Source organism: Charadrius vociferus, unplaced genomic scaffold (assembly GCF_000708025.1).
Source record: "Charadrius vociferus isolate BGI_N301 unplaced genomic scaffold, ASM70802v2 scaffold55, whole genome shotgun sequence".
Taxonomy (NCBI): domain Eukaryota; kingdom Metazoa; phylum Chordata; class Aves; order Charadriiformes; family Charadriidae; genus Charadrius; species Charadrius vociferus.
In genome coordinates, this window is record NW_009648444.1 from 677220 (window position 1) to 788165 (window position 110946).

A 110946-nucleotide genomic window follows, 5' to 3' on the forward strand; every position below is an offset into this window, starting at 1 on the left:
TGGATGAACCGCAGGTACCATCCACATGGGAAAAGTGAAGCAAAAGCTTTTAGCCTAAACCTCAGCAAAAGAGATTTGTTCTGTCAATGAAAACTTTGATGAATGTGCCCTACCGTCTTTCCTCAGTCCCCCATTTCCCCACCAACTGGGACTTATTTCGAAGCATTACATAAAATATTGGTACAAGCTACTAATCTCTGGCTGGGTCTCTGCATTGCGTACACACAAAAAAATAGAAATTATTTAAATGACTGAAATGATAGCCCATCAAGATCAAGGGCCAAATCGCCTTTGATTTTAACAGGCTCCGGCCTTCACAACGTTGTATGTATTAATCCCTGATAAATGCATAGGTTTTAATGATAAAGATTAGCTAAAGCAGAAACAGCTTATCTCAGATCTCTAAAGATTCCTTAAATATGGGTCCCCAGAATCCTATTTTTGTGGGTTCTCACGTTAGAGCACTGTGATATTTCTCCTACCTCTGCTTTAATCTTATGACAGTCAGTGGTAGTGCAGAACTGCGGTGTTTTAGGGTTGGGGGTTGTCAGTGTTCGGGTTTTTTAATTAAATCTACATAAACTTTAATGGTAGTGCAAGCTAGGAATGCCTAGCAAAGGCATTTAAATATCCTTACTCATAAACAATTCAAGTTGCACCAAATTCAGATCTTCAAATTAAACCCTGAAAGAATCCAGGGGCAGTCCCAGGTATGACTCTGGCTCTGTGCTTTGGGCTGCAGAGCAGATCCCAAACTCAAAGGTACATTTTTGGTGTACCCGTGTGCACCATCTGCTAACAGCACCCCAAATGACCTGCACACACCATTTCAGAAGCGAGCCCAAATCTTCATGCAGGTTCAGTGATGTGGTGCCCCAAACACAGGAGGATCAAATTGTGTCCCTGGGTCCATCTCCAGAAGTCTGGTGAGTTGCACAAACCCCTCTTGAACAAGAAGACCAAAAAACATAAATGTGCACACAATTAAAGTATTTTGACTGTTTTTTACACTTTTAGTTATTAAAAAAAAATAATTAAATCAGGGCCTATGCAAGCAGTTTATCTCCCCTACTGTATCTTTTTTCCCAAACCAGCAGGACAGAATTTGATATAAAATTCAAGAAAGAAGTCTCATTTTCTCTTGCTTATGGCTGAGCTACATTATTGTACTTCATTTCGATTCACTCTTTGCCTTTTTGTTTCCTGACAGTGACTTTTTCTGAATATACGAACATGTAAGCTGGCTGTTTAGAAAACCAAAATTAAATACTCAATGCCTGTCTTGCTCTCTCTTTTTCCTATTCTGTCTTCTCAATAAACCGACCAAAACCCCTCAGCTCAAGGCTCTGATCTTGCCTGCAGCACCACTCAAGAAACTGCCGGCAGTGAGCAAAGTTGCACACCTACAAACGCCTCTCCAAGGCTGGGGACCGAGCCCTCTCTGGTTCCTAGTCTTCTATAGTTCGGCATGGCATTAACCGTAGGAGATGGGGCGGGTGATGAATGGAGGGTGACAGGAGCACCGCTCGGTCACTCCGCTGGGGGCTGCGCGCTGCTGTCAGCAGAATGCTCAGCGCTACCGTGCGGAGGGCCCTAGGAGAGCTGTTTCTGCCGGCAAGAAGTCTCCCCGCTGAACCATGCTCGATTCTTAACAGGGCCTCACATGTAACACTAGTAAGTGCTTGTCAGCCCTCGCCTTTCGCAAAGCATTTTGTGCCTTAAGCTTTCTTTCAGGACGTTTCTTGCTCCTCGTCGCTGGTGGGACATGCAGCTCCATCACTTCAAGAGGCTGTTTACCAGACACCATGGAGCAGTCTAGAGGAAAGTCATGAAAAATGAATTTTTGTAGCTCAAAAGCGGGTCTGTCCAACTAAAGCCTGACAGTGGATTTGCCTACTAGAGAGTGCAGGAGCTCTTAGTTGCAAATGTATATGCAATGTGACACCGTGCTCACCTGTGTTTTTCCTCCAATACACTCTTTTCAGTTGCCACAGATCTTTGCGAAGCAGAAAGGAGGCAGGGGTCTGACCCGCAGGTACCACCCTGGTGTGACAGGTCCAAACCTGGTGAACAGGACTTACCCTTAGCAGGTCTAAACCAACACGAGGAAACTCAGCCTGCCTCTGACTGCACTTCCTATGATCTATAGATACACATTACATGTGGTTAATCATGCTTACAAGAACTTTATATTCATTATTCAGTGAAATATATGGGTTTTTTTATCTATTACATCTTCACGATCTGCAATTATTCCCCAGGGCACAATAGATAGTGAGTCAGCAGGCACAGATTTAATTATCAGTTTTGACTGTAAGATGATGATGTTTATTGATATCACTATCAGACAGACACTGAAATGAAGCAGATGTTAATCTGAGGTTAAGCTCCGGGAGGCGCCTAGCAGTCTGACCAAAGGGACTGATGTTCATCAGATAATAAAAGAGGAGACCTCCCTCCCTCCGGAGGCCTGCAAAAAGCTCACAGAAGTACCGCCTTGTTTTGCAAATTCCTCCTTGCACCATTTCCAACCCATTCGACAAGCGGCTTGCCCCTTAATGCAGAGCTTTCAGTTGGTTCTAGCAGGCTGTTTAACCTAACATCCCATTTTGCTTACATAGGAACTTTATGGTTGGGTTTGGTTTATTTTTCCCCAGCACGTCCTAAAGGCTGATGCCAGAGAAGTCAAAAACAGAAGTGAAACAGTCACAAAGTTGCCATGGCACCACAGTTGTGAGCAGAACGCATGTCACCGATTCCTATCGTACCAATGTCTGCCTTAAACAAATCCACAGCAAGGCAAAACGCGGCTCTCCAGTTCAAATGATACAACGTAAAGGAGAGGTACCTTCAGTAGGGAAGGAGAGGATGACAAAATAACCAACTTTCTCCATTTCTCAGTCTGCTGTCATATTCTAGTGTTGAGAGCAATGAGGTGACAGCCTATGTACTAATAAAAAATATGCTTGCAGCTGACAGTCACTGAAATATATTAATGTTTAATATTAGAACATGCAACAGGACCAGTGAGCTGGTGCAAATGATCATTCAGATGGGTAATTTTTGTAGCTATTTTGGTGGTACGCTTTTTTCCTAACAAGAACACGTCTGCAAGTTGTCACTGGAACAGGCTGCCCAGAGAGGTGGTGGAGTCTCCCACACTGGAGACATTCAAAACCCGCCTGGACGCTGTCCTGTGTAACGTGCTGTAGGTGACCCTGCTCTGGCAGGAGGGTTGGACTAGATGATCTCCAGAGGTCCCTTCCAACCCTAACAATTCTGTGAATTCTGTGAAGTTTCACTGGAACGTAAGTGGGGAAAAAAAACTCAACCGTGTTCTATTTTCTAAACACTAGTGCGGCACCCTACAGCAACACAGTACTTCTTATCTTTATTATTACCATTTGTGGATCAGCTAGGGCATTTTTAAACCATACAGTAGCATCCACACTCTTCTGGTTTGCTCCCAACCCAGCAATGGTGTGGCCCAGCCCTGTGCCCATCCTGCTGCACCAACAAGGGTGATCTTGCTCTGGCCCTGGCTCAGGTAGACCTGGGCAAGTCTCTGGGTAAAGCACTGCAGGGCATGGCATAAGTAGGCTTTGCATAGGAGGGCAGTGTCATGCACCCAAAGAGCTGTGGCTGTCTCAAGAGGTACAGACAAAGCGAAGAAAAGAGATGCAGATAAAGCACTGCATTGTCCAACATCAAAGAGCAATTAAGTGGCAAACCTGGGACAAGAACAAAAAGCTGATGGATTACTTTCATTCATGCAGTCCCTCAAGCCATATTTTCTCTGTTAAGGTCAAAGCCAGAGAGAGTTTGACAGAACATGAAGATCCCCTCCTTCAGGTTCTGCTCTTACCACCACGCCCAACTTGACACCTGGACACAGGACCCTCAACAAATTGACGTTGTTATATATTTAAAATGATGTAAAACGGTTGCTTTTAACTACTAGGAAGAGAGATGTAATACCACTGGAGACTAGCAAAGTTAATGAGGTATGGGAGCAATGATCCTTTTTTCCAATTAAAAAGAGAAAAGGAAGGAGAGAGACCAAGCTTTGGAATTTCACCAGGCGAGAGCAGATCATTTGCAAGAGAGCCACACTCAGTCTCTGTGGCTAGCTGAAGGGAATTTGTGGTTTCATTTCAAGCCCTTTTGGACTGTTTTTCATGTCAAAATTACATATTTGCTATAATTTGTCTCTCTTCCAAGATTTACTGAAACAAAGGAAACGTTTGAATGAGATTTGAGACAACTTCTTTCTCACCCGTCAGGAAGGTAATCCTCAACCTTCAGATAAATGCGGGCATGTGGTTTCCAGTATTCTCACTCCATACGTCTTCACAAACACCAAATAGATCTAATGTAAGAGGACGTTTTTTTCCCCCACAGATCAAAAGGTTACACTGATGGACCTTGCCCAGGATGATCCAGACTTTCATCCACATAATGCCGTCATTTGCACTCCCCACAGAAATACATGCTGACTGGCACAGAAATTGGGAGACAGATTGAAGGTACCAATCCATTCCAGCACTTTCGATCTCCACCATATCAGCTGTAAAGTGGAACAAAAGCAGAATGACCAATTTAGGAATTGAGCTGTACAGGTGAAGAACTGCAACATTTTGACCGCTGTAACTCTGACAAGAGGAAGATACTTCATGGTGGTGTTTTGTCCCGATTCTCATTCCTAAAGAAGAACGGTGTTTGATGCTTTGTGTCAGCCCTCTTCCTCCAATATTTTGGAGTAAACACTATAGAGTAAGCACTATAGCTCTTAAATCTGCTGCTTACACGGCACGCTGCTTGTGGATTTGAAATTTGCCTTCATATGCTCATGTTTATATTGGATTTGGGGAAACATCAATGAAAGTAGAGGGAGCAGCCCCTGCCAAAGAACAAAAAGGAAAGGGGGACATAGAATGCCAGGTTTGCACCGCACCTCACCACCAGCCCTAATTAAAGGAAAGTTTAATCTGTGTATATGCATTCACATGAGGAATTTTTGCCATTACAGCTGTTTCAGTCACAAATCACAGCTCATGGCATGCTCATCCGTTTGTAGAGTAGGTCCAGCCCTTGCCTTAGCACAGAGGCAGCAGTTTCCTCTGCTGTAAAATGCAGTATAGGGTGAAAAACTGAGGCCCCAAGTTTGAGCAGCCTTGATGCAACCAAAGCCTTCTTATTCCCTATATGGGCCACTGGGTCTGGTACCGGCATGGACAGGTCAGGCAGGGGGAACAGCAACTGGACTGACAGCTGCCAGGCCGGCTCCACCACTTATTTGCTGGGAGTGCATCTCAATGCAGCTTTTCTTGCTACGTGGCTGGATACCTTCCCAGAGCAGGGAGACAGGGGAAAAAAAGAAAAAAGAAAAAAAGTGCTTTACATGGGATTTTCCCATTGGAGAAAGATGTGGATGTGCAATTAATTCTTTCCAAGAAAGCAAACATTGAGCTAGGCAAGATTTTCTTCAAAATCCCATTGACACACCAATGTAACATTTAGCGTGTAATATAGAAAAGTCTGTATGACACACTGTGGTGTTTCTTTCTGCCATAAATGGGCAGAAGTTATACATAATGCAAAGCCATAAACGCTTACAGACTTTTGCAAGAATGTTTACATTTATTTTTCATAGCCCCTAGAAATCGATCTGTAAAGACATCCCATAAGAGACTGCATTTGGCCCTGAAATATTGTCCTGAGAGACTGTGTTGCTCTCTTCCATCTGACACATTTTACAGAGGGTATCAGCATACGGATTTGCACCTCAGCTGTGTCATGAGCAAAGAATCACTATTGTTTTAATATGCTACACTGGGACATTTAAACATCGATATTGTCAGGTACTACTTTACAATTCCCGTTAGATTTGTTGTAAAGCACACATTTATGAAATAAAATATTGCTGTATTCACCCATAAAACTCTATGTTATAACAGTACTGAGCATCTGGTTTTAATCAGAAGTCAGGAAATTCACAGTTCGAGCTGGAACTCCATCCTTTCTTAAACCCATTGTGCTTGACTTCTGCAACTCAGATGTGAGCAGGTTCTACAGAAGTCTCACTGCCCCTCCTGAAAGCTAAGCACAACAGGCATACAGGTTTGGAATCAGGGGATGTATCAGGGGCAATTCCACTTTTTGAGGCTTCCTGATGGACCAACTTGAATAGGGGTAGTAAAGCAGGGCAAAGAGACAACACAGAACAGCATTGCTAATAGTTTACACAATGGTGTTAATGTTGCGAAGCAGGCACAGTAGTTGAACTCATCTTTCAAACCCAAGCACTGCCTGAAAATGGTTTAATACTTCCTAAGATTTTGTTTAAATGAATTTAACACTTCCTTTCTCTAAAACCACAGTAGGGATTTTGCTGGTAAAATACAATCAGGATTGAGCACCAATAGAAGTACACCAATTTAGTGTACTTCTATTCCAAATCTTTTTGTTCATGAGTGAAGCAAAAATCCATAGATGAATGTAATGCCCATGAACAAAGTGGCTGAATTAATGTTAGACAGATTTGGACGCAACGTTTAATAATTTTCAATTGATCAGCTTTGTGAATAAACAAACGGATTTTCATTTGTGTGGTTTTTTATGAGTCTTCTACTCATTCACTTCGATCTTTTTTTTTTTTTTTTTTTTTGAGGCTTTTCTCTGCTCCTTTGGCTGAGGCATGCCCTCAGCTAGAATTTGATTAAAAATTAGACCCCGAAACACTCGTCAAGAAAATAAATAGAGTTTCAAAGTATAGGAAGAAAGTTTAATGAATGCAAACACACTTAAAATCAAAAAACAATTGAGAGAGCTACAAAACCAGGGCCTCCAATGGCATTCACCAGATACCTAAAGGGAACCTTGACAGGTTCCTTTCAGCTATGATCCTACACATACGCACGACTCTTCTCTGAAGCTTAGCCATACCCCTCTTGTGATTTGCAAAGTTCTGCAAGAAAAAACATTTCAGAAAGTCCTGAAGGAAAAAAAAAAAAAAAGCTGTAAGTATTATACCCCGCAGGACTGGAGCTGTGACTGGAAATCTTGCATACGTTTACCCAGCCTCTCAGGTTTCGCAACACTGATTATATATGTTCAGCAAGAGGGAGATGCTACAGCAAGCTTAATATCACTTCTCTACCCAGCAGCCAAGACAACAAATCATACACTCACAATTATATTTACCTTTTAAAGTTTTAAAGAAAATGTATCCTACGGTTCAGAGTATCAGTAGATGGATGCCACTTCCGTCTAACATCTGAAATACTGAAGCAATTCACTGCTGTGTCGCTTTCACCTGATAGGATGGAAAATGTTAAATTAAGTAACACATTCCTGGGAATATCTAAAGTTTCTCCTATTTGAGAAAGTGTTGATTGATATTGCTTCTTAGCCGTGGTGGTGAAGACGACAAATGGTCTTCCTGCATAAATCTGTGTGTTTCAATGGGGCTAGGTGGTCACCCAGTAAGATAGACAGTATATGGTAAGTGGATACAGTTCGGGTAAGTAAACAACAAAAGGGTGTGGATATTTGATCTAAATTCTCTGTTAGCTTGAGTGCAACAGTGGGCACGTGTGTAAAGCACCATCCAGTGTGAATACAGCTTGCAGAGTGGCTCAGTTACCACCCTGCCCAGAGCTACTGAACTGAACCCACAGAGGTAGCACAGACTGCGTTCGTCCACAGGCTGGGGCAAGAGTGAGCCTCTGCACCCTTGGAAAGAGCTTAGTTCCTCTGAATGCTACATTCAGCTTCATATTTCTTGGGTATACCCATTGTCCATTACTATAATAACATAATCTGTTCTATTAAATCCTTGAATTAATTCACTATGTGCTAATGTAAAGACAGAAACACACAAACAGGCATACAGAAGAACCTCCAAACATTGCACCAGAAATGGTAGTTTCACACAGGGAAATAATAGAAGGAGAGGTCTACAGAGAAGAGTTTACATTCATTTATGTCACATGAGAGGTGATCTAGATTTGTCTCCAGGAAGGCCTGTTCTGATGAACTATTGCCTTTAACCACTGTTTCTTCATTCCCTCTCCCTCTTCTAGACCATTTGCAGTATGAATAAACTCCCTGTTTCATTCTTATTTTTATGATGCAGAGATTTGAAGCCTGCCAGCCATTGTTATTTAAGATGTTTCCTGTACTTCTGGGCAATTTGTTTGTCTTTTATGTTTTTGAAGAAGCAGACTGTGGATTCTTGTTATCTGTGCACAGCATGCAGGAGAAATGCAAACACGTAGTAGTGTACTAAATATGACCCTTTGGTTTTGCAGATGAGAAGAAGAGGGATACTACCTGGGTTATAAAGCCATCTAAACTTAAGGCCGAATGACCTGTAATAGAACAATGGATGGTGAAAAAAAAGTAGCAAAAACCAAACCAGAAGAAAAAAACACACATTAAACTGGAAAAAGGTGAAATGTGAAATCTATCCCTTTTCAATAAACACATGTGGAAAGAATAACACCTAGCCTTTTTATTCTTGGCTTCTTTTTCCCCCCCCTTTACATTCCAAGAGAAGATCTGCCAACTTTTGGCCGTATCCGTTTCTCTTCTGTTGTTTGCCAGTATTAGTGCACTCTGGCACACATTCTTTCCTAAGACTTCAAAACGAGTCATTTGTTAGGTCTAGCTGTTTAAAGAACCCAGCCACCCTTCCCTCCTTTGCTCATAGCAAGCTGGGTGGTATACAACACATTCGCATACCCCAGCTTACACGCTACGGGTTTGGCTGAAATCTTTAATTGAAAAGACACTCAAACCAGACTTCACACTGCATGCCTTGTGTTACTGTAGATCAGAAGACTTCGTACCCATACATTCAAATGCTTCTAATACTCCCTTCATCCTAAAACATACACCAAGGCAAACATACCTGTGTTTTGCTTATTGAAGCCCCCTGATGCGGAGCTTCGGTACTTCTGTTCTGTAAAGCATTTCTAAAGCCTTAGATCTGGATCTGCTTATCATTACACATATAAACAGAGGGCAAATTCACTTCTACACAAAACGTTAGCACAGTTTAACTGTTTTAGGATTTAAGTTGAACTCTATGGTGAACAGGCTATAGACAAAGGGCTGAGTTTTACCAAGAAAGATAAAGTAATATCACTCAAAACCAAAATATTGAGTGAGTTACAGTGTACAATACCCACTCTTTGCATACAATAATATGAGAATGGGGATAGATTCAGATTTGGTGTAAAAGAGTCAACATTAACAACTGTGCTAAAGCTGTGTCCACTTCAAACGTCTTAATCTGTCTCTGGTGCAGCAATCTCAATCAGTGTGATGCCAAGTCCGTCGATATTAATGTTAGCTTCGTTTATAAGAATAGCCCTTCTGTGGGGACTTCTTTCAAAGATCAAAAACCACACCACACTGAAAGCTATTAGAATATAGGTAAAAATTCTTCTGTCTTTCTCCTTCGCTCTTTCTTTCCATCTCTTTTTCAATTTGAGTGGGGATGAAGCTTGCAAGGACCTGATGAGTTATTTGCCTGATGCCACCCCGTGAGTAGTGGAGTGAGGAACAGAACCAAGAGCTCCCAATTGCTCACTACCACTCTCCGGTGTAGCAGCATCCTCAGCCACAAAGCTCTGAATTTGCATTTTGAGGGAATGTTATATGGGATGCAGAAGAAGAGTAGGGAACCACTGGCAGGATGAAGATTTTAGGTTTGGTTTATATTACATCCAGCCACAAGGTAGATCAGATCCAGATCCAACTGCTTCAGCATTTGGTAGTGTTCAGCTCTGGGGTCATGGTTTGCTCACTTTTATGAAAATGGGCTCATAGTGTGTTTTGATGCACTTCCTACAATTGATACAGATTATTAGGTACGAGAAAGGAGAAAAGAACTATTATGATTACAACATATAATAAGCAGCAGGGGATGCCTTGTTATATAGCTCAGTCTCCTGGAGGTGGTGTTTAGCACATTTCTGTGTTTAAGCAAACAAAACTCTCTTAGACATCAAAAATCATTGTATAATGATTAAGGATACTGACAAAGCCAAAAAAACGGAAAGTTAATACCGCGTTTATGCTCTCATTTAGGAGATTTTGCAGAGAAGAGTGTTACTTAAAATTAACCGCTGTTGACCATTGGAGAAATGAGGAAAGATACTATAATCTTATGCAATCCCAGTTTTGGTCTGTTCCCTTGACCTGGATTAACCTTTTTCCTTTTATCTGTATTTTAATTCCAAACACCTCACTTGAATGCGACTGTATCCAGGTCTCTGCTAAAACCTTTAATGAGCAACACTAAGGTCAGCGGAAATAAGTTTGAACTCTATTATTATTTCATACAAATACTGTAGGGATCCTTGAATCTCCCATAATTATTAGTGGTTTTGGTCTCCTGTGAGATGTTCAGCATTTGGCTGTATTTAGTTTATTGATTTCTTTTTTAAATGGTGCCTTTCAAGTGTCATTTAAAATACATGTGTCAACTTACTATTTACAGGCACACACACTGCACAAACATTGCACAGAATTGGGCCCAACTTTCTTTTGCAAACAAGAAGTAAACAGCAAAATGGCCACTAACACCATCATCTAAATATTTCTATTTCTTCCTTGCGTGAAGAAAAGGATAAATTTATCTATAGCACATTTCTACTACTCTTACATTATGACTAAGTACTGTTAATAGACTAATGAAACATCAACCGTGCATTCTCTCAACTTATTACAGCACATTTAAATGTATTTTTTTCTGCAACCAATATTAACAGAGATCATGTCCATTAAAATGTGCACGCTGTTCTGTAAGGCTGAATACAGCACATAAAACTTGTTGGCTTTAATCAATAAAAAGCCCAGAGCTGCACAAAAATTGCTGGGTCGTGAAACTACAAAGCTATTAAACCGTTTTGTGTTTTGTTTTTTGCTTTTTTTTTTAATAAATCTCTTTTTCCATATGGGCATGAGTAGCTAATTAATTTATAAATTATTAAGTATTCTTTTCATTGTTTGCATCATATTAATACCTAGGGGACTTATTAATGGACCAGGACCCCAGCTGCTCTGTTTCCAGTAGCTGCTCACATAAGAGTGAGAAATTCCCTTACACGGTGTCTTTGACTCACTTTTAAAACCATTCCAAATCAGTTTGGATAAAGGCCACATGGGTAAGGCCAATATTGCTACATGGACTGAAAACTGGCTGGCAGATGGCATCCCATGACCCGTAATGGTCAGACCGATGGGGCCAGATAAGCCGTAACATGGGCAAAACTAGCTGTGACCTGAAGCTCGGGGAAGGCATGTGGTATAAAACTGGGGGCTTGTGAAAGGTAGCAGTATCATGCAGCAGTGGGTGCGAGCAAAAACAATGGTCTAGGACTCGGATGTTCTTAAAATTAAACTTAGAGACATATCCTAACTTCTTACCTGGAAAAAAGGCAGCTGCCGGAGTACAGGGTCTTGATCTATGAAGTGTAGAAATTACTTCTAGGCTTCGGTTTAGCTTCTGCTTGTACCTGACACAATGGAAGAGTCAGAACCATCCCCTCCAAAAGAAAGTAGGCAAGGAGAAGACATTTTGGTTGTAACACCTAGGCTTGAGAAGGAAGATGTGATAGTGGCCAGAGTCCTGATACGAAAGGGCCTCTGCACCTTTACGGATGATTATTGCTGTGGTTGCCTCAAAAGTCAAGTTCCAAAGCCCTAAAATTGCATGATATTGAGGGCCCCTAAGGTTGGTTAGAAGGGACTAAGGCTTTTCACTGATCTGAATCTAGTCCACTTCAGTACTGAGGAGTGCCTGAAAGTTAATCCCATGATGAATAGTCTTCACAAAGTTGGCTGTTCCTGGTCCACATCAAAACTGGCATTAAACAGCAGTCTCAATAAAAGATCAGAGGAACATGAGCCAACTTAGGCTATCACCCTTGCAGATTGTGTTTGGGGTGCATTCCTGGGGCTCTGGGGGAGGCTTCTAATGCCACTAACATCTTTCCTTTTCACATGCACAGAGATAAAGATGGCAAGTTATCAGGAAGCGAAGCAATAACACCAAGTGTGTCCTGAAGACTAAATGAACAGCGTAGGCATCACCCTGAAATAACATGAGATAAAATGACTCCCAATAAGACAAAAACACAATATAAGTTCATAAGCAGAGGCTTCCCTTAATCCAATTCCAAATAATTTTTTTACTTTTTTCCTAGATTTTTTTTAGAAATATTTTCATTGTGAAAGAGATTGCCAAGAAGGAAAATTTTTGCCTGAACAGATGAACTTCTGCAAAGCTGCAAGTGACTGCAAAAGGGACTTAAAATAATGTATGTCATGCATTTCTATGAATAGGAACCATTGCATTGCCTATGTTTATGATGAATGAGCATAAATCATTCCTTACTTGTTTATGATGAAAATATGGCTTTAGAGAATGGAAATCTCAGTTTCAATAAAGTCAGGGTGTACTAAACTAAACAAACTTATTTTCTCCCTTGCTCTTTAGAATTTCTCAATATTTTTCTCACTTTGGACTTGTCAAGCTTTCCCCCACATGTTTCTAAATTCCTCTTTTACAACTTAGTACAACACATGTTAATTTCATTTCTAGAAGTCAGAGTAAAACAGTAGGATTTGTTACTAAGTTAGCTACATACCCAGAAAGCCTAATAATTTTAAAAGTCTGGGTTTGGGTATTTTTGCATACCTGAAAAAAGTATAGCCAAAACACCTGAGAATCCTCCAGGATTCAACCATTTGACTGCAACTGATCTGCATGTAAAGCCCGACAATAACATCCTGGACATCAGTTTGAAAACATATTATAAAGCCATGGATAATCTTTCTAGACAAACAAGGAGCAACATCCATAACGGCCATTTAAATGTGCACAAAAAGGAGTATATGGCTTCTATTGGTTTATGGGAATGTATAACTAAAATAATAAATAAAAACTTACTGTATTCAAGCTGGAATCTACTTGTGAGCTGCAGAAGATAATCCTCATTAGTCTATATTCTTTGACCGGTGTAAGAAAAACCCATGATATCTGCACGTGCTGCACCAACAGATTACACACTACAGTTGTGTGAAACCAACGGAGCTATCAATAAACATGACATGGGTTAACTGAAACCAGAAATTTGCATGCTCTTCTTTTAAAACAAGAGGGACACCACGGATCTTTTTAAATTTTATTTTATAAATCAATAGCTTTATAAACATACAAATAAACCAAATATATTATATTTGTGTTGAAATATCATCTCAAGGTTTTACACTAAAGATTATTTTGAGTTCAGAGCTGAGTTTAGGAAACATTTAAAACTCAAAACACCCTAATTACAAAAACATATAAGCTTGATTTTCCTATCTTATTTTCTAAAGAACACTATCAAATTTAAATTTAGATCCCTAGACTGAAAGAAATCAAAGTAAAAATAACACGGGGGAGAACATGAAACTAATTTGTAAGGACTCTGAAACACCTTTGTTTAGACAAGATTCAAAGTTACAAATCTTTATTTCCTTTGAGCGGGGAAAATTCCAGTTAAAAGATGACTGTCATTCAACACAACACTTTGATTTTAAGCACAAAAACATATTTCACCAGAGATAATCAAAGTGCAGGGATCAAAGTCATTTTACTGTCTAGCTTTCACAGAAACAAAATGCTTTACTGAATCAGGGCCTTTATGGCTGGACTCTCTTCCCATCAAAACACACAAGATCAATTATGAACTGTGAAAGACCAAAGAATCCAAACAAGATGCTTTTAATAATGTTAACGAAATTAAACTATGCTGAACTTAAAATAAAATCTACCAAATACTACTGGTTCAACTCAGTGGTTGCCCTCTCCTGAACATAGTTTAGTATGCGAACTCTGCTCAACCACTTCTCTTTCCACAGAAGCTCCCTTGTTGCCATTCACACAAGAGCATGCGTCTTTATTGCTACCGGTTCCAACCAATCTCTGGAAATGCCTATTTTACAAGTTCATTCTGAATTCAGAACTAATGTGATTAGAAAGCAGACTCAGCAACTCAAAACCACTAGCAAAAAACACTTTAGAAGATAAAAAAATAAGTGACAACTCTCTACACAACAGACCATTGTATTTATTGTAATTCAGACACCTTGGGCTCAATGTTCTGACTGTTTACACCAACATAAATCAGAACTGACTCTGCAAAGTTACTCCAGCGTGTAACTGTTTTGGATGAGAGGTAAAAGCCTTTCAATACATTTTCCCACCATTGGCCTACAGACCTGGTAACCAAATGAGAACATCCCATACCTTCCTGGCAGGTTTGTAAAAAACCCAAAAAGCGGGATGGTAAGCACACAAATTATAACATTTGCCACTATTATCCAGCTAATGAATTTTAAGGAACACTAGTGGTGGACACTGTAGCAGAGTTTAAAGAAGGTGTCTGATAGTTATAGTAGAAGGCTCTAAAGACAGAGGACTGAGAGATCCCCTACAACTCAAACTTCGTTATAATAATATAGCTGATTTCCAAATATCTTCCAAAATCTTCTGAAAACAGCCTTAGGGACTCAAGACCACCGGTGAAAAACACTTGAGATGATAAACAACTAAGCTACAGCTCTGTATAGAACAGAGCTTTATAAGTGAGTTAGTTCTTAGTAATTAACTGGAAGGGAGCTATAGCTGTTAGAAAGCCAGTTGCAAGAAAAATTGGTGTTGTTTTCCAACTGATGCTGTGGATTTTATCAGGCAGCACAAATCACCTGTGTGGAAGTTAGTCGAAGCTGAGATGGGTTTTTGTTTGTTTGTCCCACTCCTCCTGTTCTTTTGGAGCAGCAGCTGGCTGTACTTCTTTCCCCAGACTAAGTCCTAACTAATGAACCAGGTTTTGCTGCCAGACACGCTTCTGTGAGACAAGGACAGCTCCAGCACGTGCTTCCTCGCAGGGCTGAAAGCAGACTCAAACACACGGCCTCAGTCCACAAACAATCCTGTAATGCTCTGAAGGACCAGCGAAGACTGGAAAATTTAATGGAAGAATCACCTTTCCCCTCAAATGGTACCTCTCACTTAATAGATGTGACCATCATTAATACCATGTGCTCACAAACAACGCTCCAGCCCACCACACCTGAGAAATGCAGGACCCCATTTTGTGTTCACTCACAGAAGCAGATACAAGAACATCTCTGGTGAAGTCCAAGAAGTTACACTGGCCTGACAGCAGTGCTGGGGAGAGGCGTAAAGTGTCCATGAACGACATTTTAACAAAAAGATTTGGTTTTAACTTATTTTCCTGCATCATCTTCCATTCTAGTTTCTCTGCAGTTGTGCTTGTGGCCCATTTTCTAGGCAGTTTTCTGGACTCTGTGTGCGTATGTGTAAAGACCGCTACTTGCAATAAACTCCATTAGAAAGTACTTATCTCTGACAAATCACTTTCTAGTCTGTTTTCCCCTCAGTGTCCTTTTAGCAGGCAGTTAATGAAGTTAGCAGCAGTGACCCTTAAAGTGATACTTATAGAGTACTCATTGCTAATACATTGCTCACAGTAATTCTTCCAAGCAGAGATGACAGGGAAGGAGTGGCAAGGACTTCTCTGTTCTGTTTTGATTTGTGTTGCTTTTTTTTCTCTCGAGCAGATTTTAATGAAAAAATGAGGGTTGCTTCAGCATCTCATGAGTTCCCGTTCGCTACTGACTTCATCCTTCCTCCTTTTCCCGCTCAAACCCAGGCTGCTTCTAGTCTGGCTGCATCAGCAGGCTGGCTGGGACAAGCTCGCAGGGCTCTCTTTCCAGCAGGGGCTTGGGATGGATGCTCCATGGAGCCTGGGGAGGGCCCTTTGCCGCCCCCATGGGCTGACGCGATTTTTCACCGACAGGAACCTCTTGACAACAGCCACCTTCTTTCTCCTCTTCTGCCGAAGTCTCTGCTGCTTTGTCATATGTTATAGGCTGTTGTTCCACTGGAGAAAATGGGTATGTATTACTGAAAGTCATTTGAGAAGCTTCACAATAACTAAGCTAAAAGAAAGCTAATGTCAGCTTTGAGAGAGGAAAGCTATGAAAGGAAGCACGGAGTTCAGAAAATTGCAAAACCAATTCTTGTCAAAAGAAAAAAGAAAAAAAAAGAGGCAATGTCAAGGACTTTCTTCAGATTTTAAGAAATGTCGTCCTAGGCAAATATCATGGTTTTCTGTTTTAATATACAAGAACAGGAAAATGCATGCCTGTGACAGCAAGACCACCTGCCTGGCAAAATTAAACCCCCTGCTCCAAAGTCAAAAGAATTATTCACTGGCATGGTATAAGAACTTGTTGTCTAAAATGGTTGAACGACTTTCGCTAAAATTTTCAACTAGGAAAACATCACACATCTGTCACACGAAATTTCTGTTCCAATAGCTGCATCTGATAAAACTATAAATGAAAACAGAGCCTCCTAATGGGAAACATCAGGCCTCCTTCACTGGGCGATACAGTTCTACACATGTTCACAATATTAGTCCAACCAAGTAAATGTGAGGCATATTTTCTAGTGATGAATAAAGTGATTTCCCAACATATGTCTAAGGACAGGATGGGCAATTTTGAAGATCTTGCGAGATGCCTGTCCATTTGAGCGCCCTCAAACATTTGTCTTTGCATATTTCTAAATGACTGATGCAACCTGGGTTGTCTTGTAACTTCTGTAGTCAGGAGTTATATATGGTAAATAAGACAAACCATTAAGGGTATCAGTCTTTTTCCACCATTTCTCACCATCTGAGCAATTAGGAGATTCAGTTGCCATCTATAAGGCAGCATTTCCTAAAACTCACAGTGGTCCAGCTGGTAACCTGTGGGCCACGGAAGCCCATGGTGTGCTTCTGTGCTGCCTTTGCACCAGGGGTGGGAGGCACATCTCCTTTATTCATCTCATCTTTGTTTAAGCACCAAACACACCCCAGGCAGCCAAACACCTTGTTTAACATAAAAGCAGAACTGCAGTTGCTGCCACAGGGCAACAGGTTTCTGGGGAGTCCTGGACTCCTCACACCATGTCAGTTATCCTGCCTGAATGAATAAGGAGTGTCAAAGTATATCTTTCCACGGATATACATTCCCCATCAGTACGATGGGCATAACTCATCTGCTAATGAAGCAAACCTGTAGAGTTCTATATCAATGTAAAAATGTGATATTATTACTATTGTGAGAAGCATGCAGCTTCTTATGAGTGTGAAAGCACTGTTGTGTAATCTCTCGTGAGTAATCTGCAAAGCGAAGGGCTGAATGGTCTCTTCACAGCAATACAAACATGGCTTCTGCTGTGCATGGCAGCTATAAACAGGCCAGAAATACAATTTTGATTTCTCTGTCTCCTCTATCAGCTGCTGTTGCTACTGGTACAAAGGTGAGGAGAGATCTAATAAGGAAGGCAATCCTACTCACCATATTCTGAAGGACAGGCAGGATGAAGATCTGCTGTCTCGCACTCAATTAGATCAACCGCTTTAGTCTCCAGAGAACTGTTACACTCCTGAACAACTGCAAACTGCAAATACGTACAATATACACAAAATATACAGAGCCCAAATTAATACAAAAGGAACCAGTTTTCTGAAACCCAAGAGGTAAACTAAAAGGGCCACACACTCCAATCACAGCAGGGGGAAAAAGGTCATCCTGGCTTCTGGGCTGACCCTTCCCCTGCAGATAATTAAACATTTGAGTTGATGACAGCCCCGATCTCTCTTTGGAAAGTGTGCAGTCCCAGTCTAGTAAAGAACTGGCCATTCTCTTGCCTTGCAAAACAACCTTTCCTGAGGCAAGAACAAAAGTACGTGGAAATCAACCCTCTCCGTAGTACTGAGGACCGCTTTTAAAGCATTAGAGAGACCTTCAACCAGACAGCAGGAAACCCTGTCAGACACAGGGAGGGAAGCGATCCTCCCTTTGCAGCTCTCAGCACCACTCGGGGTCTGCAGTTCCATCGTCCCACAGTGACAGTGGAAGTGACGCCTTGGAAGCACAAGATGGGACCTTCTGGGGGAACATGTTGAAAAGGCCAGGGGGAAAACAGAAAATACAGGGGTAGAGGAAAGTAATGTGAAGCACTGTGCTGAAATAGTATAGAGAGAAAGAGGGAAACACAGTAAAAAGGGGATGTTTAAATTGCAGGGACAGGGAAGAAGATAAAATGTTTTTAAATAAGATGTTCCAACAGAAGGACTGACAGATTCAGTGGTCCAGGTGGATAATTGGTGGATTTATGTGGATAGATCACAGTTGCAGCAGGTGTGACTATTTAGGCATCAGTTCATTTACATAAAATCTGTAGGCTTACAGCTGCTAACCCACATGTGACAGACCCCCGGAGGAGATTCAGCTACCCACAGTTCTGCAAAATATCTTTAACTGTGGAAAGCAGAACACTTGCTGGATGAAAAGTCTTAGAATAGCACCAAAATCCAGGCATGTGCAAGAGTTTACCGAGGCTTACACACCCCTAGGACAAACCCAGCCTGGCTTACAAAACTCTAATACGAATGCGAAAAAATACCCAGGCATACCCTCAGCTAAATGTAGCCTCACTTGGCAGAATAGAAGTAAAGGGAAAAATGAATGACACTTGGACAATTTATAGCTATAGTTTCAGTATCAGAATACCTATCATTTGATATGTATGATGGCGTAAAACCTCGTTATCGTCTACACTCACCCAGATGGGCAAGAACACGGAAGTGTTTGCACTCTCTCTCCCCAGCCTCAGAAATGAGCAGTAGCACTGTGGGCTACAAAAGGAGTGAATTTCAGCATCTTTTTACAGCTACTGCACACACATCATCCAGTCCCCATATGAAGTCCTTCAACGGGATTATTTATGCTGTGTAAATCAATAGCAGCCAAAAACCTATCCCAGTACCTTAAGAGCTGAGGAACTATAGAGTTTTCTGTCCCCGATGTAGTATAATCTTTTTTACATAAAGCTCCCCAATAATCCACTGTAAGTGAACAGCAGAAATGGACAACTTCCTGTTGCTTTTTGGCAGCTCTACAGTTTCTAACCTGAGTGCATGCATGCATGAAGCCACAGTGAACTCAACACTCAATGGCTACATCAGCACAGAGAAAATCACATGCATGAAACCACAGGAATCCATTACTGTGTAAGCAGGAATAATTAGCAAAGGGTCAGTGGTTTCCTCTTCCAGACTGCAACGAGCCATTTGCAATAAATTACTTTATTGATGTATTTGATGTCTCCCGGTGCAAGAATGCATGGTGAAATTTAACACGAGTGTGTAATAGATGAGTAGGTTGGATTTGTTTTTGTTGATTCAGTCCATTGCTTAGCTGTCTAATTACTCCTATATTCAGCAAAAATGTCATTGGCCACTAGCATTAACTGTGGGGACAACAGCAGGTGGGGACAGAGTTGATGAGCTGCAGGCCTCCTAGACCACTGGTCCCAGGCAACGAGCTGTTCTCGGTCCCAACAAATGTTTCTGATTTTCCCAGCCTCAGATATTTTGCAAGCTGCGGTTTTCATCTCTGCTGTGAACAAATGATGACATTGCCGCAATTCAGCACATTTGCTGTCCAATACCTGGTGGAACAAAGGTCCCCAGGAGTATGCAACTGACCACCTAAGGAACAATGTCATAACCAGGGTCAAGTCAATTCAGTACTCCCAACATATGTTTGACAATGTGTTTCAGTGGCTACCCACTCACAAATCCTGCCAGACACTCAATCTAAACCATTTGCGAGGCCTTCTTTGGCTTGATTCAAAATCCTTGGATTTGCACTATAAATAGTCCATGATATTCAACCCCTCAAACAGACTCCCAAGTAGAACAAACTCATCTCTTTCTGGACTCAAAGATTTGGAGCAGGCCATTTAAAGTCAAATTCTTTTGTGACCGTGACTACTAGGCACGTGGTTCTTGTACCTTTCTGGCTGTAGCTGGGTGTGGAAGGGTTTAAAACCTTGCAGTAAGACCTGTATTAGAAAAACATGTGTGCAGTTACCCCAGTAAAAAGGTATGCGCTTCACTAGAGTTTATCGCCAATCCTGTACAAGTACAAACACTTCCAGTATTCTTTCCCACTGGCATAACTGTGCTTGTTTTGAAGAGCATATGCTGCTTAACTAATGTGATGCTACCCAGACAAGTATGGTGATACCTGCATTCCAGTGGCTTACTTGGAGCCGAATGATACACATGTGCAGACAAGCTCTCGTGGTAAGTCATGCCATTCTGGGAAAGGAGTCTCAGACTGGGCACAGAAGTAGCCACAGATGCCAGTTATGTCACTTTTGCCAACCTCAAGTTTCAATTGCTATCACCCAGCAGTGTAATGTCATTTTAATGCCAGAGAGAATCTGGTCCTTAGATTAGACCTTAAGGGGCCAAATTCTCTGATGCAACTTCAAAAATGACAACAGAAACAAGCTAGTACAACCGGATCACCATGGCATTTCTACGTACACCAGTGCAGAATTTGTATTTTATATTCCCTCCCAAATTGCCCAATAACGTCCTGGTTGTTTTTCTTTACAAGGCAGCAGCCTCAAATACAAAGACATTTAATTTCATCAACCCCCAAAATAAAGTTCAACATCTCATGTAGCGCACACAATACTTGGCTTCCAAGAAGCCTTTTTTACTGAGGGCATACTTTCCTGTGAAAATAACTCTGTGATATGCCATGTCATCACATTGCCATTTCCTTAATTTAGAACACAGTTCCCCAACTGTTGCGTTCAAAGCTAACAATAACACTGGCTAATGGTTGCAATACATCCAGGCAGCTGTGAACTTCGAGGGATAACAATGAGGTAAGATGAACTAGGGTTCACAGCAAAGCACTTGATGACTCTAGCAGTTATTTAATATATTTAAGATGTGAATTATTTGATGGATAATCTCAAGTGGATCCCCGACACTCTTTGATCCTTCCTGCTTCCCTCTCCACTCCGCATTAATATAGTTACCCGAGACTCGGTGCTGGTAGGTGTCACGTTCTCATTGTCAGCGCGGCTGCTCGCATCTCTTACCACTTCTGCATAGAGATTCTTCTTATACAAGTTTTGACTTCTGCAACAGAACAAAAGCTAAAAAAAATTGTTTTGCTTTGGGAAGAACAGATGCCACTTCCCTTCACACATTATTCTATAGGCATTTACAGAAGGGGCATAATACATTCCTCTTATAAAGATTTAGGTTTCAGCCAATAAAATGAACAGCGTTTGTGGGTGAAGCTCAGAAATAAAAATCTGATTGTGTTTTTGTACACCATTGATAATTACAATTATGAAAGTCACTTCTGCATTTATCTGCATCATTTATGAAAAAAAAAAATCAGAAATTACAATGACATAAACAAATTGAAAGCCTTAAAAAGCTTGGAACTAAGACATTTCCAGGAAAAAGCATGACCAACAGAATTACCTCAAGGGGAAAAAAGCCAAGAGTACAACCTGGAGTTGGAAAAGGATACAAATAATCAGCTCTAAGTGGCTAGTTCCATAAATTCAAAAGTTGTTATTTTTGCAGTTAAGCAGCAATCACATACAAGGTGGTATTAAAAGCCCATATAGGCCCCAACATAGAAAACACGGTCATAAGAGAAAGAGCTGATTTACACCGCTTGAGATGCAAATTGGTACATCTCTACTGACTTTACATACATGTTCTTTCTCCTCCTAGCCATCACCTAAGAAAATTACTGTTACACTCTTCAGCTTCCAGAAGCCTCATTCATTTTAAATGAAATTTAATAGACACGCACCAAAGAAAATAGGAATTTTCCTTTTATTTCTATATCACGTTCATATGCTAACTGGGAAAGTGCATCTACAATAATTGTCATATGTTGCTCTGTTCAGGAAAATCCAATGTAAATGAAATTTGCTTTTTGCTAGAAACAAGAAAGACCTGTCTCCACCATGGATCTTCTCCCCAGATTCTCTATAACATGTTCCTGTGTATTCAAACATTAAAAAAAAAAAGTAATTGTCTGCAGTAGAGGGACTGCAGACACTGGGACTCCTAATGCGAAATCAAATAGGTATCAGATCTGAGGGTATATCCACAGAGCAGAATGCTGAAAAATAAGGTAAATTAGTCCATTTTCACTTTTCCTGACACTGTGGCAAGGCTGCTGTTCACATTTTGTCACCCGCATGTGCCCGTTCTTCGTTGCAGCTCATAGCACTGACAAAACTCGAGCCCATTACTCAAGAGTTATGAAATCCATTGCACAGAGCTCACACACAGTCACGGTCCTGAGCGGGATGCCCCGCTACTAATTCTACATCTTACTTTGCAGCATGCAGAGTAACAGATGCCAGATGGACTTGGCGAGCACAGGAGTCTTCGTGTGAGACTGAGCGCAAGCAGACGAGGCAGCAACATCTAGTTGACCGAGCGTGGGCAAGAGGCCAAGAATTTCTCAATCCTAATCCCAGCTCTACAGTTGATTTTTGCACGGCCTTGGCCAATTGAGGTGGAGGGATTGCAGGTATTAAATCTGTGATTCAGATTTTTTTGTTGTTGTTGTTGGAAAAGAGTTGTTTCCTTGCTTCCCAAGGAAGATAGGAAACTCGGCATACTATACAGACTGCATAAACCTAACATTAAGGATAACACATTGCTCTTCAGCAGACTACAGCCATTGAACAAACCAACACAATACTTAGGTATTCTTGGCCTCCAGTTTATATATTTTTCAAATTGGCAGTTGTAGGTCTCCGCTTCATTTCCTCCAATTAAAAGGAGAGAGGCGTCTCCATTTTAAAGGGGAAGGAACAGGACTATTACAGACTTCATCAGTATTTTTGATAATACGGTAGATTATGTGAAAAAGCAGCATAGCAATTTCAACCCAAATACTGGTTTTGAGATTCCAGTTAAATAGGGATTTTAGGTCAGTGGTTTCATTTTGATCTAATTATGCTAGTAATAACTGCAGTACAAATTAAGTCAAGCACGTAATTGAAAACTTGTTGTTGAGGTAAATAGTTATATTGATCAAAAGCATTTGGCAAGAAAGAAAGGCCGATCAGGTAGAAATGACAAAAAAAGAGAGGAAGGGAAGAGAATGAATATCTTCATACCTCAAACCCAGCCATATTCTGGCTATTTTTCATGACAGTTTATATGGGAAATGTAAAAATCTCAAAATTTGTCTATTCTGTATGTTTCGTTCCACTGATCAGCTTCTGAATCCCAGGTCATGAGAACAAACCAGGCTGTGTTTAGCTTTAATTCTGGACGTCTACCATTAGTTAATAGAAAATAAGAAACATGGCAGCTTCTCTACTTTTATGGACTAAATATGCTAGGGACCATTAAATAAGAATGGCAAAGATTAGCTTCCATAGTTAACTTCTTTTGTACATTAACTTTTTATGCCTAGGAGAGTCTAATTTTAAAATTAGCCTAAACCACAAACAAAACCCCTGTGCACGGAGGGCAGGTCAGCATGCAGCAGAAGTCTCTTGATATGGCTCCTGTCTGGCTTTTTGTTTGTTTACTTTTAAGTATAAATATGCATTTAAACAAGAATCTGAGAACAGTTATCTGCCAAGGTCATGGCCAAAAGACTCTAACTTATTAAATGCTGAGTACTTTCCAGTCCAAGAGACATCGATGACATTTAATTTCACATCAGACTGGGTTCTTAAATAGTGACTGAAGAGATTCTTTTTGCCATGAGAAGAATCCCAAACCTGCACAATTCATTACAGCCATGGAAAATGCCAGGGAGTACTTTTACAATAGATGTGCCTTAGGCTCACATCCCTGGTTTTACTCTTTCTACTGCCAGGAAAACTGCTTTCACATCCATTGCTGGAGGCATCACTGTGGAAGTTTGCTATCGGAAGGTTAGTAGACTGCTTTTCCCAATGGCAAGGAAACGTTCAGGTGCCACTCTACACTGAAACGGAAGCAAAACCAAATTAATGGAATAGCTAGCAGAGAAGAGCCAAACCCTACCATGAGGGTTTCAGACATCTATAGGTCTTATGGGAAGCCAAGGAAGAAGTAAATAGCATGGCTCCTGAACTCTCCCATCAATACCAATTATGGCTCCTCTTCAAACCTAATAAGGTCTATTCTTCGTCCCTCCAGACACATGTCACTCACTAACACCAATGAGAGTACTGCAGGCAAGGGACATGCCAGAACTTTCTGAATTATTCATAAATCCAATTACTGAAAAGCAAACGAGTAGCAAGGATGACATGGTGCTTTCCACCAGCTGAGGAACAGCTCACGTTCTTTGCCATGAACCATGAGTGAAAGTCAGCAGCACCTCGGTCCCTGTGCCGCACATTCACAGCGTGTGTTTGGAAGCCCTACCTGTGGCAGTAGGCAGCCAGGAAGCCCAGCAGTAGCAGGAGGACCAGCACTGCTATGCACACTGTGATGCTGATGTTCCGCATCTTCACCCGCTCGGCGTGTTGCTGCTCCCACCACTCCAGATCACTGAACTGGCACCGCTCCCCGACATAGCCCGTCACACAGCTGCCAAAAGGAACCGAGCACACTTTGTAACTGGCAGCAGAGGAAAAACCCCACATCATCACTTCAGTCACCTTTTATATTGATTTACCATTGGCAGCTGCTACGGAAATATCTGGTTGAATTTAGTAGTGGTGAAGACAAAATGACTTTAAAGGAATGGCTGTCAAAACCTGTAAAATTCTATATTAAAAGACTTTTTTTACTGTAAAGCTGTAGAATTATACAGGGAGATTATAATTTCCAGATTGTAATGAGTAAAGAATAGAAAAAATAATTTTCTCTTAAATCTTGCTGTGTGCTTAGTCTTTCCCAAAAATTCCCTAAGATTTTCCATTTAACTGTTTCCAGCAGCAAGCTTCCTTCTTTGAAACAGGCAACATAGGACTTACTCGTATTTCCAGAGTGATTTGGTTAAGGGAATCAAATTTTAATCTAAATCCTTGCTTTAAAATAAAAGACAAATGAAAGTGTGTAAAAAAAATCTCATATGCGTTAGAAATACCTTCATAATTTAGTTTTAATACAAGGTTCTTCTGTAGGCAGTTTTTGTTTATTTGTTTGTTTTTACCACTGTAAAACCCAACATCGAAATATCTTATCAGTGCATGAAACCCTCAAATCGAAATTACTAGAAAGTGAGAAATACATCAAAAAGAATCCCAGCCTAGTTTTATTGTCTGAGGTGAGAGACATAAAAAAGAAAATAATAAACACAAAAAATGAAAAGTCTACTCAATTCATAACAATCTCTGAGCATTGTAGGCTCAAATCCTGCTCACAATTTTTATCAGTCTAGTTTTACTCAAGGCAAAAGAGCTAGTCAAATGAGCAAAAGAAGCAGAACTTGACCTGCAGCAGCTTTTACCTAATGTCCTGAAAACATTATATCACCATTCATTATTAAATCAGACACAAGCACTCTCATTCTGTCACAAATTAGAACGTATGTATGTTGAAAGGCAGAAAAATGTTAATTTTTTAATGTAAGATTACAATAAATTCCAAACAAGCTAGAAGACCTACTTTCTAGTGTAAGAGTTTTTATTAACTAAAATACAAATCACATTTGGGATGTCATTTTAGATATTCTTGCTAGGTAACATTTTTCCATTACTTTGTTTTGCTATTTAATATATTACAGCCTACATGAATGAATGCTGCCATCTAGTGAGAATTCAGCATGGACCACACACAAAACCTGACTCCCAAGAATAGTGCTAAGCACAATTTTCCCTTAATTTTTTTAAATGGCTTCCACTTCCAGTACTGAAGAATATGTACATTTGGATTTCTATTATTCACTAAAACCTAATAAAAGAAAAAAGATGTGATCCAACTTGAAAGTTCTGCAGTTGTAGGCTCTTCAGTTTCAACAGGAGAAACTCAATGAAGTGGATAAAAAGATTTCAATGCCTCTAAAATTTACTCTAAAAAATCATAACAAACCCCAGACGTGGCCATGAGCCCATCTCCTGTAATGGCTTTGCCGAAGGGCTTTGCTGAGCTTAGGAAATCCATGGCACAAAGCATCCCCTTCATTCCCATATACATACATGAGATACCTTCTTTTCATATTCCTGCAGGTACAGAGGTCTGTAGGCAGGGGAGAACTCTCATATTCAACAATAAGAAAGCCTAGGATTTGACAGTGCTTACAGGAATGGCCTGGTGCAGAGGTTCCTGCAGTGCAGTACAAGGAAGACCTGAGGGAATGGTGGGTCAAAGAAACCCTTCAGCACAAAGCTTGCTCTCCTCACTCCAGGGTTCTACCAGGGCCACCTGACTTAATGAGACACAGAGGGAGATTTGGCTGCTACGGAACAGCATCCATCCCCTGCACAGGTCCTCTCTTACCAGGTGAGACCCCAGGGGAGGAGGCAGTCGTTGGATTTGTCCCACTGTAAACACTATTATGTTTGATTTTGAGGAAAGATGTAACACAGATTCAAATATAATCAAGTTACAAAATTAAATGCCAGCACCAATGGTTCTGAAGAAATGATTGCCCCATGGGACTAGGCTGTCACACTGACTAGGCCAAGGCTGACTTCTGGAAATATGAGATTCTTTTTGCTTTTACCTATAACTGCATTTGGGCAACCGGGAATTAGGCTTCACAAAAATATCTACAGGAGGAAGGAGGTCTCATTTTTGAGGTCTCGTTGCTACTCTGCATGTTTGTAGGAGGACCATCATGTTGTACCCTTTCTGCCAGGGACCAAGACTCTACAAATTCTAAGGGAAGATGCTGACACCAGACTTCTCCTCCCTGGTCCAAATCAAAGAAGAAAAGACAGAGGTGTCCTCTTCCATCCCACAAGTGCTACACATGAACAGCAAGGCCAACAGGGAGGTACAAGTCAGCACAGTATGTACAGGAGAGACAGCAAGCATCTCTTTCATATAGCCATGAGCACCAGGTCACTTAACAACTTCTCTCACATTTCCAAAGCAAAGAATTGAATGCTTAGGGAACAAATCCATCCCTATTATTAATTGCAATGAGTGTGAAGGGAGTGACCACTCACAGAAACTTATAGTGATCACTTATGGAAAAGTGCAGAGTCTAATGATAGTTGTAAATAGAATGAGTAATTAACAGATAACTTCTGGACAAACACCTCACTGTCTGCAACTCAGCCCTAAGGATACCATTTATCAGCAGACAATAAACATTTCTGTACTTACTTGCAGGCATAGTCTTGTAGATCAGAAACATAATTGCACACTCCACCATGGAGGCAGTATGACTCATACGAAGGAGGGCATCCTACAGAGTCACCTTGCACAGGGTGTGTAGAGTATTCATTGGTGACAACAGCCGGGGACACAGTAGATTCTGAAACACAGGATTCCACAAGAACATCTCAGACCTTTGGCTGCACTGGCAACGTGATCTTATGACAGACTTCCAGAATTCAAGATAGGAAAGTAAGTAAAAATCTCTGATTTTGACCAATTACTTGTGTTTTGCCTATTTGCTTAAGTTGCTTGTCAAATTTAGGCACACAGAACTTTAGATCAAAATACTAAATATCCTCGATTCTAGATTTGCAATGAAAGACTCACAGAGGTTGGCTGTGATCTGTCTATTTAGATGTGCGAGTACTGCTCTGAAGAAAAACTACACTGGCTGTCTAGTTAACTTAGGCTTAAATGATTTTTGCAACTTATGCAGCTCTAGGGTAAGGTAAATCTATACCATGCATAAAGTACCAAAGTCAGATGTACAGGTGACTGTATTTCACGCTTTTGGATCTCAGACTGAGAAGTCTCCACATGCAACTTATCATTCTTATGCAGATTATTTCTACTCTGCTGCCATCCAGCTGATTGCATCTATGTGTGACTGCAGATCACATTTTTTCTTGTTTTAAGCTAGCTCAGGTACAGATAACAGCATCACTGGGGAAGCAGAGAACTCTGTTGACTCAGTTCTTCAAAGATATCTGTAGCCTGCCCTGAATCGCACACACTGTCACCTAAATAGATATCCAAACTAGCTAGTTTTAAAGTTAACTCTAATATCTCTGCACAGCATGACCTGCAGTGCAGACGCGCCCTTACAGAGAAGAAGTACTTTCTCACCTACTTCAATGCTACAGCAAATCTATAGGTCAGAACCAAACATCTACATGGCAAAGAATTTCTAGCAGTATGGCTTAGCACAAATGCGCCTAATCGCTCTTATACATTTATGGGATCAGTTTTATGACTCACACCAGTTTCATTGCAACATGACCTTCAATGACATTTGTTTTTTAAAATTTTATTTGCAGGAGAACTGCCATGGCAAAGAGCCTGAATGGAATGGGATGAGTGATTTTAGTGAACCCCAGGTGTGACTGCATTCTGCAAAGAAAATTTCAGCTTGCTAAAAGAGCTTATTATGCAAAGAACTAAAACAGTGCGTTAACACACGTGAAGACATGGGATCAGATTTACAGCTGATGGACCTAGAAGGCATTACTTCCAAGTCATGCATCATTTAAAAATCATCATTTCCTGAGTGAAACCTGAAACTACTGAAAGCTTAAGTGACTGAAAAGGGGGTGGGGATTCTGATAGGTCTCCTACTTTAAAAAGCCATAATTCCCTTCTGTTTTTCTGCAGAAAGAGATCTGTGACAATCACACAGTGTCCCTCCATCATCAGACAGTCACTTGATCTGGAGTAAAATTCCCCCCCGATGAAGAGGGCTGACACAGAGTAAGACGATGAGTCACTCAGCTCCACATTTTCAGAGAATGCTGCTGTCACATTGAGGCACTGAAATGAGGGTCCTATAGTCACTTGTGCTGAACCTTCAGCAGCTCCCCTCATTAAACTGGTAACCAGATTTTCTAAAGAGCTTCAGAGCCCTTTTGAAAAATTAACCACTGGATCTGAAACCCTAGCTTATTCTGAAGAATTAAATGGGACTTAAATTATGTGCAGTTCTTGTGCGAGCGTTCTGCAGAGGGAAAGAAAGCACAGAGGGCTTGAAAAATGACGCAGACTGAAATCACCTCCAAAAATGTTACCTCCAAGGAGCATTTACTACAGCTGTTGATTGCAAAGGCCATTAGATAGGTGTGTCATTACATTTACACAGTACAAATTAGCATTGAACCTTGATGTAGATATTTCCAAACCAAGCTCAGATCTGGTCTCCTTAGGCCACCTCAAAACAGCCTCCCAAAGCAATGCTATATGGATCCACAAGCTGCCCATTATGTCACTATAAAGGGTTTCCATAATTTCTTGGTATAACAATTTATCCAAGAGCACAGTTCTTAGTTAAGGGCCACTTGATTTTAATTGCTCACTCCATTTACTCACTGCAACCGATGCCAGTTCCAGAAGCATCATCAGCACACGAGCAAGTGAAGCTTCCTTCTGTATTTGTGCAGGTTATATTCTCTCCACAGGTGTGGGACCCCGTCTTGCACTCATCAATATCTGTCACCCAAACAGTCTGCAGTTAGAAGAACGAAATGCCTCAGAGCATCGGTTAAAAGGGCAGCAGTTGCAGCATTGCAGTCTCCTGGTAGTGGGGAAAACCACCAAACACCTTCCCCCTGCAAATATGCCTTCATGGAAAACATAAAGGAAGAGCGACCAGCATACTTTCTACGCCAAGTAATCACAGGGTCCCCAGCCTCTCACGCTACGCTGCTGCAGAAGCTCTCCACATGGAGAAGGAAGGAAAGGATTCCCCGTGAAATGTAACGAGTGCAGTAGAGCTGAAGGGAAGACTTATTTGTACTAGATATATTCTCCTGGCATTGCTAGTCATAGCTGGCAACATGGATGAGTACCAGAGTACTGCCAGTTGGCATTCTTGCATTGAGACAGCAGAAGGGTTTGGGACTGGGCAGTTGCCCACCACTGTACCACCCACCTGGCCCAGCCTAGGCAAAAAGTTTGAACAGAAGAAAAGGCTCTAGAAACCTACAGGTTTATTCAGCTTGTGTAAACACTTAAGGGATGTGAGCCTCTAAGTTACTGTGAAAAGGCTATCCCTGGAGGTGTTCAAGGCCAGGTTGGATGTGGCCTTGGGCAACCTGGCCTAGTTGGAGGTCTCCCTGCCCATGGCAGGGGGGTTGGAACTCAATGATCTTCAAGGTCCCTTCCAACCTAAACTATTCTATGATTCTATGATTTTATGATTAGAAGTGTTTCCAGGCTCCGAGCCTGTGTTAGGCTCGTATATACCTCTTTTGCACACCCTGCTGCACACCCTCTGTCTGCCTCCTCACCTTCTCTAGCACAGCCTGTGGTGGCAGCTCCTGCCAGGCTGGCACTCATCCCCCCGGCTGGCACCTGCATGGTGCTAAGCGCCTAAGGAACCCCCTCAAAGGTGGGAACTTTGAAAGGATTCACATACCAGAGTTTGGGAGCCTCCGATTCATTTTATGAACCGTCTGCAGAATACATGTGCCAGATCTACTTTGGGGAAACAAAATCACATGTCTATCAACTCAATTTGCGTGAAATTATTGCTTAAACTGCTGGGAGTTTTTCTACAATAAAATTAGCAGGATCTGGCCAGAAACAGAGAATTCAGTACTCTAGTACCAAACAGTGCTGACAGTAGTCTAGTACTCAAAACAGAAAATTCAGAGCACTTTTAAAAGGAAAAATACAGGAATGAAACTGTTGCAGCATATTCCAAGAAATGTGATTGCAACAACATAACATGAACTCATCTTGTACCATCTCTCGATCTACCTACGAATTTCTGGACACTGTGCATGCATGCATGCAGGCGTCTAAAACCGAAGTACAAAATCACTTACTCAACAGTTTCTGGTTTTTATAGTACATTTCAAGTCAAACACAAAATTAGTTTCAATTCTGTTTACATCATAACATTTATAAAATGTTGCGAAAACATATCTTACCGTATTCTGGTCTAAGACTTCAGGAAGATAATGGACTGGCTTTCAATACTAGTGGTAGCTACCACAATCATTCTAGCTGAGCAACTGTACCACAGACAGAGAGAGCTCAGGGCTGCCTGGTGACATGCCTTGTAGGTGGTGTTGGGACAGTAAGAGGAGCTTGTCACTTCCATCTGCACTTCCAAACATCCTCAAAGACATGAGCTCTGGATGTCTGACCACTGTAGGCAGAATGCCTTCTCAAACCCCCTGACTCTGATACTTTTTCACAACCTGCCCGTAATAATGATATTGTTCTTAATTTTTCAGTCATCCTTATCTGTGTCAAACAACCAAAGTCCAGTAAAGACTATGTAAGAATTGGGTCAAATTTAATGGGCTTTGAATTAGGCTACAGAGGAAAAGGAAAAAGAAAACGACAAAAGAGTAGCTGAAACTCTCATAAAGCTCTGAACAAACTGTGCACTCATCAAATACTGGGGGGAAAAAGCTTCCTGTTCCTTCATATTTACTGCCAAAATGGATTTAAAAAAAATTAAGAAATGAAAGGAATGAACTAAAGACCTTGCATTAGAGCTGGATGGGAAAATCAGTGGGTCTGATTATTAACAAGACTCTAAATGTACTCAAGTTGTCAGTGTCAACACCTTGAACTTCATGCCTATTAAACTGACCTGGAATTATTTGATGAGTACTATGACACACTCAATACCTGCTTTCGTTTATATTCATGGCAACGATTTTCAATAAAGCTCTACTGCTTCACCTCCGTTTCCCTCCTCCCCTTCACCCTTCCTCTCTCTCCTGCTGTAGCTACTAAGAAGAGTGCAAACACTGAGAGCAGGTATCCACTGACAGCTACAGGCTTTGCATATTGATCAGTTGCTGAGGTTGCCACACTTCAAACAGGAAGGAAAGAATCAAAAAGGAAGACATGATAAATGTCAACTGTCTGGTGGAGCCACACTGGTAGGATCCACGCCCCTACCAGATTTTTCAGAAAGAACCAGAAGAGCTCATTTGACAGCTTCGCAGCTTGATGCAAGGCTAGCCCACATCATAAGACATGTCCCTTGCTCATTCAGCCTGCCCCAGCCATCCAGACACAGCACAGCCCTCACACGTGCCCGTACCATAGCAATGGACTCCATCTCCAGTGTAGCCCTCCAGGCATTTACAGACGTAGCCTCCTTCTGTATTGATGCAGCCTGAAACATTTCGATTACAGCGGTCCATATTTACAGCACACTCGTCAACATCTGTGAGACAAAACAAGGAGACAGGACACACGGGTCATGAAGCGATCAGTTAAACTGATAAAAAGAAATGTCTTCCTCATTTCATGAAAGTTCCTCAGACTATGCTGTCACTTATCATTTGTGCATCTGAAGCAAATGGCAAGAAAAGGGCTTTGTGGTCTTTTCTTGGTATGAAATTTGATGGGGATGTTTTAAAGAGCTAAAGACAGTCAACCAGCTACTTTCACCTGGAGACCTAGAGGTTCCACAAGTGCCACTTGCTTCAAAAAAAATCCCGTTTGAAGGGAATGTTTCTATTCAAAACTAGTCTTATATTCTTAAACCCCACTCAGAGAGAAACTTTCTTTTGAGAAAGAATACGTAAGCTTAAAAAAAAAAGGTACCACAATGAAAAAAGAAATTATACCCATTTCACCTTCCTTCTTTTTTTTTTTTCTTTCCATAGCAACATAGACTTCTGTGAGTCTTCATGTTTAGCGACCAAACGGTAAATAGTTCTGTTTCTACTGCCTTCCTGTCTTGGCCTTTATGAGAGAACAAAGTGCTTCCATTTATATTGTATGCAAGTCCAAAAACTTAAAGACCACTCTGAGCAATGTGTTTTTTGATGGTTAGAGTCTTTCTAGTGCTAGGAAGAAACAAAAGCAGCACTTTTATGTAAGTATTAGATCAGGAATACTAATTTTTAAGAGATTCCTTAATAAATACTTCTAAATTATACATCAACTATCATGTCTATGGACGGAGCTTTTATAATTAGGCAATTTTTACAAATAAATACATCATGCTTTTATTCCTATTATCCCTTTTATTGCTTGTTAATATTAATAAGATTAATACTCATGACTTAGGGGAAAATAAGGCATGTGATAATTAGCCATTTCATCTCACATGCTCATCATCCCTTTCAAAACAAACAATACCGTTGACCTTTCTGTGATGGCTCACTCAGCAGAGCTGCCAATGTGAGAAAAGACAGATTTTCTTCCTCTTCCCCAAACTACAGTTTTCCAGAAGATTGTATTAATGTATTTTATTACCATAGCATGATTTCCCCTTCCTGGTAAATCCTTTCAAACACTGGCACATAGCACCATCTTCCAGCAAAACACACTGTGCATTGACATCACATTCTAGTGCAGTGCAGTCATCTTGATCTATAGCATAAACAAAATCAAAAAAACCACTAGATGAACCTCAAATGAGGTACTATATAGAAAAAAAAAACCAAACACCAACCAATCAAAAAACTAACAAGAAAACCAGAACATACAGTTAAAGTTTGTAACAGCCCTCTAGAGTTAATGGCGACAAGCCATTACATTCATTAGGGCTGTTGTCTTTGCCTAGATGGAGTTCAAGTGTCATTTAGTATCAGGATTTCTGAATATTGTATGCAAAAACTATCGTACCATTTAATCATCTAGTATTATTGAACATATGTAAAATTCAATGGTTTTATTGCAATTTTGTTCAGCGGAATTTAATATACTTATAAAATCTAAGGAAGAGACTCACAAGTGCTCCAAATTAAAAATATTTGTTTTCTAGGCCTGGATGATATTATTAAGTTTTATTGACATAGCGAAGGAACATGGAGACAAACAAAAGTCCTACCTGGCATAATTGCATAGACTCAACTTCTTGTAAGAGAGTTAAGAGCTTGAATGCCACCAGTCTTGACACTGAGCCTTTCTCCCTTTAATGTCTATGATATTTTTCTGTTCTATAAACCCGTTCAGAGCCTCACACTAAATAGAAAGAAGACAATCATCAGACTACCTGATACCATGATTTCAGCCATCAACAAAATGTTGTTTTGCTGCTTTTCCCCACTGTCTGTATCCCTGAATGTCCCACTGCTTTGGGTGCTCTGGAGCAAGGTCTCTGGTGTTGGCATCGGCTCTACCTCCTTGTGCACAGAGACACGTCCTGAAAAAGACAAGAAAAAAGTGACACAGACTATTTAAATTTACTGAACTAACTTTCTGATTTTCTATCACTTGTCTACTTTCCAGTAATCGTGGTGGTTTCCTTCTAAAATAAACCTCAGTATCCTCCCAGCCTAGCCTGTTTCTGGCCTCAAATTATTCCTAAAACTGCTCACTGGTGGGTTTTCTCAAATACAAAAGACAATTTGCCACAACGATTGCCACTCGTTGCCCTCACGACTTGTCAGCACTGTGCACATCTCTCTTACTGCTAATATGCCAGAGAAAAATTACAACAGTCAGACATGTTATTGTCCCAGGACAACACCTCAGTGTTTTCATTCTTCAGAGAAACCATCATTCATAATGCAGAGCTGGATGAATATTTTCCAACACTATCTGTCAGGTCCTCAAGGGTTTGGGGACAGTCTTTTTGGGAACTGAAGGATTGTACCTGCTGTTGTGTTGGAAGCATCCAGAGCACGACAGGTTTTTCCATCTTGCGTTTTCCCAAATCCTGGATGACACATGCAATTGGCAACTCCAAAATTGTTTTCACAGATCTGATCACAGCCTCCATTCTCATAAAGGCAAGGATTTGCCCCTAATGCAGAAAAACAGGCAACTTAACAAGCTGCTTCTTCAGTCAAATCTCCTTTTAGCTGTGCAGAGTTGAAGCAGGTGGAAAAAGAATAAGGACGGACAAAAACTAGAACATTTTAATTTTTTAATTAAAAACAGACACTTATAGTAAAGCATAGATATTACCACCTAGCCTCCGGCAGGAAAGCAGATTTGTATACTCTATCTAATAAACGTATCACACTTTTTTTTTTTTTTAAATTTCCTTTATTATTCCCCCTTTAATATTTAGAGTACTAACACTCCCTGAAATAACTTTACAAGGGCATAGGGAACCTGTGATTACCTTCTCAACTATGGTCTGTTGAATTACTTTTTTCTGTTTACAGGGAGATTGTTCCCAACAGAAAATCAAATTAGTTGATCCAAAACTAATAATTTTTACAAAATCTTTCTCCATGTCATATGTTATTATTTGTATGTGTAAGGGTTGCTAATAAACTAAGATAAATAGGAAATAGAAGACCATGGTAGCCTTGTGGCAACTGATCAGCATCTATTGTTGGGCATGATCATAAATATACAAAATCCTGGGACACACGCCCAGATGATGCTTTCAATAAATGCCAGTCTGACTATGCAAGGCCTTTTAAAGATCCTATTTCTGAGAAGATAATCCTACCCCGAGGGACATCTATTCTACTGACATCAGTGAACAAGAGGAGGCGGGAAGGGAATGACTGCTTAATTTTTGCAGTATACCTGGTTTCGCCAAAGGATGAACTACAACCATTGATGAGGGTCTCAGCATGCTGCCTCGAAGACGTACCCTGTTTTGGCCGGTCTTCTTGTCCACCCTCATTAGTGATGGCCTAGCCCAGTCAGAAAACCAAAGGTGATCCTCAAACACTGCTACATCAAAAGGGTGGCCTACAAAGAAAGAAGATTTCTCGTTTCCATAGCTGTAGACACATACACAAGAAACTAAGCAAACAAAAGCAGTATCTGCATACAGGTCTACTTCTAACACAGTGGCATAGCCATAGCCACTTCGATGTCTCATGGGGAGGGATAAGCGTCCATGAATGATGGACCATGGACGCATGTTAATTATGCTCTTAGCAGAGCAGTCTATGACACTTGCCTGGCTCAGTACAGTCTCTATACTGCTGGTGACCTCCAACCAGATCAAGTCCACCAGATGCTTCTATCTCAGATACCATCATTTTTTGAAGCAGCATTGGGACCAGCATTTCAGAAGTGGCGTGCCTCCCTTCTCTGCCAGTAAGTGGCCCAGCACAGAGCTGCTGAGGTACACAGCTCCTTTGGTAGTTTTCACATAACAGGGAGGAGAGGAGCTCATGGCATGCATCGTCCTGCATAACTGTGTACCAGCATGGGGCAGCCTGGGAGCTACAGACACAATAGCCACTGACTCATAGTAGAACCCCAAAGCCAGTGTGTGGTCTTTGCAAGTGCCAAAAGTACACAGAAGTGCAATACAGTGGTCCACATGTACATATAAACATGCACAGACATTCACGAGCCAATTCATCACAGTGCAAAATTGAAGAGAAGAATTATTTTTCCTCACTTCAGCCAACTAGCAGCATTAGGCTGTGACTAGTTAGTCACTGTCTGTTAGCCAGCTAACTAACAGTAACAGCTAACACAAACCACAGGATGCAATACATCATCCAGGTAGCTTCATCTGTTTTCAGTGATTACAACAGGAACATAGACACCAGCTGAGACCTAAATGACTAACAGCAGATGAGAGAAATCCCACCCCAAGTTCAGAATACAGCAATTTTTCCCTGGTAGCACATTTTCTGCACTAGAAAAACTCAGATCCCTAGTTTGACTTCCAGAGAGAAGCTCAGCAATTCAGAATCCAAGGGAAATTTTTATGTATAAGCGCAGATACACTTACGGATATAAAGACCGTTGCAAATGATTCTGACTCTTTTTAACATCTCTATCATGATAGGCAGAATGTTTGCCTTTTGTCATTAGTCCATATGGGACTATGCATTCTTTCTATACATTTAGAAAACTCCTGCTTTCAAGGTAGCCTTTGGGCAAGCTTTTTGCAGTGGCAGGTAAGACCACATACTGTTCTTCCATGGATGTCCACCTGGTTTCAGAGTGGGTGCTTCCTGGCTGAAGCAGGTTTTCTTTGTCCTGGTCTTTACTCGCAGCCTCACTCTGTACCGCTGCAGTCTGAGCCTCTCTGAGAAGTATATTTTGTAGGCATGTGATTTTATGACTGTTCTTGGTTTTTGATGTAGGCCTCAACTAGGTGATGTTTAATTTCACTAATGAAATTGGCATCACAAAAGGTATCAGTTTAAAAAATTTAAAAAAAAATTAAAAAATCAAAGACAAATAAACAAGCAAACAAAGCAATAGATAAATTAGAACATGGAGAAGGAGTATGCATTGGTATATCTTAAATACACATCACAAATAAACTGAAGAAAACCCACTCCTACATAAGAAAAATTCTAAGACATTGTTTAAGTGTTCTTAAATGTTAAGTTAAAGAGTATATTTTTGTTCTGTCAGCACCTCTACTGAACTGTGCTTAATCACTGGGCATGGTTCTTAGTTTTTCTTTCCATGAAATTTGAGCAACTAGCCCAAGATCTAGATGTTGTCCCCATCCAAATATTTATTCACAATTTTAGCATCTGTATCTTGCACTACCAACAAACACCTCGCTTTGACCGGCAATTCCTTAACCTCTTAACTTATAAATACATTAAGGATTAAAAAGAAAAGTCATCAATGAAGACAGAAGGAAGGAAAAAAGTTAATAACACATGAACCCCTTCTGCAACACTGCAAACCCAACTCATTGCATAAACAAAAGAAATGGTTGTGGTGTTCGCTGCCTTGAACGGCTCCTTACAGGCTATTTTACTTACAGTTGAAAACGGGGTTAGCAGAAGAGCAGAAATAATTTTACCCATTTTGTATGCAGCTATACTGAATGAATTCTCAGTACTGGGGCACTAGAGGGAGCTGCTGTAATAAAAATTCATGTTACAGCAGAACGCCTATGAAGAGATGCCACATCCTGTCCTCTAGTGTACAGCTGTCCAGGTACAGAAGCTGAACTCTGGTCTCACTAACAGCATTAGCAAAACATCAGGATATCAAGTGTCTCTGCCTCTCTAAATTCACACCCCTACAGGTCTGCACTTCACCTCTTTCACTTCTTTCCGTCAGGTGTTGATGTGCTATTCTCCCACCTCCAAACATCCACATCACTGCTCCAAGCCCACCTCCTTTCCCATACCCTGTGTTTCTCCAGCGTTCCCAGCTCTCCTTCTCTTTTTTTCCCCATAAGACACTGTCCCATTCCTTGTGGAGAAACAAAGTGAAATTTTCAACAGGCTTAAAGGTCCTCCTTTGCAGATCCGTTGCAAGGTGGACTGTACAGCAGAATCTGTGCAGCAGGGGAAAAGAGAGGAATGCTGGCAAGTCATTCTGCTCACGAACTTTGATGTCTTATGGAGACATACTGGAGTATACTGCTGCCCCAAGACCTCACTCTGCTCACCTCCAAAGAAGTGGGAGGGCATCTGGCTGAGGAGATGAACACAAGCCTTCCCAGAGCAGACGCTACAACAGCAGCTGCTTAACAGAGTAACAGACCACTGGCAGTCATGGTATTTAGCGGAGATTCCTCATTCTGCCCATGTTTTGCAGGCCCACCTACAAAATTGTCCCCAGAGAGATATCATGCACAAAGGGAGTTGTCCTCTCCAGAAACTAATTTGCCATGTACAAGATTTTTAAACACATGGTTTACTTTCAATATGGTCCAACATCAGTTCCTCATTGCTAATATTTCTCTTCTCTTGCGCCAGAGCAACACAGTTATGTGTCAAACAACAGAAAACTCAGCCATAACAACTACCAGCATATTGCATAAATTATTTTTCCATGCAGTGTCTATTGTGTACTTAGAATCATCCCAGCGTTCAACACTGTGCAGATGCATGTTCTTTGCTCAAGGACCTTAGCGGCCAAGATGAAGTCTCTCCCAGCTTACATCGATATAACTCACTGGTGTAATAAACACAGCAAACCCTGACTTACACTAAGCAGCCATGCATGGAACAAGCAAACCACATTTTTAACTTTTTCCTTCTTTTCACTCTTCTGCGAAGTCAGAGAAGTTCTCTGTACAACGCAAAGTGGCTGATTAGTAAAAGCAGATTGTGTCAGAAAGGTGTTCTCTTCCTAAAATGAATAAATGAAAGTCTACTGGGTGACAGAATGAAGAACTAAGTGATGCCATTAACCTCAGCGCAGAGTTGCCTGGGATACACAGCACAGCTGCTGGCTGGTAATTCACATGCACAGCTACACATGCAGATACACAAGCGCATTGCCAAGCAGCAGTAGGTAATTATCAGCCCCAAAGCCTCACCTACATCATTCTGTGCAAGAATTCGACGATCAGAACCATCCAGGTTTGCGCTCTCAACCACTGACTGTTTAGCATCACACCAGTACAACTTGTCGGCTAAGTAGTCGAGAGCTATTCCACTGGGCCACACCAGACCAGTGCTGGCTATAACCTGGCGATCGATGCCATCTAATGAAGAGCTGTCAATCCGGGGATTGACTCCCATGTCAGTCCAGAACAATCTCCTTTAAAAAAGAAAATGCATACAGGAGGTTAATAAGTAAATATTTGTCCTCTCTGTGGAGTTCTTTCAAAGCAGAAAGATCAGATCAGAGCAATACAGGCTGAGGCACATGAGAAAAAGTGTACGTTTCAAGCAAATGTATTGGCTGCTGATCTTTTAACACTTGCCATAAGACTCCAGGTGATTACATTGGGACTTATACAGAATCCCCACTCTGTTCGTTGGCACAAAATCTTTGAAAAACAACTCCTCCCACCTATGCTAACTGCCAACTCTTCATATCTGTTTTTTGAGTTTTCCATGTGACTGATGATAGTGGTTTAGCGAACGCAGACACCAGAAGATGATGCATTAGCTAGCCTCTTTTCTAAACAAGGGTGTAATAACGCACAAACGTAACCAAAACTACTACCATCTATGGAAAGCAAGCAAGAGTCCTCAGGTTATTTTGTTTTGAAAAAATAAACCAGTATCAGGCCCAGCCTCTTCTAGTTTTTTAATAAAATCGTGATTCTCAGGGTGTCCCTCTAGAGTCCTGAATGTTACCCACTGAGTGCTCACTGTTTTTCATAGAACAGACGGTGCAAGATGGCCACCTAAAATGAAGATAGCTAAACCCACAAATTAATTCTGAAGTTTGGAGTCCAGTCTTCCTAGGCATCAGTTGCCTTTGTCAGGTTTACTGAGATAACTCACAGATCCACTTAGCTTCATTTACATGAGCAGTTTTGTGTAGCCATTGCAGAGATCAGTATTGTCAACAGTCTTAATTGTGCCTTAGATCTCTCTTTAATACTGACTTAGCAATTAGGGACATTGCTGTAATGTCTGTTCCTCCTTTCACCATTAACTTTCTAATAAGGAAGGTTTTAGTGATGTCTCCCCCTCCCTTTCCCCTTGTAGCCCTTGCCTCTACCACTAATTCTAATAAACAATCTCCCTGAACCTACCTGTTCTTAAAGTTTTCCTGCAAAATGTCTCTGTCATGTTGAACTTCTACTGAAAGATTCTTTCAGGTCTTTTATGTACAGGATGAAGCTAACAAAACACCCTCTCCAACCCAGCTTCATTCATCAGTACTTAGTTACAGCAGGATATGAGCATAAAAACAAACAAAAAAATCAACACATTTAAAACCATCCTAGTACACGCATATTGACCGAAATCCGTGGAGCTTTGCCATTGATTAAAATGACCGGAATTTCATCAGGATTTTAAACATTCAAAACTCCTGTGATCATCTCATCACTAGGTAAGAAGATACAAGGTGCATTTAAATCAATGCATCTCCACGATAGAAGATTTGGTTTAGCTTCCTCAGAAACTGAAACATGGCCAAAAAAGTCCTCTGTAAGCACCATTGGTTACAAGGGACTACCTTCTTCACACTACTAAATATGGAACCATCAAAGTTTGTAGCGTGGTGCTTACAACTGCCAGGGTGACTTCAGTCGCTCGTGCTCTTCTTTAGCTTAAACTGCATACAGTGTCTTTAATGCTACTGGTATTTTCGTAAATCTATATGAGAAATGAACATGTCCCAACTCCCAAAAGAAACACAGCAATAAAACACTGGAGTTCACACAACTGTCCAAGGCAATGACTATCTTAACATGAGACTGATGCACTTTTTGACTGCCAAAAGGGCAAGGCCGGCATGCTCATTTTCAAGAAGACTCCTCAAGTAATTAGACAATTAACCAGGTTTATCACTCCTTACTTAGCAAACGGGTGAATGGCAATCCCTCGGGGCTGAGAGATATCCTCCCAGATGATCATTTTTCTTTGCATTCCATTCAGATTGCTCTGCTCGATGCGTGCCTTCCTGCAATACACACAGCACTGTTAGGTCCTCCCTGCTAGCTTTTTAATTAGCTTCTCAGGCAGAATGTACTAAGTTTTTGCATTGCTTTAGTTTAGCACAAAACTGTAATAAATAACTTCACAATGACAGGAAATAATCCTGCTGATATGGGCTGTCTAGTTGTTTTATCAACAAGTAATTCATGCTACAACCTCATTATCTAGTCCAAGGCATGATGATAAAATACCTGTTGCTCTGCAGGAGACGTGAACTTCTCCCTTTTTGGGCAAATGATGAGTTGGAAGTATGATCACTAATAGATGAATGTTAGTTTTTAAAGTAGTCAGGAGGAAAACAAGCTCCTAACTGAATGGCATTGTCAAATGTGTAATGAATTTTTTAAAACAGTACTTTTCTATAGCATTCTTCATCCAGAAACCACCAAGCATTTTACATATTTTATCTATTTTACAGAAAAGAATAAAGCTAAGGTCTTTATGATCGCTCATAAAATCTATGGAGTTTGAAGTATAGAATCTACATTGCCAGTCTCTCAATTCATCTTTTTTCCAGAAAACTGTACTTACTGCTACAAACTTCTCCTTGCCAAACAAATATCAGCCACTACCTAAAAGCAAGGCTACAGCCTTCCATGCCTACCTGACGTGGCAGGTACCAGCTCACAGCATCACCCTTGACTCTTGCCTTACAGAAACAAGCACCACAATTTCCCATTTCCCAAGACACACCGGCACATTTATACAGGAGCACAATGGCGTAGACAAGATTGCGCTGAACAGCAAGGAAGTGGACTAGCAGCATATTTAAAAGGGAGGAGGAGGGTGATCTGGACCTTCAAAACCACTTTTTATTGACTAAAACTGAACCTGCATAGAAAGACCACACAAAGATGGAAGGAGAAATATATTCGTGTAAATGTGGGATACAAACAGGTAAATGCAGTACCTACATGAAAAAATGCAGTTTTTTCTCTCTGCATGTAAGGTTAGGTATCAGCTGAAATGTAAGCCATATTGTCTACCAGTGGCTATTCCTCTTTTATCAGAGGTAATTGACAAAGGCTCTCCATTAGCTTAAAGGGGCATGATTCTAGCTGCCAACAATGCTGAATTCTGTCCAAAACATACTCAGTGCAGTAATACTCATTATTTATATATATAAAAATAAAGATATACCTATATATACACACATACAGTGCATGTATATAAATATGAGTGTATACATATATATATTCACACATGCATGTGCATATACATATATGTATACGTGCAGTACATGCTTTAAATTCCTTGCAAGTGTGCCCAAACCCTTCCTTCTTGGAAAGACAAAGATAAAAATACAATAGCAGACTCAAAGTGAACTTCCAGCATTTCAGTTTTAAAGAACCTTCCAAATGTATATACTTGAGATCACAGCTACCCAATCAGAATGTGAAGCGTTACTGAATTTAGAGTGATAGCTCAGCTATTTCTGTATCACCAGTCATTTATTCCAAACATTTTATGGCATGCTTCAACATAAATGCACTGTGGAGCATGTACCCTCTGTCCGTCCAATACAATTTACGGTTAATCCAGTCCACAGCAAGGCCTTCGGGTGTATCTATAGACTCATGAATAACTTTTTCACGATTTGAGCCATCCAGATCAGCTCGTTCTATCCACTTCAAGGCTGTGTGGGCAAAGTAAATCTGTGAAGAAATAACAGATGAGGTGTTATTAGTCTCCATCTCACTTTCTGCTCTATTGCCCTTGTCTAATAGTTCCACTTCTCAAACAACTTTTTTGTCTTGCAAGTTCCCTGAACTGCTTATTCACAAAAAGCTGCACAGGTAACCTGTGATCCCTGATCAAATAAAAAGGTATTTATCCTTCAACCAGGATGACTTCTACAGGCAGCTTGTGCTTAGCTGTAAATCCTGGTTGCCCTATATACAGCCCTCTGAATATCCTGTGGTTTTGTTTCAGCGAGCAGCTACCTCACATGAAGCACAGCTGAGGAAGCAAAAGGAGGAGCCGGCAAAAAGCAGCATGTTATCATTTCACTGGCTGCTCTTTTTAAAAAGATGGTAGTGGGGAGAAGAGAGTAGTAATGTATGTGTGTCAAGGAGCTGGGAAGTGAAAAGGAGTTACAGAATTTGCTTCTATTTTTTCCCTCTTTCAGCCTGCACATATCTTAATTTTTTACCAGGTGCCTATTCTGTAAGGCTCTAACATTTCCAGAAAAGGCTTCTCAGTTTTAGGTCTAAATAAAAGTTCTCTGCTGGTGGGGAAATTGGGTTTGTGTTTTCCAAGGATGAGGATAGTCTTGCATGTGATATCCAGAGGGAGCCAAACACTGTATGGCAGAACTATATACAAAGCAACGCTGAGGCTTTCTTTGCAAATGGCAGCAACACAAGAGGTAACTTTGTTTTGATGCTAGCCACGAGGCCAAACAAATCAGGAAGGAGGCCTCTAGCAATAAACCAGCTAATTCAATTAATGTGGGAGCACAGAGCGATGCTGAGCTAATTTACCTCGCAGCTCGGTTCTGCGCCACCAGGGCCAGACTGGCTGGACCGCCGCACATCACCTCACCTCCACACTGCCGCCCCACCGTGCAGAGCTCCCTACAGAAGTGGAACAAGACTGCACACCCAGTGCCACCAGTGCAGCTGATTTATATTCGGCACAGCACAGAACAACTGCTAGTTCCCCAGCAGGGCCCTATTTCAGGAGCAAGTGGCAATGTTCCAGCAGCGCCTGAAATGATTCTCCTGTAATGCAGAGCTAGTTACGTTCTCATTTGTTTAGCTGTATCCTTCCAGGCCTTGAGATGTTTCCAGCAACTTTACTGAACTCCTAATCAGATTTCAGCGTACCATCCAGTGTCTTTTTGTAACACTTTCACAGTGTAAATAAGTCTCACCATGGGAAAAAATAACTATCTGCCATAGAAGGTTTAGCAAAGCACAGCTGAACTCCTATTCTTCCCAACTCTGCAGGCAAGGGGTAGGGCACTGGGATGTGGCCACATATAAAAACAGCTCTTTATTGCAGAGAAGACTCCAGTTTCCAGCAGCAATATCTTGTAATATGAGGAATATATCTCATAAGAACAATAGACCCAGTGAGCGTTCAGCAGTTTTGCTCAGTAGTGTCAGGACACAGGAAGGAGTTCTTGTTAAGGTTACTCCTACATTTAGTAGGGATTGTGGGATGTAGCTGTACAGAAAAAAAAAAAAAAAGATATTGTTGCTTTTACAGATACCCAGTGAAAAAAATATCCCACATTATATTTCCAGAAAACAGTACTGAAATCTTAAGTGACAAAACTATCAAACATAAAAGTTCTTTGAAATTGAAATCATGCCTGAAGTGAATTTAGAAATCCAAATTCTCTGTGAATTAGCCATGTCAACATACAAAGGAGATTAAACCGGTAAGTGAAGGATGAAACTCTTCAACTGGTGTTTGGCATCCTGTACCAGTTGTGCTCCTGCACAGGCAACAGAACACTGAGCAGCACAACATGTAATCTGGATCACTGACAGCAGAAAGGTTAAGGCACATGAAAGCCCAATCCATTTGTCCTTGCAACACTTCAAAATCCTCTCATTTTTAATGCCTTACCTTATTTTCCACCGGGTCAGAGTCCAGTGCTAAGACTATTCCCATCTGCCAGTCAAGTAAACTTGCATAATCTGTTCCATCAAAACTGATCTGGCGGATATCTTGGCCATTTGCAAATAGCAAAAATGGCTTAGGACCTGTTGATAAGAATTTGCACGTATGTTAATTTCACTAGGTTCAAAGTGATCTCTAGCCTGCATCACTCCCTACCTAACACTGTAAGTTAACGGTAGAAGACAAAATGAGGAACTGAGGCACAAAGAAACGAAGGCCCTTGTCCTACATTCCACTTGCCTTAGAAATCAAAGACAAACGTGAATATTGTTTTTCAGCATCGGTGCCTCGCCCAGGATCAGCCTCAAAATTTGTGATAAAGGCAGTCACTAGCCCCGCTGCATTTCACACTGACTTAGACTCAAGACAATCTTCTCTCTGCATTTCACAGTGTCACCATAAATGCAAGAACACTTGACTTTTGCACATGAGAAGCCTTTCACAGTAAAAGCAAGAAAAATGCTGTCCTACAAAAAAATAAAGCCTTTCCCTTATTCCTGAAACAAATCACAAACTTCTCTTTCCTCCTCTCTCTCATGCAATTGCTTATACCTTGCTGCTCACCACGGTCTGCCCTTTTCTCAGAAGAAACAGAAGGGTCTGGAATCCAAACATCACATCAAATATGTGGGTTTCCTGAGGCCAGTGGGGGACAAATATCCTTGTAGGGAAGGTCCTTCAGACTATTCCCTGCCCTGTTCTCCGAATGGAGACACCTCAGCCCCAATTCTGTAAAACTGGGCAGACACTCCACCCACATTTATATGAAGGCACAAAAACCTGAATGCTGCAGATAGCCCTCTGCAGTATAGAAGCCCAGAGTGAAATGCAGAAGTTGGATAATAGACTGAATCTTCTGTGAGGGAGACTGAACCATATACTGGTGCTTTTTCTGGTATATTTCCAAAATAGGTTATTTTTCCAAACAACTAATATTTCCCAAGTTTCACAAAGTAACCTAAAACCAGTGTAAAAACGGATCCCAGTAACGCAATCGACTTTAAAGGATTCTAAAATGCTTTTGCTTTTATTGGCAGAAATATGCAGGCATACCAGGATACCAACCTATAGCAGTGCAGTGCTTTCTGTCTCGCTGAAGCTTATATCCAGGAAAACAAGCGCACTCCCAGGAGGACGGGCTTAAAGAAGAACATATCTGACTGCAGCCACCATTATCTGGAGATGTACAACCTTAAACAGAGCATTTGAAAAATTTAATTTTGCCATTCTAAGAAAAAAAAAAACCCACAACAGAATCAGAGGTGTAAGCAAGAGAATGATTCACTCTGCTTAGGATTTCTATGCTGCAAAGCATCTCGGTGACTAATAGGTTTACTGAAAGGCCTCCCGCTGAAAGCAGAAGTCTAGTGAAATGAAAGCAAATTAGTAGTAGCTTCTTCCAGAGTTTTTCCTGAAAATTCATAACACAAGATGGGGGGGGGGAGGGGAGGGGAATATATGAAGAGGGCTTCCAAGTGTTCATTATCTCAGACAACTCTTTCTCCCATGCAATTCTCATCCCATCTACAACAAAGTAACACATTTTTACCAGACTTTGCACTCCATGCAAAGAAACATCAAATCAATACCATTCTCTCCCCAGAAGTTAAGCTAGTATGGTGAACCAATGAGACACACTTTCTAATATAACAAACCAAGTTTTGCTACAAAAATAAACTATTCTTTCTTCTTGGGGCTGTACAATGGTTATATCTGCAACGCCAGCCTGAGCTGACTCCGTGGAGTGCCCCGAGCAAAGCAGCAACACTGACTGAATCTATCTATACAGTACGGTCCGCAGTACGTGAGGGATGTAAAAGGGGAAGGGGTTTTTTCAAGGTGTAAGGCTGGCATCAATGGAGCTATCTTGACCCCTAAGACTGAAAAGCTACAGTTGAAAAGCTCCAGTCCCCTGAATTTGGAAAGCTTGCTGGAATGGGGAATGACAGATTAGTGGGTGTAGCAGCTTCAAATATTCTGACTGCAAAAATTCCTTTTGTGGGTAATTAGATGAAATTGCTGCAAGTTAGAGTGACTCTGAACCTGGGTTAATAAAGTACTGAACCTGGTCAATAAAGTAATTTTCAGATTTCAAGCTTAAATTTTGTACCTATATTTCCCCTCAAATATAAATTTTAGGTGTCTCCTGCGACAAACAGCTGGGAGGTGCGTTGATCTGTGCTGACAACAAAAGAATTTGGCTTGCAAACATTGGATGTTGCTGCTAAGAAACATCTATTAAAAAATGAAGACGAATATTGTTCATCTCAGCACTGAAAGAGCCTGACATTCCATTGCCTCCTATCTTGTACAATCATTTACAGCTGTGCAAAATGAGGGTAAAATGCCATCATTCACTTCTGGCTCTCAGTGCTGAGAACAAACAGGGTTTGGCAGTCACTGCAGCCAGAAAAATGTTACTTACCCGTGCATGCTTTGCCATCCACTTTGAGTACAGATCCTTCAGGACAAAAGCAAACAGGCCCTTTAGATGTTTGAAGGCAACCATGGCTACATTCAGTGTCGTTACTTGTACAGGAAATTAGCTCTACAGTAATTTAAAGAGGAAAAAAAATCTTAAACAATGAAAAAAAATTTTACTAATCCCTCCAAGAGAGATGTTAACACTTTCTTAAATAGCAAAAGAAAAAGAGAGAGAGAGAGAACAATAGAGAATGAGAAAGAGAAAGAACGAGAGAGAGAATGAGAGAGATTGAAAGAGCAGAAGAGAGGAAGAAAGAGTGGAAGGAAAAAGCAGAAGGAAAAAGACAGAAAGAAAGAAAAAAAAAGTGTTATGTTGAGAGTACAGCAGTTCTGTGGTCTTTCTAGGATTTGTTTTGGTTTGTTTTGGGTTTTTTCCAGATTTTTTTCCCCACCCTCCCCTCATTATAGCAAAAGAGAAAGCCAAAATTGCTGGGTCCTGAGGCCATTGTACTGATTAGCTTTAAATTTTCCAAAATTGTATGAAGAAGTGTTATCAAAATAGAAATAATTTAGAAAGCTTTCTTTTTTACATTTCATCCAAAATAGATCAGGTTTTGAGAACTGCAAGGAAGTTATACGAAAAGAATAAGTATAAAACACAAAGAGAATGAAAGAAAACTACTTTCCTACTATTCCAAGGGTAACAGAGCTAGAATCAATGAAAACAGGAGATGAACTTTCCATCTACGTTCCTTAGGGGTAATTTTTGAAGCTGTAGGGGCAAAACCATCTGAGGACCTGGCAACGACTTTCCTTTACTTTGCATTATAATTGTTGGAGTGCCAACATTTTTGGGGGTATTTCTTTAATGCAATTTCACAGGACATCCTCCTTGTACCCTCTGTATTGCATTGCTGCATCTCTTTGTGCCAATTCTAGTGCCATATGGCAACACCCGCTGGAAGACTGGAACTGATGCAGGTTTCCCACAGCTGCTTCTTTGAATCAGCCGCATACACTGGCTTAAATGGTGCGTAGCTCTTGCAAATATTGCTTCTCCAGGGCAACTGCGCTCTGGACTGGGTCATTCTAACCCCTTAAGCACAGTGAAGAGAGTCAAGAAACTGATCTTGTTTCTTTCTGACTAGAGCTTGTGGCTTTAGACGAAGAGCTTTGTACAGGACTTGGAAGACAAAGCATCGAAATATCTGGTCAGCAAGTGGACTTCTCACCTTGCATATCTCTCTCTCTCAAGTTGCGTAGCTGGTGACATATCTGCCTTGTGCTGCAGTAGTTAAGGAGTTATACTGTCCATGCTGCATCCCTAGCCTGTGTTAGAAAAACATTATTTTCTATCCAATTTGAGCACCTCAAAATGTAGGCATATAGTTCAAGCTTGTCATCCAGAGTAGGACTGAGTTGCACAGCGTCTAAGTGTTGTTTTGCACACAAAAGAATATCCCAGCTCCCAAGAGCCTCTGGCTGCAGGAGTCCTATAGGTTTTACCATCATATCTTGCTGCCTTCTGCAGTTGTTATACGCATCCTGGACCCCTATATTTGGATCACTGAACCCTACTCCTGGCTCCCTCTTAATAGAGAGGGACAAGTGACTCTTGCAAGTCTAAAATAGATACACTGACAACTAGAGTCTGCTAGACTCTGATACTCTCTGGTAGTGATATTTAATATACCCCAGGTCCTGATCCTGCCATAATCCAGACTGAGCTCACTGGTGTGCGCTGGGACTTCTACTTGGGGCATATACCGATGTTTTATTTCCATGGAAACAAGGTAGAAGGACCCTTTGCTTATGCCTAAGTTTCACTTCATTATGAAATAGAAAAGTGACTGGGAATATTTCCAGATCTCAAAACTTGGATGCATTTCACATTTTATGTTCTAGACTTACTTCAGAAAGGCTTCATTCACTTGTAGGCTGAATATACACAACACTACATAAAGGGAGAACAAAAACCTTCACTTTGACTCTTACTGTGACTAAAATATGATCCCTGAAGCTTACTGACAGACAGATCTTTACTTTTTTCCCCTCCACTTCTCTGTGTTCTCTGCATTTAGTTTATTCACATTTGTCCGGCTTCAGAGAGCTTCCTGGTTCACATACCTATGTTATATGGGTAAGTTCTCTCAGGCATACTTCTTATACGCAATTTAATTCATAAAAGAAAAAAAAAATCAACACCACAACTGCAGCAGGCCCCCAGAATAAACAACTCAATGAATACTTCCATGTGTCTTATTCATTGTAAACAGATGCACATGCATTTAATTTCATTAATTTAATGCATATTAGCAATGCTATCAACCCTGACCAGAAGAGAAAAAAGACGATGCTGTAAGCTGCTCATTCAGAGACTGTGCAAATTGTTTTGCAGGTTAGGCAGAGTGAGCCAAATTCAGAGACCACATTTAAAAAAGATAGAACTGCTTATCCACCTGGAATGTGCCACAGAACCTAATCTGAGCAGAGAGGTCTCTCTGGAGACCTCACTCTATTTTTTCGTTCCTGAAGAGGCTCACACTTGATCATTCACGTGTAACTTACAGTTCCTTAAACATGACATCTGAATTTGGTTCACTCAGTTTAAGCCGATCCTTCTTACATAATCGGGGATTGGAAGCGAGCAATGCAACACACAAAACTTTCAGCAGTTCCAGTGTTAAATGAGGACTCTCCGATATCATACGGGAGGCATTTATGTATTACTGCTACTTACCATGACATGTTTTCCGATCAGGTAGAAGAACAAAACCTCTCGGGCAGGTGCAGTAATAGGAACCAGGGATGTTCACACAGCCCAAAGTACAGCCGTGATTCCAGAAGCCACATTCATTGATATCTGCCAAAATATGCATGTGCTATGTCAGAATAACACCATCAAGCAGTTCCAGGTAATTAGATTAATGAAACAAACCAGCAGTCTTCAAGAAGTACTTCTTTATCCCATGCATTTTACAAAAATATGTTCGTCCTAATAAATGACAAAAAGCAAGTTTGCAGACCTTAATCAAATAAGCTTTAAAAACCTTCTAGCAAAACCTACAGAGGCTGCATGTATCCAGCATAGGTGCCTAGAGGACTTCCAAAAGTATGCCTTCCCATAAAGGTTCCAGTGCCAGTTAAATCCTGCATGCACCCAAAAAATTCACATCAGATGCTTTCTTCAGACAAAAATTAATTGAAAAAATCTGGCTCCAACAGAACTTAAATACAATTCTTAAAATACAGAAATGGTTTAGAAGTTGAAATTCAGAAAGCAATCTTGGTGAAATTCCTGAGAACTGGATGGCTGCTGTTCAGGCAGGTCTGGAAGCTAGGAATTTTGATGCCTTTATATCTTTTTAAATCTAGTTGTGTAGTGGAAAAGATAGTTCTAAAAGTGATATGTTAACTATTATAAATAGTAATGTTAGATTTCTTTTAAAACAATCCAGATTAAAACATTTAGAAGCATGTTGAGAATTTGTGTCTTTTTTGAAAGTGGCACTTAAGGCAGCCCGCTTTTTGCAGAATTTTTCAACGTGTCACCTTTGGCAATATATCTGTTTTAATTTTGATAAGCACCCATAAGCATGTCTACTTATCTGAAGCTCCTTTAACTACTCAGGCTAAGATCAAAATTTCTGGCAAGAGTAGCACTTGTGACACTTTCATAGGTCTCCTTTTAGATTATTTCAGAACCTGAAAGGACACAAAACTGAAATGGCAAAACTGGAATTTTTGAAACCTCAGAGTGTTTTTTCATACTCAAGGACAGAAGATTTTTTTCATCTGATGGAATAAAGCTGATGGGAGATTCATGTATTACCTTCACAAAACTGTTTATTTCGACTTAAAATAAAGCCACTAGAACATTTACACCGATGAGTCCTTGAGTCTGGCCTGCAGATTCTTCTTCTGCACTTTTCTTTGTTCAAACCACAGGTTCCTTTTTCTGGAAGAACAAATATAATGTAAGTGTAATGAAGGGTTTACCATATCAACCTTCAAGGAGAAACTATTTTCAGCAAAGATGCTCAGTGATGTGTCTTCTTCTCAACAGCTACTTAATCAACCTCAGGAACTTATAAAAGTTCCCCATAAAAATGAAGACTGACTATTTGGAAGACTAAGAGTAGGTCTGTGTGAATGATAAATTCTAGCTCTGTGTCATCAAAAGAAGATCTAGACAGAGCCTGAAGTAGGGCATGGTTTGGTTTGGGTGCATACCTATAGTGACTATGAAAGGGAAAACCCTGTGCAGCAGGCTTCATATGCCACCAGTCCTGCACAGAATTGTATGTTACCAGGCTCTGTAAAACACTCAGAAAGAAGAGAGCAACAGAGAGAGAGCACACATGCACAAGGAGGGAGAAGAGAAATTTAAAACAGAGGGAAAAAGCATACAACGACTGGAAATTATTAGCACAAAGCAGTGCTCATGTCTCACATTAACAAAAATATAGCTGGACAGATAATAATGACCCTACATTTCATTTTGACAAAATGTGTTAGCACAGTCTAGAGAATCTTTGTATGAGAGTTGATCATGGTTTCTGACTATGAGGAATATGAGCATTATAAATCTTGAACTCAGATTTAAAACTCAAAATGTTTCGGATGTCAAAAAAGGTATGTTCAAAGTTTCTTCAAAGGAAGCAGAAAAAAGTACCCAACAGGTCCCCAGAAGCCTTCCTACTTCTTGTGTTTCACAGGAAAAGGTAAACAGGTATTCAGGTATTTTTTTATCATGGGAAGGATTTGCAGAGCCTAGAGTCTGCGCTCAGCTATCTTTTAGAGCTGGTGCTTTCACAGATATGCGACACTAATGGTTTTATTTTTGTCTCCCAAACTATTATTTTTGTTTTAATCTTCTTAATCTTCTTCTGGGGTTGCTTGCCCCTTTCCCAAGCCCAGAATAGCTGAACTGCTGCTACTGACTGTGGGTATGCAGCCGCCCACACACAACACTGTCTTTGCCCTGTGCTGTCTCTGTAACACATGAGAAATCATGGGCTCATACAGACAAGGAAATTTGTACGTGAACAATTTTATTGGGGTATTTCCAATTCACCCTCTAAATTCCAAGAGATGGAAAGAGGCATAATATTTAAGTTCAACATTTAGTCTTCTGCTAGCCACAAAAGAGAAAATGCTGGCCATTTCTTGGAATCACAGACCACAACTATAAAAGGCTGAAATAATTTCCCAGACACACACTTCAGCTTGGCTGAAATCATAGAATGATAGAATAGTTTAGGTTGGAAGGGACTGTGAAGATCATCTAGTTCCAAACCCCTGCCATGGGCAGGGACACCTCCCACTAGACCACGTTGCTCAAAGCCCCATCCAACCTGGCCTTGAACACCTCCAGGGATGGGGCATCCATAGCTTCTCTGTGCAACCTGTTCCAGTGTCTCACCACCCTCACTGTAAAGAATTTCTTCCTAATAGCTAATCTAAATCTACCCTTTCTCAGTATAAAGCTGTTACCCCTCATCCTATCACTACACTCCCTGATAAAAAGTCCCTCCCCACCTTTCCTGTAGGCCCCCTTCAAGTACTAGAAGCCTGCTATAAGGTTTCCCCACAGCCTTCTCTTCTCCAGGCTGAACAACACCAACTCTCTCAGAGTGTCTTCAGAGGAGAGGTGCTCCAGCCCTCTGATCATCTTTGTGGCCCTCCTCTGGACCTGCTCCAACAGGTCCATGTCTTTCTTGTGTTGGGGGCTCCAGAGCTGGATGCAGCACTCCAAGTGGGGTCTCACCAGAGTGGAGTAGAGGGGCAGAATCACCTCCCTTGACCTGCTGGCCACGCTTCTTTTGATGCAGACCAGCATGCAGTTGGCTTTCTGGGCTGTGATTGCACATTCCTGGCTCATGTCATGTCATGTCATGGGAGGTGTCCCTGCCTATGGCAGGGGGGGTTGGAACTTGATGATCTTCAAGGTGCTTTCCAACCTAAACCATTCTATGATTCTACGATTGTATGTTGAACTTCTCACCTACCAACACCCCCAAGTCCTTCTCCTCAGGGCTGCTGTTCTCAATCCATTCTCTGCCCAGCCTGTATTTGTGCTTGGGCTTGCCTCTACCATTGTGCAGGACCTTGCATTTGGCCCTGTTGAATTTCATCAACATTGCATTTATTTGCATCAAACTGATTAATTCTTCTCTAACAAAAGTATCACTAAATGAAAAATGATGAATGGATGACTAGATGGATAAAATCTATGTTATTAAGCATGTTAACTTTTGAGAGACTTGAATTTTACATAGTTTTAGCTCAGCCTCTCTTTTTGTAGAACTAGTTTTGAACTGGGCCCTTAATCTTTGTCCCTACTACAACTGAATCAGGATCATACAGTAGTGGGGTGTCTAATCTTCAAATACAGAACTCATTAGAATGACAAAAGTGCAAGTACATGCAATCACAAAACAATACAAAACAGAAACAAGTCCACATTCAAGGCTTCATCTTATGCTTATTACTGGTGCTGGACTTTTGGCCCTTGCTTTTACCATTATTGGTCTAATGAGACCTAAGACACCCAGGAAATACAGGAAAAGTAACAGCAGTAATAATTTTGCCGTTCGGGCAGTCTCAGGAAGATAATATTTGTTAACTGAATAATTATTAGAACTCAATATTGCCAAATCAATATGTAAAAAAAAAATAATTAAAAAAAATCACATTTCAAAAAAAAGGTGAATGGTGATTAAATTATGAATCATTAATTTTTGAAGATAATATTTTCTGGAAGAATAACCATTAAAAGCCATACTTTCTAGTTTGCTCGGGGTTTGTGTTTTTTTTTCCCTCCCATCACCAGTCTTATATGGAAGTGGCGGTTCTCAGATAATAGCCTGACGTTGGTATCTTACATAATTCTTCCCCCCCACAAATATCCTGTGTACTGAATATCATTAATCTGTAAGAGAAGATACTTTAAAAACATTCCAGAGCCAGTCTTCAAGATTTTAAAGTAATTAAGATATTTTATGAGCCATCATTAAAAGTGTGAAGAACATTCCAGCAGGCATTTATAAATATGCATACTGTCATCAAACCTAGGGTTAGCTGTCAAAGAGAGTTGAGGTAAATTAGAGGCCATCTTCCAAACACTGCTGTACTAAAGTTGTTGTGTGGGGTAATAGCAAACCCGTAGATGAATTAATGCTCTTCTCTGTACTTATTAGCACTGACGAACCCAGGGAAGTCTTTTGAAAAAGAAAGGAAAGAGGGGAAGTGAGGAATTTAAGGAATAAAGTAAATAATCCAAATTCCAGTAAAAAATCAAATCATGTCAGTTGAGCCCTTCTCATCAGTTCCCTTTTCATCTGAAGGAACTCACTTGATATCTGCTTTAAAGAAGGCCTGACAATTCACAGCTGACACTACATTGCAACATACACTTTCTTAGCTTGTACAGAGCATCCAATTAGTCTAGGTATGCTTTTATCTCCAGGTTACTCTGTTGTAAGATCAGCTATAAATCTCATTTGTATTCCAGGCTCATTAGTCCTCCTTTCATCCCAGGTCTTGCACTGGATAAACCAAGCAATGTGCATGCAAGGTCCAAAAGGTTCATCTGGATTCAGCCTATTAAGCTTCTTTCTACTCCATCATTTCCCAGACATTTTTACAAGAAGGTATTTGGAGCAAAAAAAAGGCCTACTGCTGACAACACTTACTGTCATATAAAAATTTACTAAACATGTTGGAAATACAGGGGTATATACTGCAAGGCATTTAAAAACACTGGTAGTTTAATAAAACTGGAGAACCCTCTTTCCAGTGGAAAGAGAAACACCAAAAAGCAGCATGTTCTGTTAGAAGAAATGGAGTTAATCTTCTGGGAGAAGAATAAAAGCTAAGTGCCCATAGTCAATGAAATTATGATACACACTCTTGTGGAGAGGACATCTGTAACACAACCAATACCCTCTGAGGTTCAAGGAACCTCTATCTATGAACTACTTTTCTTGGTCACTGTTTCTGCCTCACTATCTTCATGCGTATGCAGACATGGTGACAGACACCAAACAAGGCCTCATGAGACCTTCCAAATCTCATTGGAACAACCCTGAGATGTGCAGACGTGCCACTGCCTGCACCACAGATGTATCCTTCCCTGGTTACTCCATGTGACAGCACCAAACGTTTCAGCTGAAAGAGGTGCTTCCATTTGCCAAGATGACCATTTCCTCGAAGAAAGCACAGAACAGGTATAGTCTGTGAATGGAGGCTCCCCCTGTTTACAAGTATAAGCTTGATATCCCGGAACACTTTCTCTTCTGCACCTCAACAGCTCTTTGCACTGCAAAAAAAGCATTTGAAGGGCAAAGTTCCCTTGAGGATTTTGATTTTCCCACTCAGACCAGGATTCAGGAAGGACAGACAGCATGGTACTGTACAAAGCCGTTGGTTGGCATGAAGAAAGGCAACGGCTATTTTATAGGAGATATTTAGAAACGGTTCAAGAGAGATATTTAGAATCATAGAATGGTTAGAGTTGGAAGGGACCCTGAAGATCATCTAGTTCCAAACCCCTGCCATGGGCAGGGACACCTCCCACTAGACCAGGTTGCTCAAAGCCCCATCCAACCTGGCCTTGAACACCTCCAGGGATGGGGCATCCATAGCTTCCCTGGGCAACCTGTTCCAGTGTCTCACCACCCTCACAGTAAAGAATTTCTTCCTAATAGCTAATCTAAATCTACCCTTTCTCAGTATAAAGCTGTTACCCCTCATCCCATCACTACACTCCCTGATAAAGAGTCCCTCCCCACCTTTCCTGTAGGCCCCCTTCAAGTACTGGAAGGCTGCTATAAGGTGTCCCCACAGCCTTCTCTTCTCCAGGCTGAACAACACCAACTCTCTCAGAGTGTCTTCAGAGGAGAGGTGCTCCAGCCCTCTGATCATCTTTGTGGCCCTCCTCTGGACCTGCTCCAACAGGTCCATGTCTTTCTTGTGTTGGGGGCTCCAGAGCTGGATGCAGCACTCCAAGTGGAGTCTCACCAGAGTGGAGTAGAGGGGCAGAATCACCTCCCTTGACCTGCTGGTCATGCTTCTTTTGATGCAGCCCAGGATGCGGCTGGCACATTGCTGGCTCATGTTGAGCTTTTCATCAACCAACACCCCCGAAGCCCTTCTCCTCAGGGCTGCTCTCAATCCATTCTCTGCCCAGCCTGTATTTGTGTTTGGGCTTGCCCCAGCCCACGTGCAGGACCTTGCACTTGACCTTGTTGAACTTCATGAGGTTTGCACAGGCCCACCTGTACAGGTCCCTCTGGACGGCATCCCTTCCCTCCAGCATGTCAACTGCACTGCACAGCTTGGTGTCGTCAGCAAACTTGCTCAGGGTGCATTCAATCCCACTGTCCATGTCACCAACAAAGATGTTAAACAGCAGTACCAACGCCCAGCACCAATTCCTGAGGAACACCAGTCATCACTGGTCACCACTTGGATACTGAGCTGTTGACCCTAACTCTTTGAGTGAGACCATACAACCAATTCCTTATCCACCAAGTGGTCCATCCACCAAATCCATGTCTGCCTAATTTAGAGACAAGGATGTCATGTGGGACAGTGTCAAATGCTTTGCACAAGTCCAGGTAGATGACATCTGTTGCTCTTTTCTTGTCCATCAACACTTTAAGTCCATTGTAGAAGGCCACCAAATTTGTCAGGCACTATTTGCCCTTAGTGAAGCCACGTTGGCTGTCACCAATCACCAATTTACAGTTTCATTTTTGCTCATATGAACAAACACTACTTTCTCCTCATGTTTGTACCACATATACTTCTGGGAACCCCTGACAATCTTCCCTTGGGAGTTCTGCAACCATTGCTTGACACACAAATGCCTCCATGCTGTTTGCTCAGTTGTTCGTATCCAAGCAAAACTGGTGACAAAAGCTATTCCATTAAAGCAAGAATACTCTATGTCTGCTTTCCAGAGATCAGGATACAAGACATTATTTCCCCTGGACATCTCTCACTTCCTACTGCCTCATCAGGAATCCTCAAGGAGGGTGAGCTATCTGTAGTCAACTACCTTCATTTTCTGATCCACAGTGAAAGGCTGTGACATGACCACCTCATACTGTAGGCTGCAATTGATATCAAAGAGACGCAAGGCTCTTATTTCATAGTTATTATGGCAAATTCAAGCCTGTCTAAAACAGGCTGATTCTGAATCCAGCCATTTCACAGCAAAGCTGAGACATCCACAGTATCACTTGTAGGACATACTATGCACTGAAAAACCTTCAGTGCAATAATAATCAGAGGTGTTTAGATACACATTAGAATAAAACTTCCAGAAGGGAGCAGACATTTGATGAAGGCAATCTGCATGGAGGATTAAAAAGCTGTATGCTTTGTGCATTTAGCAGGAAAGTATAAAAACATCTTTGTGTAATCAAAGGGAAGAGAAGGAGAAAATCACATTTATCTGCGTGTGCATTCAGAGTAATGAAATGAGCAGTTCATGCTCAGCGTACTTCCAGCCTGACACTCCAGCTGGAGTTGCACACACACAGTGGAACTGTGAGTCACTGAAGTTAAATGAAACTTTTTCCTTAATTTCACTGAGGCCTGGAATTTTGCCAAAGAAAATTATTACTGTGACTAATCAGAGTGTATGACATTATTATTCTCACACATACAACTGTATCATTACAGTTTACTTACCAAAATCCTGAGAATCTGTTCTTGCACCTGGCTGTTTAAATGGATGCACCAATTTTATCTCTGCTGGTGGAAAAAATGATGGCTTCAGGCTAATTGTGACTAGAACTTTTCCAGTATACTTGTTAGCTCTCCATATCATACCAGATTTCAACTCTGAATAGTACAAGTGCTCAGCAAAGAGAGACATACCAAGCAATTGATGTCTACAAAAAAGAGAAGATAACACAAAGCATCACATTACCTGATCCATCACATTACATTACTCATATGTTTTCTGGGCATCTAGTTCAGCCAAGTTTACTGTAAATAACTTTTTTTTTTTGTATTCTTATATATATCTTATATTATCTTATATATATGAGAATCAGATGAGGTGCCAGAGACATTCCCAAATACTCCAGCATCTAGAATCCTGCAGATTTGCAAGAAATAGATGCAAAGTGGATATCCTGCATTTATCACAGGCTGTATGAGCTGTTGCTCAGAACTGACTCATTCGATGGAGAAAGCCTAGGTATCAACCTGCTTCTGGTGAAACCAGCAACTAAAAAGGATACTTGCTTTGTTAAAGGATGCAGGCCAGAAAAGTTCCTCCGTTTCCCATTTTCCAGTGCCTGCTCTGACACTTCTCACTGTCCCAGGAAATCAGGGTGGAGACAGAGAGGTAGGAGTAGGGCATTCCTAAAATCCATCTTGCTGCTTTTGCTATCACAAGAATTTAGTTTCCATTTGCTGGTCAATTACAGCAGCCAGCAGGAACCACAAAAGGCCCCAGTTTTAAACAAGAGGGAAAGCAGAAAGATACTGAAAGAGGGACTTTTGGCCTCCATTTTCCAGTATATATTCCAGGTGGAAAAAGGAGAATACTCAAAGTGAAAATGTTGATGCCCTAGTGAACACCAGCCAACTTGAGGGAGAACGGGGAAAAGTGTAAGGAAAAATCCAGTGTGACAACTGACAATGTAGGGAGAAACCAGCTTTGTGTTCATAATATGCAAATGGTGTGCTGCATATTTAAATCAGCAGGCCAGCAAAACCATGGATTTTTCCCGTTTTGCTGTCGGCAACCCCTATTATGCATATGCCTATCCAGCCATACTGACAGAATCTGCAGTGATATAGGGTAACATTTTCCTGAGTACCTCACTGAAAACATGTCCACCGTGGAGCACCTGTACCACTGCAAGGCATGAAGGCCAAATATTAAAGGTATGAAAAAGCACTTGGGTCTAACAGACCCCTCAGCCACACTTGGCCCCAGCACCGGGGAGGAGAGGGGAACAAGACTGCTGCACGGGACAGTTTTCAACACATCTGCTGATGCTTTCTGGAGAGCCTGAGTACAGGGGGTTATCCGAGCCTCCCTGCCCAGCAGCTAAGGAGGACAACAGGCTTAGAGGAGGATAGGAAAGACCTGATCTAGCTCAGTCTCTTGAGCACAGCTCAGACACCTGAGCTCACCCACTGTGACCTTGGACAAATCATTTAATCTCTTTGCTTTTGGCTTCTCTATCTGCAGAAAAAGGCCACTAATAAACACTCAGAGAGGATTTCTAAGGATTAAGTAGTTATCATTTGCTAAAAGCTTGGAAGATGGAGAGTACTGAGTGGCAGTATTATCCTTACAACAGTCACTTTTCTCCATTTTCCATCAGTAGTATTAGATTTACAGTTACAGGCCATTTGCACTATACTTTATACTCCTTATTGTGTTATGAACTGACAAAATAAAAGGGAGAATAAGGAAGAGAGTTTAACTGCATCTCTGGGAAATGAGTGTTTTATTTCTGACAAGCTCAGGAAAACTCACCGGACAGAATTTTTGAGCAAACGAACAGCTCTGCCATCATAGTCACACGATGCAATATGGGAAATCTCTTTCCCATGGTCGTGTTGGATCCAGTAGAGCCTTGTGTCAACCAAATCTAGTGAGATGGCCTTTATTTTTTCTGTGGTTCTTAAAACATTTCTCACATCACTTCCACTAAGGGACACCCGGTGTATGCTGGAAACTGTACCATCTGAAGACCAAAATAACAGCCTGCAGACAAGAGAGGCATGTTTTGAAAAAAAACCCAAAACCAAACAAAACACCCAAACCTCACGTTTGCAAGATCACATCACTGCTACACACTCCTTGTTTAGTTGCTCCTGTATACAGAATTTTTCAGTCTTACCGCAGTGCTTTGAGAAGCAAAACTAGTAATAAAGCAAAGGACTTCCTTAATACGTACTCCCCTATTTCAAGAAAGCCCCATATGCATCTCATCTCCCCTTAACATAGCTCTATTAAGAATGGAAATGACAACAAAGCATTGTCTGTTTAACAGAAGCAATGTTACCACTAAAGTTTTGTTACAGTTGTTTTCATATTTTTATAAATATGTTTCTGTCAGAGACTGTATGGGTCTGTTCAGGAAGCAATGACATATAAGAAATTTCTCTCATGTAGGTCAAGCAGGAATCAGCCCAGCTTAACCACGAAGCACTATTGTCTGTGTCTCTGCTTTGTTCGGCCATGCAGTCAGAGAAGGAAACTGGAATAATCTCTCAACTCTATGGATAACTGCTGCAAACCTGGGGAAAGGCACATCTCTGAGGCAGCCACGCATTGCCCTCTGCCTCTGGGAAGGAATCTATCTCCAGAAACTCTAGTTGAACACATCACTTAAGTGCTTAACTTAAAAATACCATTTCTATTATTGTTCTTATTTTTTTCTACCTTCCTGCTGGTTATAGCAGCCAGACTATGCTGCTGTTAAATTAAGACACAGTCAAAATGCAGCTCCAATGCTCAAAACAGTTATGCACTAAAGCTACTTATATGTCAAGTTATTCATGGATCAGAACCCAGATTTGCCGATGTGACTAAGGTTAACAACAGTTCCTCTAAAATAGCAAGTTATCCCTCATTCGTGTATATTTTATTTTTTAATGTTTGGGTTTAGATTCTTTGTTTGTGTTCCTTATGCACAAAAATTCCAAGGAGCATCATCACTCACCTTGTCTTCATAAGATTGGAGTATTTATATTTACAAAACGATGCAGCATAAAGACAGCTTTACTATGTTTATGTTAATCATTTTTTTAAAGGCCCCAAAATGGATCAGATCTCACTGGCAAGGGATCATTCTAAACAAGCAGGAATAATCAGTCCTTGCCTCATGGCTTTTCCTCACTGTTAGAGAGTCCACAGTTATCATAGGTTATTAATGTATAGGTGAAAACATTTCCAGAAGGACAGCCCCATTTTATACAGCTATTTTTAAGCACTTTATTCATATCTGCTTGCATTTCTAGAGCACCTTTTACAGACAAGGAAACTAAGAAATAAAGATGGTTATAGTGCCTATGCCCAACTTTTGAAAATCAGGGTAGGAACGGCATGTGATATGAACAAATAGGAAGACAGCACGAAGATTAGAAACCGGCTTGAGTAATCGCCAGCCTTTACTGTATTTGCTCTCTATTTTTCTTTGGTCTTAATCCTTATTTTTTGGCATTTCTAAACACCATTAACAATTAAATCAATCTCACAGCAATAGTTATATTAGTACCACTAAAATAATCCTATCACTGCTAATAACCTGACACCTCTTCTGAGAAAAACCTCTATTATTAGGGTATCACATTGACCTTAATTACTTAGGAGTTGCACACTTTTGAAGGAAGATGTTCACATCAGATTTCGTTGATGTTTATGCCTGTGCACGTAAACATACTGAGGTTTTAATTCACTTCACATTAAAGATAAAGACCTCAGAGTTTTCATACAAGAAAATTTCCATAGGGTATAAAAATTATGTTCTACTTCTTGAACTCTACTTTCTTTACAGTTTATTACTGGCTTACTGGCCTCCCTATCAGCATGAGTACAGCTTTTACGCATGGTGAATGACACCTAGGTGAATACGCGTGCTTGAGTCTCCCCAAACTTTCGCGTAAGTTCAGCAAATATGTCCCTATAATGCCATTTGTAACATGTGTTTTGATGGCATTTGACAGTTTGAGGACTTGTGAGTATTTCCAGGATTGGTAAATACTATATTCAAAAGCAAATCAGAAAAAAAATAAAATATATGGGCTGATATTCAGGCCTTTCAATCCTACCCAAATGACAAGACTCCAAAGAATACTAGTAATGCTATTAACATCAGAAGATTGGCTTATGTATAAACATACTAGGAAAGGACACATAAGCCTTAATATTAAAATACTTTCACACGCTGCTGAGCAACTTTACTGCAAATCAAAAGTGGCAAAAAACCCCTGCTTTTGCTGTACGAAACAGAAGCATCTCAAAGTCTCATCAAGCTTTTATTTTTGCAACTTTGATGGAAGAGGTTTATGTGCAAAGAGAAATCAGCATGGAGACACCACTGTGACAATTCATGTTGATAACTCTTGAGGAGGCCAAATCTCTTGTGCAGGCATGGTTCTCAGGGTAAACGGCTTGAAGCTGAAAGAAGTATCTTTATGAAGACCAAATCACTAGTGACACAAAGTAGCAATAGTAGATTCAGAACCAATAATCAGAGCAACTGTCAGAGACAAGGGAAACAGGAGCAAAACTGTTAAGTTTAGACCTTTTTTCAGAAAACATACCAATTTATATTCTAAGTGTGCCAGGTTTGGAGCACAAGGGACTCCCAGCATCTGCAGGCACCATTCCCCTTGCTGTTCCAATGCTGCTTTCTGAAATTTTGCTGTCTTTGAGACAGGATCAGCAATGCCTCTTCTTCCCTCAGCTCTCCTCACTAGCAGAATTTTCCCTCATGACAAAGAGGTATAGATTTTGCATTAGACTTCAGTGGGCTTTTCTCAAGCACTTCTCTATTTATCTCTTATGTGCCTACTAATCCTTTATCCTCTTTTGTCAAAGTTCAAGGAGGTATTGGACTATAGATAATACACTGTGCACAGACTAGCCCAGCAGCCTATAGACCATAATCATAGTACTTTGCGTATTTTGAGTCCATTTCAATGAAATCACTAACCTAGTTAAAATTACCTTTGCTCAGCGTCAATGGTAATCTGTGTGGGACGACCAACATCTCTTAGAAGAACTCGTCGTTTCTTCCCATTCATGTCTGTTGCTTCTATGGTTGCTTTCTGTCTATTGGCCCAGAGAATGTCTTGATTTATCCAGTCAATAGCAAATCCTGAAATGCCTTTGTCTATGTAACACAGTCTCTGTAAACAAACAAACAAACAAAAAAAAGTTGACAACAAGAAGCATCCTAATGATTACCCTAAAATTGACTTTCAATATAGGCGATAGAGTGCCACACTGAAGTTTCCCATTTCATTCATTTGCGTACTTCATTTTCTCTCAGACCTGTTGATATTTCTCTTTCTTATTCTTTAATCACTTTCATTTGGTCTTTGTACTTACACATATCTTTTCTGAATTGAGTGACCCCCTGTGAAAGGGGAAACTCTTCTCCACGAGAGATACAGTGGACTAGTCTTTTTGCTACAACTTCTTGCATTTGGCACACTATGAAGCACTCAGACCTGTACTGTTACAGATGGAAGACTTCCTAACCCGCTGTTGCTGGACCCTGATCCTTAACAATCAGCGTAAAATACATCAGTGAAGACTCCACATGGCTACAGGAACACTGGAAATCTCTCTCAAACAAAAGAAGGCTCTCACAGCATTGAAGTTCAGGCACAACAGCCTGTCTGCCCTTCTTAATCAGCCAGACGCAATGAACTGCACAGCTTTTTTCTGAACAAAGGATGAAGTGCTAAAAGAAGCATTTATGCAACCATAGAAACCAATAAAAGGTTTGAGAAAAAATGAGTAGGAATTCAGGCACATTCTTCTCATACCATTTGTGCCAGTTTGAGTTACAGTAATCTGGAAGACAAACTACCATAATGCCAGGGATTAATTTACAACTGATAAAAACATTATTGTCTTCAAAGCTTTAGTTTGTTTGAATTTCCTCTCCTTCATTTTTAACTCCCCTTCACTTTTCACAGAAAATACTAAATCTACTGTGAATGCCAGTATAACAGCCTAGACTCAGGATGATAACTATTATGATAGCAAAATCTATTTAATAACTCTGAAGTGCTATCAATGAACAGGAACGGCACAATTGTACCTACAGAGCAGGTGGTTTCCCTAGAGGGTTTTATGCCCATTAACTTGGAGAATTCCAGAGAACTGAGTACTTTACCTCTCGTTTTGTGCCATTCAGGTGAATTCTCTGAAGTAGTCGTCTTTCAGAGTCTACCCAATACACTTTCTCTTCTGTATAATGAAAATCCATAAGTGTTGACTGCCCAGTATCAGCCACCAATCTTTCATGATTGGTCCCTTCAATGTCCATTCTAAAGATGGCATTCCCATGGCTAAAAAGGAGGAATGGTGTAGGGTCTGGTGTGGAAAAAAACACAAAGAGACCAATTAATAGATAAGCATTGCACTTTTGCTGCATTAAGTTCTCATCAGTGTTATATTAGTCAAAGAGAAAGTTCAGGATCTAACCATCTCTCTTGTACTTTAATGATAAATTTCCAGGCATATCACAGAGAACCTATAAGCTATAAACGTAACAGTCCTTTCATGTTTAATGCTGAAAATTAGGTAAAGAAATCTGAGTCATGAAACTGCTACTGCAGTGGTTGTTACCACTAATCCCAAATCCTAAAGCCTAATCAGAGTTTAGAAGAACCATTGCATGCATGCCAACAGAGGTTGGAAGAATTATGCCATGGATGAGTCTCCAAGGTGAAGACCGTTTCCAATTATGGCATTATAGCAAGAATTTATCAGAGAGGCAGTCTGGAGTCTCACTTTAACTATCCAAACAGGGAAATTGAAGATCCCAAGACAGGGCAAAGGAAGAAGCTAGAGACTGTGGAGGTTTCTTGTGATGCTGAGGGCTGAAAGAAACCAAAAGACCTGTAAAACTCCTCCAGCTCAACAACAACAACAACTCCTTCCAGAACAAAAACTGTATTCATACTGAGTGAAGTGTAAGAGCATATCAGTGATTTAACATAAAATATGTTCAAATGAAAGACATTCCAATTGTGCCCCAAACTCTAGAAATCCAATTAAGGTTGAAAGTGATAAGCAACTAGGATGGTCCAAATAGCCTTCATGCAACCTTAAAACCATGATACTGTGGTAAGTATGGAAGTACAATTAATAGGACATAATGGTTGGGACTGCAGATTACACTAACCCAGTTTTATCAAGTCCTCTTTGCTATTTTTAGGGTATCACCATAAGGCAGGGTTAAGATTGCCTAAGGAACCTTAACTGCATTTCCAAACCACAATGGTTTTCATTTAGGCAATTTGAATATTATGGATGTCTATCAAGAGTGTAGCAGAGGAAAGGAGTTTTTACATAATCAGTCTCATTTTAGACTTAATTTTAATTTTTTTTTTTCTTATTAAACAAAATAATAGAAATTTATACAGCTTAGTCTTTAATTTACCACTAAAACAACATTCAAAGAAGAACGTTCATTATGGTGGTAATGGTGGGGGTGTCTAACATGGTTGTCTGAAAAACAGATCATGGCATACAAGTAATGCTCTAACCAAGTGACTTTGAAATGCAATTATTGATATAGGTCCGACAGAATGACAGATTTCAAGCCTGTCTCATGACTTGATGAACTGATCTTCCTGCAATGCAGAGCAACTGTCCATTTATCAGGGATGGATATCATCAAAGATGCACTATCAGCAGTTTTCTTGCACATAAACTTTTGAAAATGAAGCTGGTTTTATTGAACAGTTTTGCAACCTTTTAACTAAATATCTTTACTATTAGCATGGAACCTGAGGCTTTAAACTCAACGGACAACACTTCTACAAATTTTAGCCAGATGGTCCACCTTCTTCATGGTTGCAAGCTTGTTTTGAGTCAACCCCTTTCACAGCAGAGGAATGAGCCCAATTTTGATTTCTCTAAGTGAAGAGCAAGCTAGGCAGAACGTTCTGGCAAGGACCAAAGATTTAATGTTCTTCTGTTCACAAGGGAGATTATCAGTACGCTGTTTGCATCCTAACAGACTGGTTTGTATCTCAAGTTTTTAAGCTATCACCCTGTTATAACAGCTGCTTCTGAGATTTTAGTGACTCCCTTTTTCTGCTGCTATTTGCACTGAGCAACCACATGTGAGAATATTTAAACTATGAAGACTTGCTTTACGTAAATGGTAAATGAACGGTGAAGTGTAGCAAGGTTGATTTATCTCAGGAATTTGACAGCTGTACTGCCTGCATTTTTGCCAACTACTTGGCCAAGAGCATTTAAATACTTTGTTTTTGTCCTTTCTACTCTCTGAGTTTCCTATCAGGTGCCCATGAATGAGAGCTTTAAATGGAACAGGGGCCGAAAAATATCTAACTTTGATTGCAGGGGCACCAGCCAGATTTGGAACTTAATTTTATCAGGGTTTTAATGAACCAGTAAAAAAAACCTGCATCAAAGAGTTTCCTGTCTTTAAAACATGAGGGTATTTCACTTGGTATACCCCCTACAGAAGGGTTTATACCTAGCATAAGGGCTCCTTATCCATCACAGCAGCTCTTGAGCCATCACTTATTTTCTACTGGTGCTATAAATGTTAGTAATAATGTTAAAAAAGTTGAAGTCCTTCAATATTAAGGTAGTATTGTGCTTTGAGAGATACCTGCGCACATATATCACAGTGTGGTAACATATTTATTTTCTCTTCTCTTCAGTTCAGAAGTGAAGAGTTTACAAAACAATTGATTAAAAAAAAATTAAAAATTCCATTTAAGGGGCAAGAGATGTTTAGGTTTAGGCAGGAGTACAAAAAATCCAGCTTGGGTATTTGTGAGTCACGTGTTGCTGTCAGTAATGATGATTCTAGTTGACTGAAGTAATCATGTCAGTACCAATTTGAGAGCTGCACAGAATACTTTTGGTTATGTTCATGGTCCCAAAGGCTACATGCACAGGGACTCCAGTACATCTCCTACTTCTTGGGTCGGAAACATGCCCTGTCACATCCCATCTCTGCATTAACAAGTTTCCCAGGCAAACATTAGTCAGAAAAAGAAAACCTGAGCTCCTGGATCAGAAGGGAGCTGCAGCATATCCCAGACAGGAACCAAAACCAGACATTCAGGAAACCAAGGTGGAGAGGTGAGAGGTGAACTTCAGAGCACTCCCACCTCGTACTCTAGATGAAATATAGGGTTAACCCAATCAATAAAATCCAAATAGATTTTTTTCCCTAGGTAACATCAGTTGAGGACAAATGAAGGTTATTCAAAGGCCAAAAGTGCGAATATTTTCCTCTTAGAAGGGCCAAAAACTTTTAAAATTGAATTGCACCTTACACATTCAAAGATCAATTTATACACTCAGGACAGAGCAAGGGAGAGAAAGAACTCACAGTAGCACTCATATTTATTAAGAAACTGCCGATGGACCAAACCAAAAATAAGAACCTCCTGCTTATGATTTCACAGCACTGTCCTTGAAACCTAAATAGACTGGAAAGACATTAACGCCAACACACCAAAAGAGGCAAAGTTAGCAAAATCTTGTGCACTGCTGTGTTTTCCTGGAAATAGTAAGGACGGGATAAGAGAGTTTGCAGTTCCAAGCACACAGAGGCAGTATGTCTACTAAACAGGAAGTCATTGGTTAGTTTTATTTGTTTGTTTTTATGTTCTTTCATCTTCCCACCACCATACTTTCCATTACCCACACAGTACAAGAGGCAGTTTTTCCATCTGGGAACCAGAGCACCCCAGTCGCTGTCCAGTAGGGACCAGACAGGCATGGTTCACTTTGAAAAATAATTCTAACTAAATCTCTAAAGCTCTTTTTTAGTCATCAAAAAAGAAAATGACCTTACCGTTCACATAGCAAGACCATTGGTCAATATCCAAAGTGTAGCCGGGCAAACAGGAGCAGATGTAGGACCCTGGAACATTGATACAGGTTTGGCCACAAGTTCCCAAACCACCTTCAAGGCATTCATCAATATCTGAAATGGGTTTTTGAACAGATCAGGAAAATTCAGATAGCAAAAGCAGCAAAGAGAAAGAATACCCTTGACATAGTTATCCGATGATAAATTGGTCACACAATTTAATATCCCATCAATAAAAAAAGGAGAGGAGGATGGCTGTATTGCTTCATGCATTGGTTTCAGAATTATTGTTTTGTCCATTGTCACATGCACAGTGATTTACTTTATTTTTTTTCAGAAGACAGTCTAGGGAAATTACCATTCTCCCTAGCGTCTGGGCACTCTGGTCTCTGCCCAAACACAGAGAACAGACTTGTCTTGTACTCCATTTCTGTGATTTGCATTGTCATTTGCTATGCAAATGCTGCCTGCAGCTGCTTCCACAGTAATAACTTTGCCAACAAATTAACAAACTTTGCAAAACAGCAAAGCAGCAGACTACCACAGCACTGAGTTCCACATTGAGCTCATTTGGGTTTGAGTCAACTCTCAAAAATACATACAAAACACTAAAATACCCACTATATTCTGACACCAACAAGCAAATCGCAAACCAATTCAGCAAGCAAACTAATTAGAACTTGGCTTTTAACTGGTAGATTAGGCTACAGCCTTTAAGAATTAAAAGACATTTGATGGATTTATGGTGCCTGAGGCAGTAACTATTAAGTCCTATATTAAGGACTTTATTTTTTCAATAAAGGTCACCGCTGAGGACCATATTTTACACTAAGGGGGAAAGAAATTAACCCCTTTGTCAGTACCGTGGATGATGTCCCATGGATGTCCTCAAAAATTCAGATAAACTTCAGTTCCTACTGAAAACAAATGCATCTGATAGTAACTTCCCAAGGTGTTTGACATCTGGCAGTACCAGATCCTGGTATATTTCTGGCATAACCACTGTGAGGGTTGTTCTAAGGAGCAGCTTTTTCCCTGCCCAAGATCTATTTGATGTCAGTGGCTTTTGTTCTGGGATTTATCATCTGACTTTACACACGCAGGGAAAAAAGGAATCAACACAAATTATTTTGAAGAGACACATTTGATGAAATCACTAAAGGAGATAGATTCATAACCAAAACTACATATATGTATTGAGTTATTCCAAGTATAGCTGACAACTATTTTTTTTTTCTGTATTCCTGATCAAGAATTTACGGCAATGGAAGAAGAGCTTCTCATTGGATAACTTATCTTAGACGATCATTTGAATCAAGTGCAAATTATCAACAGTGCTTCAGGAGGCCTGTGTGTGTTAGATGAGGATTCCCCTGGTTCAAAGGTCAGAAATGGCAGCTTATGATAACTACAAGGAACTGCAATTTAACCAACTCACACCAGCACTTTGAAAGAAACTTTCCCTGTAAGCAACCTGGGGAGAGCGAAGCAACCAGATCTCTGATATTCCACGGGTCTGGGAAACTGTCTACAACTGCTTTGAACAACTACATGCAGCAGAAGTGTTTAGGAGTTTCTTCTGTGTCAGGTAGCAAAGTTGTTCAAAAAGAACGTCAATGCTTTACAGCCACCTAACATGTCTGTACAGACTAGGGAATGTTTCCATATTGTTTTCAGAGTTTTCCCACAATGTTGTTCCACACAGCAGATGAATTAGGAGTTTCAATGTATGAAACATAATCAGAGCACATGCAACTGATTTCTGTTGAACAGATTACGAAGGTAAGCAGAAGCATTTTCAGCAACTTAATTCCATGAAGGACTCTAATTCTAACCCACAATCTTCTTCAATCAGCTTTCAGGAGCATATTTTCCCACAGGTACTAGGGATGTACGTGCCATTTGCCACAGCATTAAAGGAGTGACTCCTCCAAATCCCCTCTAGAAAGGTTTGACTGGCTTAGAAGTTTGTTGGTGGGCTACAGAAACCGTGAGCTCCAGGCTGCCAGTTTGAAACTAGCTACTCCTGGATAATATTGCCTGCATGTCATTAAAAATAAAGGGCTCTTCGATAACCTACACGGGAGGGCTTTGGTGACCTCAGCTCATTGTCACAGCTGCTCTCAGTGTTAGCAGAGATGCGAAGGAGTCGACAGGCATGAACACTGTCTGTATCTCTCCCCAAGGCACTGGTTTTCAACTGGGGTAACTGGCTGCCTAAACCAGACAGTTACTCTGATCTAGTCACCAATATGAAAGCAGGTGCAAGACTGTTGATAACAGCTGTAATGTAGTTCATGTTAGTCAATACACTTTTATGACAATAGTGGCTTGTTAAATAAACCTGGTGTTATTTCTCTGAGGAAATCACAGGCCTGGGTAATAAAGGCAACTGTGTAGACTTAAGACTGCTAAAGACAGAGGTCATGTGACTAAGCAATGTGAAACACTGGTGAAAGAACTGTTATTCAATCACAAGAAAGAGCACATTAAATAAGAATAAGAAAGATAGGCCTGACCTACAGATTGTATCTGCAAGACTGCTTACTCTGAAAAGGATTTGTGTTCATATTGAATGGAAAGCTGATCTCTTAGCATGTCAGAAAGAAATTTCAAATCACAATACATACCAAGACAGGAGAAATGAATCACAGTGGGGAAATAATTTTACTTCTGTATATGGCACTGGTCTGACTACATTGGCATGCTGTTTGTATTTCTCAGATATAGGTTGTTAAAGGACCCTGAAAAATTAGAAAGTGTATACAACAAGGATAAAAAGCCTGATTTGAGGGTAAGTAAAGTGCCTTTCCATGAGGCACTTAAAGAGCTCAGTCTGCTCAGATTATCAGAAAGAAGCTTGGGGGAAGGATTGATCACAGTATATAAATACCTTCACAAAGAAAAAGTACCAGATTTTCTAAAGGAGACTATAATCTTTTGCAGAAAAGATTTAACAAGGACTGATGGCTGGGAACTGAGCCAGGGAAATAAAATTAAATTCACATTTTAACAGGAAGTGTGATTCACTAAGGGAACTAGCTACCAAGAAAAACTGTGGAGGTTTGAAAGATATCAGTAGATATTATCAGGTCAAGATCAGACTGGGAAGACATGCTTTAATTTAGCACAGGTGACTGAGCTACGTACCACGGTAACTGGACAATGACCTGTTATTTACAGGATGGATTTTCTAGCTTTATATGAGTGTACAAAACTGACTCTCCAAGAAAGAGCACGCTGATTGATCAGGCTACAAGAATTTACACTGCCTCCCCAGTAATTGTACTTGAAGAGAGGATTTCAGGGTTATCAATCTGCCCATTTTCATCTCCACCAAAGTTCACATAATAAAAGCGTAATCCCACACATACTGAAAAGCAAGCAATTGCCTCAGCTGAAGAAAGGCTATAGTGGAGGAATAACGGCCCCATAAAAGACGAGGGGCACAGCGGCGACAGGCGGCTGGGCCACTGGAGAGTGCCCCTTCCAGCGGCAAACAGGAAGCACCAACAGACACAGCGCTATTGTAAAACACACCACAGCGTTGAGAACGTTCAGCTTTTTCGGCACTAACAATGGAAGAGGGTCCTACGCCTAACATGCTCTCTTGTTTGCTTAAAGTACCAAAAAAAACCCCAAACCCAAAAGAAGAAAACAAAAATTAAAAAGCTGTTTCTTAAGGTTTAGGAAAACTCGATCATAAAACCATCCATCAGGTGTAAGTAGCGGTGCCTTCACCTGCACTCTTAGCGCCAAAGCAAAGCGCAGGGCCGCATCCTGCTGTAGCTGTTTTACGTCTCCTGGCAACCGCTTCCCCCAGTGGGAACTTTACACTGTGAAAGAAATCAGCTTAGTGAACACAAAAGCTGTCTGCAGTGGCCTGACAGCCAGCCCTGAAAGGAAGAATGAGGTTCTGGTCAGTTCTCAAAGGCTTCTTTATGCAAAAAATGCCTTGAGAATCAGCAAAAACGATGAATCATGTCATCATGATGTTGGCAGCTCTCAATGACTTTGCATACAAATATGCTACTTTATTGAGAGTCCTGAGAAACGCTCTGATTGCAGAAGGTGGAGCATTAGTATGCCTGACAGGGATACAGAGAAACCACAGTGAGCCAAAACTTGCATTTTGTTAGGGTCCCAAATACATACATTATATACGTAAAATATATATGTGCAGATACACACACTCAAATAACCTCAGTCAAACTCGGTTCCTGTGGAGTTGGACTGGAGATTAATCCAATCTGCTATATCTAGCCACCACTATAATCTTTTCAACAAGATTGAACAAGAAAGTTCATCTGTGTTACGAAGAAAAGAGCCCGTGCCTTTTATCTATTTTGTTAAAAGCATACAGCTCAAAAAACTGAAGATAGCCAGAAACAGAAAAAGGTGCTCCATCAGCAGGTCACAATAAAACAGACGAGACACAGCTCAGAATCTTCCTTCTCTAATTTTAAATGAGGCTTAAAGTACAACCTGATCACTCACAATTTTTGAGAAGATAGAGGCTGTGAAGTGCTCAAATACTATGGTAAGAAACACAATCTGAATACAATAAGGTAGTTATCAACTCCTGGATCTCAAAGGGCTACATTTTCTTTACTTTCTGGACTCAGATCTCAAAGGTTTGGGCACTAGAATGAATAAAAATATATTTTGGTTTTGTCTGTGAAATAAATTCTATGTGTAAATTAGTAACTACAAAATGGACCTCCACTTCCCAGATCATGCAACTTTCAATACAGTGCTATTGGCTTGCTTTTCAAAGCTGAAGTTCCTGAGGCTATCATCTGGCCCTCTTTGAAAGGCATCAGCAAATACCGTCATGCAGGTCCCTTTAAAATCAGGTTTCAAATTAGATACTAGAAAGTAGTCAGTTTTGTTTAAAACAGATCACAAAATTAATATCTGCTATTCTCCACTGTGCAAAACGATGAGCCTTGCAGTATTAATCGTTGGTCCTGGAGTCTGCCCCTTAGGCCTCTTCAGGATTAAGCTCCATGTGACGTGTGACGGCATTTCTGTCATTTCTTGTAACATATTTGCCTCCTTCCTATTTTGATCTAAGTTTTTACAGCTAAAGATAGTATTTGTTCACATTCAGCTGGATCCAATTTCCAGAAAATTCAATGGGAATCTTCTCATGAATTGGTCTGTGGGTTCAGACCCATGCTCAAGAATTCCTCCATTTGGTAACAATATTTTCAAGCCTCTTTCCCCAAGGCAGTATAATATGAAGTGAGCTAGCTGGAAGACAGCTACCGAAAATAAGCAAACAAGCATGCCTCGACTGCAGCTCTTCGGAAATACAGAGGGATACAGTGGGGTCTCAACAAGTTTATCCCTGTCATGACAGGGGTAGACAACACAGTTCTCCATGTCATTGGCTCTCACTGCTCCTTACCCGATGTTTGCAAAGAAAGGATGGCTGTGAATTAGTAAAGTTTTGGCATTTAATATTGCTCTTTCTTATGAGATAAGAAGTTTTAATAGTGTGTCTTCAAAAGGCTGTACAGAAGCCAGGATTTAGCTGAGCAAGGTGAATTTAAAGCTGTAATGCGAAGAGGAATAACTTAATATTCCACATCACCAGTGCGCCATGGCAGAAGAATGGTGAACAGTAAGAAAGAGTGGAGGAAAGCTTCAGACACAGAAAGAAGCATCTGACCAAAAAAGCTGACCCAGATAGCTGCAGTTGTCACCTTCAATTGCAGGCTGTAGCTCTGTAGGAATGCGCAGCATGTTAGCCCTGAAGAAGTGACAAGGTCTGTGATCAGTTAGTATCAGAAGTTAGTAGAGACATACAGAATTTAAGAACCTATGATTAGGTAAATCTTCAATAATGTGGGCTGTGTTTTGTCTTCTTCAAAAAATTTTTACAATATTGTTGTTGGTTTTTTTAAATAACTATCTTCCTTCACTTTTAAAACTTACAAAGTGAGTCTTCAAAGTCAGCCCTGAAGCACAAAGTATACCTCCAGTCTTGCAGCATCCAGAACATAACGCATTTACCTAGGGTAGTCCAAGACTAAGAAGCAGTAGTATCTAGTCTAAAATTGATAATGCAAGGTGCTGCTCTAGGGGCTTCTTCAGATGTGCCACGTAGGAAACTTTTTGGTCTCCAGTGGGGAAAGCATCTATACACCATGAAACAATGAAAAACAGCGTTGTTAAAGCAGTACTTCAGGAGGGCACAGGCAACTGATTCCAACAGGCACAGCCCCTGGTGTACCATGTACGCCAGCATGGTCAAATATGTTAGAAATCAAAGCTCTCCCAGGACCAACTTTGTGCATGTGTTTACCTTGTAGGAATAATAACTCCTGTGTAGCCCAGACCACTTTTCTTTAGAGACAGAAGGTTCTATGTTTTCACTGGGGTGTAAGAAAAATGAGTTATTTAAAGGTAACTGAGTCCCCAGTCCTGACATCAGCTTAAAACAAATTATCAAATCAAGATGGCAATGTCAAAAATTGCAGAAATGCTTGCAGTACTACCATAACTTGCAGATAAATTGATACATTCATTCACCAGGCTAGTCTTGTTCTGACCATGATTTGTTCTCCCATACTTTCTCTCCTATAAACCTTGCTGCTGTGGGACACAGGGCCCCTCTGAAGGAGTTCTCTCTTGGCATACCAAGTCAGGATTCAAATAATCTCTCTTAAAATAACTGTATAAAATTATGTGAGATATTTAGGGTTAGATTTCATTATACTTCCACAGGATGAGAAGGTCTTTGATCTTTGAATATCCCTGGAAATTAAAGGAACTAATTAAGAAGCGAGCTATTTAGCAATGTAAGAAGAGCATGACCCAGACTTTCATCTGTAGTGGCAGTATGGAAAACAAATCTAGAAAAGCCTACACACTTTCCAGTAAGTGTCGCTTGTAACAGTTCACTAACAGCGAGCAGACACCTTCTCAATGCGGGGTAGTCCTTGTGGCTGGCAGGATGCCACCACGGTCACAGACGATAAAGAATATTTGACAATTGGTATATTTATTACAGCTCACCAAGACTGGTCGCCAAGCCACAGTTCAGCTTGCGGTCATTGTTCACAGTTCAGTGGTATGAGTCATGTCTCCCACTCACCCCTTTTATCCCCACTGTTACCTTCAAAGCCTGCCTCCAGCTTCCTACCACTTGCTGCCGCTACACCCTCTATCTGACATAATTAACAAACTAGAATGTCATACGTCCGGTCTTCTGGTCAGAACACGACTTGGGTATCCAGCACACAGAGGAAAGAACAGGGGAAATCCATTCCACCAAAGAAAGCATCCTTCAGTCTTACATTTCATATCAAAATTTCACCTTTGCTTAATCCTCCATAATCCAGTGGTCTCTAATTAAAAAGATACTCTAGCACATCTTATTTTTAATTTAGTCTTTGTTACACCGAATTGCTCAGAGTATGTCATAGTAATGTTAGCTCTTATGCAAAAGACTTCTATTACTACTTCTTGCAGAGTTTGCTGACCTACTGGCCATTCTGTTTTGGTGTTTCACCTAGAGTCCCCCCGTTCATACAGCAGCTGAATGTATCTAATTTTCAACAGAAAAGACATAATGCAGGGCAGGTTATGTCTCCATTAATGGAAAAGCAATGTACATCGATATGTGAAATATGTCAACTGATATAAAAAATACATCTTTGCAGCCTTTTGAATGTCAATATTTAGAGTGTATTGTGACTCATTAAATAATAGCCAAGCAATTCCCTTCATGTCAGTAGGATTCTCCTATTACACGTGAGCTCTTAATTGGGCAATCCAGTAATGTAGGAGTCATAACTAATGTACATCCTAACCGGGTAGTGGAAGCTACAAACATATCAGCAAATAACGTGGACCTATAGGAGAAGCTGTGCAAAGTGCAACAGTTGCTGAGGTTATGACATACACACTGCATATATTTCAGGTTGAAGTTATGGAGAACCAGGTCTAGTTTGGTTCCACGGACTGAATGGCCATCAACAGTGGAGAGGATAGATGCTCTCCTACGGGGACACCCTCTGGTTTAGGTTGGGCTAAAGGGAATCCAGTTTGTGCACTTTGAGAGTGCTCCGCAATGTGAAGACAAGCATAGTAAGATGTGGCAGTATGGAGATTCATTTCAGAAGTACGCTTCTCATTTGAAATCAAGTATCAGTGTGGAAATACCCTAGGTGTGTTTGGCTCTCAGATAAGGTTCTGACTCAGTCTTCAGTCAGGTTTATCATTGGTACACAAAAAACTGCCTAGCTCCTCCCCTCTCAATACGAGAGCATTTAACATACATACTTCTATTTTGTGCTTACAAGATAGTATTTCTTGGCAGAATGCACAGAGGAGGCACCTGTTCTTAAATCACTGGAATCGTGTCAAAAACTGAGTCAGAGCCTCTGAAGCCCATGCAGTCTAAGGCAAAAGCATTAACTCCAAGTATTAGGACTGTTTGCTTGAATCCTTACAGAGTGTTTCCTCATCTCTCTGCAAAGCCCACAATTTCGTTGGCTCTGGCTTTCTAAAAAAATATTGGACTTCAAGGCAGCAGGGTAGGGAGAAGGGTTCTGTCAGTCTTTTTCTTTCACTTTGTAAAGAGTAGGAACCTGCATTTTACATGTTCCTAATCACTGGAGGTGATTATACTAATATTAATGTCATACATTTCACCCAGACTTTAGTAGCACAGTATCAAACACACCTGCAATTCATGCATTTTATGAGATGTAGTATTAAATATAAGCACACATATCTACATGCACCGATAAACATAAAGAGTATTTTTTAAAGTTGTCTAGCCCACATGTAAGTATATACTAATACATAATTATTAAAATACTCTTTCTATATGCACATAGAAATACAAAAATGCACCTATACATAAATTTTACATATAGAGAAGCAAGAATCTGTGCGTGCACATGTATTGAAAATATAGAGACACTAAAGCTATGGCAAGGAATTTTGGTAACTAGGGAACACTTCAGATTTCTTAATGATCATATAAAAGTTTATTCTGCTTTCTAATAGTTAAACTGACAGACAAGCGACTGATTTCTGAAAAACAAACTAAACAGAATGAGTTCTGTTCATTATGAGAAGTAAAAGATATCAAGAAGTTGATTTATCAATTCTGCCAGTACAACACACAAGCATTCTGTAAAAAAACTCTGAAAATTACGAAGCTCAATTAAGAGAATGCAAATGCAGTTTTCTTAATCTGTGAACGGTCAGCAACTTACCTATACAAGCAGAGTTTTCAGTCTTTAATCTGTATCCATTAGGACAGTTCCAGTGCTGCAGAGCGGAGAGGCTGACAAAACCAATTTTAAAAACCAATGGCAAAAAAGCAACAAGGAAGAGAAACATAATCTTGAGGGTTTTTTGAACTGTCACTAGAGAAAAACTAGCTTGTACTCAGTCATATCCAGGACAAGATGAGCATGTGTAATCCCAAAAGGTTTCTGCAATCTCCCACTTTACACTCAGACATCTTATCACAATACCAAGTTTTATCTTGCCTTGCTTTTCTTGTCACTTTAGCCCTTACTGTGTCTGACTACAACCTTGAAGAAATTCCTGGGAGATTTCTTCCCCACATGTCGGGTTTTTTTTCTCTCTCTCTCTCTTTCGTGTCTTTTTTTTTTTTTTTCTTTTTTCTTTTTTGGAAGCCAAGTATGAAATGCCTGACACTGTTGCCACAAATTTAACACAGCTTAAAAGCAATGCTCGCAAGGATCACTGTGAGTCTCCTTGCAACAAGCAAAGCTGCCGTTTAAATCTTAAAAGCAGCGATTTTGGAAAACTGTTCACCGCAGCGCTCAGTGGAGCACAGGGAGCCAGATCTCCAGGTACCGTCCTGCTCCAAAACGCAGTTGCTTTTTACATACAAACTTGGACGGACTCCTCTTTTCTTTTTAAAGCTCTGCTTGCCCCACCTCTTCTCCTTTTAGTACCACTTGAGTGAACCCTGTGTTTGCAAATAGTAATGTGGTCAGTTCCTTACTACAGGGAACGGAGCCAGAATGCAGATAGCCAGCCACCCATAATAAATACAGTCTATTTAGAAAAGCAGCCCCTCCTGCTCGAGAAGCACCTGCGGCATGCCAGCTAAGTTTTATTTCTCAGAGATTGTAGCCAGCTTTATACCATGCCTGCTCAATCATGATTAGATGCGTTCATTTTAATATTGTCATGTATTTTACCACCAGAAACAAACTTTGCCATCAAAACATGCCATGTAAAAAGGAGGGGAAAAAAATATCCCCCTGGTTTCTCCGATATATTTCAACTGGAAATACAAATTGGCTTAAGGTCAAGTTCAGATCTAGGATACGTGTTTGCAATTCTGATTTCAAAGAGCTTGCAACCATCTCTCTCAGGTCTGAATTTGGTCCTTCTGCACTTCCAGGGAAATACCTGCTGTCAGAGACAGAGGCAACATGTTCTGAGACCACATCTCTAACACACGTTGCAGGTATTTATATGCACACATCAGTGCTGTAAGAAGCTACTGTTGTGACACAGTGCTCTTTTACACCTGTTTTGCTGAGGTATATAAACTAGAGCAATTCCAGGCGCATCAAGCTCATAATTCTTCCAGTATTGACAAAAATCTCCCTTTTCCTAGTCCTTTGGCCCAGACAAGCAAAGCTCTAGAGCACGAGCATAAGTTGCTGAAGTTTGAACGTGCTGAGATTTAAGTAGGTATTTAAATGGTTGACTGCTCCAGGCTTTGCTGAGCTAACTACTGTAACGCATTCTGGTTCTACAGCTTTTTTCTTTCCTAATTTTTTTTTATTCATTTCTGCAGTGTTGTGCTAGAATAAATACTATCACAACAGCTGGATACAGCAGCAGCATCAGATGGTAATCTACAGCTGTACAAGTTCCGTCTCTAGGAATTCCCCCCCCCCCCGGCAAATTAGTCTGAATCAATAAGAGTCCAGACTTCCACTGCCAGAAAATAAGAAGCATGAAACCTGATTACAAATTGGGCCACTCTCCCTTAAAAGCAACTGTTTCTTGATGTTTCTGCCTGTGTTTAGGGACATCCTGCTTGCTCAATCTTCACTGCTACAGCTAATGCAACTAATTAAATTCGGACTGACAAATGGCAGCCACACTTCCATACACTCTGCTCAGAACCGAGTCTCTGTTCTGCATGCTACAAAATACAATAACAGTAATGTAAATTATGCAGCGCTAGACTCATGCCAAACAGCATTTGCTTCTCCAAATAGTTCCCTGGAATACAAAAGGGCAACCAATGTGAAAGTGCAGTATAACGCCATCCCATCTAGGATTACAGGATCTTGCCCAGGAACCGTGGTATGTTCCACGTGAACCTCTTTTACTAATTCTGCAGCCGTCAGTTCCTCCTCACACAGTTTTCTTCAGCGTTCAAGCTGTGAGCACACAACCTAAACAGCTCAAAAGGAATGTGTCACTTCTTTGTGAGCAACCACCAGCAGAGTGTTTGCTGGACCATGAGGGTGGCCATCCCGGCACAGCCCTGACCTCTTCCAGGGCAGACTCAGACAAACTCACTGAAGGAGTCAAAATGAATAATCTTGCCCTTTCCTATTAAAACTCAGAAGCAAATTCTGTCTTGCTCTCATTCTTTTAGTCTCTCATTTACACGTGCTGTCTTTTCTGAACATCTCCCTCCATCTTCCCCCCTGCTCCATTTCCTCTTTTTGCCTTTACTTAAAACACAGTCAAAGGCATGTCCTAGATTTTCTCTTTTTTTTGAAGAGTAAAAGTGAAGACAACTGTTTCACACACCAATACCACAATGGTCTTTTCTGGAAGCAGCCAGGTAAGGAGTGGTTAATAATGTCATTAATTTTACCATCTTAGAAGTACCGGAATGGTTTAAAAACAGGAAGAAAAATCTCTTAATAGTGGAATTTATTTTTTTTTCCCTCAAAACCCAAATACGGCTCAGACCAGAACTAACCCCCAGACACACAATATGATATGATATGATATGATCTAGGCCTAAGGATGTAAATAAGTTACTTGAAAGCGGATAGAACCAATCACCTCCCGTTAGACCAAACCAGAAAGCTCTCAATGAAGTATGAAATGCATCAGGCTGTACCACACCTACACTTTTCAAACATACCATTTTTCACCAAGTGGTTCAGCATACCGCTCACAGTAATTTCTTCACACATGAAGTTAGTTAACATTTAAGAAGTTGTTCAAACATGTTTCTACAAAGCACACTATTGTGCTCACCTACCGGTATTAAGTACAGCAATTTACTTTAGTCTAGCACTCACATGATAAATTAGACTGAAATAGCAGAGTACTCTCATTTGTAGGGCTCACCACAGAATCACTCCAAATGATCTTAAAATTATGTGTCCCAGTCCTTCAAATGCAAAGAACTGACTTAGTTTAATTTGACTTGATGACTCAAGAGACTGATGAACTAACAACAAATAAACATTTTCTTCCTTTCTTTTGGAATCTTGGCTAGCTTTGGGAGGCTTTCTTTGCCAAAGTTGGTAAAGACCAGTTAGCAATTCACATGGAGGGGGTCTTCTCCCCTACCTTGGCAAAAAAGCTGCTGTTCTGGCTGCTTCTAAACTGTGAAGGAAACAGAGCCCTCCCTCAGTTTCCCAGGGCTTTCAGTATCTGTATCATATTAATTAACACGTTGTTTAAATTATATATTAGTTTTTATTCTTGCTTACTACCTGTCAGCACTTTGACTTCTTTTCCTGTCGGCCTCTGGAAGTTTGACTCTGGCTTTAGGCCTATTCTAATCTGGTTAAAATTATATTTTATAGTTATCACAATCCCAGTAACTGCCAACACGGGTTAACGATTCAATGAAAGAGTTCACTGAAACAGCGTAGGAAATGCGTAGTGGCTATCTCTAGTACAAATAGCACAAAGCAGTGAGGAACACTCAGATCCCACAAAACAGCTCCCAGCCCCTTGCCGGTGGCCACCAGAGCAGTAGCTAGTTGACACAAGAAACTTTTACGATGATACTGGGGATGTCTGATGGCCTTCAGGAAAAACACATTATTTTTTTAAGCCACATGCCTGCGGAAGCCTGGTCTCAGGGTCAATATGGGGATGGCTGACTCTCATCACCACGCTTTCTCTGACATGGCAGTGCTTGATTCAGTACTGCTAACATCATTTCAGCAGGTTGAGCCTGCATCGTGTATGATTTGGACAAAAGGGACATTATGTGATATCAAATCACCTGTCAGACAGAGGAGGGGGAGGCACAGCGTGAGAGAGTGGAGTATTCCAGCGATAAACCTGCAATCTCCTCCTGAGGTATGACAGCCATTCTGGTTTTGTCCTCAAGCATGTCACTCATTGTTCTCGTCAACAATTTGGAGATGTTTTCTGGCTGGGAGGGTGTTGTAATTCAATTTATTAGTAAAATTAATTAAAGAGCGGGGCTTTATGAAAACCAAGTGCTATTGTAGGTAATCTCTTTCCAGTTGTCTCGATCTGTTTCACAGCAGCAGTTACGACAAACACCCACTGGATCTTTTTTGGCAGTTTGAGTTCCATGTCTTTGCTGCTAGGGTTACAACTTTTCCTACTGCAATCTGATCTTAAGGAAAAGAAAAAGACAAAAAAAACGACCCATGTTAAAACCATACTGTTAATTATAACCAATATTGTCTTGTTAAAGCAGTTTTACGCTTCACATTTTGATAGGCACCTTTCACCAGTTGCTGTACAGTGAATACTTACTTCATCAGCTAGACCACACTGGAATCCACAGAAGAATCCAGAAAGAAAGTTAAATATGTTTTCTCTCGTATCCAGACAGTCAGAACAAGAGCGAAACATTCTGGGGAAGCCACATAGCACATTACTGACTTATGACATTTATCAATGTTAGACGACTACATTAGGCCTCTATGTTAGCAGACATAAAGGAGTAGTTAAAATAGCATGTTGAAACAGTCATTTGGCTCTCTGAAGTGGAGATAAAACTGAAGATAAAGCAACTCATTTGTTACCATGAACAAGATCTATGCAGCTTGCTATGTGAAAATATTTAAGAAAAGATCTTAGTAACAGGTATGGCATTACTTCACTATCAGCGTCAAAAAATGTATCCTCCCCATAGTTTTTTGCTGTGTTTCCATCCCAGGGATAGCTCTGTTTCATCCACAGCAAAATTGTTTCTAGTGCACGTATTACAACAGCCACTCCAACAGATCTCTCAGAACAAAGGCACTGGCTGAAATCTGATTTCACTAATTTTCAGGGTTGCTGAGAACTCACCATTTCCACTGATAACAGTAAGAGATCAGAATTTTAAATATGACACCATAAGTTCTTATTTGGAGTCCATCTATAACAGATATTGCTACTTTTACTCTTTTTATCCCATGAGTTCTGGGCTGGGAAGATGAATAGTTAAAAGTACTTTTTCAGTCACCTTTTGTCTCTGCACTACAGACCTTTACCGATGGTTCATTCTTCTTGTGACCATGATGCCTTTTAGAAAATAAACACCAGGGAACATTTTATGGTTTTGTTCTTCAGCTGCCTCATTGGCTACGTAGAACAGAATCACTGCATTTACCAATCTAATTCACTTTGTCAGATTAACCCCATTTCACCTGGTGCGCCTATTACACCAGTTTGGCATACCTACACAAACACACACCTGCATAAGCTGACATCCGTGTATCACATCACAAAGGCAGAATCAAACAAGGTGGACAATAAATAGGAGTAGGAGTAGAAACAGGCATTGTTAAAGTAAGCTTTCCACAGCAAAACACCTGAGATGAACTCAAAAGACAGGAATTCCCAGAGATGTTTGTCAGTGCCTGGTACTGAGCTCCGGTGAGCAGACTGCAGGATGCTCCCAGTGCTGCCGGGCTCCAAAGCTTTGAAGGAGGCGACGGCTTCCTGAGCATGCTGCAAGCCACTCTCTCTCCCTAGAAATTTAACATTTTTCTGTACGTGGCCACGCAGCTGGTGCCAGAGGGATTCACAAGTGCATCGGTGCGCAACCAGGAGCAGGTGTAATAAAATACATTGCTAACTGCTGGAAATGTTTATTTCCCTACGATTTATAGAACAGACTCAAGAGATAGCCAGAAGCAAATATGTCCTAATTAATAAATATTTGAGCACTGAGAATCTCCTGAAGAATTTGCCTAGACCCTGCTGAAAGTAAGCTTGCACTAGAAGCACAAATTTTTCATGTGATGGCATTTAACGTGTGAGATAATTTTACAGGCATAGTACAGATCTAAAGTAAAACAATATATGGTTGTCAGACCCTACCCGCAGTGGCCGTAAGAGCCCTGCGTGTGGATTTCTTACACCATATAGGGAAGCAGCTGGTACAGAAAGTGGGAAGTGATCAGCAAGGGGCAGATCCATGGAGGAGGCAGCTTGACCCGACACCACCTCAGAGAGAGCCTCACAGCTGCAGGGAGCTCAATGCCAGAGCCTATCGCAGACCCAAATGCCACTGAGAGAATGATATCCCAGAACTTGGCATCCAAATCCTGCAGCTACCGAACACACCCTGCTCGAGGCCACAGCTGTCAATTCTCCATCTAGGCAGGGACAAGGGTGGGTGAAAAGGCAGGCGTATTCCGTACAAGCAACAGCCCACATTATATTTAACTTTTAGGTAATGGTTCTGCATACTCCAAAGCTTCAGACAGATCCCGTACTGCTGGTAGGAGTGTGAATACAGAGGCTCCAGTTCAGATTCAAGTGACAGTGGTGATTTCAGAAAGGGGAGACACAGTTCTTCACAGTAATCCCTTTGCCTCTGGAGCCCTGTAAAACACTGCAGTGCTGCAGGAATTCCCTGAGGTTACCTGTAGGAGTCAGAAATAGTATTATTCTCACCGTGTTTTTGAAGAGAACAAAACAACGCAACAAAGGCTTGGTCTCAAGGACTGATGAAGCAAGTACTAAACACTGGATTAATCATTAAGGACCAGGGAAAATCATTTTGAAACAGAGCAGCGTACAAGTGATTGTATCACCAACAAACTAACAGCAAGAAAAGTGGTCACTAACAGTCACATACATTCTTACAAAATGTGTACTCGGCTGCATGGCAACGAGCAACGTCTGCCTAGCTGAAGGGTGAAGGAACAGATTCCTGAAAGATATAGCTACCTCCTTCACAGCTGCCGGTATGCATTTGGTGGCACAGCCTTTGCCTTACTCTAGGCTGCCGACTGACAAACCAGGAAAAGCTACAGTGAAATCAGGCACAGTTAGACTTTGTAAATTAGAATGTCTATGGATGCACAGGCAAATTCTGTGGCTGCTATAACCACAGGCACATCATGTTAAAAGATTCCTTCATTCCATCTACATCCCTGCCACAGGCTTTCTGCGTGATGTTGGCATGATCTCTGCACCTCGCTGTTCACCTTTATATAATAAAAAGGATCGGTACTTCCCTTTTGCATGAAGGAGGGTTACTTAATTTAATAGCTGTTACAAAATGCACTGAGATCTTTGTATGCAAGGTAGTATTCAAAATTGCAAAGTAATTGTTAATTTATTGCTGCTAAGATCACATAGAGAGAACAAATTAGGCCACAAAATAGAAGGACAAAGAGAAAATTAATTTGGGTTTTTACACTAGTTACATCAGAAAACTCAATCTTCTTCCCAATTGGTGTTGCAAAGCACTGAAAACTAACAAATATCATTTGTTACTCTCAGAATGCAGTATCAGTTTACTTCTATACAGAAAAGCACAGTAAAAATACACTTCCTTCAAAGGAGATATGTTAATGTTTATACTTAATTTCTACCAAAAATCATTGCACTATATTGTAGAAACTTTTGTTTCCCAAAGTGCAAACTGATTTATTATAATAAAATTCCTTTTAGTGCTATGAGATGAAATACAAAGAAGCCTTTTGTGACTTTACGAGGACTAACACACAACATCTGTAGGAATACACCAGCTAGCTTAAAGTAATAACAGAGCATTTCGCAGACTCGCTGCCTTATACACTATGTAAAAATGCACTTCACATTTTCAAGCCACTTCACAAGTTACCAAACTAAAACCACAATAATAACAAACATGGTAGCTAATCCAAAATCACCATCTGTAAGATACACCCCAGCCTATTACAGCATCTTTATTAAAAACTAGAGTACTTTAGGGCCACTCTTCATTACAATCCTATTGCAGTTAGGGTCAGCTGGGCATTAGGACAATATCATGAAAGGGAGTACCCACCCAAGTCCTACTCAGCAATGCCCGTGGGAGAGGGTTTGGTGTACCTCTTGGGCAGCCCTTTGAAAATTAGCCATAGATGCCCAGTTTTCCAAAATGAAACAAGACTCTAGTAAGGGGAGAGGGGCACGGGAAATCTATTCTGAGAGTTTGCATGTTTCCCAGTGCTAAAGAAACCTCTCCGTTTGCACGTTTGAGTTTGACTGCCTTATTTAGAACTGGGCTGACAGGAGAGGCAGAACACACCATGAGAAGAAACCTAAATACCTAAAATATCTGGACCAAACAGTAAAATTCTAATAGCATCCATATATTTCTAGAGAGACTTACAGAAGGACCTACCTTACGTATGTTGGCGTAGAAGTCAAAGACACTCATTCCTGCATACATTCTCAGTGCTCATAGCCTCTCATTGCTGCAAAACATGCGGACCAAGGGCGGGGATTCTCCTCGAATGTTGCTGGATCACAGGCTCATCTTCACGTTCCAGGATCAAATACCCAGAGTGACAGCTCTTTGCTTCCAGGCATGAAGGAGAAACTGATCCTGAGCTCACTGCAGTCAATACCGACCTCCCATTGATTGCATTAAAAACATTGGACTAGGCCTATCTTATGGAAGGGACAGATTCTTGTCTTAACCATCAACACAGATTTAAATAAGTACATTTCTTTTTTCTCCCACAGAAGTCAAAAGAGATTAGGTCCTTAGGTAAGAGAATATCCAGTATTTTTTTAAACCTGTATAATTTAACTTAGGCCTGATACTCAGAAATAAGAGAAATATTGAAGAACATTTCTAATATTTTAGAAAATATTAGTAAAAGTAAATGCAAAATAAGAAGACAATATGATTAAGGCTTCAGGGTGTGGTGTTCATGCTATGCACTTTTACATCTATCCCAAACACAAGTTGCCATTGCATGAGCATATGAAATGGACATTTCTTTTATCAATCTTAAGTCTACCAGAGGTTCCAGCAGCAAAAGTTAACTAGCAATTGACATCAACATTCGTTTTCCTCTACTGCTGATAACAGGCACTTGTTCACGACTACACAACAAAGCAATTATACCTTCAGAAATGATCAGTGATTAAGAAGTCCTACAGACATAGTGTTCTGTGGATCAAGTATTCAGCTACTACTAATGTTTTTGTTGTACGATGAAGAAGAACAATATTAAGCACAGAACAATTCAAAGGAGGAAAGCATTGTAAGTAAGGCTGAATGGTTTGCCTGTATGGCTGCACAGCTGTTAAGAACTCTTGCTACAGCTGCACCCACAATGAATAAATGACCATAAGCATGTTACACATCACTGTTTTTATGAAGAACCATCATAGAATGGTTTAGGTTGGAAGGGTCCTTCAAGATCATCCAGTTCCAACCCCCCTGCCATAGGCAGCCTATTGTTTAATTCAGGCAACGATGCGGACAGGAAGAGACTGCCATATCTTAGCTTTACATGTTTAGTACAGGTCAACTTACTATGAAAATTTACCTGCAAAGTTGTCAGGGTTTCTCCTGACTAACAAGCTGGACTATTCTTAGGAGTAATCTGGTCACTACTCAGTAGCTTAGAAGAAAACCAAGTCTTTTTGACGCAGCAAAGCTCTTGGTAATCAGTGCTTAGGCAAAGTGGTTAGGGCTTGAAGTGTAACTCTTGAGATTGGAGTGCTGAACGCAAAGCAACTGCTTTTCTGTGACCAGCTGAATTGCAGAGTTACTGAGAGACAGCGTTTCCACAAAGCTAGAAAAAGTAGTCGGCCAACACCAAAGAAGGAAATGGCATGCTACACTGTAAATGGCAGTCACTTTACCTTAGGCAGTGGATATGTTAAGCTCTGTGAGTGGTAACTTTAGGGCAGCTGGCAGGGCTGTTTCTCATAAACTGCTAACCTTTGAGGATGGTGGAACCACTACAAAACTGCCGCATATAAACAAAGAGCTGCCCTCTCTTGTACAAAAGTGCCAGGCAGAACACAGGTGCCTGATGGCTGTTGAGGCCAACTCAAAAAAACGTGGATAGTTTTTGTTTGTCTGTGGCCATCAGTGGCTACTTACACACACCAGTTTGTACAGTGGTGAAAGGAGGCCATTCATTTGCATCTTCACAGGCTCCTTTGTCATGCTGAAAAACTCAAATCATCTGTGGTTTCCTTAATAAACGGTCAGTCATCCTTAGAGACTTGCCTGGTATAAGATTTTTTTGAGGTAGGTTTGAAACACATTAGTAAGGGGCACTTTGTCTGACTATTACTATTTTATCAATACTGCAGGTGACTTACAATCTACCTGTCACTTTGCTGAAATTACCAAGATGTGGTAGCATCTTCTGAATTTCTCCCATGGCCCAACATCTCACCAGACACTCTCGCTATTTGTGCACACTTATTCCTGGCATCTGAAAGCTGCCTGAAGTGTGTGACAGGATTCATCTTACTGTAAATGGAGTACCACTCCATTAAGCCTTCAGCTACTGGCATTTGCTGAAATGGCTGTGGGCTTAGAAACATCGACAAATGCCAGTTCCCAGGATGTGGTCAATAAGTTATTTAGAGCATCTTTTCAGAACTCATTCCTATGTTTTATCCTCAGCCCACGCAAGGTTGGCATCACACAGTTCATAAAGAGCATGGCCTTTTGTGGAATTTACTCCCAATATTAATCAGAGGAAGAAACTTCATCATTTCAGATATATTTTTAGGTGGTGGCATTTGACTTCAACTTCCTCCAGGCCTGTCCCCCTGCCCTTTTGATGAATCACAAGTTATTTGTACTGTAATGGGCTTCCTATAGTTAAAGTTTTGTCAGCTCATTCTGCCCAGAACTTCCTATAACTGTGAAGGATCAGAAAGATATGCAAGGATATGTTTTGACTATAACAGACCCTATAAAAGTACATCATCTTCATAGTTTATTTCTCCCTTCTGTTTTAGTATTCTTCTCAGTAAGACTGAAAATAATTCAAACAGTGCTGCCCAAGTTCACTCCAGCTATCTTTCCAGCTGGCAGTTACCATCAAATACTGCCCCAGGTTTCTCCACTTAACATGTGGCCCATCTCATTTTTACAGTACAGTTAGACTCTTTTGATGGCAAAGGTGTCAATCACACGGCTCCTTAACCTTACTTCTGTGTTTCCTATAGGAATTTCTTCTTTGCTACTCATGCATTCCCCTTCACCACAGCCTTTTTGCTTGTTTAGAATCTGTGTTTGCTCAGGTTGCCAATTTAATGCTCTTTTCCAAGGCAGACTTGCACATAAATAGTTATACTAAAAATTCTTGTTTCGTGTCCCAGCCACCAAACTACCATTTCTGTGTTCTGCTTGTCCTGAGCGCCTTTCCAAATGTCTGTCTGCTGATTCTCAGCCTTTTCAGTCTTTTATGAAAAAAAAAAAAAACAACAAAAAAAACCCCAAAAAAACCCCAAAACCCAGAGCAATTGTTTAGCCACGATTCCTTTTTTTGGCATAATTTTTTCAGTTGATTAACCCTTAGAAGAATTTTCATAACCATTCTGCTAATTTCTTTATGACGGTTAATGAGCTTTAAGAATCACCATTTTTTCTCTCATATCATTTGATCCAGACTTCAGTAGTAAGAAACTGAAAACTTAATCATCTTGTGACTGGCTGAACTTCTGTCTGTACCAATTCATATTCAGGCAGTCTGTAGAGTTGTCATTGTTAAAGACACAAGACAATGTCACTTTTTCCATCAATAGACAAGGAAGTTTACTAGTTACCTCTTCTCATGAAGTCCCTGTTACAGTTTCAAAGAAATAGCTCATACAGATATTGGACATAATGTCTATTCAATCATTGCGCCTGACTGAAACAAAGACCGTTATTTTTCTGGTTTGTGAAAAACGTGGCTTGCATTGTTTCTGCTGCTGATTACCCTATCCAAAGGGAATGTCTGTTCCTCTGTCAAAGAGTAAAGAATGCTCAAGCAAGCTGAGGAACAAATAAGCAGCACTTTTGTGCACGAAAAATGTGCCTCTGCCATTCTAGAGAGATTCTTTCCTGATGTTGAGAAATAATTTGGGGCAATCTTCTATTAAAAAGTATTACACTCACATTCTAGGATGATGATTGGCACAGAACTCTGGGAATTGAGTGTTTTGTGGACATTGATGCAGTGTAGACATGACAGCAAACGCTACGATTGCAAGTTGTAAGTGATCCTCAGCTATGAAGTTTGAGTCCCAGAACAAGCCTGATTTCACACTCCTGCTTCAGCAGGGAGGAACTCACTCCACCATGTCACTTTTATGCCAAAGAACAAGAAATATTAAGTATTTTTCTTTTTTAAGCCAATCATTCAGAAAATAGAACAGGTTGCTCAAGACCTGAGAGCATTCTCTGGAAAAATACCCACGGATAATGTCATTCATGTGTAATCCCAAGATAGCAGTACACTGCAGGATTAGTCTAACATAGAATAAGGCTTTATCCAAAGTCAAGTAAGGATAAAATTTAAAAGACAAAGAAAAGAGAAAAGTAACATTAAAAGAGAAAGTAATATTATTCTGAATTTAGTTTGCCATGCTCTATAACACGCTGCTTACCATACTCTTATATTGTCCTCTTTCCCCCTCTGTCATTTAACTTCCACATGATCTTAAACACAAGGGACCAGGCTATGATACAAAAAATATAATTGGTACAAGTTATTTTTGGAGGCTCAAGGGTTTGGCCAAATCTTAGCAGCATAAAATTCAAGACACATGACTCAGAAGTCGAATCCGATCAGCCCATGGCATTAGACTTCAGCATCATTAATTAAATCAGGTTCTTACCAAAAAAGGTACTTATGCGTATTGGACTTAATTTCCTTTTTCTTTGACAAAGGTGTGATTGTTTTAGAAACTGGAAAATATTACAAAGCAGACTATATGTACTGTTTTGTTCCTGTTTTCCAAAACAGTATTAAACTGGAAAGCATAAGTGAGAAAGAGTTAAACAAGAACATGACCTGGAGATTTGTTTATGAATGTACTTTTTGAAGGATTAGAGAAGCAGCTGTTTGAGGACTCTAAAGGTTTCCTAAAACTGTATGTCTAAATGAATGAAAAGACTAAAAATATATAAATAAAGCTCTTTTTTAGTTGACTGAACAAGTAACCCATTGAATTTAAATTCTAGTTGCACTCAATCTACTACTAATTGTCATTTTGGATTGTTCTTACTTTACATCTAGTCCAGTAGCATGTCTCAAGTACCAGCAGCCCAAACCAGAGGCCTCAGAAGAAACTACTTGAACTCTGCCTGAGGTAACACTGGAATACTCTACTCCTGCCCCCAATACACACATACATAAAGGTCCTTTCTCCTGTATTAAGAGAGAAGAACAAAACACATTCCATTTTAGCCTTCTCTGAACATGAAGTGTTTCACCAAGTCCTCTCTCAGTCACCTTACTTCCATAAATAACAAAACAAAACTCCACACCACTACCAAATTCCTTTGACTCCTCCTTAAAAAGATGTGCCAAATATTTGATTACGCATTGTGTTTTAGAATAAAATATTTTCTTTTCAGAGTATCTTCTCGAAAACACAGTAATTCACACATTGTCATTAAACTGGTATTCCGCTATTATGGGAGGTTAAAGTTACAGTTGTTTGTACAGTCAACTCCTTTCATAACACTCTTAAGCCAATCAAGTGTCTTTCAAAAATACCAGACCTTAAGTTAGATGAAATATATTTAAAATACATACCTGACAGGTGCTACTGAACACACTGCAATAATTGCAGCAATTTCACATTCTTTTCTAAACACAAGGTTAGAATGTTATTTCATAAAAACCAGAAACTTGGGAAAAAGGGTATCTCTTCTACTTAGGTCTTGTGTAAGAAAATATCCTTTTGCTTATAGTTGCTTTCTGCCTTATTGATTGAAAAGATTCCCATCCTGAACAGATACACATACACGGCTTTGTAAAAAAAATTGTCTCCTTGCTCCAGGCTGTTTCAGACTGATATTTCAGCTTGGTTTTGCTACTGTTTAGCAAGGGAGCCTTTCAGATTTATAAAATACAGTTTATAAAAATGACACATGCCTCCATTCCGATGTGAATTTTGATCTTCTGAAATTCAGAGGAAAGTTTTTTCAGTGCTTTAAAAAGAAAATAGAAAGCATCTATTCGGTTGAAAACTTCTCATTTTCAACACAGGGAAGTGACAGTGCTGGCCTGCAGCTTCTGCGGCTGCCTGTAACACCTAGACCAATGCATTGAGTTCTATGAGAGAAGACAGCCAGTTCAGCGTGTTTTCAAATCTAGACCCAGTTAGATAATTAAAAAAATGTTCATTTTGAAATCTCATCTGTGCTCATGAAGGAAATTCAAGTTGGTCTACCTCCCAGCCACAAATCTACCAGATTGGTTGTTTTTAAAAGAAAATCACAGATCACAACAGACTACTACAGTACATTATGTCTAGGATTCACACCCTGGCCAGAATTGCTACTGATGCATATCCCTCTTTCTTGCAATAAATGCATAAACTACTCACTCTCCCCTCTTCAGTTTATAGGCAATGTTCATCAAAAGGTCTCATAGCTTTCATTGGGACATAGGCAGGCTTTAACATCAGCTTCAAGTACATTCTTCAAATTCCCCTAGTGCTTTTCTTCCATGCTCCAATTTTATAGCTGCCCCCAGCTTGTCAAAACTGGGCATGCGTAGAGCTCTACTTATTGCAATAAGCTGGCAGTATCTTCATCCATCCTTTATATCGCTCCCTGTCTGCAGAGACCCCCACACCCTTGCCATGTACATAGCAGAATTGCAGACAAAATACTTTCTGTGGTACGCTGACCCAGCATGCTCTCGGATATTGTTTCTCAGACTTCTTTTTGGATTTTCTCTCATTTCTTCCCAGATTTCCTCTTATCCCCAGAGCTACACTCATCACACATTGTCTAAAGCTATAAACAAAGATGAAAGGTCAGGCAAACACACGGTCACGTATAAAACCAATCTTTTATTTTCACATCAAAACAACTTCTATTTTAATTAATTCTTTGAAAAGGTAATGAGTTTAGCCTTTGTTTAGCCTCCTAGATATAGCCCAAGTCTGGATGTTTTTGCTATTACAGACATTTTCGTGGTACACACGGAAGAGTTTTCCCTCTTAATACCCTGCCTGAGAAAATTACGAGAATCCGATGACAGTGCAAGGAATACAAAGTCCACTGTGAGCAATGGCAAGGACTAAAATAGATCCATGGATGCCTAAAGTTTGGCTTAGTAAGTGCACATGGAAGCCAGGATTGTGGTTAACTATGACAAGTGCTGAGGCCCACTAAACCTTTAAGTAAAAATTGGGCCTATTTGGAATTCAGCTCACATTACTCAGTTATTTCATTAACCATTCAATTTTGACACGCCCATTGTAGCTAATGTATAAAAAAAGGTCTAACCGTTTTGGTGAAATGTGGGATGGATTGAGCTAACAAAGTGCAAAATATATGAAAGGCGATGCATAAACATTGGTTAAATCCTGCCAAATCCTCCTACTGAGCAAGCGTAGATCATAGTCATCACTGTTCACAGTGATGATTGATTCAGTATTGCATTTCAGAAAATATTATACAAATTGATTAAGGGCGACAAAATCTATCTCGATGATTCTATCATTATTATTAACAATTTGCATCTGTTACCAGAAGTGTTTCTTCAGCTCTTTAATTAAACAAATACTGGGTGCTGCAGGGCACGTCTTTATTGTGTGATTTGGCTTTTATATCAAATTCCTATCAAGATTCCCCAGCAAATTTGCTGTTTTGACATGAGCTACAGAAGCATGTCTGGGTTATACAGCTCTGTTGTCTCAAGAACTGTGGAAAAAATAATGCATCTCATGTTTTCTTGTAAGAACATGTTCTTTATAACATTCCATCTTTGATATACTGATAGCGCACGTGGTCATAGAGATTAATTTCTAACTTTAGGACATGCTAATTCCACAAGGATTAGTCAAACCAAAAGGTTTCACATTTGCAAGTGAGCTCTCTCAAACGAGCTTGCACCACCTCAGTCCAATATATTGATGTATCACCTACAAGTCAGGTGACAACACTTCTGAACTTCAGAATCAGTTTCATGTTTCTTGCAAAACTTTGAAACCTGAAATTAAACATTCTCCAGGAATTAAAAACTGAATGTTAAAATAAATGCTCTCATTAAAGACAAACATGGTGTTTTTAATTGGAAACACCTTCAGCCACAACTACTGAGTACACTGTCTATATGGAAAATAGAAGGCAAATATTGTAACACCTCAGGTCCTGTTAAAAATGTAGTTTATTATAAACTGCTTGTCAGATGAACCTTGGTTTTGACACGAAAAGAATCTGCTTGTCCTAAAAAAAAAAATCCCAAATTTAAAAAAAAACTGCAAAAGGAAAAATATTCCAGTCAGAAAACTAAAAACATTTTCACTGCAATCAGTTACCCATGGAAAAAAGAAGAAAGATCACTTTTTAACCCTGCGTACTAGTAACACAGAAAGGATCACTAAGGTTAATTCTAAAAGCATGTGCAGGTAAGGTAATTTTGCACTTTTGAACATCTCACCTGCTTCCTTACTACAGCTCCCATCGTCTCAAATACTCATTCTATTATCCCTGACCATCGAGCACCATCATGTAGATGCTATGGAGATTTTTTCAATGTGTTTGTTTTCTGCCATGATTTTATGTTGGAAGTGTTTTGACAAAGTGTTTTCCTCTTGTCAAGCTATGCCTTACAGGATAAGCTCTCTAGCATTCCAGCAGGCAAAATTTAATCTTACACTAGTGACACCAAGAAATGCCACTATTTGAAAGTTAACTAACTAAGCTTTGGTTTGTAGCTTTGAGTAATATTTCTCCCTGTGGAAAGAGAAGATTCCCAATTTCCCAGCAAAACAAACAGTTCTCCTGGGCATAGAAAGGTCCAAAAAAACAATGTAATTGTATTTTTTAGGAAAAACTGTGGTTCTCAATTCATACATACTCCTAACCATAATATCTGAACCCCAAACAATAAAAGCTCTGTTGTTTACTTCAGGCAATAAAAAAGCAGCCTCAGAATTCATTATTATCATTAATAATAGGCAATTCTACATTCATCATTACTATCAATATTAATATCTGATTTTTTAAACACTGGGAAGCATGCTCACAATTAACTTTCACTATGCTCACTGAACTTCATTACACATCCAGCATGATCTGAGGACAAGACCTCCTCTTACTGTATCTCAAAAGGTATTATATTACTACAGTGTAGTACATGTTATAGTGCAACATCTATGTAACACATAGATATATAAGATTGTGTGTTGTATTGCACACTACCAGAAAATTTTCTGTAGAGATTTCTGACATTGAGGTATATAGACATAAGCATCCAAGTAAATTCCAAGGCTGAGATTTTTCAATAAGATAATTTGACGTAAATTAACATTATTAATATCTAGTATCTCTCACAGAGTTACTCATAACGATATCTTACCTGAGCTTCAGAATCCAAAAAAAAATCCTCTGCCATAGCATATGCAAAATGACAATATGATGTGTATCGTACCTCTCAAGAGTCCATAAACTGTGGCTACCTAGCTTCAGTCTTGATTGGCCTGAGATCACTTCCAGTCCAAGATACAATACAAACAGAGCTGTATGACATCTCAAAGCACACGCTGATGTCAGAAGAAAACTTGTATTTTCAAAGAAAGTTTTGACCTCAATAGAAGTGAACTGTTTTCCTATTAAGTACATACTTTTTATGAAGGTTGCGAATAATGTTTGATACATGCAACTAGTACATCATACAGTAAAATGGGAGAAGAGAAAACAGAAAGATGTTTTAATGAAAACAAAAAAAAAAAATCTCTAACCAGGCAATAATTTCATGCTGTATTTATCTTTTGAAGAACATAATTCCTTCACATCCAAAGTCACAAACATAAAAAAAGAAAATAAACAGGCAACATTTTTCTTCTATTCTCCCTCCTACCCACCAACCTACCCATCCAGTAAACTGCATTTATATTCTGACCACCACCTGGCACCAACCTGCTTCCAGATGCAGTATCATCATTTTGGATTAATTTTACCTACTGTATATTCCATCTCCCCCACCCTCACCCATGTTCAACACAGATACTCAGACCTAGAGCCCTCACTTTTGAAGGTCATCTGAGAATCCATGCTTGACCTAGAACAAAGGAGAAGTCTTTCCGACTCATCTGTGTACCTTCGTGCCCAGAGCTGCTCTCCTGCATTCACTGTTCGAGGCTTCAGAGACAGGGTTTCAAATTTCACATAGGTCTCTTTTGCAAGGTCAGCTTCCTTCGCAGTTTTCGGTTTCACACGAAGTTTTAAAACTTTGTAGAGTAAGAAAAAGATCAAAGGTAAAACAACCACACATGCTGCACTGCTGGCCAATATCAGAATAGAAAACTGCGAGCTGCTTTCATCATTTAACCTCTCAGTGGAGAAAATAATGCACTGTTCTTCTGTAGGTGGCACTCCTTTGGGTGAGACACATGCCATATATTGAGTACTAGGTTGCAAACCATCAATTGTGACTTTGTTTTTGCTAGAATCAGTGCTCAGAGGCAACATATCTTTCTCACCATACTTTGAGTATAACACAGTCACTGCAGAGTTGCTTGTGGCATTGACAGTTTTCCAAGTTAAGGTCACTCTTTCATCAGTTTCACTGATCACTCTTAGGTTCTTTACAGTAACGTCTTGCTCATCCATACTTGCTGTATTCAATGAAGTATCCTCACCTTTCTTGCTTATCTCCCCAGCCTGCTTTTTGTTTCCATTTGTCACTGCCTTTGAATTTTTCTTTCCATCAAACACAGGCCTCGATTGCTTCTTGTCAGTAAACCTGATGCTCGTTGATCTTTCAGTGCTAACCAGTGCTGTGGTGGTTGGTGTGGTGGGAAGAGGTGTGGTTGTCCTCTCAGGTTCCTGCTTGGAATCCTCCTGAGTGGTATTCTGTCTCTCTGCCTCTTGCTTCCTTCCATACTTCTGCGGTGACACAGTTGTAGTAACTACACCAACCACTGTGACAGAGTTCTTGGCTTTACACCTGTATTCTCCCGCATCCTTGTATGAAATCCCTGTCAAGCTTATTATGGACCATCTGACACCCTCTCCAGGTGTTTCTTGAATTACTACAGGAAAATACAAAGAATAAAATATTATAAAAGGGAGCTAAAGAAAAAGTAACCATTATTAGACTACTTCTTCCCTTAAGTTATTTCTGCCAGAAGGAATCATATGTATTAAACTTAAAAAAAAACCCAAGCAAACAAAAAACCCATACAAACTATGGAACTCCTTGCCGTATTGCATTGTATAGTATTGTATTATATTAGTGCTCAGCTTGGGTGAAAATGGAGTTGAATATCTGGAGGAATTACAATATAATTTGCAGTTTCACTAAGTAAAACAAAACCACATAAAGAGAAATCAAATGTCTTAAAACTGCTAAGTGACTAGGAGATACAAGTCTCACTGACTTCAAGTGACACTGAACACACTAGCCATTTAAAACATTTTTGGAAATTACCTTTGTTTTAAGATATTTCAGTATTTTGGACTATTACCTTCTTCAGACCTACAATTTAAGATAACCGCTTGGCATTAGCAAGAAACATTTTTTCTATTTAAGTTACTGCATAAGTATCATAGCAGCTAGATTGATACAGACAATCACACCATCTTTAGCATTCAAGATGGATGTTGCAAATGAAAAATAAACAAGTGCAAATAACATAGAAAACATGATACTGGAAAATCCTGTGTTTACAATGCTGAGTTTTAAGTGGCTCAGTTATGGCCTCACTAGCTTTTCTGACATGAACATTTTGAACCAAAACGGAGATTCCAGTAACAAATTCTCCTTTCTGCTTTTCAGCTTCCGACTTGGGGCCCAACTGTCCCAACCTCCATTTTCCTTTATCCTTCCCCCACTTCACCCATTTCCCCCTTCCACACCCTTTGTTCTTATTACAGACCACATGGGGAATCCAAACAGTCTGTTGGACCTGTTCAGACCTGTTGGACCTTCTTAGACAAAGAATTTCATAACAGCTGTTGCAGGGATACGATTGCCAGCTTGGTGCAATACCTGGTCCATTGTTACTCATTATAATGACCTCAAAGCACAAGCAACCCAACAATTTCAGGGTCTCCCATTTCCTATAAAAGAGCAATTATACCTGTATAGTTCAGTGGTATATTGTCTGACCTAGTCCAAGTAAGCTGTGGTGTTGGGTACCCAGTCGCATCGCAGCGTAGCAGAACGTTGCTTCCCAGTGGGGAAGTGATTTTTGTTGCCGACGTCATCACAGATGGTTTAAGACACTGCTCTAACTCAGCTCTCTGGAACAAGATTCCTGCCAGGCTCTCAGGTCCGCTACATGAAACCAATGGATCAAGAAGTACAACCGAGTTGTCCACAATTTTGGAAAATTCAATTAGCTTTGAAATGCGACAATCACAAAACCATGGGTTGTCCTGCAAACCTGAAGCAGAGAAGGAAGAGGGGAAACAAAACAAAATACAAACATGTTGTCAGGCAATATATGGGTATTGTGACTCTAGTATGACACATGACTACCACCAAGTACAATCAAGGAGAACCGTGGACCTATTCTGAGTCAATTTTTTCTCTTTCAATTTGTCCTTTTTGTTCGGCTGATTGGTGGGGGAGCTTTTGCAGAGGTGAGGACAAATACTATGAATGTTTATTAAGCTAAACTTTTTCTTCACAGAAGTTTACAGGAGCATAGTAATATACTGGCACTGTCTTTGCTTAGATTTGCTATTTATCTAAGAAAAAGCACTTTGAAAAGATATCTTAAGATCAAAGATGCATTTTCACTTGCATGTTGGAAAGATAGCTTCTCAGGGCTATTGTATCCTGTCACTCTCCTCTGCTCTCAGTCCATCTTTGGGCTCTTGCAGTTTGATCTTCTCAGACCCTTTTTTCAATACTGGACAAGAACATGATGATTTAAGGGTTTAGAGCTTACACCAATATCTCTGCCCCTTGACAAAAGGATAAAGACTAAGGAGAAAAGGCTTTAGGCCAATAACATTCTTATCTGGCTCTGAACTATACCAATATTCTTCGAAATCTGGCTTCAATTTAGGACAACCTCTGAAATACACCTAAAAAGAATAGCAGACAAGTAGCAAACGGGAAAGACCCTGAAAAAAGCTGATGACTACAATATTTTTATGATGGCACACAAGAACACTATCTCTCCTCTTCTGTTAGAGGCTATAACATTTGCTTCTTGATTCCAAATTCTTTGAATGAGAGGCTTCTCCCTCTTGCTGAACTTATTACAGTGAGAGTAGTCATTTCTGAGGAATATAATCCTCAGCTGGTAATGATTATTCTGCTATGTTGACCTTCATAGAGCATCAGCAGCTTCACCAGGTAAAACACCACATAGCATATCACTCATGAGTCCAAATATTTTCTCATTTGACTTATACTTTTGGGCATACCTTTTTCATTTTTTTCAAGTATTAACAATAAACAGAACAGTTTGAAACGAGGGAAGGTAGGCAAGAACCCATCACTATTGAATTTACTGTTTAGTGCAACAGACAGATCATATCAATTAAAAATTAAAAGAAAAAAAAACCTGAAGCACCTGATAATATTGCACAGTGTGTATTTTTAGGAATTATCAAAACAGCTAATGGAAAAAAATCTGCTTTTTGTTCTGCAAAAAGCTTGTATATGAAAGAATACACAAATAATTAACTACTGCTTCCTTTTATCGCCTGACCAAGATTAGGTTATTTTAAGCACATTGCCAGTGATTGGTTAAAACTGAGGTAAACCCCAATTAATCCCCGCTCTTTAAAACAAGACTTGACCTGAAGAGATTCCATGACTTTGACATCACAATCCAATTTCACTCCTTCAAGACATAAGAGATTTTACATCTATTCACTACTTATTGCCTGCTGGAATAGAGAAGGAGAAATCAAGGAAACTCTATCAGCAACTGCTTTTCTTTAAAACAAAAGAAAAAAATAATCTCCAAAATATAAAAATTTTTCCTGTGAACTTCACACACAAGCAAAAAATGATACCATCCGAATGCTTTCCTTATGTCTAGGCACATCAACTGTGTGTGCTTATTAAAATTTTGCCCACTCAAGCACAGGTACATAACTATTTGTACTCATTTTTTAAATTAGGCAAGCTTTAGTTTGTACTTAGAGTTAGAGACAATATTCCTGTAATATTTCTTTTTCCATTCCCACTTGCTTAGTGAAGAAAATTGACCCCTTATATGTTAAGAAAGAGACTGAGTATTTGAAAATTAAATTCCCCTAAGCTATAAGAGGGAACACAGGTTCCCCTTGAAACAAGGCCTCAACTGCCAGAGTTCCTCCATAACAAACGCTGCTAAAACGCACATGAACTCCCAGCACGGCCTCTGTGCTGTCTAGTGGACAGAAGCATGGGGCAGCTGTGCCACAAGCAGGCGGCGGGGCAGAGACTCTGGGTCCACAGCGTTAAGCAGGGCAGATTTGCAGCATCAGTAGAGCTCCCATCCCACATACCAGGCAGCGGATTCTCCCTCACATTGAACGCTAATGAAAATATTTCTTCTGCGATCTTTCTGCACCCTACAAGCTTTACTCCAGCAAAGGATGGGGTTTGTTATTCTTTCTAATACTACTAGCAGTGCTCAAAGGTCTTTCAAATTGAATCACAGAACCATTTAGGTTGGAAAAGACCTTTAAGATCATCACATCCAACCACAAACCCTAATACTGCCAAGTCCACCACTGAACCATGTCCCTAAGTGCCACGTCTATACATCCCCTCCAGGGAAGCTGACTCAACCCCTTCCCTGGGCAGCCTGTTCCAGTCCCTCACAACACTTTCGGTGAAGAATTTTTTCCTAATAAATATAAATACATGGTTTTCATATTCTCCCAGTGTCTCAAAGAAGACCCAAAGTTGTCACAAAAAGTGTCAGAAAGTGACAAAAGAGAAGGAATGATAAAGCAAAGATGGATAGTCCTTAGATTGGATGGTTCTTTAGTCCAGTCTGGGACACAGGCTTGACCATCTCAGATCATTCTGAAGGCCTGGTTTCAGCTTCAGAAGAAAGCTGTAGTCCCAGAAGACTCTGTATTTCTCTACTTCACTGCAAAGAAAGAGTTATTTCAGTTAGTGACTTCATCTCCCCCATCATCGTGCTTCCTAGTAGAACTGGCTAAAGAAGCAGGACATATAAATACATATAATATATACAGATACAGAAGTTCCTTGTTTGCCTCTGTGGCTCATCCCTTCTATTTATCTGTGTCTTGCCAATATCTGGCAGTATTCACATTACTGTTAGTAAACTTGCACAGTCATTGTAAGTCATCAAGTCATGTGAACACCCAAAACGAAACGATGAAAGTACTATTGAGTTAGAAGCAAGGATAGAACACTGAATATGATTATATTTCAGTTAGCTATTGAAGAGAACAGAAATCTGATGGAACACCAAGTCTTTATATTAAAATATAAAAATTTTAATATATTGTTGACCTGAGAAAGAAATACTAACCAAGGCAAAACAAATGTTAATAAATATTTATGCATTGCAATATACCAATGCAGTGTATTTTAACATTAAAGATGGATTATAAATTACTCTAAAAACTTTTTTTATTCTAGATTTAGTGTATTTTAAATTTACTCTCACACACTTATATGTATGCTAGCATGTACAATCGCAAATACATGTATATGTCTGTCTGTGCATGCACATTTTTGCAGTCTTCTCAGCAAGCAGGGTTTCCCCATGCTGTGTCAATATGGACTTTAGCATTCGAAACAGCTACAAGCGAAATTTCCTTTGTAAATCAGTAACCAGTCTCAGACCATAACTTGTATAATGCACAGCTTTTCAGTTGCTGTAAAATGGCAGTATGTGAAATAATCAAGTTTTGAGCCAATGGAAATATTCACCACAGCTTGGGCCAACCCACCCAATGCTCTTTTCCAACTGAAGCTCCAAAAATTTTGATCTGTGGTTCTAAACAGTAAAGCTCACTTCCTACACTGTGTCCCAGTATTTCCTGCATACAGTAATTGCTAGGGAGTAGTTCAGGAAAAGCAGCATCTACCCAATGGCCCAGTATAACAGCTGGGAGCCTGATGGACCTGCAGCATTTCAACTTTTTGGCACTTCTACATGCAACACGAGGCAAGATCTCATCTAACTGCCACTCTATTAAATCCTTGATTCCTGTTTCTCTCAGTGACTCACTAGATGTAATTTTCCATATGCAAAATGCTACTGCCATCATTCACGCCAGAAATGTCAATCTCTGTATAGCAGCCAATGCTGAAACTGAGCTGTGATTTGGATCAAAGTATTAGGCTACAGCTCCAGAGGTAACCAAGAGAGGGCCAGATGAACTCACACACTGGTCCCTCGATCATTTCCACTGCTTAATTGCCACCTCACTCCACAGCTTTGTTTTGAACTGTTCCAAAGGACGCTCTCCTAGACAAAGCCAGACATGGCTCCAGGGACAGTTTGCACTCCAGGGATTGCTCCCTGAAGGGCTTATGGATGAGACCACACCAAGGACAGCTCTCTCTATCCTGTTCTTTCCCCCAACATAAGTGCAGCAGGCTTTGCACCTCCAAACTACCCTGCAGCCCATCAGGTATCCAACATAGCCTCGCTATTTCACATTACAAAAGCACAATTCTATGGGTTGCAATGCAGTTCTTACCTTAGTTCAAACTGCCTGAAGTAAAGGAAAAACACCCCACACACACACCACACAGTTACATTTCAGAGTCACTGCAGCATCCCGCAGAGCCCACAGAAAAGCAAGGGCTAAATCTTAAAAACTGTGGAACAGCCAGTCAGCTTTAACGAGAGCTGGCCCTAAACCGTGTGGATAAGAGCCAGAGTGAGCCACTTGGCCACAGGGCCAGGAATCATTCCCTGACCCTCCTTCCTTTAGCACACTGTCTACATAGGGGAACATCATACAGTGGGAGGTAATAAAAAAAGCCAAACCCCTAAGTACAAAGATTATGAAATGGAATAAGGAAATGCTAACCTGCCTGTCCCCGGGCAAAAGTAGTCCATGGCTCCTCCAAATGCCCTTGAAGTAAACATGGGGAACCTGAACTTTCTCTTACACGCAACCTTCTTGACACTCAGTCAAGACACTGAAGATAAAATTGCCTCCTGGTGTTAAAAAATACATATGCACAAACATTTGAGTTTGGGGCTTTGCTGTTGTTGATCTTGTTAATTAAACACATGGGACAATCTTGTTTTGCTAGAACTAGGAGAAAAGCAAGCTTATGCTCTAATTTCTTACGCTAAGCAGAATCTGACTGCTGTTTTCCTGACTAGAAAGAACATTTATTTGCTCTGGGTTCCAGCTTCTAGCGCAGCTCTGGCTGCAGTTACCATTCTATGTAGGCACATAGGTCAGGCTAAATACTCCCACAGAGAACAGCTGGAGAACATAGCGAACAGAGAACATCAGAGAACATGATGCTCTTGAGCATCAAAGCAAGCACTGTGTGCAATTGTGGGCATCACATTTTCAGAGAAACCTTTTTCTTTAAACCCAAAGAAGTCCAAAGGGAACCAGTAACTATGGTAGAAAACGAAAATAAAGCCTAACAGTCTTATAGGAAACTGCTGAAAAAAATGGTGTGACTAGTTAAGGTGGCAAACCGGGAAGGAAAATGTATGAAAGGTTACTATAAGAGATGGTAATTAGTGTTTCTGTACGTTCATCTCAGGCAGGACAAGAGGTAATCAGCTTAGTTTGCAGTAAAGGAGATTGAGGTTAGATATTAAGAGAAACTTTCTCACTATCCTGATAGATAAGCACTGGAAGAGGTTACCAGAGAAGGCTCTGGAATGGCCTACCAGCAAGCTTTAAGAACAGCACTGACTTAACCAGAATGGTTCAGTTCATCTGAATCTGCATCCCAGCAGGCTAGAGGCCTTTTCAAAACCCTTCCTGATCACATACCTCTGTGATCCTTATCTTTACCTCAGAGGAGGAGGAGAGTATCTACAGGACACATTTCTCCTCCCTCAGGCTCCAGCAATCCTAGTAGAGACTGGACAGGTGTCAGAGATGAAGCAATGCACAGAGCACATCTTCGTCCTGTCGTTCTAAGCCGACATCTCTGGTTGGAGCATTCTAGAGACATCTCAATTCCTAGGTCATCTTTCTAGCCTGATAGTATCTACCAACCATTAATTCCTGAAGAACAACTGCTTGCTAAGAGCCCATCAACAGCAACCTCAGGATGAGCCTCTGCATAACTACAACTTCTGAAGCTCTAGTACTATAGATAATAAAGCCAACACTTTGTGGAGACTAAGTAAGCTTGTCAAAACAACCCATGACAAAGAGCGCTGCACTTTCTAATCTCCAGAAGAAGGGAATGTTTTCTTATTCACTGTAGAGTTTCTTAAACAGAATGCACTGTCTGTCTGCATTGAGCAATACTCATCAGAAGGCTGTGATGTCAATGAAAACAAATCCAGCTGATTAGTCACAGCTTACCTAAGGTAGATTTACTCAACACAACACAATGAAAGTACTACCTGGCATTTTGCATTCCCAGATCCAAATCTATGACTACACAGAGCCTCCCTCAGCATATAACATTTAAAAAAAAGAAGCAAGGTGCTGTTTGAACCCAGTGTGTGTTCCCCTCTGGAGATCTGCGTTCAAACCCAGTTGTAGTTCATAAATGAAAATGATCCAAAGGTCACATCCCAAGTCTCTAGAGAACTCAATGCTGGCACCAGAGGGTCTACCAGGACCAGAGGAGCCTGGCAAAGTGCCTGCAGATGGTTGCCAGGGGGAAGGGTAGGAGAGAAAAGTGTGTGTGGTTTGGGGTTTTTGGGGGTTCTTCTGTTTGTTTCTTTCTTTTGGTTTTTTAAGAGGTGAGGGCTATGTAAGACAAGGAAACCAAATAACCTCTGGGACTCCCACATGAGATCATCAGGAGGATTAGATCTAGCACAGTCAGCTCTTACTTTAGTGCCTCCTGTAGCCTCCAGCGTGGGCACAGCGAAAGGGGTACTGAGCTGGACTTAGTTTTAGAGCTTTTGCTTTTTTTTTTAATCCTGAAAAAACGAAGATCCTATTAATACTGCAAACCTACAGTTGCCATGTATGTGAGGAACTCGGTTCAGCCTATTGGAACCTATTAAGTTACTATATACAATCTCATCTGAATGAGAGTTTCAAGTTTCAGCTACTGCTGTGAAACAAAGCAGGTGAACAAATGAACACTGAAGGGTGGGGGTTTAGATCAAGAAATTGGAAATACTAGGCAGTACAACGCAGAGCAGATCTTTACCAGTGAGTACAGAGCTACTGCAGGTAATATATGGAGAGGCAGCTTGTTTTCCTCCCCTTCACCTGCTACACTACACTACAAAAACATCAAAACATACACTTATAGATAAACAGCAACAGAACACTATTGATAGAGCTGTTCCATCCATGTTCTGAAACTGCATAAGAGAAAGAGGTTATGTGCAAGACTAGGAAGTGGAAAGAAAGTGTCAGATAAAGCACAAAGTCACAAACAGAACAAATGTGATGGTATGCTACAGAGACGGAACAAAATTATGAAAAAAATCAGTCTGGCCAAATCATTCTTATATACTATAAAAAGTACTGTGAAGTTGTAGGGATCAGATTCCTAGTCTCTTTCTCATATTCGATATGTAAACTGGGAAAAACTCCAGAATAATTTGTCAGCTCTAAAGCAACAAAAGTCAACACGAGTCCTGAGGAGATCAGAGTTGCCCTCCTTTAAGCCACCACCACGATTATCTGGAGCTCTGTGGCTCAGCAGAGGCTTCATACGAGCATCAGCTCTAGCTACTTGTTTGGCTTGTGAGCCACTGGAAAAAACAATTGCAAACAGACATGCCTATGGTTGCAACCACATACAGTGATGAAGGAAATGTTATCAGAAACACAATTTTTGGAAGTGCTGCATTTATATGGATGCGGAATACTCCATATGGCCTGTATTCCTGTAGAAGAGAATCCCGTAGATTTTACTTCAGTTTTATTACCTTGACATAACAACATACATGGAGGTCACAATCTTCATTTTATAGTTTTCTGCCACCAACAGAAAATAAATATATAAATCATCACAGAGCGAAACAGAAGACTGACCTGGATAAAACCCACTCTCCTGAATCCCAGGCTGGTGTCCTACCTGCTCTCACTTGCAACTTAACATTTCGGTATATTTTAATAAGGAATGAGACAGGCTGTTTAACATACCCAAAATGACTCTCTGGGTCGCCAGAATGTCTGTGTTCTTGGACAGGACAGTTTCTGAGAAGGGGGGCCAAATGTCCATCAAGTCTGACGGCAAGGTGGTTAGCTTGTTGCTGGATATGTCCAGGTAGGTGAGGTTTCTCAGGTACCGGCCAGCATCAGCGGGAATGCTGGTCACTTTATTGTTGTGTAAATCAAGAGTCCGTAGGTTGGGCATCTCTGCCAGCGATTCCCAAGGGAAAGTCGAGAGCAGATTACCATCCAGACGTAGCTCATGCAGTTGTTTCAAGTTATAGAAACTGCTGATATCAATGTTGGCTACACAGTTGTAAGTTACCCACAGGTACTTGAGATCTACTAGGTAGTAAAAGGCTTCAGTCGGAATCCTTCGTATGACAGTTTTCTCTATACGAAGTTTTACAGTATCCACAGGAACATTCACAGGGATCTCATACATGTCAGGATCATTACAGAGCACAGACCTAGCATTCAAAAGAAAAAAAAAATTGTCAGAAAAACTTATCAGAAATTTGTATTTCAGATTTAAAAGCAAATGCTATTACTTTCTGGAACACTACTAGCAGAATAAAGAACATCAAATCAAGCAATCAAGGACAGCCCTCTGCATTTAAATATTGATAAGACAAATGCAGATCTTCTAAAGAGAAAAAGAATACAAAATAGCAATGATACTTTCACATTAAATCTCATTTACATTATTCTAAAGCATGTAAGCACCGTCTTCTGTTCATTCTACTAACAACTGAAAAAGAGAACCATGGTATAAGGAATAATACATGCATGTATCTCAAGTGGGAACTGCATGCCATCTGTTTTACTAAAATTCAGAATATTGGATTACTAATTTCTAGGTTTTCTGCATGATGAAGATTCAAAGTATTTGTCTATATAGACAATATATAGACAATTTCAGAATAGAATAAAAATTGAAAATGTTAGCATATTTCTCTAAACAAGAGCTTTCTAGCCCTATTTCTGGTGTCTGTGTAGAAATGACATGCTTTTAGAGGTGCTACAAACTTTCTGCTGCCGTTGATTTCAGTGAAATGGGATTTCTCATCATTTTCAAGAACCAGTATGTTTCCATTGCTTTGGGGTACATTGTTGGCATGTTAGCTTGAAGATTCCCTTCCCCTCGATAAGCCTATCTTTAATTTTCTCCCCCTTTTCTCTACATTATTCCTCTATTTTACTTGTGACAATAAGCAGCAATGACAAACAGTATCTTCCAAAATTGACATGACAATACCCAGATCATCAAATTTCAAATTAACCTCTTTATTATCAAAAAATATATGATTTCCCTGCAGATTAAAAAAGAAGAAACTGCTGTGTTTATTTAAACCAGAATCACTTTACAGTAGACAACTAGTTTGCAGAAATAGGAAGGACATTGCAATAGTAGGAAAATCATGGAGCAGAAAGAAACTGCCTTCCGCAAAAACTGAAGATTTAGAGTAGCTATTTGCTAAGTACAAAGCCATAATCACCATCTGCTCCTATTCAGAAATGCCGCTAGCCATATAACACCAGTGTTAAATATGCCTTTATTTCAACTATGCTACAACTAATTTGCAATGTACAAGAATGTCATTTCCAATTTCTTCAACCCTCTTCCTTATAAATTGCCTTGTATAACAAATAATAAAATATATACCTTGTTCCAGTGCCATCACTTCTGCCATGGTAAACGCAAGTGCATTGTGAAGGACAAAAACCACGCACTTCTTCAAAAAAGCTCATTAGGAGGTAGAAGTAAATAAACAGATACATGGCTTCCTCTCAGCACGACTGATGATATGAAAAAATTTGAAAACTTTATTCCTAGGCACTCATGTGCAGTGTGCTACGAATGTGAATGTAGACATCCATTTAGTAACAGCAGATTACATCAGATTAGCTGAGATCTGTAGTTGCTTAACCTTCAAATGTATCCTGAAAGGGATCAGTTAAACCAGCTAATTCTTTATTCTGTCAGAAGAACACACTCTGTTTCAAATAATATCCAGCATGTTTCAAGGCTATTTTAATACGTAGCTTGTAGGGTTAGTATGTAATAAAATACCTCTTTGCTCCTTCTAAGAGGCAATTAATTAGTTACTGTCCATAAAGTGTTCCAAGGTTCCTGAAGGAAATCCAGTACAGCATGAGGATGTTGCATGGCATTTTCTTTAATACTAAAATTTACAAATTAATAGGAAGCGTAGATTCCAGAGCTTTAAAAAAATCGTGTAAAAACAGGGTTTTACTAAAAAAACCCCACGTATATTTAAAATAAGTTACACACTGCAAAGCCAAACTTCAGATGCATGCATACATAATAATAGAATATATTTATTCTCAAATTCTGAGAATCATCAAGAGTGCGTATACTACTGTTCATAAATAGATCTATACATAGTCATCTCTTCCACCCTGAATAAATTCATTGCTCACATCACCAAATGTATTTTTTTAAAATTACACAACAGTCCTATAAAACAATGAGCCTGACTTAATAATTATGAGAAATGACCGTAAATATTTACTCAGTTTTATGTGCCTCCCCAGTGTCAAGATTTAGGGTGCAATTTTCAGGATTTGCTGAGCAGTCACAAGCATGAGAAACTACTAAAACAAAAGCTGTCTTTCCTACAAATTCATTTGGTTGTGTGAGCCAAAACTTTAAAAATACACTAAATATCCTGAAACTCCTTCAAAATTCTAAAAGCTGATAACAGGTTCTACAGGTTTTGGCTAGGTATTTTCATATCTTAACATATTCACAAAAACAGAACTTTGCAAGGCATAGCAATGTGGACACTTGGTATAGAAATACATTCACACAGGGAGAATCCAGTGTATTTCAAGTCTGGAAAACTTTCAAGAAAAGTTGAGGGAAAGTAATTCATGAAAGGACTCATAGGTGCAAAATCTGTGTTACTGAACTTAAGCACTACCTGCTTCGGTCTCTCCCTGCCTCTTTGTCACCTTCTCCAGCCCTGTAAGAGTCACAGTGAACACTTCACTAGCCTTTTTTAGGTGGGACAGACGTATTGGGCCAATAAACCTCACTCTCAAAAACTAAAGCCTTAGTGGGTTTTGTCTTTTTTTTCTTTTTAACCTATCAAAAAAGATTACTGTGATTAACAGAAAACAGCTGGCTGCCTGGGGCAGATTATTATTCCAAAAGATTAATCTTCCAAAAGATTCATTAACTTTAACCCAGATTTCACCCCTTTCCATGTAACTTATGCAGGCAAATGACACGAGTTCTACGATGTCAGTGCGCTTTGAGATACACTCATGGGTAAGGCGTTGTTTATAGTTATCTCTTGTCTTGTCTGACATCGCACCATTGCCAGGATTGCCCTCCGAAACCTGTAAAGGACAAGAAAGGGAAAGCAGAAAGCTCGTTAGCTGGAGAGCCAAATAGAAAGAAAAACTGGGTAAGCTGGCCCTAAGTATTACAATAGTTTTCAATTTTAGAAAAACTTACTTAATAAAAAATGGTGTATTTTGAATTCAAAAGGACCCGAGTTTTTTGCACTTCCATGTGCAGGAATAACTCAGGGAAATTCAGTGTTTCTTCTGTAACGGGGGTCACAGCAGCTTTTGCTTATCCCAGGACAAGGTATAGCCACAGCAAAGATGAACTTACAGAATGGGGAGAAAATGAGATGGTTTTTCGTTGAGTCAGCCGGATGGGATAAGGTCATGTAGACAGAGATCGCAAGCTCTGCTTCTAGGTTGGTAGCAGAGAAAGGAAGCATGCCTCTTTGCAAAACCCAGTTCCCAGTCAGAGGCACCAGCTTGGTTAGAGCATTTGATACACTTGCTCAAAACAGAACAGGCTAAGCTTATTTGCTTTAACAAAAAGTGTCAATCCATCCTAATCAGTCAGAATATGACACATCCCGACAAGGAAATCCACTGAAGTTACATGTCACTAAGCCAACACACATTTTGGTCACAGTCATTATGACCAGTCTACTGCTGATGCAACCCAAATTCCATAATGAGTCCCTTTGAGAAACCACAAAAGGACTTTAAAAACTGTCTTCATTCTCAAAAATCTTTATCAATTCAGTATGTTCTGATGATGATCGAAACAATTTCTTTTAGACTTTCCTGTCCAAAAGATCATCTTTGGTAAATCAAACAGTGGCTTTCCCTTTGATCTAATCAGTTTGTTAAATGCTACAGAAGAACATTCTATAGTTGCATGATATGCTAAAATCATGAAGTAGACTGGTACTAAATCAGGAGCACTTACTTTTTGTTTGCAATTACATAAATGCAGGGATTATAGAATGTAGAAGATTTTGCAAATAGAGGAGCTATGATGGCCATTGCAGGAGAAATTTTCCTTGGGTCTCCAAAGGAAGACCATAAACACACAATGGAATATGGAGACCACGCCACCAAGAACATTACAATCATCACAACAGACATCTGTAAAACAAGAGAAACAGACACATAACCAGTATTACCTGAAGATGAAGACCTCATAACCTAACCTCAAATGTGCATGCACCTGTGTGAAAATAGAGCTATCCAGAACCAAATGACAAGATGCAAACAAGCACAGCTGACAAATTTTGACAGGTTATGATGAAATCTGACTTTGGGGATTTAATAGCACATCACACTGCCATTTAATTTGGAATGCTGTTATTTTATTATGTACACTCTTCCTTCACAGTCAGCACTACTGATTATGTTAAATGTGTCCATCAAAAGTTTAAATGGCCAGAGAGGACTTCACACATGAATTATGATCACCACGTCAGAGCTGGAAATGCACTGCAAGCTATCATCAAACCCTCTCCTTCAAACTGCAAGTTACCTTAGCTGTATTATTGTTCTTATTATCATATATATCTGAAGAGCTGCACTCTGATATCCACCAGAGGATGGCTATCCGTTCCTAAGAAAATGCTACGTTTAAAAATGATCAGGTAATCAATATCATCTGAGCCATAGAAGATATCAACTTTTACACAAATCACCTTAGTTTAACCGCTTCCTAGCTACTTCCTGTTTCCTGTTCAGGTGTAAACAACCTGAAATCTACTTTCTGACCTTGCTAGAGAAAATATGAAAAACCACTTCCCAAAGATAAAACGCTCTATCGGAATGACAGATTCCGTGTCATAGAATCATAGAATGGTTTATGTTGGAAAGGACCTTGAAGATCAAGTCCCACCCCCCCTGCCATAGACAGGGACACCTCCCACTAGACCAGGTTGCCCAAGGCCACGTCCAGCCTGGCCTTGAACACCCCCAGGGATGGGGCCTCAACAACCTCTCTGGACAACCTGTTCCAGTGCCTCACCACCCTTAAAGTGAAAAACTGCTTCCTAATGTTTAATCTAAACCTGCCCTCTTCCAGTTTAAACCCATTCCCCCTCATCCTATCACTACATGCCCCAGTAAAAAGTCCTTCCCCAGCTCTCCTGTAGGCTCCCTTTAGGTACTGGAAGGCGGCAGTAAGATCTCCC

The 110946-nt window shown here is 40.3% G+C and overlaps 3 protein-coding genes across 3 annotated transcripts in view; all 3 read right to left on the bottom strand.

Moving 5' to 3' along the window:
* Positions 1–15741: 15741 nt before the first annotated feature.
* Positions 15742–77289, bottom strand: EGF (epidermal growth factor). The gene is made up of 25 exons (XM_009885482.1): positions 77094–77289; positions 67837–67968; positions 64159–64358; positions 62979–63160; positions 59778–60008; positions 57968–58170; positions 51096–51221; positions 50004–50126; positions 47265–47387; positions 45905–46030; positions 44786–44922; positions 42713–42861; positions 41067–41171; positions 39124–39347; positions 35442–35609; positions 34552–34701; positions 33949–34098; positions 33207–33323; positions 32041–32166; positions 29343–29462; positions 27210–27360; positions 24357–24521; positions 20984–21086; positions 17434–17536; positions 15742–15965 (listed from the first exon to the last, which is right to left on the bottom strand). The coding sequence occupies exons 1-25, from the start codon at positions 77218–77220 to the stop codon at positions 15742–15744; spliced, it is 3765 nt and encodes a 1254-aa protein (XP_009883784.1). The 5' UTR covers positions 77221–77289.
* Positions 77290–95233: 17944 nt separating this feature from the next.
* On the bottom strand, positions 95234–107236 carry LRIT3 (leucine-rich repeat, immunoglobulin-like and transmembrane domains 3). The gene is made up of 5 exons (XM_009885516.1): positions 107121–107236; positions 105446–105924; positions 97321–97626; positions 95904–96270; positions 95234–95849 (listed from the first exon to the last, which is right to left on the bottom strand). The coding sequence occupies exons 1-5, from the start codon at positions 107234–107236 to the stop codon at positions 95234–95236; spliced, it is 1884 nt and encodes a 627-aa protein (XP_009883818.1).
* A 1481-nt stretch (positions 107237–108717) lies between these two features.
* The window catches only part of RRH (retinal pigment epithelium-derived rhodopsin homolog), a 13378-nt gene continuing 11149 nt past the window's right edge, over positions 108718–110946 (bottom strand). The window contains exons 6-7 of the mRNA XM_009885483.1: positions 109719–109897; positions 108718–108823 (exon numbers count right to left, since the gene is read on the bottom strand). Of these exons, the coding sequence (XP_009883785.1) occupies positions 108718–108823; positions 109719–109897 (285 nt within the window). The remainder of the gene's footprint in view (positions 108824–109718; positions 109898–110946) is intronic.

Coding starts and splice junctions, on each gene's coding strand:
- EGF (XM_009885482.1), bottom strand. CDS start 77,220: ATGTTTCTCTTCCTTGTTGCTTTTTTGCCATTGGTTTTTAAAATTGGT. Junction 41,172..42,712: donor TTGTATTGGACGGACAGAGG/GTACATGCTCCA, acceptor TGTGTATTGCAG/GAAGGCACGCATCGAGCAGA. Junction 39,348..41,066: donor GCCATTCACCCGTTTGCTAA/GTAAGGAGTGAT, acceptor TCTTTTTTAAAG/GAGATTGTTCTGGACTGACA.
- LRIT3 (XM_009885516.1), bottom strand. CDS start 107,236: ATGTATCTGTTTATTTACTTCTACCTCCTAATGAGCTTTTTTGAAGAA. Junction 97,627..105,445: donor GACCCAGAGAGTCATTTTGG/GTATGTTAAACA, acceptor TCTCTGCTTCAG/GTTTGCAGGACAACCCATGG. Junction 95,850..95,903: donor GTGACAAATGGAAACAAAAA/GCAGGCTGGGGA, acceptor GAATACAGCAAG/TATGGATGAGCAAGACGTTA.